Below are 144,179 nucleotides of genomic sequence, written 5' to 3' on the forward strand. Positions count from 1 at the left end.
TTGTGACTGGCTGGGTGGTTTTCTGAGCAGTTAGCACACTTTTTCTTTTTGATGTTGCACCTCCCCTCGTGAGATTCTGCGCACTGTTCACAGATTGTATTATTTGTGCAATTTCTTGATATATGTCCGTATTGCTGGCAATTGAAACACCTAGTAGGTATATTCTTCTTTGTTCTGTAGGCGTGTATTTGTATTTCTTTGTTTGATATGCTGATTTTTGTCTGGAAAAGTTTTTGTAAATCAGTCTGTGAATTGCAATACACAATAACGACTGGTAATGCTTTGTTTGTGTCTCTATACCTTAGTCGTCTGTATTTGGCTTGTACTGAAGTTAATTTTTCAACTTGCAATGCTATATCCTCTTCTAGTGCTGTTGTTGGTACGTTTTTGAAAACACAAATTGGTTTTGGCTCAATATTATGAGCTTTGAGTTGTGATTTATCTGTGTTGAATGCCGGACCGTTGAATGCCCCTTCAGGCCAGTCTGTAATAAGTTTCTGTTTATCTTCTTCGTGTTCTACATGCACACTGATACCGCCTCTTGTTAACGGATATGCTAATTTAACATTTACTTGCTTGTATTTTTTAATTTCTTTTTTGATGTTACTGCTGTCCATAAAATCTGAAGCACGAGATATTCCGTCAATTATTACAATTTTATCCTTTATCTGAATTATTTGTTCAGATTCCTCTGCTTTTGTTTGAGGCTTTTTAGATGAATTAATTTTCTTTTGTTTGTGGTCTTAGGAGACTCGATATCTGTTATTCTAATAATATCTGGTTCCGGTATCTTTTCAGTTTGTGTACTAATTGATATTGTTGTTTTGGCTGCTGATTGTATCTCAGTGTTTTCATTCAGTTCCAACCAAGGAGTTTTCAAATATGCAGAGAGCACACGGAAACAATATTTTATGTTTATCTATTTTCTGCAGGTCTTCTATTCTTAGGAAAGAGCATTCAAGATGCCACCACAAATTGCAAATATCACACTGTATCCAAGGTTTTTTGGTGAACCTTTTTATTTGTTCAGGGGGTTCAGTCTTTTTGCATGCACAACAGATTGTTTGATTTTCGGATGAACTGTTTGTAGTTTGGGATGTTTTACTTTTTAATTCAGTCAATTCTGAAGGTTTTCGCTTTCGCTTTCCAGCCATTTGTATGCTTTATTTTGTCATTGTTAAATAAGTATTTTGTAAGCAATAAATATGGATAAAGATTACCTTACTGCAACTTCTCTTCTCTGATTATAAACTGTCTTTTTACTGCGTGTAAGTACCTGTTATCGAACAGCACCTATTATCGGACGTTTTGTTTTGATTCTGAATGCACATGTGCAAAAGTGCGCATGACGTCACATTGATAAACAAATGGTCGCACATAAAGTGCATGACCTACTTGCCTACTTAGCTTGAAACAAATGCGCCGAAAACAGGTTAAAAAATGTATTTATTGTTATTTACACTTTTTTATGTGTTTTTTTGCTATTACTTTTTGAATGCATTTATCAAAACGTGCATTTACACACCAAAAGCATATTTCTGTTTGCAATTTTGATTGCAGCAGACGCAGATTTTTTCGCCGAGTCCGGGTCACGTGATAGTGACTTTTTATATGCTTGAGTAGTATTTATGAAGTGTCGGGTAATAGGTCATGTTTACATCGGCCGCCATTTTGTTTTGTCTGCTAGAGGTGACATTAACCAGGGAATCATTGTTATGAATTCTTGAAGGATATTTGCTGGCAAACTTTACAGATAAGTTATTAAATGATTAAACTGTTAGTCATTTGTTAAAACAAAATGTTTTTGTCATTTTAAGTGTTCCAATTTTAACATATTTTAAGGTAATTTCTTATGTGTTCGATAACTGGTTCGTCCACCATAAGTAATATTTACGGGAACGTCTCTTTTCCATTGTCTCAAATATCTCTTTTCCATTGTCTGCAAAAAGGCAGTAAAACACCAAATTACGCAACATTTTTTTTTATTCAGCAAAATAGTTCAACGCTAAACAGTTTGTGCATGATGTTCAAAAGATTTAAGTTACATTTAAAAGCGAATACGTTTGTTCGTAATATGTTCGGTACCGACGGACTAATACATTTAAAACAAATAGTCTATTTTTTTTAGTTCTTTCCTTCTAGATGTCTAGCCACGGCGTGAGAAAATAATATTTTAAATTGCATTCGTTAGCTCACCTCATCCTTTACCACTAAAGATTATTATAAAATCGAATTATTGTTCTTAACTATAAATAGTCTATAGTCTTTACTAAAAGTCGAATATGGCCACAGTAAATAACACTGAAAATCGCACCATCGTTCATTTCTGAAAGTCGACTATGGCCACAGTAAATGACTCTTAAAATGACACCATCGTTCATTACTGCAAGTCGACTATGGCCACAGTAAATGACTCTTAAAATGACACCACCGTTCATAACTGGAAGTCGACTATGGCCACAGTAAATGACTCTTAAAATGATACCATCGTTCATTACTGCAAGTCGACTATGGCCACAGTAAATGACTCTTAAAATGACACCACCGTCCATTACTGGTAGTCGACTATGGCCACAGTAAATGACTCTTGAATTGCCACAACTGCTCATTACTGCAAGTCGACTATGGCCACAGTAAATGACTCTTAAAATGACACCATCGTTCATTACTGCAAGTCGACTATGGCCACAGTAAATGACTCTTAAAATGAAACCACTGTTCATTACTGCAAGTCGACTATGGCCACAGTAAATGACTCTTAAAATGGAACCATCGTTCATTACTAAAAGTCGACTATGGCCACAGTAAATGACTCTTAAAATGACACCATCGTTCATTACTAAAAGTCGACTATGGTCACAGTAAATGACTCTTAAAATGACACCATCGTTCATTACTATAAGTCGACTATGGCCACAGTATATGACTCTTAAAATGACACCCATCGTTCATTACTACAAGTCGACTATGGCCACAGTATATGACTCTTAAAAAAAGACCAACGTTCATTACTGCAAGTCGACTATGGCCACAGTAAATGACTCTTAAAATGATACCATCGTCCATTACTGCAAGTCGACTATGGCCACAGTAAATGACTCTTAAAATGTCACCACTGCTCATTACTGCAAGTCGACTATGGCCATAGTAAATGACTCTTAAAATGACACCATCGTTCATTACTTCAATTCGACTATGGCCACAGTAAATGACTCTTAAAATGACACCACCGTTCATAACTGGAAGTCGACTATGGCCACAGTAAATGACTCTTCAAATGACACCACTGTTCATTACTGCAAGTCGACTATGGCCACAGTAAATGACTCTTAAAATGGAACCATCGTTCATTACTAAAAGTCGACTATGGCCACAGTAAATGACTCTTAAAATGACACTATCGTTCATTACTAAAAGTCGACTATGGTCACAGTAAATGACTCTTAAAATGACACCATCGTTCATTACTATAAGTCGACTATGGCCACAGTATATGACTCTTAAAATGACACCCATCGTTCATTACTACAAGTCGACTATGGCCACAGTAAATGACTCTTAAATGACGCCATCGTTCATTACTGAAAGTCGACTTTGGCCACAGTAAATGACTCTTAAAATAACACCATCGTTCAATACTAAATATCGACTATGGCCACAGTAAATGACTCTTAAAATAACACCATCGTTCATTACTGAAAGTCGACTATGGCCACAGTAAATGACTCTTAAAATGACACCATAGTTCATTACTGCAAGTCGACTATGGCCACAGTAAATGACTCTTAAAATGATACCATCGTTCATTACTGCAAGTCGACTATGGCCACAGTAAATGACTCTTAAAATAACACCATCGTTCATTACTAAAGGTCGACTATGGCCACAGTAAATGACTCTTAAAATGACACCATCGTTCATTACTGAAAGTCGACTATGGCCAGAGTAAATGACTCTAAAAATAACACCATCGTTTATTACTGAAAGTCGACTATGGCCACAGTAAATGACTCTTAAAATGACACCATCGTTCATTACTGCAAGTCGACTATGGCCACAGTAAATGACTCTTAAAATGACACCATCGTTCATTACTTCCAGTCGACTATGGTCACAGTAAATGACTCTTAAAATGACACCACCGTCCATTACTGGTAGTCGACTATGGCCACAGTAAATGACTCTTGAATTGCCACAACTGCTCATTACTGCAAGTCGACTATGGCCACAGTAAATGACTCTTAAAATGACACCATCGTTCATTACTGCAAGTCGACTATGGCCACAGTAAATGACTCTTAAAATGAAACCACCGTTCATTACTGGAAGTCGACTATGGCCACAGTAAATGACTTTTAAAATTTCACCACTGTTCATTACTGCAAGTCGACTATGGCCACAGTAAATGACTTTTAAAATTTCACCACTATTCATTACTGCAAGTCGACTATGGCCACAGTAAATGACTCTTAAAATGACACCATCGTTCATTACTGCAATTCGACTATGGCGACAGTAAATGACCCTTAAAATGACACCATCGTTCATTACTACAAGTCGACAATGGCCACAGTAAATGACTCTTAAAATGTCACCATTGTTCATTACTAAAAGTCGACTATGGCTACAGTAAATAACTCTTAAAATGGAACCATCGTTCATTACTGCAAGTCGACTATGGCAACAGATAATGACTCTTAAAATGACACCATCGTTCATTACTGGAGGTCAACTATGGCCACAGTAAATGACTATTAAAATAACACCATCGTTTATTTCTAAAGGTTGACTATGGCCACAGTAAATGACTCTTAAAATGACACCATCGTTCATTACTAAAAGTCGACTATGGCCACGGTAAATGACTCTTATAATAACACCATCGTTCATTACTGAAAGTCGACTATGGTCACAGTAAATGACTCTTAAAATAAGACCATCGTTCATTACTGCAAGTCGACTATGGCCAAAGAAAATGACTCTTAAAATGACACCATCGTTCATTACTATAATTCGACTATGGCCAGTGTAAATGACTCTTAAAATGACACCACCGTTCACTACTGGCAGTCGACTATGGCCACAGTAAATGATTATTAAAATGTCACCACTGCTCATTACTGCAAGTCGACTATGGCCACAGTAAATGACTCTTAAAATGACACCATCGTTCATTACTGCAAGTCGACTATGGCCACAGTAAATGACTCTTAAAATGACACCATCGTTCATTACTTCAATTCGACTATGGCCAAAGTAAATGACTCTTAAAATGACACCACCGTTCATTACTGGCAGTCGACTATGGCCACAGTAAATGACTCTTAAAATGTCACTACTGCTCATTACTGCAAGTCGACTATGGCCACAGCAAATGACTCTTAAAATGACACCATCGTTCATTACTGCAAGTCGACTATGGCCACAGTAAATGACTCTTAAAATGACACCATCGTTCATTACTGAAAGTTGACTATGGCCACAGTAAATGACACTTAAAATGACACCATTGTTCATTACTGGAAGTCGACTATGGCCACAGTATATGACTCTTAAAATAAGACCATCGTTCATTACTGCAAGTCGACTATGGCCCCAGTAAATGACTCTTAAAATGACACCATCGTCCATTACTGCAAGTCGACTATGGCCACAGTAAATGACTCTTAAAATAACACCATCGTTCATTACTGCAAGTCGACTATGGCCACAGTAAATGACTCTTAAAATGACACCATCGTTCATTACTAAAGGTCGACTATGGCCACAGTAAATGACTCTTAAAATGACACCATCGTTCATTACTGCAAGTCGACTATGGCCACAGTAAATGACTTTTAAAATAACACCATCGTTCATTACTGAAAGTCGACTATGGCCACAGTAAATGACTCTTAAAATAACACCATCGTTCATTACTGAAAGTCGGCTATGGCCACAGTAAATGACTCTTAAAATGACACCATCGTTTTTCTACTGAAAGTCGACTATGGCCACAGTAAAAGAATCTTAAAATGGAACCATCGTTCATTACTGCAAGTCGACTATGGCAACAGATAATGACTCTTAAAATGATACCATCGTTCATTACTGGAGGTCAACTATGGCCACAGTAAATGACTTTTAAAATAACACCATCGTTCTTTACTCAAAGTCGACTATGGCCACAGTAAATGACTATTAAAATGACACCATCGTTCATTACTAAAAGTCGACTGTGGCCACAGTAAATGACTCTTAAAATGACACCCATCGTTTATTATTACAAGTCGACTATGGCCACAGAAAATGCCTCCTAAAATGACGCCATCGTTCATTACTGAAAGTCGACTATGGCCACAGTAAAAGACTCATAAAATGACACCATCCTTCATTACTAAATGTCGACTATGGCCACAGTAAATGACTCTTAAAATGACACCATCGTTCGTTACTGAAAGTCGACTATGGCCACAGTAAATGACACTTAAAATGACACCATCGTTCATTACTGAAAGTCGACTATGGCCACAGTATATGACTCTTAAAATAAGACCATCGTTCATTACTGCAAGTCGACTATGGCCACAGTAAATGACTCTTAAAATAAGACCAACGTTCATTACTAAAAGTCGACTATGGCAACGGTAAATGACTCTTAAAATGACATCCATCGTTTATTATTACAAGTCGACTATAGCCACAGTAAATGACTCTTAAAATGACGCCATCATTCATTACTGAAAGTCGACTATGGCCGCAGTAAATGACTCTTAAAATGACACCATCCTTCATTAATAAATGTCGACTATGGCCACAGTAAAGGACTCTTAAAATGACACCATTGTTTAATACTAAAAGTCGACTATGACCACAGTAAATGACTCTTAAAATAACACCATCGTTCATTACTGAATGTCGACTATGGCCACAGTAAATGACTCTTAAAATGACAACATTGTTCATTACTGCAAGTCGACTATGACCACAGTAAATGACTTTTAAAATAACACCATCGTTCATTACTAAAGGTCGACTATGGCCACAGTAAAAGACTCTTAAAATGACACCCTTTTTCCATACTAAAAGTCGACCATGGCCACAGTAAATGACTCTTAAAATGACACCATCGTTCATTACTGCAAGTCGACTATGGCCACAGTAAATGACTCTTAAAATTACACCATCATTTTTTACTGAAAGTCGACTATGGCCACAGTAAATGACTCTTAAAATGACACCATCGTTCATTACTGCAAGTCGACTATGGCCACAGTAAATGACTCTTGAACTGACACCATCGTTCATTACTGCTATTCGACTATGGCAACAGTAAATGACTCTCAAAATAACACCATCGTTCATTACTAAAAGTTGACCATGGCCACAGTAAATGACTCTTAAAATGACACCATCGTTCATTACTGGAAGTCGACTATGGCCACAGTAAATGAATCTTAAAATTACACCATCGTTCATTACTGCAAGTCGACTATGGCCACAGTAAAAGACTCTTAAAATGACACCATCGTTCATTACTGCAAGTCGACTATGGCCACAGTAAATGACTCTTGAAATGACACCATCGTTCATTACTGCTATTCGACTATGGCCACAGTAAATGACTCTCAAAATAACACCATCGTTCATTACTAAAAGTTGACTATGGCCACAGTAAATGACTCTTAAAATGACACCATCGTTCATTACTGGAAGTCGACTATGGCCACAGTAAATGAATCTTAAAATTACACCATCGTTCATTACTGCAAGTCGACTATGGCTACAGTAAAAGACTCTTAAAATGACACCATCGTTCATTACTGCAAGTCGACTATGGCCACAGTAAATGACTCTTAAAATGACACCATCGTTCATTACTTCCAGTCGACTATGGCCACAGTAAATGACTCTTAAAATAACACCATCGTTCATTACTGAAATTCGACTATGGCCACAGTAAATTACTCTCAAAATAAGACCATCGTTCCTTACTGCAAGTCGACTATGGCCACAGTAAATGACTCTTCAAATGACACCCATCGTTCATTACTGCTATTCGACTATGGTCACAGTAAATGAATCTTAAAATGACACCACCGTTCATTACTAAAAGTTGACTATGGCCACAGTAAATGACTCTTAAAATGACACCATCGTTCATTACTGGAAGTCGACTATGGCCACAGTAAATGAATCTTAAAATTACACCATCGTTCATTACTGCAAGTCGACTATGGCCACAGTAAATGACTCTTAAAATGACACCATCGTTCATTACTGAAAGTCGACTATGGCCACAGTAAATAACCCCAATTATCTATGTTTAAGCATTAATACGAAAATGTGAATGAGATTTTGTATAAAGACAAAGGCGCTCTTATGCCATTATAAGCATTAATACAAAATTGTGAACGAGTTTTAGGCAAACCACATAGGCGCTCTTATCCGCAATATAGCCATTAATACGGAAATATGAACGAGATTTAGTCAATATACATAGGCGCTCTTTTCCCTTGATAAGCATTAATACGGAAATATGAACGGCATTTTGTTAAAACAAATAGTCTCTTTTATCATCCATATAGGCAATAAATACGGAAATTAGAACGAGATTTAATGAAAAGACAAACGCGCTCTTATCCCATTATAAGCATTTATTCAAAAGACATAGTCGCTCTTATTCGCCATATAGCCATAAATACTGAAATATGAACGAGATTTAGTCAAAAGACATAGGCGCTCTTATCAACCATATAGCCATATATATAATACAATGTAAGAGTACTATATTTTACACTTGTATGTATAATGAATATTCCTGATTCACGTATGAGTTTGAGCGCTCATTAACCTGTTTAACCTGCCCAGTAGTTAACATTGACCGTTCCAAAGCGGTGACACCGGCTTTATTGTACTCTTTTTGTATTTTGTTTCGTTTTGTGCCGTTCTGTTTTGGCAATTCATCACCTGCCATGAATAAAGGACCACGTACGTATGTATAATACAGGGTAAGATCTTGGATCCCAAAAGGTACATGGTGCTGCTAGAAAGAAGCACGGGGGCGATTCGGAACAGAAACTGACATATTCATATAATATCCAGGTATTTTATTAATCAAATATAAACATATTGTCATTAAGAAACAAATTACCTATGGAAAAACGTATGATTGTGTCACTATACACACGAACATACGTTTGCAAATGTTTTGCTAAGATTTGCAGTAGATTTACGCTTGTTGCAAGAAAGATATTTATTTTTGCATGCATTTATTATTGCATGTAGAATACGCATTTAATCCGAATGCACCAACTCTTGTAAGTAGACAAAATGACACCTCCATTATGATGGCTTTTTACCCCTCTAAGACAGTGAAGGAATATTATTTTGGCGATGTCCGGAGGTGTTTATCAATAATTATTTATTAAATTTCATTAAACTTAATATGAATGTGTTCAATCATACTGCGGTGCACGCGTTATTAATTTATTGCCCCTTAATAGATTGAAATTCAGGAAGGTTGTACGTCCGGAGCTATTTCACAGTACCTATTTCACGAAACTTAAAACAAATATACATCATCATTCGCCGATATTGTTTCTGTGTGGTTCTCCGTCCTTCCACTTTCAATGTCCGGAGCTGTGTGACAGTAACTATTGCATGAAAGTATATAAAACTTAAATGTCATCATACTGCAGTGGTGCACACTTAAGTTCTGTCCGGATCGATAACTCAACAGTTAACAGTAAACCGGTGTCTGTAATGCAACGATCCCACTTTTGTCCTTACACATCTTCCGACCGTTCGGTGTTGTCAGCCATGTTGAACTTTTCTGCAGGATGTTAGCGTCTTTGTGTCCACCAGGCTTTACCTTTGAAATAGATTGCAACAAAATCCAATCTGGTACGACATATTGACTAGGATTCTCACACAGTTTTTGAGTACCATGAAAGTTGTGACATAAGCTACAAGAAAACTTGCTTTTTAACATGAATATACATCTACTATCCAGAAAAATTTCTTACATGAAATTTCATGAGCACCTACAATTTCATCTGTAAAATTTATGTTCCGTGTTTTACTTACGTCTATCCGCTAGGGCGCTTGACCAATATTCTTTTATGCTCGAGCCTGCATTAAAAACCCCAAAATATTTGTGAAAATGAACTAAGAACATATCAAGTTACATAACAAGTCAAACTTTTAAAGTGTCAAAGGCTACGAAGACTCTTATAAGTAATCGTTTTATTTCGATGATACGATAAACTTTTACTAATCATAAATTGCCTGTGACTAGTAATTGTATTAATGGCTTGGTTATGCTAAAACACGTTACAGATATCTCTTTAAACCATTTTGTAAAACGTAAATCCGAATGAAATTTCTATGACATTTATACGAAAAGAAAAACCTAATATGACTGCCATATTTTTTTTTACAAAACTGATCATTGTAGTATTAATGATATGGACAATACATACGGTGAGTTGTTGCCAGGCTATATGCTGTGAAAATACTTTTGGCCACCGTTCGTTGCAAAGCCTCTGTGGCCTCTTTATAACTACATCCAGTCGCGTGCAGTTTTATGATTTGAAACAAACGATTATGAGAATATTTAACAAATTTTACATACATGTACTGTGAAATATTTTCTGTACGAATATGTAGTTTACTTTGACACCAAAGAAGAAAATAATTATTGTATGACATTCGAAACCGATATACTTTTTTCAATTAATTATATAACTTTAAATTTTTGCCTTTACTATTTATATTGTTCGGACTCGCCTTTAAAAAAACCGCGTAAAAAATAAAACGGGATTCTATGTCTATTGACAGTCTAACAGGCATGTTATATGGAGATATTGTACATTTTAAGAATTTGTTCTTCCCATTAACATTTAAAATATTTACATTTGACGAATTAAATTTACACAAACACAGCGCAAGTTTATACTTTCGTGAATAAAATGTGGTTGTGCACAAAATGAACAAAATGTTACGCACTCTTATAAATAAAATCATGTTTTGAAAACGTATATATTATTTTAAGATAATACTTGTTACAAAAAATAATCAAAGACCATACTCTCTACCTCTTGCATGATCACTGAACACGCTTCCTTGACGAGGACGGATTCTGTATACGATGAAACTAGTCTGTAATTTAATATAGAAATGGTATTGGTTTTTATTTTTATAAGTTTAAGTTTAGTTTTTAACAAATGTTGATGGCAGTCTCGATCGAGCACGACCTTAGATGTATATCTTTCCACATATTAATTTTTAACCTTTACAAAATCGGTCATATGCAATATTATGTTTATTTTTCACTTTCTAAATCCAGTGTAAACGGCCCAATGATTATGTTATGGCTGACTGGAATAGTTCATGAAAAAAATCAATACTCAATAAAAAAATATAATACGAAATACCTTTTGTTCTTCTTGTAAGCTGATTTCAGCTTTTCGTTAGCTACGAGCTTTACCAAAGGGTGGTTCCTGTAAATGTCGTCATTATTGACAGTTTAAGTAAGCAATCAATTTCCCATGTTTTGTGAAATTTGTATGAAATCAAAGAAAGGGAAAGTTTTACATTGTGTATGGTACCGTTTGTCAGGAGAAATTGTGAATAAGCGAATAACACATATTTTTTCTTTACAATCGAACCTCGACTTTTATCGTTGATTGATTCAAAATATTTCGGCTCTTATCCTAAATATAAAGTGGTTATATAAATAAGGGAACACAGATAGCTTTCAATATAATTGGTATTTTGAATGCCAAGCGCTTATGCAATATACAGTTGCCATTGCTAGGCATTGTACTGTACTAAGTGCAAGTTCGTAATGCAACCGGATCATTGCGATACTTTGGTCTTTACGAATTTCTCATATAGAGTTTATCTATTTCGTTCGGAGCTCATAGAATTCGAAGTAGCTCTTGACTTTGGGCAAGTAACAGACGCATCAAGACCAATTCCACAACACCGTCACACATAGGTTTTGGTGGCAAGACCGAGTTCGAATACTACGCCGTTTACAAAGCTTTTCTGCTGTTAAAGTCAGTTTTTGTAAGCATTAACGCACATTTTGAATAAGCTTAGTATATCAGTGCATTGAATTTAATTGCAGAAAAGCTACCTTATTTATAACAATTACAACTTACCCGTTTTCTGAAAAGGTATCTTGGATGTTTTTCTCCACGACAGTCAGTGCCTGAATTACATGAGGAAAAAACTGATAAAAAAGAACCAAATGATTATAGCATGTACACTGTTTCAAGAGTATGACAATACGTTAATGAAATTGTGCATTATTATTTGAATATGATAATCAATAGGCATGCAACGGAGAGTAATGTATGAATTAATACCTCTAACGTGAAAACGCAAAATCCATATCCGATGGAACTTTTTGGTGCCGCGTCTACGTTTGTAATAAATTTGCAATGGTTAAGCAACCACAAAACGTCACTGAAATATATATAAAAAAAGATCGGAATGAAATGGCGATAGAACTTCGACCAAATTCCTATGAACTTATGTGATCCAATGAAGAGTAAAATATATATGACTTTCTTTTACATTATTGTAACCACTAGAACATGTAGAAATCCTATGAAACCATTGCTCACCTGTCTTCCACCGTCGATGTGACAATGGAAAATCACGTTTTGTATGCCACAGGGACCTAGATAGCATTTAATGTTGCCATAGTCGACTTGCAGTAATGAACAGTGGTGACATTTTAAGAGTCATTTACTGTGGCCATAGTCGACTTGCAGTAATGAACAGTGGTGACATTTTAAGAGTCATTTACTGTGGCCATAGTCGACTTCAAGTAATAAAAAGGGTGTCATTTTAAAAGTCATTTACTGTGGCCATAGTCGACTTGTAGTAATGAACGATGGTGTCATTTCAAGAGTCATTTACTGTGGTCATAGTCGACTTTCAGTAACGAACGATGGTGTCATTTTAAGAGTCATTTACTGTGGCCATAGTCGAATTGCAGTAATGAACGGTGGTGTCATTTTAAGAGTCATCAACTGTGGCCATAGTCGAATTGCAGTAATGAACGATGGTGTCATTTTAAGAGTCATTTACTGTGGCCATAGTCGACTTGCAGTAATGAACAGTGGTGACATTTTAAGAGTCATTTACTGTGGCCATAGTCGACTTTCAGTAATGAACGATAGTGTTATTTTAAGAGTCATTTATTGTGGCCATAGTCGACTTTTAGTAATGAACGATGGTGTCATTTTAAGGGTCATTTACTGTTGCCATAGTCTACTTTTAGTAATAAACGACGGTGTTATTTTAAGAGTCATTTACTGTGGCCATAGTCGAATTGCAGTAATGAACAGTGGTGACATTTTAAGAGTCATTTACTGTGGCAATTGTCGACTTGCAGTAATGAATTATGGTGTCATTTCACGAGTCATTTACTGTGGCCATAGTCGACTTGTAGTAATGAACGATGGTGTCATTTCAAGAGTCATTTACTGTGGTCATAGTCGACTTTCAGTAACGAACGATGGTGTCAATTTAGAGTCATTTACTGTGGCCATAATCGAATTGCAGTAATGAACAGTGGTGACATTTTAAGAGTCATTTACTGTGGCCATAGTCGAATTCCAGTAATGAACGGTGGTGTCATTTTAAGAGTCATTTACTGTGGATTCGAATTGTAGTAATGAACGATGGTGTCATTTAAAGAGTAATTTACTGTGGCCATAGTCGACTTGCAGTAAGGAACAATGGTCTTATTTTGAGAGTAATTTACTGTGGCCATAGTCGAATTTCAGTAATGAACGATGGTGTTATTTTAAGAGTCATTTACTGTGGCCATAGTCGACTGGAAGTAATGAACGATGGTGTCATTTTAAGAGTCATTTACTGTGGCCATTGTCGACTTTTAGTAATGAACGATGTTGTCATTTTAAGAGTCTTTTACTGTGGTTATAGTCGACTTGCAGTAATGAACGAGGGTGTCATTTTAAGAGTCATTTACTGTGGACATAGTCGAGTTGCAGTAATGTACGATGGTGTCATTTTAAGAGTCATTTACTGTGGCCATAGTCGACTTTTAGTAATGAACGATGGTGTCATTTTAAGAGTCATTTACTGTGGCCATAGTCGACTTGCAGTAATGAACGATGGTGTTATTTTGAGAGTCATTTACTGTGCCCATAGTCGAATTGCAGTAATGAACGATGGTGTCATTTTAAGAGTCATTTACTGTGGCCATAGTCGATTTTTAGTAATGAACGATGGTGTCATTTTAAGAGTCTTTTACTGCGGCCATATTTGACTAGCAGTAATGAACGATGGTGTCATTTTAAGAATCATTTACTGTGGCCATAGTCGACTTGCAGTAATGAACAGTGGTGACATTTTAAGAGTCATTTACTGTGGCCATAGTCGACTTTTAGTAATGAACGATGGTGTTATTTTAAGAGTCATTTACTGTGGCCATAATCGAATTGCAGTAATGAAAAGTGGTGACATTTTAAGAGTCATTTACTGTGGCCATAGTCGATTTCCAGTAATGAACGGTGGTGTCATTTTAAGAGTCATCAACTGTGGCCATAGTCGAATTTCAGTAATGAACGATGGTGTAATTTTAAGTGTAATTTACTGTGGCCATAGTCGACTTTCAGTAATGAACGATAGTGTTATTTTAAGAGTCATTTATTGTGGCCATAGTCGACTTTTAGTAATGACCGACGGCGTTATTTAAAGAGTCATTTACTGTGGCCATAGTCGACTTTTAGTAATGAACTATGGTGTCATTTTGAGAGTCATTTACTGTGGCCATAGTCGACCTTTAGTAATGAACGATGGTGTTATTTTAAGAGTAATTTACTGTGGCCATAGTCGACTTGCAGTAATGAACAATGGTGTCATTTTAAGAGTCATTTACTGTGGCCATTGTCGACTTGTAGTAATGAACAATTGTGTCATTTTAAGGGTCATTTACTGTCGCCATAGTCGACTAGTAGTAATGAACGATGGTTTTATTTTAAGAGTCATTTACTGTAGCCATAGTCGAATTGCAGTGATGAACGATGGTGTCATTTAAAGATTCATTTACTGTGGCCATAGTCGACTTCCAGTAATGAACGATGGTGTCATTTTAAGAGTCATTTACTGTGGCAATAGTCGACTTTCAGTAATGAACGATGGTGTCATTTTAAGAGTCATTTACTGCGGCCATAGTCGAATTGCAGTAATGAACGATGGTGTCATTTTAAGAGTCATATTCTGTGGCCATAGTCGACTTTCAGTAATGAACGAAAGTGTTTTTTTAAGAGTCATTTTTTTTGGTTATAGTCGACTTTTAGTAATGAACGATGGTGTCATTTTAAGGGTCATTTACTGTGGCCATAGTCTACTTTTAGTAATAAACGATGGTGTTATTTTAAGAGTCATTTACTGTGGCCATAGTCGACTTGCAGTAATGAACGATGGTGTCATTTTAAGAATCATATACTGTGGCCATAGTCGAATTGCAGTAATGAACATTGGTGACATTTAAAGAGTCATTTACTGTGGCAATTGTCGACTTGCAGTAATGAACGATGGTGTCATTTTACGAGTCATTTACTGTGACCATAGTCGACTTGTAGTAATGAACGATGGTGTCATTTTGAGAGTCATTTACTGTGGCCATAGTCGACCTTTAGTAATGAACGATGGTGTTATTTTAAGAGTAATTTACTGTGGCCATAGTCGACTTGCAGTAATGAATAATGGTGTCATTTTAAGAGTCATTTACTGTGGCCATTGTCGACTTGTAGTAATGAACAATTGTGTCATTTTAAGGGTCATTTACTGTCGCCATAGTCGACTTGTAGTAATGAACGATGGTTTTATTTTAAGAGTCATTTACTGTAGCCATAGTCGAATTGCAGTGATGAACGATGGTGTCATTTAAAGAGTCATTTACTGTGGCCATAGTCGACTTCCAGTAATGAACGATGGTGTCATTTTTAGAGTCATTTACTGTAGTCATAGTCGACTTTCAGTAACGAACGATGGTGTCATTTTAAGAGTCAATTACTGTGGCCATAGTCGAATTGCAGTAATGAACGATGGTGTCATTTTAAGAGTCATTTACTGTGGCCATAGTCGACTTTCAGTAATGAACGATAGTGTTTTTTAAGAGTCATTTATTGTGGCCATAGTCGACTTTTAGTAATGAACGATGGTGTCATTTTAAGGGTCATTTACTGTTGCCATAGTCTACTTTTAGTAATAAACGACGGTGTTATTTTAAGAGTCATTTACTGTGGCCATAGTCGACTTGCAGTAATGAACGATGGTGTCATTTTAAGAGTCATATACTGTGGCCATAGTCGAATTGCAGTAATGAACAGTGGTGACATTTAAAGAGTCATTTACTGTGACAATTGTCGACTTGCAGTAATGAACGATGGTGTCATTTTACGAGTCATTTACTGTGGCCATAGTCGACTTGTAGTAATGAACGATGGTGTCATTTTAAGAGTCATTTACTGTGGTCATAGTCGACTTTCAGTAACAAACGATGGTGTCATTTTAAGAGTCATTTACTGTGGCAATAGTCGAATTGCAGTAATGAACAGTGGTGACATTTTAAGAGTCATTTACTGTGGCCATAGTCGACTTCCAGTAATGAACGGTAGTGTCATTTTAAGAGTCATTTACTGTGGCCATAGTCGACTTGCCGTTATGAACGATGGTCCCATTTTGAGAGTCATTTACTGTGGCCATAGTCGAATTTCAGTAATGAACGATGGTGTTATTTTAAGAGTCATTTACTGTGGCCATAGTCGACTGGAAGTACTGAACGATGGTGTCATTTTAAAAGTCATTTACTGTGGCCATAGTCGACTTTTAGTAATGAACGATGGTGTCATTTTAAGAGTCTTTTACTGTGGCCATAGTCGACTTGCAGTAATGAATGATGGTGTCATTTAAAGAGTCATTTACTGTGGCCATAGTCGACTTTCAGTAATGTACGATGGTGTCATTTTAAGAGGCATTTACTGTGGCCATAGTCGTCTAGCAGTAATGAACGATGGTGTCATTTTAAGAGTCATTTACTGTGGCCATAGTCGACTTTTAGTAATGAACGATGGTGTTATTTTAAGAGTCATTTACTGTGGCAATAGTCGAATTGCAGTAATGAACGATGGTGTCATTTTAAGAGTCATTTACTGTGGCCATAGTCGACTTTAAGTAATGAACGATGGTGTCATTTTAAGAGTCTTTTACTGCGGCTATAGTTGACTAGCAGTAATGAACGATGGTGTCATTTTAAGAGACATTTACTGTGGCCATAGTCGACTTGCAGTAATGAACAGTGGTGACATTTTAAGTGTCATTTACTGTGGCCATATTTGACTTGCAGTAATGTACGATGGTGTCATTTTAAGAGTCATTTACTGTGGCCATATTCGACATGCAGTAATGAACAGTGGTGACATTTTAAGAGTAATTTACTGTGGCCATAGTCGACTTTCAGTGATGAACGATGGTTTCGTTTTAAGAGTCATTTACTGTGGCCATAGTCAACTTTTAGAAATGAACGATGGTGTTATTTTAAGAGTCATTTACTGTGGCCATAGTCGACTTGTAGTAATGAACAATGGTGTCATTTTAAGAGTCATTTACTGTGGCCATAGTCAACTTACAGTAATGAACAATGGTGTAATTTTAAGATTCATTTACTGTGGCCATAGTCGACTTGTAGTATTAGACGTAGGTGTCATTTAAAGAGTCATTTACTGTGGCCATAGTCGACTTGCAGTAATGAAAATGGTGTCTTTTTAAGAGTCATTTACCGTGGCCTTAGTCGACTTGCAGTAATGAACGATGGGGACATTTTAAGAGCCATTTGCTGTGGCCATAGTCGACTTTCAGTAATGAACGATGGTGTCATTTTAAGAGTGATTTACTGTGGCCATAGTCTACTTGCAGTAATGAACAATTGTGTCATTTTAAGAGTCATTTGCTGTGGTAATGGTCGACTTTCATTAATGAACAGTGGTGACATTTTTAGAGTCATTTACTGTAGCTATATTTGACTTGCAGTAACGAAAAATTGTTTCATTTTCAGAGTCATTCACTGTGGCCATAGTCGACTTGAAGAAATGAGCAATGTTGTCAGTTTAATAGTTATTTACTGTGGCCTTAGTCGACTTGCAGTAGTGCTCATCACATGCACGCGCACTATCAAGTTGCCTGATTATATATTTATTATCGATGTACATTAAACTTATAAACCATACGTGTAGTTTATTTATTTATTAAGTACACCATACACATCCATATTTGACCATTGCAGATAGAAGACTAGTAGCAGTACATATAATTTCATTCGTATTTAAGAATGAAATTTATGTTATTGCTATTTACTTTTTATCTTTTAGTCCTCCGACGTCTTTCTAAAACTAAATGTTTTATAAACGGTCTTTCTCTTCCATAACCGGTCTTTCTCGTGTATGGCCATACAACTATTTTCCATAGCCGAAACAGCCAATCGAAACAGGGGACGAAACAGCCAATGGAATCAGGAAAATGGAAAAGAGTGTTTCCCAATATTTACGGCTTCGTCCTTGACCTCTCACCGGATGTTGTGAACAGCTGTTTTCTGTCACTCGCTTTTTTCCGTCGAATTCAGATTTCCTACACTTTTTAGTTATATTTGGCTCACTGGTCATTTATTTCTGTTAATTCACTCAATTTAACCAACTTCTACTTTCAAAAAACCATTTAAAAAGAATATTATTTAAATTATTTTCTCTTAATTTTTAAACTTGTTATTGTCCAATTTTATTTTATTTATTTATCCTTATCGAATATAAACAAAGGGCAGTAACTAACATATTGATTCCAACGTTAAATATTTTGCAGAAAGTAATCAAGGGATAAAAAACAACATGTTTACCTAATCAAGGGATAAAAACAACATGTTTACCTCCTCTGTATTGTCGTCGATAAAAAAGACGGAGCCAAACGCTTCGTATTCGGCGTCTATATGCACAAAATACGCGGCGTCCATTTTGTTTTCGACGTAACTACGACTGCTTCTTACGTCTCGTAGACTTACGAGAGAATTCTACGATATCGTAAGTTGCGAAAGTTTATTGAAACGCAAAATGGCAAGTTGCGATAATCGCAACTGGTTTACGAGTCGTAACATACTTACGAGAGCTTATTGAAACGGTCCCCAGGACTGTTTTAGTAAGACCGATAAGACCTAATTTGCCCCTCTATTCAATATCAAATTTATGAAGAGAGATGAAACGTCTTTTATCCATTTTTTTAAATGACACACCATTTTACCCAACTTCATAAAATTTCTGAGTCTAGAACTTGTTACATTGATAATTACGTCAATTTAAGGACGGTTGAGGCCGACAAAATAGCGTGGTATGCGCATATTGATGCATTTAAATAAATTTACGTAAAGAAAAGTAAAAATTGTATGCAATCTTAACTTTCCTGAAGTTATGTTTGATAATGTTAACTTATCTGAACCATGTAGTTTGGTGTAATAATATTTAAGATGTTAAGACTAATGATATGCCAAGTTGGCTGTACTTATGCAGTAAGTGGGTAAATTAACACTGGATCATGAATTTTTTTCATTATAAAATAATTAAACAAATATAATGTATTAATTACATACAATGCAGATCTTTGATTATTGTCATCTTTGTAAATTTGAAGTACAATATACATTGCCAAACAGTATTTATCTGTTAATGTACATTTTGTTATTTTGTTTTTGTTTTTCTGTTATAAAGTGATTGCTGTTGAGGTATTTTTGTGGCTGAATAGCTTTAATGAACAATGACACCCATTTTTATAATTTGTTTGAAAAACATCATTCTCCTTGACACACTTATAAGTCGTAAAATCCTTGATATTTTTTTATGTAATTATTTTGTGCCAAAGTTGTGTTAAATAGTGCTATTTTTATATATATTTTTTACTTGAACCTCTAATGACTTCCTGATAACATATATTTTTCATTTTGTCTCATAAAAAACATTTCCAGATGTGCATAACTTTGAAATGGATAATTAATTACAAATATTGAGCTATATGGACAATATATAGCAGCAGTACAACCAATAATAATTTTTGCCTACAACCATACCCATTTTTGTCTGATAATTTCTTATATTTTCTTGCATTTTTAGCTCACCTGATTGCTCAGGTGAGCTTTTGTGACCGGTCTTTGGCCGTCCGTCCGTCGTCCTTCCGTCCACATTTGTTTGTAAACACTCTGGAAGCCACATTTATTGTCCGATCTTCATGAAACTTGGTCAGAAGCTTTGTCCCAATTAAATCTCGGTCGAGTTCGAAACTGGGACATGCTGGGTCAAAAATTAGGTCACTAGGTCAAAAAAAAGAAAAACCTTGTAAACACTGTAGAAGTCACATTTAATGCCAAATCTTCATGTAACCTTGTCAAAATGTTTGTCTTAATGATATGTTGGTTGAGTTCAAAAGTGGTACCGGTCCGTTGAAAAACATGGCTGCGGTGGGCGGGGCAGTTTTCCTTATTTGGCTATAGAACCTTGTAAACACTCTAGAAGTCACAATTTTTGCCCAATCATCATGAAAGTTGGTCAAAACTGTGGTTTTATTGATATCTTGGACGAGTTCGAAAATGGTCCAAATCCTTGAAAAAACATGGCCGCCAGTGGGCGGGTCATTTTTCTATATATGTATAAAGTGAAAACATGTGAACACTCTAGAAGTCACATTTTTGGCCCAATTGTCATGAAACTTGGTCAGAACATTTGTTTCCTTGATATGAGAGTTGAGTTCGAAAATGGTTCCGGTCCGTTGAAAAACATGGTTGCCAGGGGGACGGGCAGTTTAACTTATATTTATATAGTAAAAAGGCTTGTAAACAATCATTAATTGAGGCCATGTAACATGCGAGACAACTCTTTTAAATATTGCATTTAAGCTTACATTAGTTACTCCTCTTTGACTATTTATGTTTTCATAATAATACAACAGTGTATTTTCTAGAGGGCACATTTCTTTTCCGATCTTCATGAAACTTGGTCAGAAGCTTTGTCCCAAAGATATCTTGGTCGAGTTCGAAACTGGGTCATGCCGGGTCAAAACTAGGTCACAAGGTCAAAATAAAGAAAAACCTTGTAAACACTGTAGAAGTCACATTTCATGCCCAATCTTCATGAAACTTTGTCAAAATGTTTGTCTTAATGATATGTTGGTTGAGTTCAAAAGTGGTTCTGGTCTGTTGAAAAACATGGCTGCCAGTGGGCGGGTCAGTTTTCCTTATTTGGCTTTAGAGATACCTTGTAAACACTCTAGAGACATTTTTTGTCCGATCTTCATGAAACTTGGTCAGAAGATTTTTCCCAATGATATCTCGATGGAGTTGGAAACTGGGTCATGCTGGGTGAAAAACAAGGTCACTAGGTGAAATGATTGGTTTTATATATATCTCAGATGAGTTTGCAAATGGTCCCGATCGGTCTAAAAACATGACCGCCAGGGGGGGGGGGCAGTTTTCCTTATGTGACTAGAGAGAAACCTTGTGATCAAACACTATAGAAGTCTCATTTTTTGCCTAATCACCGTGAAACTTAGTCAATACATTGGTTTTATTGATTTCTCGGACAAGTTGGAAAATGGCTCAGATCGGTTAAACACACTTTTTAGCTCACCTGATTGCTCAGGTGAGGTTTTAGAATTGGTCTTTGTCCGCCGTCCATTCGTCCACATTTGGTTTGTAAACACTCTAGCATTCACACTTCTCAAGCATTCTTTATGAAAGTTGCTGAAAGATCTCATCCAAGTTTGATAATGAGCAAAATCACATAATTAATGCCATAATTATTGCCCTTAGATTGTCAAAATTTTCATTATATTATACAAAATCCTTGTAAACACTCTAGAGGTCACAATTTTGTTACAGATTTTATGAATCTCGGTCAAAATATTTATTTTTGTAAGCAAAGTTTGATGTTTGGTAAGGGTGGTCAACTCAAAATATAGGTCACCAGGTAAAATCTTACAAAAACAAAAACACTCCATACGCCAAAGTTTTGGTTTAATAATGATGAAACTTTACCAGGATGTTTGTCTAGACAATATCTAGGTCAAGTTTGACGTTTGGTAAAGATTAAATGAACAGACTCCTCTCAGGTGAGCGAACTAGGGCCATCTTGGCCCTCTTGGATGGAATGTTATTATTAGATGATCATTGCTGACAACAAATATTTACATTACTCCTTTTCTTTCAAGCTATTAAGAACGTGTAATTTAATCATTTAAATAATGATTTTGAAAATTCTAGTTGTTTAGAATTTCCCCATTTAGCAGCTTTAAAGCTGCCATTGGTTTTATTACATCTTAATACATTTATATCTTTGCAATTCCTCTATTTAAGTTGGTCACATCTGCACTTATTGTGATCTTTTGTATAATTTACCTCATTACAACATGTATTGTTTTTACATGTATGAGAAAGTGAACGGTAAAAGTAGTTATTTCCGTTCTTATTAAATGAATGTACAATGTAAATGAGACTATTGAGACTGGGTGGCGATGATACTGAGGATAATAAATACGTCGGACGATAACATTATCACAGATTTGTTGGGTTTTAATTAAAAATGAAGTCAGGATAAATGTCAAATGGCATAAGATCGCAAAGGAATATATGGAGGTTGAGTGCTAACGGATTTGAGTCGCCCAAAAGTTAAAAAGTTGCCGTGGCCCGTGGGAAAATTCAGAAAATTATTGTCATAAAACCTGTTCATAATTCTTTGTTTAACACACAAAAACAACAGATTGAATCGTGGAATTGTGTTTTTTTTAACATAAAAATAGCACGTTCAACTTTGTTCCTTGGGATTTAAAGCGAGATTATACGATATTTATATGTGTTAAATGTTAATATATTGATAAAAAATATATTACAATAACACAACATAGGCAAGAAAATTATACATTGAAGACAAATTTCATAAAATGCCGCAAAGACAAATAAGCGCACCGAGCCGATGGTGAGGAAGATATTTCGTAAATATTTTCCTACAATAACCGAAGCATTTGTCTTTTTATAGGATCGGATTTAGTGTTCGTGTGTCGTATGAATAGATATCGTTGCAGGAAATTAAAATAATCCGTAAAACAAAATTGTGTCTTTGTGTCGTATGAACGAATCTGCACTAAAACTAAATTTAGATTCACATCGTACATGCATGATATACATGCTGGCGAATTCGCCTTCAACGTTTTATAATAATTAATAGCTAATTAAAGAAAATCTGGAACGTGTACCAAGCAGCAAAGGTTTGACGAATCGCTATATATTACGGGTTTACGAACAAGTATTTATGTAATGTATTTTAGGATCAGAAATTTTATATATGAGATTTGCAAATTTCGCCATACAATTAAATCTGCAACTTTCATCTGTTGCCTTTTATTTAACCAAACAACATAATTTTAAGGAATTTGGTAGCGGGTCAACTAAGGAACTTTTATGTGTAACAATAATGAAATTCAGCATTCGATTTTTACAGGTATGTGTATTATCTAATACACATACCTGACTTTTACTGCAATTTTGTTTCAGCGTTTAGTTGACATAGCAACACTTTTTTTGTCCCCTACCGGTTTCACCGGAGGGGACTTATGGTTTGCGCTCTGTGTGTCCGTCCGTGAGTCTGTGAGTCTGTCACACTTTTCTGGATCCTGCGATAACTTGAAAAGTTCTTAATATTTTTTGATGAAACTTGAAAAATGGATAGATGGCAATATGGACATTATGCACGTCATTTCATTTTGTTCCTACGTCAAAAATTCTGGTTGCTATGGCAACAAATAGACTAGAAATACTGCTGAAAATGGTGGTTTTCTGGATCCTGCGATAACTTTTAAAGTTCTTAATATTTTTTCATGAAACTTGCAACATGGATAGATGGCAATATGGACATTATGCACGTCATTTCATTTTGTTCCTACGTCAAACCAAAAAATAATAAAAAAATCTGAAAATGGTGGAATTTCTGACAATGGTGGAGTCGGTAGGGGACCATATTGTTTGACAATAGCCTTGTTTAAATAATATATTTCGTTGGATTAAAGGAATTTTGTAAAGGAGCAAACCTTTGATCAACCTTTGATCAAACTCGACCAAATGGTCTCTGAGAAATTATTTTAAGGTCAAAGGACGATATGGGCGGTAGCTGACCCTTTCTGGCATATGCAGTGTTGGGATGCTCACGTCAGCGTTCATCCCCGACGTAAAAGAGAGACAGAAATTGCAATTGAAAGAGCAAGAAGGCGTTCGTCTATTAAACAATCATAACTTGAACAACTCCACAGAAGACAGTAATATATAGGCAACAGTTTACATAAAAACGAATGCGCTTGCATGTGTTAACAATAAAAATCCATCGGTTATCAAGGAAAGTATTCTCAAGTCAAACAGTCCTTGAAAGGAAATTGAACCAAACCAGCCAGTAAAAAGCCCATTGGGACTTGTGGTTGTTTTGTAATTTTGGTTTCACTGCCCTTTGCTTGCAATTATTTTGATATGCAACTGCATGTAATTTGATATCTGTGTTTCTGCCAGTGCATGCCAACGAGCATGGCAATTGAACGGTGCCTTACTTATGTTAATTTCAGGAATATTTGATACATTTGCAAGAATTATGGTGTCAACATACTATAATACCAACACATCAAACCATGGCGTCTTGCAGTCTACAATGGTGTTATATTTAGCACGTTAGTCGTAGCAGTCATGTTGCCTTCTATTACAAAGCATTGGCACTTCGCTATAATAAGCGCTTTCTTTGTGATTCTGTCGCGGGCAGAAGTCGGTGTGGTTAGTCGACGTTCTAGGCGTAGAATCCCTCGATCTCCGTTCATTTGAATTGCTTCTGTTATTCCAGGACCTTAATATCCCCACTGGACCAGTCGTTGGCGGAATGTGCTATATTGGAAATCCCGCATCTTTTCAACTATTAGATATCAGCAGAAAATTTCAGAATTTTTTTATGTATTTTTGTATATGTTACTGTTTAAAAATTTAAGTATCATTCGATAGATAGGTATTAAGAAACGATTTCAAAGAATGTTTTTCGTTCCAATGCCTAAATTTTGAGTTCTTAATAAATCTGCTATACAACTCATCAAATCCCCTCTAGCTGGTAGCAATCTATTTTTAATTATGTTCGTCCATTAACATGCATCTTCAATATACCAATCGAAACTAATAATGTATGTAAACTACTAACAAAACACATTATTAATACAGCATAATTTACGTGTCAACCATATAGAGGCCACATTTATTTTCCGATCTTCGTGAAACTTGGTCAGAAGATTTGTCCCAATAATATCTTGTTATCTCAGGTGAGCGACATTGGGCCTTTCAGGCCCTCTTGTTTAGTTAAATGTGTTCCATGCATGATTATGAACTTATATGGCAGCTACGACATGGCATTCTCCTTTGGCTCCATAATGATCATGCTCGGTGGGTTGATGATGATGCTGGGAAAACATATGGATATAATATATTACATGGACAAGGGCACTGTAAAATCGATGTAAATATGTCAATGTGAAAAGACCTGCACGGTTAGCTGTTGTCAATGTGTTCGAGAAAATGTTATTGAAATTTGATATTGCAAATTCACACAATGTTTTGTGTTTCATATATATAAATGTTTGCATCAATACATATCACTACTTTTACTGTTAGCTGGTTTTGAATTGTACTTCAATCAATGAATCGTTTCCAGTATTACTAATGAGATTTGGTTTAAACTTATTTATTTTAACTTGATTGCATCGAAAGCTGAAGGCTTATTTGAAACGCTCTCGAGTCCGTTGCCTGGGACTAGAATCAGTTATTTGTGTCTATGTGGCAAATCTAAAGGACGCCCCGCTAGTGGCGATCGAATCTGTGACCAAGGTCCAAAGGCGGACACCATATCCATTACGCCACGGTCATGAGAAAGAAGTCGATACTGAGTTATCTGCTATATGTTATTAAATTACTAATCCAAGTGAAGTGACAAACAAGTGGGTGACATTCCTCGGAATTCAATGCAGACTATCTCAATGGGCGCTTATTTTCTATAAAATGTCAATCACGACAAGCAATTATTTCCTTATGTGTTTGTACCATCTGCAGCAAAACACGGACTCTAGTCAATATACGCTCCGTGAGCAAAACAATGTTCGAGTACGGTGAAACGTAGACTATTGTTGTAGAATGTATGACCTCAATAAAACCACGTATGTGAACGATTCGTACATTGCATAGGATTGTGATTTTTTAAACGACAAAAAAAGAATCAGAGATTGCTGACCATTCGTAGCTCACTAACAAGAGCTTATTCAAACGGTTTCAGGGTATATGCAGTTTTTAATGGTATTGCTCGTTTCTCGATTCTTAACTTGAACAAAAGATAGTCACCCCCGGTATCCCTATGCACAGTGTACATGTTATGTGTATACAATATCATACATGTATTGGAACGGAAAATGCCGATCACTCAATTTAAAAAATATCATGGAATTAAAGAGTATTGTGGAACCTGCTGCCTCCCTCTAAAGAAGCAATAACTCATCAAAGTGTGGCATTTTACCAACCAACTAAATACTAGTAAATTAGATACATATATCGACTACACACATTCAGAATTTAGTGTTTGTATGGATTGTTCATATTCAACGTTATGAGTCTTGCCTGGGATTCGACTTACGGATCTCTTAGGGAAATTCCAGCGCTTTTTCGACTGAAATATTAACACGTCTTATAAAAGATTCATTTTAAATGACTTTGCAAAAAGAAAATCTGTAAACATGTTTCTTTAAAGAGCGGTTTTCGCGTATTTACGTTTATTCTAATTTATTTAGACAGGGACCTTTACAAATATGTTTGTATATATTCCTGATTTAGGACGTTTTATAACAGTACCTATAAATAAAATAGAATGTTAACTCATTACTATGCATAAAGGAAACACACACACCATCTTTAAATTATGAAACTCAAAGAGAAAAACGATTTAATTTTAGTTTATTATTTTACAAACATGCTCGCTAATTCCGTTTACCGTGTGAAACATTTTTCTTTCCACCAGTTGTGTCTTTGGGGTAGCTTAGCATAGAAACAAACATGGCGGATGTCAACAATCAAATATCTTTTAATTAAGATGTTTCAATTAATTATTTAAGCAGTATTTTTTATCGTGATCGTGATGACGCTATAACGTGTAAAAGAAACCAGGTTATTTTTATCTGTTAACTATAACTGCATTACTGATGAGTTGCGTTTATGGGGGAAAACGATTTATAAAATTATCACTCAACTTCTCGTATAATTCGTTTAGGGAAAGCATTGTATTATGTAGTTGTTTTTCAAATCTGATACCTAATGACATTTTGAATAAAATCTATGTAGAACACTCGCCACATCCTGCATTTGTTTATCTTTGGCTAGTCAGGTTTGTCAATTCAGTTGATATTAATTTTGCAATAATCCAACTCCAAGCTACTGAATCTCCGGATGGCTATATCCTCCAATTACCTTGAGTCGAGCGGTTAAGGAAACAACTAAAATAATTTCTGAATTAATTAAAACAATCCCGCAATAAACGATTTACCTAAAAAGATTTATTTCATTCCCGTAAAATCTATGTCAAAAGTGTTTATTTACAGCGTGTTCAACCACACAAAGCCGATAGTTCCATACACACCGGCAATGACATAAACTACGCGCGTTGTTTACCTTGAGTCGAGAGGTCACATCTGAAAAGCGAGAGTACTCGATTGCAATAGGCATGAGGTCAACAAAACTTCGAAAATTCAATTCACTGAACAAATTAAGAGTAACTGAAAGATTAATTTAACTTTTTTTATTACTTCTATTTACCATTTAACAAGTTTCTGTTTTATCAGTCGATCTTCTTTTGAGCAACATTGACACGAAAAAGTGCTCAAGAATTGAAAAAAATAACAACGTTCGCAATTTGTTCAAATAAAATTTCGGCATATATGTTACTATTAAAAGATTTGATAAAATTATCATCCAATCAGGACAGGGTAAACCCACTGAACATGTGAATATCGGCATGTCGCCTATTTTCGCGATGTGCGCGCACAGATTGTTCTATGCAACATTTTCTGGGAATCGTGAAAGGGTAAAATAATTTTCTTTAAAATAAATCAAATACATGAAATTATGAGTTGACTCTTGCGCAGTGGTCTGCAATTTATGTGCAAGTTTAATGAAGAGTACCGAAAAAAATGCACGCAATAGGCATAAATTTGGATTATTTCAGTTGAAGTAAGATTTATCAATGCAATTAAACTGTTTTTTTCCTTATTTTAGTCGTGCCTATAATTATTTTCCAGCGTGCTATGTTAGTAAAACAAAATACTCGGAGCACATGCGTGTGACGTCATCACGAGAGCCGCGTTTTCAATGTAAACAAAGTGATAGACTTTGGGTCATGCTCGACTCAAGGTAATTGGAGGATATAGGAGTTGCAATTCATAAAAAAAAATTCACGTAAACTCACATTTTGGAATCCATGTATTTTTATTCTTCATAGTAGTCACACAAATTGTTTTCTGGCATAGTTATATGGTGTTCTTGCAGAATAATAAAATTTATCTACGGTTTAAACACATTGGTTTTATAAATGTCTACATTTCAGGGCTCCCCCTGTCTCAAAAATTTCAGTAGCCAACACTTTCAACAAATGGATTTTTTGTAGCCAAATTTTACAAACTGAAGCCAAAGTTCTAGCCAAGAATTTGAGACTGCCTGTTGCATCTCTAGAATTAGACAGAGAGCTATATTTGTTTTTATATGTCGCTGTATTAGAGCACTTGCCTTGGTATATCTACCATGTACCACACATGATATCATTTTTAATTTTATTTAAAATTAATATTATTTCAACAACTCAAGACAAAATAAGTCTTTTCTTTTATTAACTATGTGATTTTACTTTTCAAGAAATTCTGTGTGTGTTTTTGACAGTTGGTTGGCTTTGTTTTACCTAAGACACTAATTGGTTCCTACTATGTACTCCTTAATGATCAAATCGTAACCAGATAACGGATGTAATCTACATTTATGCAATAAAAAAACACTATTTCCAATTTGAAAATTTCAAAATATGTCAAATTACTTTAGTAAATCAAATATTTAACTAAAAGAATAACTGCAACAATTGTTTGCGTGTGGTGTGTTAAAACAATGTAGCAATAAAAGTACTTTAAAAGTAAGAACAAAAGTGTTTTCGATATAATACTTACTCTGGTTTAACTTACAGAGCTGGGTGAACTTATTATTGCAACTTATAGATAATGAAATATTGTTAAAACCTTCAATTGGGAATTAAAGGCTGTCATTTATGGAAAATGCATACTCTTTTCCGTTAGGAAATGGGCCGAATTTCAGCCTCAAATTTCGCCAAAAAGAACACTGTTAAGGGTGTGGCCATGTAATCATTTCTTCAGCCATTTGTTTCTACTTATGAGTCCAGGAGAGAAATTGTCAGTTACTGGCATAAGTGCATGCATTTAGCACTGGTAAACCAGCTATACCTGGAGAAGTGTGAGAAGGTTAACTGACTCAAATAAATGTTGAAAACAGAAATAAATTTAACAACTAAGCAAACAGCTAACTTGAAACATTTGCTATACCCTATGCTTTACTCTAGGTACTTGATGACATCATGGGCAACATAATACAAATTTATTTTATGTCAATCCTATTATCTTCTTTAGATTATTATTTTGAATGTACTATGCCATTAATTAATATTAATACATGTTTTGCAAGTCATACATTAATGAAACCATGTTAAATGAAAAATCTATGCGTATCTTAACAAAAAACTGTGATTGAAATTTCAGTAACATGCCAGCCTACATACTACCCATAGAACGAACCCGCGCAGCCTTCCTGAAGCCTCCAGGTGGGCTAAGGTTTGGAAACTTTGAAGGCGTTGTCAATCTCCCGCCATTGAAGCCCCTTGTTTCCAGCCTTGGCGCTCAGAGTTTCTCCAGTCTGAACAACAACCAGATCTACAAGGCAGTGTGTGATTGGTACGAGACATGGCGTCCATGGCAACAGAGGGTGTTGATATGCGGAATTGTGGACAGGTTTGTGTTTGTCTTTATGTGTGTCAGTTACAGGTGATAAAATGTGTTTTATTGTTTGCAACACATGATCTATCAATTAATTTCTTCAAATTCAGTTGGTGTGTAACTTCCACTAATGCATTAATGTTTATTGATTAATTTATGAAATACAGTTGATTTTTTAACATATTCTATTGTACTAATGATCATGAGTGATACATGTAGTTACAGTGCAAAAAATTATTATATACATAAAACAATATATTGGCAGTATTCCTTACTTACATACAAGTATGTATCATGTCTTCTAAATAATACTTTATACAGTAAAGTCTGTAAATGATGCTTGTTTGGTGAATTAAACTTTGTTTGTTTATTTTATTGTATTTACCTTGTATGAAATGTGTAAAATTAATGAGACTTAACATTTTGTATATGTCTTCAGATGTTCCATGCGTCAAGTGGACATGCTGGCAACCACTCTTGAGCCTGTCAAACATCGTGACTACACAGTCGCTGTCAATCATCAGTATCCCACAACACCTCTGAAGAAAATCAGGGACAACAAAAAGAAGAAGAAGAAAGCTCCAGCAAAGAAAAAAAAGAACAAGCAAAAATCTGTAAAAGAGCCTTCAACTTTTCAGCTTACATTAACAAGAGAGGGAACTTTTGCAAATGCATCCTCACCTGTATCAGTGATTGACGATGATCAAGAAAACTTGTTGAGAAGTCAAGGAGATGTCATTTATGAAAAACTTGAATCACAGACTATCACTTATGATGGGAACCACACGCAAAGAACGCTTGATCAGTCTGAGAGTAGACTACAGTCCACAAACATTGAAGACTTTGCAAACTCGTTGGCTAGTAGAATACTCTTGGAATCTATACCAAAAACAGTAAAGATTTTCGATCCTTCAGAGCTGTATGCCCAAGACTTGGCTAGCACTATTGTGCAACAGGCTATGGATAGTGTTGAGCTCTTCATGACAGCGAAAGAAAAATCCATTCTTGAGCGGACCACCAAGTTGTATACGCTGATTGACGAGCAAGAGCATGGGATGAGAGAACAAGTCAGCTATGAAAACATGCTGGCTACAGATCCATTACACAACAGCCCTGTGGCACAAGTTGTCAGTGGAAAGATTAGGTTGGATGGCCCAGGAATCTCACCAGTAAAGCGTGTAATTGTACGGTCTGAATCTGAAAAGCCTGAAAAGAAAGTTGACATGTCAATCCTTGATAAATATCGCAAGTAAGTTCTTGAAATGCATACAGAAACTTAACAAGTATTTAATGACAGATCCTGCTGAAAAGAAGATGTTAAATTCTTGTTAAGAAAATGTATAATTACAGTTTCACTATAACATTTTCGACAAATTTTGGTGTACCAGTAGAGCATTTGTGCAACTTCAATTATAATATCTAATTTGTTTTATTATAACAAACTTTAGACAAACATTATATAATACATTATATGTTAATATTTGTATGTTTCATGCCTTTTATGTCCTATTTTGTATTAATCTTATACAGTGTTGACAATTTTGGATGATAATCATATGCATTTCAAGTATGATTAATAAATTAAAAATAATTGTGCACAATTTTGAAGATACAAGCAACCAAGTGACAGTGACAAGCCAGATTTCTACAAGATGACTGGGCGTCCAAAGTCCCTGGTACGGATTCTTGTGCCTGAAAAGGGTGCTCCGGGGGAGCTGAAAAGGTCAGACAGCCCAAAGTCTATGGTCTCCCGGTGGTCAGCTGTTACCCACAGCACCCTGAGTGAACTTCGTTACAAGCTGTTTGGAGCTAGGGCTGTAGCCACGCCAGATTTTTTCAAGAGTGATGGAGTGGGGCAAACTCAGGGTGTGTGCAACATTTCTCGTTGATTTCAGATCCTTACTCATAATACTGATGACAGCAGTGGCAAAAATTGTGTTTTAATATTTAAGTAATTAAAAGAAGCAAAACAATACATTTTATTTACTGTTACTGATAGTTATTAGAACTGGGGCCTGAGCCACTGCTTTATATTTAATACTCAGTGATGTTGCAGTAAAGAATTTGATTTTACATGCTTTTGAGCCACGCTTATGGAAAATGTGGTTTAATGCATGTGCTTGAAGTGTGGTCCCAGATAAGTCTGTGCAGTCTGCAAAAGCGGTGAAGACAATTTCCAATTTTAAGAAAATTTTCGTTTTAATGAAGTCTTTACTAAACAAAAATCCTGTATAGGCAGAAAGTGTTGTCCCTATGCAAACTGTGAAGGCCAATGTATTTTTTATTTGGAATATGTTAACACTGGATACAGTACCAAACATCCAGTTTAAAACAATTTTTAAGCAAACTCAAGAACATAGCTGTAAATTAATGGCATTTTATTACAATAATTATCAAAGTAGTGTTTGAGATAAAATATCCTGAATTGCCAATATTTTATTTGAAACGTGGAAGCTCTATATTATTTAGATTTTCTTGAAACTTATTTCTGATAATTTTTCTACAACTGTATTGAAGTAAAAAAAAGTTATATCTTTCTAATGTTATGTTGCTGTTTTAGGGGGCATGCTACATTTACGTCAGGGTGGGGTGAGAAGGCCCCAGGGTATTCAGAGTGTCCCGGTGCCCATCTCCAAGCTTTACAAGAGCGTGAAGTGGTGGACTGAGGGGGCGGGGGATGGTAAGAGCCTGGTTAGGGCCCAGAAATCGGAACTAGGGGCCAGCTTTAAGGAGCAGCTTCAGCAGGTCTGGAAGGTTGGTATCAGTAGATACTTTGTAAAAAGTTACTGGTCAATCAAAAATTGCAGCATTTTTGCATTGTTTGGTTCTTTTTAAAATGGTTGGGGACATTTCATATTGTGTTTACGTTTAAAGGTACTTAAGTTAGTCGGGGATATCAATAGATGCACATGTTAGTGGGTTTAATTGTTCTTTTACCAAACGTATAATAAAGCTGGAAAATAATGTTCATCATTTCAGTCAAGCTTTACTGTACAATTTGGACTAATTGAAAGATCTCTTTCGAATACATTGAGATTGGAAAGTTGTAGCATGTTTAAGTAACTCATCATAAGGGACAAATGTTGATACTAAATGAGCCGCGTTCTTGAGAAACAGGAATTAATGAATGTGATTAAAGTGTTGTCCCAGATTAGCCTGTTTAGGGAAATTGGCCGAGACTAACTTTTTTTCCTTTAAACAAAAAATTGAAAAGTGGTGTCCTTAATTAGCCTGTGCGGACTGCATGGGCTAATCTGGGATGTCACTTGATGCACATGCATTGAGCCCTGTTTTCCCGGTGCTTGGCTGAAACGTATTTATTCATCTTACAGTGGATGTCCCTGTGGGAGGACTTTGAGAAGGTGGCTCTACTGAAGGTGCTGCTGAAACTGTGCACCCCGGAGGATCTGAACTTCCTGTATGCACACCTGCATCAGAGGTCAGCCAACCTACTTTGTTATAATGGAAACAAATGTGACTTGTACTAACTCATATCAGTTGCATGCATGTCAAAGTCTTGCTAGGTTTGGCACGGACTGTCCCTTTGTGCTGCTAAGATGAAATATGTCACTGTCCATCAAAAAAACAAACTGTGCAGACTGAATACCAGTAATAGTTATGAGTCCTGAAAACAAAACCCATAACAAAGGTGTTAAAGTGGAGCATAAATTAAACCCCAATAGCAAGATATTAACTGTAACATTTACATTTAGGCAGGCATTTATCATCTGTCAAAAGAACAACAATTTGTATGCCAGTTATTTAAACAAATAAGTTGTTGAAAACAGACACATGCAAGTTCATTTTTCAAAGACACCTGCATCTGTTGACAGTTTGTATTTACACGGATTAACTTTAAATGGGTACAAGTGTCAGCAGTCGATTTTCTATTGTTCTTAGCAGACAACGGACGATGTATCAATAGACAAATTGCTATGTATAAATTTCGCCACTTTACCGTACGTCACAAATGTTTAATATTTTCGAAGTTATTTTTACATGCTTTAATTTGGACTTATAACGAAGATTAATGAATTAAAAACCAATGTAAACATGCAGTATTTTGTTATCGGCGGACATTTAAGTAAAAGACGAGTCGGCCTTACCGTAAACAGTCATCATTCCTCCGCTTCAGAGATTTATTACTTTAAAAAAAACGGCACAGAAATATGTGTTTTTTTTTTATTTTTATTTAGTACCACATCCATAAGTCGAGTTGACTTTTAAAGTCAATTTTGGGAGCGTTTTTAGGTCGACTTATGGCCGCAAATTTACGGTACATTTGCTTTGACTTCTGTTCTTATTTCATTTTTTTTTCATCCAACCTTAATTTACATTCATTTGTTAATTGTTAGTTATAAGATCATGATGCTCAAATATCACATTTTTATATAAGCATACCCCACAAATCACTTTATTACATCACACCCATGTTCACTTTTGAAAAAATGCAAACATTTGTGTTTGTTTAACTATTGAATTATTGTCAATTTTGACCAGATTTGGATTAAAAAATGTAAGAAGTTTGTATGTATTATGCATTTATTATACCCCAACCAACCCCATTAGATTTACATATATTCATTAAGTACAGTGTGTGTGACTTAAATTAAATTAAAAAAAAACACTTGTGCTCACCTGTTAAGGCAAAAATCGACTTTATCATTTGGCAGATTTTCATTTGGCTAATTTGTGTGTTGATCAGATACAAAATGGCCATGAGCCAGCCATCTTGGATTTGCTGATTTTTTTTGATTGGCATAATTCTATGAAACTTTTTTAACATACGATGTTAAGATAATACTTTCTCCTTGATACGATTAAAATGGGTTTACTAGCAGCGATATTAAATAGAAGTTTGTTCTTTGAATCATGTATTCAATTTTTATTCAATTTTCATAAAACATGTTACATATTTGAAAGAAATAGTAGTTCATGACATTTTTAGCTCACCTGTCAAAAAGTGACATGGTGAGCTTATGTGACCGTGTGATGTCCGGCGTCCGTTGTGTGTGCATGCGTGTGTGCCTGCGTCCGTCAACAATTTGTTTGTGTAGACAGTAGAGGTCACAGTTTTCATCCAATCTTTATGAAATTTGGTCAGAATGTTTATCTTCATTAAATCTGGGTTGGGATTGTATTTGGGTCATCTGGGGTCAAAAACTAGGTCACTAGGTCAAAAACAAGGTCACATAATAAGTCAAATAATAGAAAAACCTTGTGTAGGCAATAGAGGTCGCAGTTTTCATCTAATCTTTATGAAATTCGGTCAAAATGTTAATCTTGATGAAATCTGGGTTGGGATTGTATTTGGGTCATCTGGGGTCAAAAACTACGTCACTGGGTCAAAAACTAGGTCACTAGGTAAAATAATAGAAAAACCTTGTATAGACAATAGAGGTCGCAGTTTTCATCCAATCTTTATGAAATTTGGTCAAAATGTTTATCTTGATGAAATCTGGGTTGGGATTGTATTTGGGTCATCTTGGGTCAAAAACTAGGTCACTAGGTAAAAAACTAGGTCAATAATAGAAAAACCTTGTGTAGACAATAGAGGTCGCAGTTTTCATCCAATCTTTATGAAATTTGGTCAGAATGTTTATCTTGATGAAATCTGGCTTGGGAATGTATTTGGGTCATCTGGGGTCAAAAACTAGGTCACTAGGTCGAATAATAGAAAAACCATGTGTAGACAATAGAGGTCGCAGTTTTCATCCAATCTATATGAAATTTGGTCAGAATGTTTATCTTGATAAAATCTGGGTTGGTATTGTATTTTGGTCATCTGAGGTCAAAAACTAGGTCATTAGGTCAAATAATAGAAAAACCGTCAACAATTTGTTTGTGTAGACAGTAGAGGTCACAGTTTTCATCCAATCTTTATGAAATTTGGTCAGAATGTTTATCTTGATGTAATCTGGGTTGGGATTGTATTTGGGTCATCTGGGGTCAAAAACTACGTCACTGGGTCAAAAACTAGGTCACTAGGTAAAATAATAGAAAAACCTTGTATAGACAATAGAGGTCGCAGTTTTCATCCAATCTTTATGAAATTTGGTCAAAATGTTTATCTTGATGAAATCTGGGTTGGGATTGTATTTGGGTCATCTTGGGTCAAAAACTAGGTCACTAGGTCAAATAATAGAAAAAACTTGTGTAGACAATATAGGTCACAGTTTTCATCCAATCTTCATGAAATTTGGTCAGAATGTTTGTCTTGATTAAATCTGGGTTGGGATTGTATTTGGGTCACCTGGGGTCAAAAACTAGGTCAATAGGTCAAATTTTAGAAAAACCTTGTGTAGACAATAGAGGTCACAGTTTTCATCCAATCTTTATGAAATTTGGTCAGAATGTTTATCTTGATGAAAACTGGGTTGGGATTGTATTTGGTTAGTCAGGTGAGCGATTCAGGGCCATCATGGCCCTCTTGTTACTTTGAACAGCTTCAAAATGACCAACTGGCAGCCCTGTAACCACCCCCTAAAATACCCACTACATTTATTTGTGCAGGTTACGCGACCACAGGGATATCAACCGCCTGTCAGACAAGCTACTGCTTTACATCTTCTCTTTCACGCCAGCGAGCGGTATCACCACGCTTAAGAAGGTATGAAAGAGGTGCTATAGTGGTTATGGTGTCTGCCTAGAGATCTCTAGGGCCAGGGTTTCACCCACCCCTTGCAGGGTTATCAAGGTTGTCACCAAACAAAAAATAATAGGCATAATTGTTAATCATTTTCCTTAACAACACAACCACAATTAAATACAGGATATTTGTAGGATTCGGTGGATTATCGATTTTAATTCACGAGTGATCATAGAAAATATATTTTTTCTATGATCACGAGTGAATTTAAATCGATATTCCTCCAAAACCAACACATTTTCTTTTTATTTTATGCTTTTTGTCACCATTTATATACGTTGTTTAAGAGTTTAACTAAAGAATTTCTCTGGGATAATGACGTCATTTCGTCAAAAAATGACGTCATTTCACAGTAAACAGTGAAAATTATTGATAACTTTAACTGATAATTTTCACTGTTTGAAACAGTGAAATTATCAGTTTTATTTCACTGATATTTCTCTATAAACCACTGAAAAGCATAAAATAAAATATAAATGTACATCGGCAGTCAGTATATGTAAATAATTTCACCTTTTATACAACCCTATTTAACCCTGTCCCACTCAGAAGCAAAGTGCAAATTGCTATATTCAAACAGCATAAAACCAGAACAGCCTGCAAGTAACTCGCAGTCTGTTCAGGTTTTATGCTGTTTGCTGCTCATCAGTATCTAAGGGTTGGAAATGAAGCCTAAAAAATTTTAATCTGGAAAGAAAGGTCTTAAATTCAATTTAACTATGGAAGGGACTACAAATGGGTCAAAATTCGTATCTAAGTGGTAATGGGTTAAAGAAGGCCAGGACCCAGGCTGAAAAGGTATTTGTATATTCTGATTAACGAATGCCATGAACTGGAGCTTTGTGATTGGTACATGTATTTATAGAGCGCTTATGTTGGCTAAACAAAATAGTTATTTGATTATGTTTATAAATGACACATTAACTTATGACACGCAATGAGTTACAGTGTTGATTAATATCTTCATTTCTAGTGTTTTTGTCAAAAATGCATTCATTACTTTGTTTTACCAATTTATGTTAAGTTTTATCCCCAACAGTTACGAGAAGACAGTCCCTACAATTAGAAAAGTTTGGAAATTTTGTTGAGCATGAAATTTTTGCTCTGCAAAAATAATTAAATATATCGAGCAAACTGGTGATCTAAGTCAGCTATGCTGAAGAAATCGTGTCACACAATGTATCTGTTTATCTTTATTTCTACTTGATATGTAGTGTGAATCAAAATGTTTATTCTTTTGTTCATGCAGGTATGCAGAAGATGGAGATATCTATGTGCTACTGACGACCTGTGGATGATTAAATGTCATGAGTTAGGTATGTACATGTAGGTTACACAGTCTACTTGCATTTCAAAGCTATAAATTTATGCCAATGATGAAATGTCATGAGCTAAGTATTTAGGTCACACAGTCTACTTGCATTTCAAACCTATAAATCTATGCCAATGATAACATTTCATGAGCTAGGTATTAAGGTCACACAGTTTACTTGCATTTCAAAGCTATAAATCTATGCCAATGATGAAATTTCATGAGCTAAGTATTTAGGTCACACAGTCTACTTACATTTCAAAGCTATAAATCTATGCCAATGATAAAATTTCAAGAGCTAGGTATTAAGGTCACACAGTTTACTTGCATTTCAAAGCTAGAAATCAATGCCAATGATGAAATTTCATGAGCTAGGTATGAAGGTCACACAGTCTACTTGCATTTCAAAGCTATAAATCTATGCCAATGATGAAATTTCCTTAGCTAAGTATTTAGGTCACACAGTCTACTTGCATTTCAAAGCTAGAAATCTATGCCAATGATAACATTTCATGAGCTAGGTATTAAGGTCACACAGTTTACTGGCATTTCAAAGCTATAAATCTATGCCAATGATAACATTTAATGAACTAGGTATTACATGTAAGGTCACACAGTTTACTTGCATTTCAAAGCTTTAAATCTATGCCAATGATGAAATTTCATGAGCTAAGTGTTTAGGTCACACAGTCTACTGGCATTTCAAAGCTATAAATCTATGCCAATGATGAAATTTCATGAGCTAAGTATTTAGGTCACACAGTTTACTTGCATTTCTAAGCTAGAAATCTATGCCAATGATGAAATTTCATGAGCTAGGTATTAAGGTCACACAGTTTACTTGCATTTCAAAACTATAAATCTATGACAATGATGAAATTTCATGAGCTAAGTATGAAGGCCACACAGTCTACTTGCATTTCAAAGCTATAAATCTATGCCAATGATGAAATTTCATGAGCTAGGTATTAAGGTCACACAGTCTATAAGCATTCTAAATGCATTAAACCTAATTTTCCCATAGTGAGACCCAAATGTTATATAACCATGTATACTAATACTATGTCCACAGCTCACTATTTTGCTCAGGTATACAGGAGGGCATAAAGAACCTTTAGAAGATGATAGTGCATGCTAAGGGTTATTGGATGGTGATCCACTAATAATGTGAACCTTGTTTTGGGAAAACCCGTCTTTATTCATGTGTTGAAAGTGTCATCCCAGATTAGCCATTGCATTCTGCACAGGCTAATCAGGGATGACACGTTCCTCCAAGACTGGGTTTTCGTTTATAAAAGCCTTTCTTTAAACCATAAATTTCATAAAAGTGGAAAGTGCTGCCCCTGACACTCTGCGGACTGCACAGGTTTATCTGGGACGACACTTCACGCACTTGCATTTAACCCTGTTTTCCCAGAGCGAGGCTAAAATTTAATACCACCATGTATACAAATGTCCCCCATTGCCCCATCCCCTATTTTACCCAGGACTACAAGAAGGCATAAAGAATCTGGAGAAGATGATAGTGCATGCCAAAGGTTATCGGATGGTGATTGACTGGAGGATGGCATATGACGAGATAAGACTCATCACGGACAAAATGAAACAGGCCATGATGAAGAAGAAAGAGAAGCCACCACCTCAGGGTAGGTAATCTATGCAAGGCGGTGCTACTTCTAAACTGTGATCTATGAAATGTGGACACCCATTTTCCAAATATTAAATTTAAGAACATTATCTCAGTCTCATCAGAGTTCTCTGGAAGTTATCTCACACTTTCCTGGGTAGCCGGTGAACCAGTACAAAGTGCACATACTTATGCCTGGTGAACCAGTACAAAGTGCACATGCCTGGTGAACCAGTACAAAGTGTACATACTTATGCCTGGTGAACCAGTACAAAGTGCACATGCCTGGTGAACCAGTACAAAGTGTGCATACTTATGCCTGGCGAACCAGTACAAAGTGCACATACTTATGCCTGGTGAACCAGTACAAAGTGTACATGCCTAATGAACCAGTACAAAGTGTACATACTTATGCCTGGCGAACTAGTACAAAGTGCACATACTTATTCCTGGTGAACCAGTACAAAGTGCACATGCCTAATGAACCAGTACAAAGTGTACATACTTATGCCTGGCGAACCAGTACAAAGTGCACATACTTATGCCTGGTGAACCAGTACAAAGTGCACATGCCTGGCGAACCAGTACAAAGTGTACATACTTATGCCTGGTGAACCAGTACAAAGTGCACATGCCTGGCGAACCAGTACAAAGTGCACATACTTATGCCTGGTGAACCAGTACAAAGTGTACATACTTATGCCAGCATCTGAAAACTGCCACACTTCAGTCAGAAATAGGTGAAACAAACATTATGCCATGACTATTGGATACTTTTGTGATTATTTCATTATAGTTACCCATTTTAAAGCCTTTTAAGTCACCAAAGAGACTGAATTAGTCTCCAGTGTCTTTTCTATCATGAGAATATCCATATGTATGTGACCCATAGACAGATGGGAAGAGAGACAAGAAAGATGCAATGTTTATGACTTATATCTTATTAAGCCCCCCGGTAGAGTGACATATAGCAGTTGAACTGTCTGTCAGTCTATCAGTCTGTCAGTCTGTGCGTCCGTCCTAAAACTTTAACATTGGCCATAACTTTTTCAATATTGAAGATGGCAACTTGATATTTGGCATGCATGTGTATCTCATGAAACTGCACATTTTGAGTGGTGGAAGGTCCAGGTCATCCTTCAAGGTCAAAAGTCAAAAAATACAATCCAAGGGAAGTAATAAGCTTTAAAAGGAGATAATTTCTAAACCTGCCAAATGATATATTGAAATTTTATTTCAAAGCGGCGCAATAGGGGGCATTGTGTTTCTGACAAACACATCTCTTGTCTTAAAACTAAACTAAGCTTTGTGCTATGTTCATGGCTTATTTCAATAATCCACAAGTAGGACATATTGAATAAAGATTCACTTCCCCTTGTCTGGAAGAATTAGGCTTAATGCATGTGGATAGAGTATTGTCTCTGATGAGCCTGTGGAGTTACACAAGCTAATGCGGGACAGCACTTTGCCCTTATGGATTTGTTTATTTTAACCCTTTGCATGCTGGGAAATTTGTCGTCTGCAAAAATGTCGTCTGCTGAATTTCTAAAATTAGCATTTTCTTCGATTTTTTTTCAAAGAATACTATCAGAATAGCAAACAGTTTGGATCCTGATGAGACACCACGTTCTGTGGCGTCTCATCTGGATCCAAACTGTTTGCAAAGGCCTTTAAAATTCGGTCCCCGCACTGAAAGGGTTACATGATATCTACATTAAACAAAAATCGTTGTGTTGTCCCAGATCAGTCTGTGCAAACTGCACAAGCTAGTTTAGAATGAAACTTAATGCGCAGGCATTTGTCCAGTTTTCCCTGAACAAGGTTCCTTTAATGGCCTGATGGCATGTATTTATTTGTGATTAAATTCTTATCTTTTTTAAGGAAGAACAGTGGAGTTCAAAGAACAATTGGAAGAGCTGAAACAGAAAGGTAAATAGAGTAACATCAGTTAAGGAAATAATCAATATTTCTTTCAATTTTCAGACTGTGCAAAGAAAATTAACAAACAGCTTATGAGAGATTAATCAAATTTAATTTGCCTGATATCTAAAAGTTACAGTGAAGTTGAAGTTATTCAACTCAGTGCTTATATTACACTTGTATTTCTTAGTGTTATGAAATTGCGCTTATTTTCAGATGTAGACAATGTCTCGCCACAAAAATCACATTCAGATCTTGCAAAAACAACAAAAATAAAACCAGACTGTGAGTGAAGTATAGTGTAGTGCAACCCTATTTTTCACTTGTTACACATTCCCTTGGTGTTTTGTTTATTGCACATATTTTGTTGTTTTATGTTGTGCATTTTTATAAAACCTTTTTTTCAATCCTGATCACCCATTGATTGTTGTATTTGGTGTTTGTCTGCTGAGATTTTCATACATACATATTTTATTGCTTTGTTGAAGGCAACGCTTTTACGCGTTTGTTACAAGAATGTGTATGGAAATGAAATAAGAAAACTAAGCAAATATCATTTTTATATATTTATTGCCTTTGTTTTTACACATTTAAATTTTGGATGGGAACGTTGGTATATATTGTATATATTGATTATAATTAAATAATACTTGAATTGTAGCCTTTTGGTCTATAATATTTACAGCGTTTTACATACATTTGTATAAATTGAATTAAAAAAATTGTGAATTAAAATTTGCACAACCACTGAATCTCATAATGATATTCAAAGAATACAATGTAAAATATTTTTTATGACCCGGTGGGGTGGCATATAGTTCATGGTCAAGGTCATCCTTGAAGGTCAAATGTCAAAAAAAAAATCAAAGCGGCGTTCTCATGAAGCTGCACATTTTGAGTGGTGGAAGTTCAAGGTCAAGGTAAAAAAATAAACAATTATTTCAAAGCGGCGCAATAGGGGGCATTGTGTTTCTGACAAACACATCTCTTGTTTATACACCTTTTTTACTTTGTACATTTTATGATATTTAACAGGTTTCTTACATTACTTAGATGTTTTCAATGCTTAAATATTCTTTGTTCTTTTAATTGCATTTGTAGTTATTGCAGGTAAGAACTTGGTTGGTTTGAAGTTGACAGTCATAGAAATCATTAGCTCAAATGTCTACATAAGTGATTATTAACAATGCCTTTTTATGAAACTATAATGAGATTTGAATTATAACAGGCATTAACCTCAACATTTATTGAACAAACTAAGAGTTTACATGAAGCATGTTTTATTTATGTTTAAAATCATTCCTTCAATGATGTAATTGATAATCTTATTTAGAGTTATAATTAAATTAAGAATAGTTTTCTGTCATATCATCTTATCTAATGCATGTTTAAAGATGTTTGCATACTTACAATGTGCATGTGTTCAACTGACTTACAAGGGGAATTTGAAAAGTAATGCAACAGTCAGTCATGTGTAAGACCATATTGCTAATTATTTCCACTGTACTCTCAGACATGGCTCTGTGAAAGCTAAGACTGGTTTGGAGCATATTTAATGGAGTCTTGGCTGTTTTATATATATGAGCCTGTTCTGGGAAAACCAGGCTTTATGCATGTGCGTTAAGTATTGTCCAAAATTAGCCTGTGCAGTCTACACAGGCTAATCTTGGACACCACATTTTGCTTTTATGAAATTTTTGGTTAAAAGGAAGTCTCTTACCGAAAATCACTGAAGGCAAAAATTGCCATCCCTTAGCATACTGCATAGGCTAGCTCTTTCAGTGCTGGAACCGAATTTTGTAGGCCTTTGCAAACAGTTTGGATCCAGATGAGACGCCACTTAACATGGCGTCTCATCAGGATCCAAACTGTTTGCTATTCTGATAGTATTCTTTCAAAAAATACGAAGTAAATGCTAATTTTAGAGATTCAGCAGATGATATTTTAGCTGACGACAAATTTCCCAGCATGCAAAGGGCTAGTCTGGGATACTCTTTACGCACTTGCCTGGTTTTCCCAGATTGAGGTCAGTGTCATACATTACAAGATGGTTTAAAAAAAAATTGTTTAAAGTTTTTTAACTGAAATACTGTAGAAATTGCAAAAGAAAAATTTTTAATGAGCAATCATTCAAACTCATTTAAAAATTCAAATACATTTAATGCTCTATTTTTATGAGTAACTCAAGTTTTTTTACTTGTTAGTGCTTTTCGTGCATAAAAATGCATGAAAAGCACTTGAATTACTTTTTAAAATTCCTTTGCATTATGAGACAATAATACATGTTTTTGTTTGTATTGGATCATTTGCCATGTTTCTTTTCAGGTGAGCTACAATATGTTGTAGAATACTAATCAAGGGACTGTTTCAATAAACTTTGTTATGATTAGGTAACAAGTAACTTTTTGCCAATGATAAGTATTAAGTGAGAATTTAAACTGACCCACAAGTCATACTTACTTATAAGAGCAAATTGAAACAGTCTCCAGTATAACTGTTCATAGTCTACCAAACTTGTTCATCACTCAGACACTACTTGTGATTCTGTGATGTAATGGGTTCTACTAAGAATACTAACTTGTAAGTTGATTATACAAGAAAAAATAAAACTTACATACATTGTATTTAGTTAATAGTGGTATTAATCAATTTTTTTGTTAAGGCTAAACAATTCTGTTTTGATGGACGAAGAAAGATTTGGTATTTTTCAAGACATGCACTATTTAAGTAGTTAGTTGACGAAGGTTTCTTATTGTCTTCGTCATTTCATGGCTCCATTTATTATGATTGTTTGACAATTTGCTTAATCAGTTCATCACTAATGTTCATTAAGGAGGACTTTTTAAATAATGTGTTATGTATCAGTTCATAACTACTGTGCATCAAGGAAATGTTATGTAAAATTAGTGTGGCTCTTAAAAAAAAATTCTATTAAATATATTCTGATTAGGTTAACTCTTTCAGTGCTGGAACAGAATTTTGAAAGCCTTTGCAAACAGTTTGGATCCAGATGAGACGCCACAGAGCGTCTCATCAAGATCCAAACTGTTTGCTATTCTGATAGTATTCTTTGAAAAAAATGGAAGAAAATGCTAATTTTAGAAATTCAGCAGACGACATTTTAGCAGATGCAAATTTCCCAGCATGCAAAGGGTTAACTGTTGTTCATCTGCCCTAAATATTGATAGTGCACTAGAGACTTATGTTTTCTTCCTTACAGTGGACAACATCTCAGTAACTTCCAGTGAAAGCTCCTCATTTGAACCTGATTATCCCCGCCCAAAATTTGAATTCACAAATAAAATTGTTTTAACCAATGTGGCCCCGCGGGCTGCCCTAACACGAGAAGAACTCCAGGCTATAATTAAACGCCTGGTTATTGATCCTGAAGGTATTCCGTTTGAGTCACCAGCTTCAAATTGCAGCACCCTTTTCTTTCCTGTAATAAATTAACCATTTCCATTTAGTTTTCTTTCTATTAAAACAAGTTTCATCTCTTAATTTTTTCATTCACTTATAAAAAAATACTTTATCTGTTTCATAATATGTTAGATAGGAAATAAGTGCACCAACTTCCGTTGTTACTTTTACTGAATGAAGAAATAGAGTTCTTCAGACAATACCATAGTTTTCGTAATTGTGTATCAGTTGTTAACTTAAGATTAGTTTTTAATGAACCACCACCTAATTAATGTTTTTCAAAAAAATATGTGAACCAAAGCAATAAAAAGGGCCTTAACAACTCTGTGGGAAATTTAGGATGATGTTGGAATGCCTATAGCAGTTACGCAACTTTATTGCACATTTTCTGCATTTGGGATTGGGCACTGCTGAAGATAGGCCAGAACTGAGTTGATTATTTATTCAGAGTTTACTTATGGACCCAGACACATGACTATAGACATTCAATATGGGCCGTGCACTGTGAAAAGGGGGTTTAATGCATGGCATGTGTGTAAAGTGTCGTCCCAGATTAGCCTGTGCAGTCCTGCACAGGCTAATCAGGAACAACACTATCTGCTTTTATATTTTTTGTTAAATGAAGGTCTCGTCTTAGCAAAAATCAAGTTTAGGCGGAAAGTGTCAGCCCTGATTAGCCTGTGCGGACTGCACAGGCTAATCTGGGACAACTCTTTACGCACATGCATTAAAACCTCTTTTCACAGAGCACGGCCCATATATGTAGTTGTAATCTGATCTCATGTCACCAAACATCTACTCAACAATAACATATAAAGCTATTTTTTTTTTTTTTTTTTAATTTATCAAAATGCTGATACCAATTTAGCTAATGGCATTCATAATACTCAAATTAACAAGTTTAAAAATTGGTCTTGATCTTTCATTTTCAAGTCCAAGAATGATTAATACATTTACAGGCAAAGTGATGTATTAGACAATTGTGGAAAATTTGTGCGCATGCTCTGTACAGAGAATACCATTGGTCAGTGTTTAATATATACCAAGATAGAAATCTCTGTAGTCATAGGGTCAATCTAATGTTCAAAATTGGGATCCAAAAGACTTTACTATGATCTTGCTGAATGGAAATTTCACTTTTATTGCAAGTATGTCTGATTTGTAAATCATATGCTTGGTATAAAAAATAATTTTAAACATGTTCTGAACAGCAAACCACTGTTTCAGTCATGTTTTAAGTCAGACAAATAAATGTATGGACAATGTTTGATAATTGTTCATATGAAAATAAATGATAATTCCACACATAAAAATGGATCCCTAGTTTGACTGAAATATGTTATCTATCGAAGAAGCTATTGGTCTCTTGCATTTACCTTCAGTGCACAATTCATGTTCTATTCTGTTGCCACGCCGCTCATTGTAAACCTGCCCTTTTCAGGACCCCTTCGCCATCTCTGCTGAGGATGTAAATGATTTTGGTTTGATTATTTTCCTGCTTCTAGTTATAATGCTACAGCCCATAGAGATAAACCAGAGTTCTGGGGGTTGGTCTGGCATGTTAAACATGAGTGATTAAAAATCTGTTTACAGACATTTTTATCCTGTAACCCTTGCCAGCAGTTACATCCCCTATGAGTTATTTGTTATACCCATTATTATGAAGTAAAGGGAGGTATACAGGAATCACCGTGGACATCTGTCTTTCTGCCCACCTGTCTGTCCGTCTGCCCGTCAGTTCATTTGTCTGTCTGTCGGTCCGTCAGTCTGTCTGTCTGTCTGTCAATTGTTGTTGTGTTACTACAGTTTTCAACATACAACATTCAAGCTTGCAGGCAGTGTTCCATGTTGTTTGAACAATTGTTATCCTTTTCGGTTAACAATTTCAAAAGCGACATGCTTTTTCAAATCAGTCTTTCATTGACATCATGAGTATGTGTTCACTTTAAGAAGACTGTTATAACCATTTCTGCTTGTCTGTCTGTCCATAGACCCATACTTATCCAAAGGGGTCATCCTGAATTTTTCAACTTACAACATTCAAACTTGTAGGAATTTCTTTCTATAGTTATGCCCGTATTTGAACTTTGCAGTTCTATTCTGCATATAAAGACTTGTGGTGTCTGGGGGGGGGGGGTACTACTTCTTTCATCACTGTTACAACTGCAGGCACATGTAAAATCCATAAGGTCTTTGTAGTTAACAAGAACAAGTTTCAATCTGAATTTCTACATGGATTTATGCTCCCAATTTTGTATGCTGAGGTGTTTTTTTTATTTATTTATGTGAATTGTAAAAATAGTTAATAAAACCAAGTTGCAAAACTGAAGCTCTGACATTACTTATAATAATTATTCTAGTGGGCTGATTATTTGGGCAGACAGTATTTAAAACTTTCAGTGCTGGAACCGAATTTTGAAGGCCTTTGCAAACAGTTTGGATCCAAATGAGATACCACAGAACATGGCGTCTCATCAGGATCCAAACTGTTTGCTATTCTGATAGTATTCTTTGAAAAAAATCGAAGGAAATGCTAATTTTAGAAATTTAGCAGACAACATTTTAGCAGACAACAAATTTCCCAGCATGCAAAGGGTTAACTCAAAATAAGTTAAACGGGAAATAATATTTTCAGAAACAATGCTTCTTTTTCAGTTATATTTCAAATTATCATTCTGAGAAAAATTGAGTTGATTTTGATTGCAAAGAACAGAGCAATAATAAGCAATAGAAAGCAATGATACTAATTAAACCCATTCATGCCTAGTGGACTCTCCCATCCTTCTAATTTGATCAATTTATTTCCAAAATTAGGGATGTCTAGTATGTTTATTTCTATATTTAGAATATTTCTTACAGGAATTCCTTGAAGCAAACAGCGCAGACCCTGATGAGACGCCGCATCATGCGGTGTCTCATCTGGGTCTACGCTGTTTGCCAAGGCCTTTTTTCTAGACGCTAGGAATAAATGGGTTAATGTAAGTCCAGTCAAACTTGCCAGACCAACTCCAACTGTATTATGTATAACTATTATTATTAGTCAGGTATAATGCATGTGTAATAAATGCCAGTTTTTGCTAGAAAATGTTCAGCGACTTAGAATTATAAGGCTGTATATCATATATGTTATGAAATCCCCAAGAAAAAGAAAAGGAATACAGAGACTTCTCGTAAGCATTTTCAGAAAGAGTATTTTTTCACTTTATGCGCTGCCTGCTGGAATGACTGGGCTCTCTCGATTAGAAGCTGCAATCCACACCTTCTAATCACGGATGACACTTTCTGCTGTTATGGAATTTTTCGTTCAATTGAATTCTGTTTTAAACAAAAATGCAGTCAAGGCAGAAAGTGTTGTCCAATATCAGAGATGACACTTTTTGCACACGCATTAAGCCCAGTTTCCCCAGAGACAGGCTCATATAAATGAAAATTAGGGGCCTTATATCAACAAGTTCAGATAGGGTTTTCTGGCTTTGATGGGTAGATAAAGAATGCCTTACTGGTTTCATAATTAATTACCTAAATTTTTTATCAGTAAAATATTTTTTCTCTTTCTAAAGCTTACTAGAAAAAAAAAGAATTATTACATTCTAACAGGCAATCAGTTGTTAATTTTTTTTAAAACATGATTTAATATTAACAAAGACACCAGTAAGCTCATTGACCAATTTCTATCTATGAAGCATAGATATAAATCAATGTGAGGTTTTTGGAATGTAGAATGGCAAGATGGTGCATGCATCTAAGAAACAACAGCAACCTGCTCAATCAACTTCCGTTATGATAGGAAATTGCGAGATAAGATGACTAACTAGTGTTCGTTTATCGTTTGTGTCTTGTCCTGATAAAACTGGGCATAATGCATGTACGTAAAGTGTCGTCTCAGATTAGCCTGTGCAGTCCGCACAGGCTCATCAAGGTTGACACTTTCCTCTTTTACTAGATTTTCGGTAAAAAGGGACTCTTTTTAAACAAAAAATACCATTAAAGCGGAAAGTGTCGTCCCTGATTAACATGTGCGGACTGCACAGGCTAATCTGGGATGACACTTAACGCACTTGCATTATAACCAGTTTTATCAGAGCAAGACACATTTTTTAAATAGGATTATTTTTTATTGATCAGAAGAGAGTCTGAATTTAAACTGTTTAGTTTGTGTGGTAACTCCAGTTGGCATAAGGCCTCATCCCCTACAGGACACTGATCTCTCCCTACAGCATAGTTACCTTGATATCACTTGGAATCAGGACTAATGTTCTGAAGCATGTTGTTGTGAAATTTTATTTTTCAGCTCTGTAATCAAATGAATAAACACCAGTAGACTGAACAATTAGTGTATAGCATGCTTCTGCCAGATAAAATAAAGAAAGAATACATTTTTTAGAAAAAATGCACATCAATCTAGTGCCTGCATGATACAAAATCATTAAAGAAAGATTCCATGCACCAGAAAATTTACTTGTAACATGAAGTTGTTTTTGGTGCTGTAAAATATATAAACAATTAACATCAATAAATAGATATTTCACAATTTTTGGTGCTGTTATTATACATTATATTGTATTAAATTATTATTAAATAGCTTTATTATTGAAACGCTCATAACGTAATATGTATGCAACAAAAATGTTGCTTGTATGGGACCTTAAAATCTAACGAACAGGGGTAATGAAAGCGTGATTACAAAATAAAAAATAAATAGATCTACAATGGAATAACTATTACAGATACACCTAGTATATGGATATTTATGATAGCACAACGCTTTTTATGTCCACCACCACTATAGCATTTTGCCATAACTTTTGCAATATTGAAGATAGCATTTTCGTATTTGGCTTGCATGTGTATCTCATTGAGCTGCACATTTTGAGTGGTGAAAGGTCAAGGTCATCCTTCAAGGTCAAAGGTCAAATATACAGCTTTAAAGCGGCACAGAAGGGGACATAGTGTTTCTGACAAACACATTTCTTGTTTGCAAAAGCGGTAAAAATAGCCTTGTTTCCATGTATAACACACTCAGTTTTTTAATTGAAATTTGGGGGTATAGGCTAAGAAGCAGGTGGGTAAGTTCACACTGCTGACATATGGAATACAGCCTACACTTTCATTTTCTAATGTTTGCTTTTATGTACATTCATCCCAAAAGGCTTATGTTTAAGTTTATGTTGGCATGCTCATAAAATAGCAGCTTTTTACTATAGAGACACAGAAATTGGAAAGGCTTTGTAGGTAAGGCAATAGACTTTGATATGATACAGAGGTCTGATGTTAAAACCCCAGGGAAAGCAACTTAATGCATAAATTTTTTAATTAGTCATGTGAGTAAATTTAAGGGCATGCTTTAAACATATGAAATATTTGGGAACAAGTTGCTGAAGTAAACTACTCGCTTGTACTTTACTGCTTTCAACTCTGCAAGCTGACGTCCCCCTCCCGTCTAAATAATGTATCTTTGTCTCTTTAATTTTGTGCTATCCATACTATTACACCAATAAACTAACAGCACTATATTTATTAATGTTTTCCAAAGTATAAGTAGAGACCGTTATAAATATGTATTAGTTAAAATGTTGTTTGTATTTTGTTTAAACATGAATTAAAATGTAAAGAAATATGACATTTTTAAGTAAAAGTAACTATTTCGTCTTGGATGTTTTCTTCTGTGTTTGAGTAATAAATTAGTATTGTTGAGTCAGTTTGTATTAACATAATGTTATTTTCTTTCATATAAGCATATATATAGTGTTTTTTACATACCTAATTCTTAACAGCAACAAGGCAATATTTTTTACAGGTAGATGACTGTTTGTTGTGAAGTTATTTTATTTATCTTTAAGCTTTAATCTACGGTGTCTATGACCTATAATTTAGTAGCCTTGGCCCTTGTTTAAGTAGATTTGACCTTTGTTAAAGTAGCCTTGACCTTTATAACACAGAGAAAGAGAAGGAGCGAGCTATAAGTCGTGGGACACCTGTGATAGGTAATGTTGCCATGGATACAGACCTCTCTATACATGTAGCTTGTTTCTCAGCTCTAAATGTTTAGTGTAAATCTGGAATGCTCATGTGATGAAAGTTTTGGATTTTATTTCAGGTAATATTTGGATATTAGATACGGTGATCAGCATTTAGAATATCATTTAAAATATAATAATAGTTTTAATAAATTGATGGAACAACAAAATCCAATAAGTTTTGAATATTTTGCTAAAATATTTAATGATTAAACATACAGTATTTTTATGTCCCCCACCACTATAGTGGGGGACATATTGTTTTTGCCCTTTCTGTTGGTCTGTTGGTCTGTTTGGTCAAACTTTAACATTTGCCATTACTTTTGCAATATTGCAACTTCATATTTGGCATGCATGTGTATCTCATGGAGCTGCACATTTTGAGTGGTGGAAGGTCAAGGTCAAGGTCATCCCTCAAGGTAAAAAAAAAAGTCAAAGTGGCGCAGAAGGGGACATAGTGTTTCTGACAAACACATTTCTTGTTTGTCTTTGTTCAGAAACAAACAGAAGATTATCATATCTTTTTATAATTTTAAGTTTACAATAATATTTAATCACATGAGCACATCCATTTCTGCATGTATGTATTTTCCACACACTGTATATCGTTTTTTATACAACTTGTGTGAAATTCGTTTATCTATTTTAGACTTGTCAGACATTCATAAATTGTATTACTCCGCATGACCACAACAATCAATCCTCAATTGATAAAAAAGATTAACATTTTACCTTAAAGTAAGAAGCAAATGTTTTACTAATTGTTGTTTTTCAAATACTTATACATGAAATATCCAATATCCTCTTTAAAAGAGCAAGTACCATACAATATTGTAATGTCTGATATAGTTGATTAGGTATCTATGTATGCTTCTTTCTTAATCTATGTATCCTATGCTCAATATCATAATAACACAGAGATATGGTCAGATAATTTGTACACAGTATATTATCCCTTATGTTTAACTTTTTCCGTACTAAAATGTGATTGTATTACCAATATTTAACAGGTATTATTAAAAAGCCGATTAAATAAAAAAAAAATTCAGTGAAAAAAATTGGTTGCCATTTTTGCAACAGATTAAGATCTCAGGATAGAGAAAAAATGCTCTCCTGTTGCACACATCTAATGATATTGTTTCATAGATATGAGCTTAACTAAGACAGTGACTTTGAAATCTTGTCATGAATCCAAAGTTTGCTTTAAATATGCTTCACGTTTTAATAATATGTCTGTTATTTTCATAACATTTTGTTATATATATGAAGCCTCGACGGATGAAGAATATCACCTTTTTAGCTCACCTGAGCACAACTTGCTCATGGTGAGCTTTTGTGATCACCTTTTGTCTGTCATGCGTTGTGCGTCATGCGTTGTGCGGCATCAACATTTGCTTTGTGAACACTCTAGAGGCCACATTTATTGTCCAATCTTCATGAAATTTGGTCAGAAGATTGCTCTCAATGATATCTTGTATGAGTTCGAAAATGGTTTCGTTTGCTTGAAAAACATGGCTGCCAAGGGGTGGGGAATTTTTCCTTATATGGCTATATTATGGCTAAAGTAAAACCTTGTTAACACTCTAGAGGCCACATTTATTGTCTGATCTTCATGAAACTTGGTCAGAAGATTCATCCTAATAATATCTTGGACGAGTTCAAAAAAGATGCTGGTTGGTTAAAAACATGGCCGCCAGGGGGCGGGGCATTTTTCCTTATATGGCTATAGTAAAACCTTGTTAACACTCTAGAGGCCACATTTATTGTCCAATCTTCATGAAATTTGGTCAGAAGATTGGTCTCAGTGATATCTTGGATGAGTTTGAAAATGGTTACGTTTGCTTGAAAAACATGGCTGCCAGGGGGCGGGGCATTTTCATTAAATGGCTATATAACACTCTAGAGGCCACATTTATTTTCTGATCTTCATGAAACTTGGTCAGAAAATTTGTCCCAATGATATCTTGGATGAGTTTGAAAATGGTTTCGGTTGCTTTAAAAACATGGCCACCAGGGGGCGGGGCATTTTTCCTAAAGTGGATATATATTGCTTTAGTTTAACCTTATTAACACTCTTAGAGGCCACATTTATTGTCCGATCATCATGAAACTTGGCCTGACAATTTGTCCCAATGATATCTTGGATGAGTTCAAAAATGGTTCCTGTTGGTGGAAAAACATGGCCGCCATAGGGTAGTGGCATTTTTCCTTATATAGCTATAGTAAAACCTTGTTAACACTCTATAAGCCACATTTATTGTCCGATCATCATGAAACTTGGTCAGAAGATAAATTTTGTCCCAATGATATCTCTGACAAGATTGAAAATGGTTCCAGTTGCTTGAAAAACATGGCCACCAGGGGGCGGGGCATTTGTTTTTATATAGCTTCACGAATCTTCATGAAACTTTGTCAGAATATTTGTTTAAATGATATCTTGGATGTGTATGAAAATGTGGTCTGTTGAAAAACGTGGCTGCCAGGGTGTTCACTAGTCATGAAAGTTGGTTAGAACATTTGTTCTAATGACATCTTTGGCTGCACAGAACAGATCAGTTCCTTTGAATCTCAGGTGAGTGACATTGGGCCTTTCAGGCCCTCTTGTTTTAAATTACTACAGCGTAATAATTTATATGCACTCAACTGGCAATTTAATTTTCAATTATCTTTTCATTTAAATAACTTTACTCCAAAAGTAGCAGTTGTTTGCGTAACTGCAGCAGCCGCACACACGTAGTACAGCAAGATCCTTGATCCAAATGATGATGATTTTTGAAGAAACACACTGCTTTCTACATAATGCCAATTATGTAGTGAGTTTTTAACCTTAAATGTTTACTATTTGTCACTGACTTGTGGCAGCAATTTGATTTCTCATTACAGCCACCCAGGTCATTTGCATTAATATCTGTTGCAGCAAATGTTGTGGCTTATAGTCAAGGGTCATGCGTTTTTATTAACAATCGTATTTGTTTTTTTTTTTTTTTTTTTCATTTAACATGTATTTCAACAAGTTAAGTGTCTATATATGGCATGACATTTATTCTAGATACTTAGTGCAGTGTTCTTTTAACAGTTAACGTTATAGTGAAGTATCATCAAAATAGTATTTTAGCATTACATAATGAATGTCCTTTACACGAAGAATATGTATAGGATTAAATAACTGTACTTTATACACAATACTTCATAGTTATAATGATTTAACATTATGTAAATCAACATTTGTATAATCATTGTCAGTTAACTATTAAAGGTTTCTGTTTTTGTCAAAGTGGATAACTAATGTGACATATTGACAATAAAGGGACCTGTTAAAAGTTTTGGTAAATTGACAAAAATTGAAAAAATATTAATTTAGATTTGCAAATTTTGAATTTTAGCCCTGTGCAGTGCTCTGGGAAAATGGTGTTTAATGCTTGTTTGAAAAGTTCCAGATTAACCCTTTGCATGCTGGGAAATTTGTCGTCTGCTTAAATGTTGTCTGCTGAATTTCTTAAATTAGCTTTTTCTTTGATTTTTTTCAAAGAATACTATCAGAATAGCAAACAGTTTGGATCCAGATGAGACGCCACGTTCTGTGGAGTCTCATCTGGATCCAAACTGTTTGCACAGGCCTTCAAAATTCGGTTCCAGCACTGAAAGAGTAAGTCTTTGCAGTCCGCAGAAGCTATGGAATGACACTTTTCACTTTTATGGAGTTTCTCGTTTAAAGGAAGTCTCTTGTAAACCAAAAATCAGTTAATGTTGAAAATGTGGCACATGCATTTAAGCCTGTTTTCCCAGAGAGATGATGACTTGAATTTGAGTCCATTTATATGAGTATCATGTTCTTTCCTCCCTAGTTGAGCTTGAGGTCAAGAGGGGCACATTATCGGCGGTGAGGGGTCAGCCCAGACAGGTGGACGTGGATGGACAGAGTGTGGTGTCTGAGGACCTGCGTCATTATGACGATGAATACAGGATACAGTGGGACACAATGCCTGGTACGTAGTTGTGGTTTGGTTATAAATGTCTAAGCCATATTAACTCACAGTCTATTCAGGTTTCATGCTGTTTGCTGCTCATCAGTAACTTAGGATAGGAAATGAAGGCTTGAAAACTTGAATTTATTAAGAAAAGTCTTAAATTCAATGTGATTATCTTAGGGAGAAAAATTGCATCGATGTATGTATCTGAGTGGAGAAGGGCTAACTAAGTCCTCATCAGGTCACAATACAGTCAATCTTGTATTAAGAGACCACTCAAGGGAGTAATCAAAAGTGGTCTCTTAATAAAATGGTCTTTAAATAAAAAAAGGCCATTCTGGACGAATGCTTAAACTCAATTTTAATCTATATGAAGGATAATCTCTTTTGTCCACTATGATTTTAACTTTTATAATAAAATGAATATAAACACAATACATAAACAATATCTTACTTATAATGTGTTTTATTTTTTTCATTTATTATAAATTATCATCAATTATAAATGAATTGAGTGTACATATTTATTTGCAAAAACAACATAGACAAGGAAATATTTTTCGCGTTTTTTTTTTTCACCTGACACATTATTTTCCACGTCTTCAAGCACCTAGGCTTTACGCTTAAGAATGTTCTGAATTTGAGTTTTGCCAGAATTTTCTCGTTCAATGTTAACACTTTTCGTTTTGACATTTTAATTTCTGCATGTACGCTTAAGGAAATCTGACTCGATTATGATACATAATGAAAAAAAAACAAAAACACGTCAATTGAAAACAAACAAACAGACCTGATTGGAAAATTTATTAAGTAAATGACAATGTGATTGGCTCACAAATCTCTACTAATTAGCATAATTACAAATTGGTAATGTACGGATTTCGACAGATGTTGCCGATTAATAGTTTATTTTCCGCACTTCTCAGGAAATGTTTGTCGCGTACAGTGCATTGTTTCTGCACCTGTTATCTATACTCGAGAAAAATCGGCATTGTCTCTTAACATTCCACATCGTAAACTTTTTAAGCTGTAGACTGTGCGCAATACGTTCCTCTATGATTCAACTCAATAAATTAATACGCAGTCTACAACAATACCGGTCAGAACCGGTCAATGAGACAAAGCATAATCATAATGGTTGTGAAAACAAAGCAGAGGTGTAACAGTACATCTTATCGGCTTAGATAAACAATTAACACGGATTTGTCCCTGAAAGATCGATAGATTAACCACTTTTACCTCCTAGTGGTCGCTTAATACAAGATTCGGATATCAAAATACACACAAATCAGCGGTCGCTGGTCGCGTAAGACAAAAGTCGCTTAATACAATATCATTATATAGCGAAAAAGCTCCGTGGGATTTCAAAATGGTCGCATAAGACAAAGGTCGCTTAATACAAGTGGTCGCATCCACAAGATTGACTGTATATTAATCTCAATAATTATGTAACTAAATTAAAAACCTTCAACTTAAGCAATAACAAAGGTCAACATTTTCTATGCAGAGATCCCCTTGATCATACATGTTTTTAACGAGCATTCTTAGCTAAATAAGGTCTTAAAAAATCCACTTGCATTCGCAAAAAATTATGAAAGTCTGGTGAGTAAAGTTTTTGAAAAACTCAACTGGCTGCATGCGTGATTTGTACTCCTTCAGAAATATTATTGCAATGCCAAAATTTCTACTCCTTCAATAGAAATTGTAAACTAGATTTTTAACTAGCAAAACACTAAACACAACGAAACTGCACTTTTCTTAGGAAATGACCTGAGGACTGGTACTAATGTGACCCACTAAATCAATATAATATTATTTCAGATCGTAAGCGCACAAATCCCTCAAGTGTCATGCTAACTGAAGCCACAGTGGAGTTGATAGGGGCCACACCGGACATCAAACAAGGACCTAAGGACCCTTTCTCTGCACTCAGGTAAATAAATAAATTTGAATCTCTCTGGAAAAACAAGGTTTGATGCATGTGCATAAAGTGTCGTCCCAGATTGCACGGGATAATCTGGGATGACATTTTCCACTTTTACGGTATTATTTGTTCAAAGGAAGTCTCCTCTTCGCAAAAAAACGGTTTATGCAAAAAGTGTTGTCTACGATAAGACTGTGCTGACTACACAGGCTAATCTTGGAAGAAATTGTACACACATGCATAAAGGCATGTTTTACTGAAGCAAAGCTTATTTCCTTTTTAACATTTTGGCAATATTTGCTGTCAATCTTAAAAGTACTATTTAAAACACAGCAAGAAAAATTCTATTGGGATAATAAAGTGGTTTTCCATCAAATTTACCATAAGAGTGGTTTTTAGCTCTACTGGCCCAAGGCCTGAAGAGCTTATGTCATGGCGTGGTTTCCGTCGTCCGTCTGTGCGTGCTTGCGTTAGACTTTTTCTTGTTTGCGCGATAAAGTCGTGGTTTCTGTCATCCATCCGTGCGTGCGTGCGTGATACTTTTTCTTGTTTATGCGATTAAGTCCACAGTTTTCATCCGATTCTTTTCAAACTTGTACAGTGTCTTTATATTAATGAGGACTCGAATCCTATTGAAAATGGGTTACATCAGAGTAAAAAGTTCAGAATTATCTCCCCTTGAATTTGAGAAAATTGTGAAATAAGGCTTGTTTACGCAATAAAGTCCACAGTTTTCATCCAATTATTTTCCAACTTGCACAGTGTCTTTATCTGAATGATGAGTCAAACCCTATTGAAAATTAACAATATCGGAGTTATAAGTCCAGAATTATCTCCCCTTGAATTTGAGAAAAAAATGAAAATTCAGTTTTTTTATGTGATAAAAGTCCATAATTTTCGTCCAATTCTTGGCAAACTTGCACAGTGTCTTTGTATCAATGAGGACTCAAACCTTTTTTATGCCCCCCTTCAAAGAAGAGGGGGTATATTGTTTTGCACATGTCGGTTGGTCGGTCGGTCCGTTGGTCCGTCCACCAGATGGTTTCTGGATGATAACTCAAGAATGCTTAGGCCTAGGATTATGAAACTTCATAGGTACATTGATCATGACTGGCAGATGACCCCTATTGACTTTCAGGTCACTAGGTCAAAGGTCAAGGTCACAGTGACTCGAAATAGTAAAATGGTTTCCAGATGATAACTCAAGAATGCTTAGGCCTAGGATCATGAAACTTCATAGGTGCATTGATCATGACTGGCAGATGATCCCTATTGATTTTCAGGTCACTAGGTCAAGGTCAATGTCACAGTGAATCCAAATAGTAAAATGGTTTCCGGATGATAACTCAAGAATGCTTACGCCTAGGACCATGAAACTTCATAGGAACATTTATCTTGACTGGCAGATGACCCCTATAGATTTTCAGGTCACTAGGTCAAAGGTCATGGTCACAGTGACTCGAAACAGTAAAATCGTTTCAGGATGATAACTCAAGAATGCTTACGCCTAGGATCATGAAACTTTATAGGTACATTGATAATGACTGGCAGATGACCCCTATTGATTTTCAGGTCACTAGGTCAAAGGTCAAGATCACAGTGACTTGAAATAGTAAAATGGTTCCGGATGATAACTCAAGAATGCTTACGCCTAGGATTATGAGACTTAATAGGTACATCAATCATGACTGGCAGATGACCCCTATTAATTTTCAGGTCACTATGTCAAAGATCAAGGTCACAGTGACTCGAAACAGTAAAATGGTTTCCTGATGATAACTCAAGAATGCTTAGGCCTAGGATCATGAAGCTTCATAGGTACATTGATCATGACTGGCAGATGACCCCTATAGATTTTCAGGTCACTAAGTCAAAGTCACAGTGACAAAAAAGGTATTCACACAATGGCTGCCACTACAACTGACAGCCCATATGGGGGGCATGCATGTTTTACAAACAGCCCTTGTTTAAAAAGAGCAATATCGAAGCAATAAGTCCAGAATGACTTCCCCTTGAATATGAGAAAATTTTGAAATCCCACTTGTTTACGCAATAAATTCCAAAGTTTTCATCCAATTATTTCCAAATTTGAACAGTATCTTTATATCAACGAGGACTTGAACCCTATTGAATATGAGCAGTATCGGAGAAATAAGAACACAATAATCTCCCCTTGAAATTGAGAAAATTCTCCTTGTTAGCGCGATTAAGTACAAAGTTTTATTCTTTCCAAACTTGCACGGTGTTTATACCAGTAGAGCGATTCAGGCCCTCATTGTGCTTACAATATATGGTTCACATATAAAGTAACATGATTATTTTCAGACCCCCCCCCCCCCAATTTTTGACTCCAATTTTTTGGACAGTATATTTAACAATGTTATTTTACTGCCGTGTTTTGCGTGTGTGGAACCCTTCAATCATGAAGTTTTACAACCAGATTAAGGTCATATATAACCTGACACAGAATGCCCTGAGTGCGATGGACCATAACAATTGCGTTATTGGGTAGATTACCATATAATAAACAATGGTTTCACCCATTAGCATTTGAAATGATATTGTATTCAGTATGTTGGTTTTTTATGCCCCCGGTAGGGTGGCATATAGCAGTTGAACTGTCTGTCAGTATGTCAGTCTGTCCGTCCGTCCGAAAAAAACACTTTAATGTTGGCCATAACTTTTGCAATATTGAAGATAGCAACTTGATATTTGGCATGCATGTGTATCTCATGAAGCTGCATATTTTGAGTGTTGGAAGTTCAAGGTCATGGTCATCCTTCAAGGTCAAAGGTAAAAAAATAATAATAAAAATTTCAAAGCGGCGTTCTCATGAAGCTGCACATTTTGAGTGGTGGAAGTTCAAGGTCAAGGTCATCCTTCAAGGTCAAAGGTCAAAAAAACAAAAACTAATTTATTTTTTTTCAAAGCGGCGCAATAGGGGGCATTGTGTTTATGATGAACACATCTCTTGTTATAACGGGTTATATACCATTTCAGGTAAGAGATTGCAAATAAGTGAAGTTGTATTTTATTTAAAGCAGAGAAAGGAGAGTACAACACAATACAATTATTGCACATTAATTTATTGGTTTTATTTCAATATAATAATTGACAAACAAGCATAAAATATATGTCTCTAAATTTTCGGACACTCATATTTTTTAAATATTTTTCGTATCTAAATTTTCGGACACGAAAAAAATTGTTTATTTTAAAGTGTCCAAAAACTAAGAGTAATTACGGTAAAATGATCCATCTGGGATAAAACCAAAGATGCTACATTAGTTTCACACTTTTTCTACTCATTTTGATTAAAGCAATTATTTGCAAAAATATTTCTGAGTGTTTAGTTTAGGCAGAGTGGGCTGATTTCACAAATAAGTTTATGACAGAACAAATTTAAAGCACCTTCAAACTGCCTTCATTTGAAAGCACCTAAATATTGCACTATACTATTTAGGGAAACAACTAAATAAACATTCAGAATTATTTTGCTGGTTAGCTTCAAAGTACAAAATAATATACTTATCATGTCTGTTTTGTAAATAGCCTTTTAACTTACAGTGCACCACAATAAATGGGGTGTCAAATGTGAAACTAATCTCTCATTATTTATAACTATCTTAGATGCAACCGTTTCTCACTCAGTCACATCCCCCCACATATTTATTGACATATAATTTCAGGAAGGACGTTGGCCCGTCTATTTTACGCCGCAAGCCCCAAAACATGGCCGATGACGCGGCTGGTGATGATGTGGCTTATGACATCCGCCCTGATCTGGTCCCTGCTACTGATATAATGGTTCGTATAACATCTCTGACTAGGCCTCAGTTGCTGAAGTCTTTTCGAGCCCGGCTCTGAGAAAACTGGGCTTAATGCATGTGTCCAAAGTGTCGCCCCATATGACACTTTCTGCCTTAATTGAATTTCGTTGAGAAAAGACTTCCTTTGATCGAAATATACCATACTGTGGAAAGTGTCATCGCTAATTAGCATTTAGGGACTGCACAGACTTATATGGGACAACACATGGACAAGCACTAACTCTTTCAGTGCTGGAACCGAATTTTTAAGGCCTTTGCAAACAGTTTGGATCAAGATGAGACGCCACAGAACGTGGCGTCTCATCAGGATCCAAACTGTTTGCTATTCTGACAGTATTCTTTGAAAAAAATCAAAGAAAATGCTAATTTTTGAAATTCAGCAGACGACATTTTTGCAGACGACAAATTTCCCAGCATGCAAAGGGTTAAGAACCCAATTCCTTAGAGCAAGGCTCAAATCTAATTAACCCTTTACCCCTTAGATACATATTTTGAAGCATTTGTAGTCCCTTACAAAGTTTAATTTAATTTAAGACTTTTCTTACTAGTTTCAAGTTTTAAAGGCTTCATTTCCAACTGTTAGATACTAATGAGCAGCAAACAGCTGCTACTGGCAGGCTGTTCTGGTTTTATGCTGTTTGCACATAGCCATTTTCACTTTGTTTCTAAGTGGGAAAGGGTTAAAATTACTAACAGCTAATTGTTGCTATGCTGACCCAGTTTATCTAGCCAAGGTATTTTCAATCAATTTGCAGTTAATATAGTGTATTCATAAAGAATTTTAACTTGGTTGGTTTATAGAAAAGTTAATTTTCGAAAAATCTTTTCTTTTCTAGAGTCTTTGAAATTAAGAGCTATTAATATTTGGATGGTTTTATTTATGTGAATAAAGTGTGGGATGATGAAATATGAGTTCATACAAAATTAAGTGTAACGCTTACTTATTTTAGTTATTTACATAGAGAATAATAGATTAGTGTTGATAATAGATCAGGTTTATCATGCGAGGCATAGAAAACAAAAAGCACGAGCCTTGGCGAGTGCTTTTTCGTTTTCGTGCAGAGCATGATAAACCTGATCTATAATCAACACTAATCTATTATTCTATTTATCCCACAGTTTTATTTTGTAAACCTTTTTATTTAAACAAAATTAGTTTGACTGGATAATTTTGCTGTATTTATGACGTCATTTCGTCGAAATATTGACGTCATTTCCTGCCGTTGATTATAGATGATATTTAATCAATGGGGCTTTAATCAACCAAATTCGCTGTATAAGTGGGATAAAGTATGTTCGACGTCAAATTTATTGTAGAAGTCTTTTGATTTTAATCTTATGGTAACAGGCAAGTAGGCTCCTATTTCTTATTTATTTGTATTATTTCTGAAAGTGAACATCAAAAATCGAATTGAAACCACTAATTAACATTAAATCAGTTTATTAATACTTGGTGAACAACTAATAACAAATATCTGATTGCAGTTGGATAAAATTCTTTTTTTATTCCCCCGGTAGGGTGGCATATAGCAGTTCAACTGTCAGTCCTTCTGTCTGTCTGTCTGTGCGTCCGTCCCATAACTTTTGCAATTTTGAAGATAGCGACTTGATATTTGGCATGCATGTGTATCTCATGGAGCTGCACATTTTGAATGGTGAAAGGTCAAGGTCATCCTTTAAGGTCAAAAAACAAAATCCAAGGGAAGTAAAAAGCTTTGAAGGGAGATAATTTCTATTTATATCATTTGGCAGGTACAGATCATTTTCACAAGGGATGTAATATTTTTTTAAAGGGTTATAATAAAAGAAAAACATGCTTAGCTAACCTGATTGCTCAGGTGAGCTTTTGTGATTGGTCATTGTCTGTCATCTGTCCGTCCGTCCGTCCACATTTGTTCGTAAACACTCTAGAGGCCACATTTCTTGTCCAATCTTCATGAAACTTGGTCAGAAGCTTTGTCCCAATGATGCCTCGGTCTAGTTCGAAACTGGGTCATGCCAGGTCAAAAACTAGGTCACTAGGTCAAAAAAGATAAACCTTGTAAACACTGGAGAAGTGACATTTCATGCCCAATCTTCATGTTACTTTGTCAAAATGACTGTCTTAATGATATGTTGGTTGAGTTCAAAAGTGGTTCCTGTCCGTTGAAAAACATGACCGCCAGTGGGCGGGGCAGTTTTCCTTATTTGGCTATAGAGAAACCTTGTTAACACTCTAGAGGCCACATTTCTTGTCCGATCTTCATGAAACTTGGTCAGAAGCTTTGTCCCAATGATACCTCACTCGAGTTTGAAACTGGGTCATGCCGGGTCAAAAACTAGGTCACTAGGTAAAAAAAAAGAAAAACCTTGTAATCACTGGAGAAGTCACATTTCATGCCCAATCTTCATGTTACTTTGTCAAAATGTTTGTCTTAATGATTAGTTGGTTGAGTTCAAAAGTGGTTCCGGTCCGTTGAACAACATGGCCGCGAGTGGGCGGGGCAGTTTTCCTTATTTTGCTATAGAGAAACCTTGTAAACACTCTAGAGGCCACATTTCTTGTCCAATCTTCATGAAACATGGTCAGAAGGTTTGTCCTCATGATACCTCGATCTGGTTCGAAACTGGGTCATGCTGGGTCAAAAACTAGGTCACTTAGTCAAAAAAAAAGAAAAACTTTGAAAACACTGTAGAAGTCACATTTCATGCCCAATCTTCATATAACTTTGTCAAAATGGTTGTCTTAATGATATGTTGGTTGAGTTCAAAAGTGGTTCCAGTTTGTTGAAAAACATGGCCGCCAGTGGGCGTTGCAGTTTTCCTTATTTGGCTATAGAGAAACCTTGTAAACACTCTAGAGGGCACATTTCTTGTCAGATCTTCATGAAACTTGGGCAGAAGATTTGTCCTAATGATACCTTGATCAAGTTTTAAACTGGGTCATGCGGGGTCAAATCTAGCTCACTAGGTAATTAAAAACAACCTTGTAAACACTGTAGAAGTCACATTTCATGCCCAATCTTCATGTTACTTTGTCAAAATGTTTGTCTTAATGATATGTTGGTTGAGTTCAAAAGTGGCTCCGGTCCGTTGAAAAACATGGCCGCCAGTGGGCGGGGCAGTTTTCCTTATTTGGCTATAGAGAAACCTTGTGAACACTCTAGAGGCCACTTTTCTTGTCCGATCTTCATGAAACTTGGTCAGAAGATTTGTCCCAATGATACCTCGATAGAGTTTGAAACTAGGTCATGCTGGGTCAAAAACAAGGTCACTAGGTCAAAAAAAGAAAAACCTTGTAAACACTGGAGAAGTCACATTTCATGCCCAATCTTCATGTTACTTTGTCAAAATGTTTGTCTTAATGATATGTTGGTTGAGTTCAAAAGCGGTTCCGGTCCATTGAAAAACATGGCCGCCAGTGGGCGGGGCGGTTTTCTTTCTTTGGTTATAGAGAAACCTTGTGAACACTCACAGTGATATTTGGTCAGAACATTTGTTTTCTAGATACGAGATTTGAGTTTGAAAATGGTTCCGGTCCGCTGAAAAACATTGCTTCCAGGGGGGGTCGGGGCGCATTTTCATTATATTTATATAGTAAAAAAAGCTTGTGAGCACTCTAGAAGTCACATTTTTTGCCCAATCATCATGAAATTTGGTGAAAACATTGATTTTATTTATGTCTCAGATAAGTTCAAAAATGGTCCCGATCGGTCTTAAAACATGGCCACCAGGGGCTTGGGGCAGTTTTCTTTATATGACTATAGGGAAACCTTGTGAACACTCTAGAAGTCACATTTTTATGTCCCCGAAGGAGGGCATATAGTGATCGCACTGTCCGTCTGTCTGTCTGTCTGTTTGTCTGTCGGTCTGTCTGTCACACTTTTGCGTTTAGGTTTCGAAAAATGCTCATAACTTTTATGTCGCTTCAGATGTAACCTTCATATGTGGTATGCATGTGTATATGGACAAGGCCTTTCCATACGCACAAATTTTGACCCCCTTGACCTTAAACTTAGGGTCCGCGTTTAGGTTTCGAAATCTGCGTTTAGGTTTCGAAAAATCGTTTTTTGGGGGCATATGTCTTTCGATGAAGACAGCTATTGTTTGCCTAATCATCGTTAAACTAAGTCAAGACATTGGTTTTATTGATATCTCGGACAAGTTGGAAAATGGCTCAGATCGGTGAAAAAAAAACACTTTTTAGCTCACCTGAATGCTCAGGTGAGGTTTTAGGATCTGTCTTTGTCCGTCGTCGAGCCATCCACATTTGGTTTGTAAACACTCTAGCATTCAAATTTCTCAAGCATTTATCAAAGTTGCTGAGAAGCTATATAGCCAAAAGATCTAGGTCAAGATTGATACTGAGCAAAATCGCATAATAAATGCCAGAATTATTGCCCTTATATTTTCAAAATTTTCATGATATTAAACAAAATCCTTGTAAACACTATAGAGGTCACAATTTTGTTTCAGATTTTATGTATCTTGGTCATAATATTTATTTTTGTAAGCAAAGTTTGATGTTTGGTTATGAGGGGTCAAAATATAAGTCACCAGGTCAAATCTTACAAAAACCTCATAAACACTCCATATGCAAGAGTTTTGGTTCAATAATGATGAAACTTGACCAGGATGTTTGTCTAGACAATATCTAGGTCAAGTTTGACATTTGGTAAGGTGGGGACAAAATCTAGATCATGGGGTCTACTCTTACAAAAACCTTGCAAACAGACTAGAGGCCATAGTTTTGGTCCAATAATGATTATACTTGACCAGGATGTTTTTCTTGATGATATCTAGGCAAATTTTGACATTGGGTCATGCGGGGTCAAAATCTTGGTCACGAGGTCCAAATCTTACAAAAACCTTGGAAACACATGTAGAATTAGCATTACTTGCAAATGTTTGCATGCAAAAAAACCCATGCAACTGGACAGTACTCAATCAGAATTAATCATATGTTCACACTGCAAAAGTAAACAGCAGAGAATCAATCTAATATGCTCTAGAGTACTGAATTTTCAACTAAGCAGTGAACAAGGCCTTGTAAAAAAAGGTGAGCAAACTAGGGCCATCTTGGCCCTCTTGTTAATTCAAAGCAGCACAGGAGGGGGCATTGTGTTTCTGACAAACAAATCTCTTGTTTTGTATATGAATTCATTTATTTCAATTTTAATATGTAAATAAAGTTAAGAGAAATATTTATTGAGGAAAATGGAAATACCATTTGAATTTTGTGGAAATCATTATTGAAACCTACCAAATAATGTATTGAAATTGGTTAAAACATATATTGCACTTTGTCTGTATATGGTTTGTACCTTATGCAAAGAACTATTAAAATTTATGAAAATGTCTATAGGAATTTATGAAAATAAAAACTTTCTATAGAAACTCACAGTCAATTCATATGAAATCCATAAACATGAATTTGAGTCTGGTTCTGGAAAAACTTGGCCTAACACATGTGTGCATAGTGTTGTCCCAGATTAGACTGTGCAGACCGCGCAGGCTTATCAGGGACACCACTCTCCGCTTGTATGAAATTTTTCATTTAAAGGAAGTATCTTCCTCAGAAAAATCCAGTCTGGGCGAAAAGTGTCTACTTGATTAGCCTGTGCAAACTGCATGAGCTAATCTGGGATGACACTCTATGCACTAACCTAACTTGTTGACGCTCTCAAATATTAAGCTACTTTTTATATTGGTAAAATTTGGAGCGTACAACCGGGGAAGCATTCAAACAATGTTGGAAAGTTTTCCTTCTTTGTCTATATTGTTGCGCAAGGATTTTGTGTGCAACATTCAAGCCCCGATATCAGACACTTAATATCAACGGATTGCAATAATATTTACATACCTGTGTAGATAATTCATTTCTCGATAATGTTCCGTAAAAATGAAGTAATGACACTTTGAATTTTGCACACCTGCGCAATTTAAACCCAACCACTATTCAAATTTTTAATATCTCTCAATTCGCTCGCTGTGTAGATATAAATCTATAACACAGCCTCGATGTAAAGCATGTGGAAGAATAAACGGCCTAAAATACAGTTTGCGTTTGTCTGTTGTGGTGCAGAGCGTTATATAGTAAACCGATGTTATTATACTTTTCTGGATTTATTAAGAATTTTTGTTTTCTAAAGTGACAATTAAAAAGTTCTGAAATAAATAACATCTTTTATTTGTATACAGTTCATTAATAATAGTGATACAGATCGTACAGTATACCGTCCTATGTAACGTAGATTGTAAGTACATAAAACAACACAGACAGTGGTGCGAAAAAGACATGCATAAAAAGTTGCTGAAACTAAGAAGAGTGAATAGAAACTGCCTCATATCTGTTTTGAACATATGCTTATTAAATTGACAAAGATGAGCATACTAGATCTACTATGGTAAAAGTCGGTGTTAAAAGCTCATGTTAAATAAAATTACGCGTACACGTTACACCGTAATGCCTTCTTCTGATTGGTTCATATTTAAATCAGTTTCATGACAGGGCGACAGGTCAGTGATTGTTTTGCGATTTAAGCAGAAGTTAAACTGTAGAATTTATGCCTTTCTAACTTCAATTCGAAGATATTTGAGATAAAAATGGACTTTCTGAACTAAAACATTATGAGTTGGTAATGTTATTTTGCAATTTTACGCAAATTGATGAAAATTTAAACTTTCTGGTGTCCAACACATAATGGACTTTTCCCCAATAAGACGTTCCAAAGAATTTAGCCCATATAAAAAAGTATCTCTAAATTCTTTGCGCTTCTTATAAATAAGACTACCTATGCACATGCATTTAACCCAGTTTTCACAGAATGACGCTCATATTTTAAATGTGCCTGTTTTAGGGCAAGGCTAAGGCTAACATGAGTCTGAAGTGGCACCAGGAGCCCCAGGGCTCCCCCAGTGGTCAGGACCACACCCCCAGGTACACAAGACCGCCCAGGTTTGTGGGGGAAGTGAGGAGTGTGCTGAGGGCCAGGAAACTACAGGTGGGGTAGCTTTATCACCATTTTTATGAATCTGTTTAAGTGTTAATTGGTGTATTAAGTCTTGTGAATTTGTTAAAAGGTTTAATAAGTCCTGTGAATGTTTAAAAAGTCTATTAAGTCTGTGAATGTGTTAATAGGTTTAATAAGTCCTGTGAATGTTTAAAAAGTCTATTAAGTCTGTGAATTTGTTAATAGGTTTAATGAGTCCTGTGAATGTTTAAAAAGTCTATTAAGTTCTGTGAATTTGTAAATAGGTTTACTAAGTCCTGTGAATGTTTAAAAAGTCTATTAAGTCTGTGAATTTGTTAATAGTTTTGTTAAGTCCCGTGATTGTGTAAATAAGACTTTAAAGTCCTGTGAAAGTTTTGATAGGACTTTTAAGTCATGTGAATGTTTTTATTGGTCTATATAGTTCCGAGAATGTCTATTAAGTCATGTGGATGTCTTAATCAGTCTACTAAGTCCTCTGAATGTGTTCATAGGTCTATTCAGTCTTTTGAATGTGTTAATAGATCTTTTAAGTACTGGTAAAAGGTTAATAGGTCTATTAATTCATGTGAATGTTATAATAGGTCTATTTAGTCATGTGCATGTTTTAATAACTTTATTAAGTCTTTTGAGTAAACAGATTTTATAGGTCTATTAAGTCCTATGACTGAATGAATAGTTCAATAAAGTCCTTTGATGTGTTTACAGCACTGTAAATGTATTTGTATAAATCCTCTTGATTGTGTCTACAAATCTGTTAAAACATCTCAATGTGTTTACAGTTCTTATCAATCTTTTAAATGTGTTTACAATTCTGTAAGATATGTGAATGTGTTTATTTTAAAGTCTTTTTATTGTTTTTGCAGTACTTTTACATCCTTCAATTATGTATAAGTTCCATTAAGTTCTGTTAATGTGTTTTTAAAAATGTTGTGTCCATTGAATATATTTACAGTTTTATTTAAATCTAGTGAATGTGTTGACAGTTACATTAAGTTCTGTGAATGTGTTTGCACTTTTCTAAGTTTTGTGAATGTGTTGACAGTGTGTTTTAAGTCATGTGAATTTGTTTCCAGTTCTAATAAGTCAATCCTGTGACTGTGTTTACGGTTCTTTTAAGACCGATTAATGTAGCCACTGGTCTATAAAGTCCCGTTAAATTGTTTACAGTTTTGTTACTATTAGCAAATACTGTAATAAACATTTAACAACATTTTATTTGATTAACTGATTGATTTTTCACAGGGTCATATGAGTGGGATAACCTGTGTACAATTTGACAAACGCAGACTGGTTTCAGCAGGATTGGACCGCGTTATCAGAATGTGGGACATACGCAGTGGTCGCAGTCTGCATAAGTTCTTGGGGCACAAGGTGAGGGTAACTTTTAAGCAATACATTTATCATATACACTTGAATGTATTGTATAAGATTTCAGAATTTAAAGCTTTCATGCAAAATTTCATTTGCTGAAATTAAATGATTGTAAATGACCATGTTTTTGAACCAGTATTATGGCATCGTAAGAAGCACACTCATTTTCCCCACAAACCTTAATTCCCCTCACCATTTAGTGTTACACCTGTCCGTCTTTGTGCCTGTGTGGGAGAATTTTGCACATCCTTTTCCATTGCATAATTTCTTTGTAATGCATAATTTGATTTGAAAATGTTTGGGCTCAAATTATATCATATTAAGAGTAATTGTTGCCTGGAAAGCATGTTTATCCCTCCAAGGTCAAGGTCACACTTCCATAGGTTCTGGGGGCATATTATAATCGCACTGTCCATTCGTTAGTCCTTCGGTCCGGATTAGTTTACAATCACTAAGTGAAGCAATTGTCATCAGATCTTCACCAAACTTCATGAAAATGTGGAAGGCAATAACATATAGGTCAAGTTCATTAATCTGCCAACTTGACCAAGACACTCTTGAGTTACGGCCCTTGAATCATTGTAAAATTGGGGGTTTTCTTGTTTCCGCTCAATAACTCGAGCAATTGTCATCAGATCTTCACCAAACTGCATGAAAACGTGTAAGACAATAACATCTAGGTCAAGTTTGATAATCGGCCAAATTGACCCAGAGACTCCTGAGTTACGGCTCTTGAATCATCGAAAAATTGCGTTTTTTCTCGTTTCCACCTAATAACTAGAGCAAATGTCATATTACACTGTATTATGTGAATTGGGAATAAGACATCAATTTGGGAATAAATTGTGTTTTATCAAAAGTGCATAATATGCAGTTTTATCTGTTGTATTTATCTAGTTTTACAAATTATAACTAAAACATATACTTGCATATATAATAGCATCATTTAAATTGATTTTACTTCAAAACTGGATTTTTTATTAATTAAAAAAAAAATCCTCATGAAATGAAACTGTGTCCATGCCGCGCATGGACACGGTTTAAAAATACACTTTAAATGATAAAAATTCAATCACTGTTAATGAAAAAGTCATGGAAAATTTCTTATTAAGCTTAAATTATAGATAATATATTACAAAAATATATGTAGATCATGAAATGAATAGTCTTGTTTGAGAAAATCACCAAAATGATGTCCATTCCCAGTTTGATGTCCTATTCCCAATTCACATAATACAGTGTTCATAGGATCTTTGCCACACTTCATGAAAATAAAGGTCATAAGATCTAGGTCAAGTTTGATGATCAGCCAAATTGACCAAGACACTCTTGAGTTACGGCCCTTGAATCATCAAAAAATTAAGTTTTTTCTCGTTTCCGCTCAATAACTCCAGCAATTGTCATCGGATCTTCACCATACTTCATAAAAATGTGTAAGGCAATCAAATCTAGGTTAAGTTTAATAATAAGCCAAATTTACCCAGGCACTTCTTAGTTACGGCCCTTGAATCATCAAAAAATTGCGTTTCAGCTCGAAAAATGCTCATTACTTCTATGTCGCTTCAGATGTTACCTTCATATTTGGTATGCATGTGTATATGGACAAGGCCTTTCCATACCCACACAAATTTTGACCCATTTGACCTTGACCTTGAACTTAGGGTCCACATTTAGGTTTTGAAATATGCGTTTAGGTTTCGAAAAAGCGTTTTTCGGGGGCATATGTCTCCCGATGGAGACAGCTCTTGTCCTTTTATGGCTGAAGTGAAAGTAAATGTTTGTATCCGGCCCATAACTTAGTTGTGCCTGACAGGGTTTTTTAATAAATTGCCACAAACAATCAGCATATCAAGGCAATGTTTCAGGTGCAAAACCATGTAGCTTGCTCAAATGTCAAGGTCAACATCACAGTGGAACCTTGAAGTTTTTATGCCCCTGGTAAGGTGGCATATAGAAGTTGCACTGTCTGTCCGTCTGTCTGTCTGTCTGTTCAGCGTTTTGTTTTCCAGAGATTTTTTACATAATACTTTTAGATATTTAGCTGATTTTTGGTATGTGAGTCTACCTATATGACCATGACCTCTATATTTTTGGAAGTTTTTATAAAATGCTTTCAGACATTGAGCTGATATTTGGTGTTTGAGTGTACCTACATGCTTTACAGATAAAGTGTGGAATTTGTGTTAGTCCATTGATTTTTGGCGAAGTTATGGGCCTTATAGACTTAACAAATTTCTTTGAAATAGCTGCTGTGTGGTCTCAAAGCGCAGTAGGGGTCATTGTGTTTCACAAAAACGCAAGTCTTGTTTAATCCTCCATATATGGTTATATTTAAAAGTATGTATTTGTTTCAGATTTATTAGTTGTAGTGCTTATTGGATTTCAAAATAAATTGGCTTCAATTGTCAATTGTGATCATATCAAGATGATGTGTTGTATACGAAACCATGTCACTCGCTTCAAGCTAAAGGTCAGAGTGGACAGAGCATTGTAATTATCTGATCATTTTAACCCTTTGCATGCTGGGAAATTTGTCGTCTGCTAAAATGTCGTCTGCTGAATTTTTTTAATTAGCATTTTCTTTGATTTTTTTTCATATAATACTATCAGAATAGCAAACAGTTTGGATCCTGATGAGACGCCACATTCTGTGGCGTCTCATCTGGATCCAAACTGTTTGCAAAGGCCTTCAAAATTTGGTTCCAGCATTGAAAGAGTTAAGAACAACAAAATTGTCCGCAATACCACATGTACGATTTAAAATAAGTTGAAAAACAGGAATGGCAAGTGTCAGCTTTGAACAAAGTGTAATTTTAAGTTACTTCTCTTTGTATCGTATCTGGAATGATATGAATTGCAAAACAAACACAGGATGGCCGTTTTGATAACAAATAATATTAACGTATTTTGTGTCTAGAGTAATTAATTCTTTATAAATTTAAACATAGTTAAAATTGTACATTGAGGTCTTAAACTTGTAGATTTGTGTATCCACAAAATCTACTTAAATTAATGTCACTCAAATAATAATGATTTTATAGAGTATATTTGTTGGATCCGGTGGATTATCGATTTTAATTCACGAGTGATCATAGAAAAGAATATTTTCACGAGTGGCACAGCCACGAGTGAAAATATATATTTTCTATGATCATGAGTGAATTAAAATCGATAATCCACCGAATCCAACAAATTTTCTTTTTATTTAATGCATTTTTCACAGTTTATATACATTGTTCAAGAGTTTAACTAAAGAATTTTGCTGGGATAATGACGTCATTTCGTCAAAAAAATGACATCATTTCACAGTAAACAATGAAAATAATCGATAATTCTCACTGATAATTTTCACTGTTTGAAACAGTGAAATTATCAGTTTTAATTCACTGATATTTCCCTATAAACCACCGGAAAGCATTAAATAAACTCAAATAATAATGATTTTAAAGTAATCATCATATTTATACATTGAAAGTATATGTCCCAAAAATAACTGTGCATTATTTGAGTTTGAAATTAATTTGCAGATATTATCATTGAATGACAGAGACTTGTTTTGTGCACAATTATGATGCTTGCCTAAAGGTAAAGGTCAAATTACACACATGAAGCGTTTTTTTATTGTTCTAATATGGTAATTATGATAGCAGATATTGAAGCGACTGTCAGTTCTTTTACTTTATAGTGCATAACCAAAATCTTTCATAATTTCAAGGCAACATGTTATATTCAACAACTATAGTGCTCACTGACAGGTCAATGTCACAATTGTGGAATAGGCTTGATGTGTAGAAATAGTTCCAAAAGACTGTGTCCAGTAACATATAAAGTGAAGGCATCCATGTCCTTCAGACATGGTTCAGGTGAGGCTGTTCATCTGTTGGGTTGTTTTTGTATTTTGGTAAGTATATTTAAGTTATTATTAATATGATAATTGTGTTGGTTTGAACTAACTCTACATATATTTTGCATTTTAATCTACAAAACAAGTAAAGTTAAGATTACTCAAATTCTCTACTTGTTACTCCATTGACAGGGAGGAGTTAGATGTCTGCAGTTCTATGGGAATGAGTTAGCCACTGGATCCTGGGACACTACTATTATGGTAGGTTATTTTATGTGTTTTAGGGGCTCACTGACCAGCTAACACTGTGTTTCTGTGGTTTATTTAAAAAAAGGATCATCTTTTGAAAAGCGTTAATTAATAGTACCTATCCAATTGCTCAACTATTCACTCAAAAGGCTCTGCTATACTACTCATCCAAATGTTGGAATCTGCAAAGTGCTCTGGTTAAGGTTAACATGCCAAATCTCCATGGCACTTTGTTAACAACAGGTATTCAAATGAAACTTCCCACATTTACACTTGGAGACTTTTCTAACACAACAAGCTCTTTGGATACTTTTCTGATGCAGCATGCACTTGGAGACTTTTCTGTCGCAACACTTTTTGAACTTGAATATCCCTTGTTATGGGTAAAGATTTTGATTTTAAATTGCACATGTGATCATTTGACTACATTCTGTGCAAGACCACGATACAATCATTTATGCGTGAATGTCAGACACTAGCACATGGGGTAATTATCTTGCAACAAACCAATTGCATGGTTGCGCTCCTAAATATTTGTATGATCCATATTGCTCTTTGAATTAATATTTTCCTGGTGTAAGAACCCATTGTAATGATAAAATTGAAATTAAATTAAACTGAGATCGCATGCCACAATCTTTTGTAACATATCCTATGACTATTTCTACTATAGGTATTCAACTCTGACATGTAACTTAAAAGATTTATGCCCGTTTTGTAGTTTGAGCATTGGTTTTGTTAAAAAATGGCCACATCTCAATATCATTGCATGGCCCTTTCCTAACTTTGACCTTGATTTAAATCTTCGTTTGAATTAAAGCTTATTTAGAGGGTCCATTTTGGTTGACCCACAATGAGGCATTTTGTCAAATACCACTAATGCTTTCTACATAGATTTGATACTTGCATGGATGATGTGTTTGAACACTGTCAACATATACACATCACCTGACCTCATTTTGACCTTGACATGACCTACTTTTGGATTAAGACAAATTCAGATGGTCAAAACAATGTGTGGCAGCCATTTTTGATGCATTTGTCAGGATCTGTGAGACAAACACTTGTTTTAATATTATTCTTAACAACACTAGGGCAACAACAAAGTGCCAAGTTTGATATTCTTAATAGCAAAAAAAAATAAATTATATGCATACAATATTAAATTGGAATGTGCAAATATGCTATGGTGTAAAGTGTGTCATTTTGGTTTTCACTGTAATCAAAATATAAAATATTAAGCAGAAAAATTGTAAATGGACAACACCAAGAAATATTAAGGTCGATTAGCTTTCTTTCTTGAATAGTATTCTTCATTCAGACATCTTCAGTCTAATTGTTGGTTGTTCTCTTTAATCAGCAAAATTTGCTGCATTTAAGTTTACCCTAAATACCCTTATATGCCCTAAAATAAAAATAAAGTATCAAAAGAAATAAACACTTACACACGTTAAATAAGAACTACATAACCCTTACATATACTTTTGTCCTGTCACTTTATGCTGATGAAATGAGCAGCGTTCTGGGATAATGGGGCTTAATGCAGGTTTTATTGTAGACTGATCCGGGACGACACTTCCTGCTTAGAGTGGATTTGCGTTAAGAAAGAAACCTCCTTTAAACATTTTTTTAAAATAAAAGTGGAAAGTTTTCTCCTTGATTAGACTTTGCGGACTACACAGGCAAATCTGGGACAACACTTAAGCATTTTAGGCTTATGAATTAAGTCTAGTTTTCCCAATACAAGGCTCGAATGACCACAGGAATTATGCTGTACATTACTTGGTTTCAGATTTGGGACTTGCGTAATCTCTGTCGCCACCACATCCTCACCGACCACAGTGACAGTGTCACATGCCTGGCCTTGAACCAGGACTTCATGTACGTATTTGCAGCCTTTGGTTTTTACGGCTGTATTAATAATGTCTGTGACATTTTTTAAATTTCTAGTTTGCATAATTAGCGCAGGTGTCTTTCTCCTTCCACTTGCAATGAGCTGAATAAGTGTATAACCTATTTCCAGGGTTTCTGGCTCAGAAGACACAACAGTGCGCGTTTGGCGACGGGCAACCTATTTCTGTTCCAATGTGATACGCGGCCATAAAATGGGTGTGACAAGCATTGCCTTTGATGGGAGCCATGTTGTTTCTGCTTCTAAAGATGGGTAAGATTATGACTGGTTGAACATTGAAAAGATTTTTGAATAAGTAAACTGTTTAAGAAGTTATTAAGGAAGAACTGTTTGTTAAACAGTTTTGTTTTGTTTAAGGAAAAAACAGTTGTGAAACTTTGGTGAAGATTGTTCAGACTTAGAGAAAAAAGATGAAAAACAAACAATTGAGCAGTGCTCTAGGAAAACGAGGCTTAACCCTTTGCATGCTGGGAAATTTATCGTCTGCTAAAATGTTGTCTGCTGAATTTCTAAAATAAGCATTTTCTAAGATTTTTTTTCAAAGAATACTATCAGAATAGCAAACAGTTTGGATCAAGATGAGACGCCACGTTCTGTGGCGTCTCATCTGGATCCAAACTGTTTGCAAAGGCCTTCAAAATTCGGTTCTAGCGCTGAAAGGGTTAATGCATATGAATAGAGTGTCATCCCAGTCGTCTTTGCAGACCGCACAAGCTTATCAGGGAAGACAATTTCCGCATTAATGGTATTCCTCATATAACCCTTTCCCACTTAGATACGTATTTTTACGCATTTGTAGTCCGTTACAAAGTTAAATTAAATTAAAGACCTTTCTTACTAGATTCAAGTTTTGAAGGTTTCATTTCCAACCCTTAATTACTGATGAGCAGCAAACAGCATAAAACTGGAACAGACTGGGAGTTACTTGCAGGCTGGTCTGGTTTGTTGCTGGTTGCAAAAGCTATTTCACTTGGCCATTTTCACCCTGTTTTCTCAGAGCAAGGGTTAATTTTAGGTAATTCAAGGGACATGACTCAATATAGCATCAAATGTGATCTGGATTGTTACCAAACTTGGCCTCGATATTGTTTCCACACACATGCAGTTTGTTGGTTATCAGACTGTTAGGTTTTAAGTTAAACAGTAACTAAAATTGTTGGACACACTGACAAGAAGGTGACTGGCAGACACTAAGAAACCTTGTCATCTCTGATAAGGTAAACTTAATACATAAAAACATTTAGCTAAAGGCATACTTTTGTCTATCTTCAATCATATTTGAGGCATTACCAAAGCCTACATCACTTTAAAGAAAATAAATTGGACATTATGAAATGTTTGAATAATTAAAGTGATATTATGGGCATTTAACAGTTTATAGGTGTCTATCGCAACAGTTGTTTTCACTTCATATACACTTATATTTGTTAATGCAGCATCAACATACTAAAACAATATCCCGGAAAGAGAAAAATAATGCATTTGAATATCAACCGTACTTTCGTTTGACAACTGATCACGCATGTACAATGTGAACCTAAATTTAGTTTTAGTGCAGATTCGTTTGTACGACACAAAGACACCATTTTGTTTTACGGATCATTTCGGCTTACAGGACTGGGTGGGTCACGTAAAATATAAAATATATTTTATAAACAACTGGTAGCAAGATGAGTTGCATATAATTGGTCGGTAACCACATTTAAACTTACTCTTTTGACCTGTTAATTCTTTTCAGCTCAATTTAACAGTGAAAAATGCCCATAATATCACTTTAAATCTGAAATATTCTTATCAAGGGAAGTTAGTACTGCAATACTTTCAATCCATGTCATGCAATGTGTTACTTCCCTTGACTATATATTGTTCACTGTCTTCCAGACACTTGTAATGTTAATGACGCATTTCTCCACATAAACACAGCTAATAAGAAGCATGATTTCTCAATTTCTCACCAATCAACAAACATTCTTGTTTCATCAGTCCTGATTAACTAGCCATGTTCTTGTTTATCATAAAATTTACATGGGCATTAGCTAGCTAAATTGATGTTTTGACATTTACTATGGAATACATCTGGTTGAATGGCATGCTTGAGGCCAGACTTGTAGATAATTGGTTTGTTGCGCAAGCTGATGATTTCGTCTTGTAGGGAAATTTGATTTTGTGTCTGTGTTTGAAGTGGGGAGTTAGCCTGCTTTTCAGATGAATTTTATAAATGATAAACAGTGTTGAATGTTGTAACTATGTTAGGTTTGACGTGAACATTTTATCATTTTAGCCTTTGAACACTTGTGGTATATAATTAATAGGTATTGAAATTTAAGTGTCCTTAACCCATTTATGTCTAGTGGTCTCTCCCGTCCTTCTAAATTGGATCAATTTATTTCCAAAATTAGGGATGTCTGTTATATTTATTTCTATATTTAGAATATTTCTTACAGAAATTCCTTTAAGCAAACAGCACAGACCCAAATGAGACGCCACATGATGCGGCGTCTCATCTGGGTCTACGCTGTTTGCCAAGGCCTTTTTTCTAGATGCCAGGCATAAATGGGTTAATACATATTTCTAATCTATACATTATTTTTACTGAATGTGGTATTAGTGCCACTGCAGCCATGTGGTTATTATTGAAATCACTCTGTTGCCTTATGGTGGTTTGTTGGTCTGGGGTCGTATTCCACAAACATCATTTCTTAAATATTTTCACTTAAGTTCAAAATTACAATGTTTTTATATTTCTTAACTAAATAAAGACATGCATGTTTTTTTGGTATTCCTCAAATAACATTGACAAAATGCTGTTATTTTATGTAATTTTTGTTGCCTTACTATTGCAGTATGAAATGAAACACTTAAGAAAAATTCCCAATTTAAGGATAAAAATAAAGTTTAACTTAAGATGCTTCTGGAATACCACCCCAGACTTTCATTTTGTTTCATTTTTACATCCCCAAACCTTCAATTTTGAAATAATATAAATTTGTAACAAGTGCATTAACTTGCAGTCAGTAAAGTGTTTGGCACACAGGGTACTCTTGTTATTTAATCTCTTAGACCCACGGGATAAAATGGGCTCTCTCACACTCTAGATATCTCAAGTTAAGGGGCATGTTCATCTTTATCTAAAGCAAACAAGGTTCGAGACCTTGAATGACTCTGTAATAAACATCTTCATAAAAAACATGAACACTCCCTACTTGATAAGCCTGCTTTAAATTGTTATGTTGTAGAGTTTTGAGAATTAAAAAAAAACAGTAAAAAATTAATGAACAAGCTTCTACTCTTCTAACTGGTTGTTGTATGTTATGACATTAGTGGACGAATTCCAAATAATGAAATAATGTTATTTTTAGCGAGGCTGTTTTCGAAGAAAACCCGAGCTATTGTCATAGCCAGCTCGCCGTCCGCCGTAAGCGTCATGCTAAAACCTTAACATTGGTCATAACTTTTTAAATATTGAAGATAGCACCTTAATATTTGGCATGCATGTGTATCTCATGGAGCTGCACATTTTGAGTGGTAAAATTTCAAGGTGAACATCATCCTTCAAGGTCTAGGGTCTAAAAAACAAAGTCAATGGAAGTAATAAGCTTTAAATGGACATAGTTATCTGACCTTTCCCACGTATATTTTTGTTAAATAAATCAAAGCGGCACAGTAGGCGGCATTGTGTTTCTGACAAACACATTGTGGTAAAAGGTCAAGGTCATCCTTTACGGTCTATGGTAAAAAAATACAGATTTAAGGGAAGTAATAAGCTTTAAAAAGGGAGAAAATTATTCAATATTGAACATAGCCACTTTATATATTTGGCATGCATGTGTATCTCATGGAGTTACACATCTGAGTGGTGAATCTACAGTTACAGTATAGTGGCTTTTAATTATTTGCTACTAAAAATAGAGATTTGTTACTGACAATTATTTTCAAGGGAAGTAATTTATATAATTATAAATCTCATAATATTTATTTCCTTACCAAGAATTGAAGTTCTTTTCACAGTTACTGTACAGATTTATTATTTCGATTATTTATAACCCAAATGATAGATTTTTCAAAGTTTTTTTTTAATGATATAATTTCTTTGATGTTCATAACATATCTGTGGACTTATGTCAATAGAGACATGATCTACTCTGGTTATGATCTCTTTTTAACCACAGGCCTTGGTTGTCAGTGATGTCTGACATGGTCATAATTGACTGTGAGACCCTCCCCCCCCCCCCCCCGCCCCCTCCCAGTTGGATTGGACAAAATTCAAGGGAAGTAATAACTTTTAAAGGGAGATGATTTCTATACCTGCCAAATGATAAATAGAAATTTTATTTCATTGCGGCGCAGTAGGGGGCATTGTATTTCTGACAAACACATCTCTTGTTGGGTCACTAGGTCAAGGTCACTGTGACCTCTAAAAAAAAAAAAAAAATTTACAAGCTTTCGCAGCCGAGCGTGGCACCCGTTATGCTGTGCTCTTGTATGAAAGGATGTATTGGGGAGATTATTTATTTGTCTTCAAGTTTTGTTTTAGACTGCAAGAGGCAATAAATCTTAAACATTAACATTCCAACTCAGAACTTTTGCCTTTATCTTAAAATTTTGAACTGTTTTCCATACTTGACCATTTAAGAGAAATAGATTTTGTAAATTAAAGTTGACTCATGCCACATAGACCAAAATCTTATCAAAGAAATTAAAATGAAAATATTTTTTTTAAATTAATACTGTAATTGAAGTATAAATATGTTAATAAAATACTTTATTAACCTAGTTCTATAGATTCAATAAATATTAGTTGATGAACTTAAAAAAAAACTGTAAATATATTTTCAAATAATTATTTGGTGTTGTAATCAGTTAAAACACAAGGAAAACTATAAAATAGACAACAAATGTATTTTTGGTGCAATTACATGTATCTGAATCACATATTCAGTTAAAAATGCAGACGAGAAAATATAGCACATCAAAATGTTGTCTGCCCAGATTGTGTTTATGAAAACTAAATTACAACCTTGCTGATGCATTTTAAATGATCCAGTGTAAAGATTCATTAATAACATCAAGTGGTTAAGTCTGAAATTCTTCAGGTGGGCAACTTTTATTGGAATGTAGCCTGCATTCTCATCTGTGAATGTCTGATTTTCAACCCTCTCTGACACAGCATGTAAAGCTGATGGCAAATCCTTTAGAAGTACTCTATTAACAGCCCAACATTCTGAACCCAAAGCTGAACTGTTTGCCCGATAAAAATATAAGTTTGTTGACTAATTTGTATTCTATTTCCAACCCATGGCTCTATATTTCATGTACTGCAGATTGTTCTCTTTACCAAGTAATTGAAAGATTCATTAAAGACACAGGGCTCTTATCGGTTCCCAGTACTTGAAAAGTATTAAGCCTATCTTTCCACTCTCAGATGAATCTTGCTCATGGTTTAGTCAGCTTTTGTTATTTAAGATTTCCTGTTGCTTGTAAAATGTACCTATTTACCGTAATATGTATTTAATGACAGGCATCATGAAATTTTAGAAGATCTTACGGCCAAAGCCTGTGAAAAATTAATTTAACTTAGCTCGTATATTTTAATTTACCCCATACAATCATTGTTGTCACAAATATTTATGTTATACGCGTATAGATCACACAGTGATGTTGGGAAAAATTAAGATATCTTTTGTATGTCAGTAAGTTAGGTCGGAACACAGTTTCAAAATTCTTCAAAAGTTTTCATCTTTGAAATTAAGATAATAAAAATTGACATGGAAGAGTGACGTTGGGGAAAATTAAGTTATCGTTTGTATGTTAGTAAGTTAGGTCAGAACACAGTTTAAAAATGCTTTAGTAGTTTTCATCTTTGAAATTAAGATATTACAATTACATGGAAGAAATTGTTTGAATTGTTGTGATACATTTTTGCACAAAGGAAAGTAAATCTCTGAATTGCAATTGGTAAAGAAGTAAATGAACATTGTGTAAAAAATTGTAGGAGATTTTTGAAATAATTATGTATGTTTTTAGTTTTGTTTGTATTTCAATAAATATGATTAATCAAAGATAGAAATTTGATTTTCAAAACAGTTTTAGGACAATTATATTAAGTATCAAAGGACCATCCTTAACAATTTGAAAACATATTTCAACATATATGTTATGACTGTATTGTATATAATGATATAACATTTTTTGAGAGACATAAGCAATAAATGACAGGACTTTAATTTAAATAACATTTGAAATTGTTTTCTTCTTCAGTTGCCTAAATTCTTTTGTGTATGGGTATATTGTACATATTTACATTATTGTCTAGTGAAGTAGTTTGAATGCCCTTTTTGAAGAAGGCGGCGGTGTCCAACTGTCAGTCTCTGCAATGTCTTGTGGTCTGTCAGAAAATTCCTGTGTCCGCCCTTTTGGTGCCATATATTGATGGATTTACAATCACTTGGCACAAATGTAAACCATCAAAAGACAATGTTGCATGTAACAACTGTTTCCCTACTTCAAAGGTCAACGTTAAACTCCGAGGTCTTGGGTCAAAGTTTGCCATATAACAGCCTGAAAATTCATGTCTGAGTCATAGTGTTGCCATATATTCATTGATTTTAAAATAACTTACCGGTAGCACAAAACTAAAACATTATAAGAAATGTCACTTGTAACACTGTGTTTATACTTCAAAGGTCAAGGTCACATTCAGAAACAAAAGGTCATATTTAAAAATTAGAAGTAGAATGGGGGAATTTGTCCTAATGACACTTGTCTTGTATCTTCAATAATGCTTTCTTACTGGAAGCTTTAAAAGTGTATCCTGACAAGGTGTTGATAAAACCTGGCATTAGCATGCTGTAACCAAGGAGATTTTCTCTTTAAAGAAATAAATATATTTGCTTTGTATTTGTTTTTATCTCTTTAAATGAAACTAAGTTACTGCAATAATCCAAAAACAACAAGAGCCTATTTGGGGAATATAAAACTTTATATTCTTTCTTTGTCCTCTTAAACTTTCATAAAGTTTCATGACAGTTACACAAAATTGTTCAAGTCCCTATGGAACAGGCCACCCCTGTAATTCTGCACTAGTATCCTCTATATGTTGGCGGGATAAAGTGGCACTATAGGTTGCTTTGGCACTATATGTTGCTGTTGCACAATATGTTTCTGTGGCACTATATATTGCTGTTGAACTATATGTTGCTGTGTTGCTATATGTTGCTGTTGCACTATATGTTGCTGTGGCACTTTATGTTGCTGTTGCACAATGTGTTCCTGTGGCACTTTATGTTTCTGTGGCACTATAGGTTGTTGTGGCACTATAGGTTGCTGTGGCACTATATGTTGCTGTGACACTATATGTTATGGTGGTATTATTGGTTGCTGTGGGACTATAGGTTGCTGTGGCACTATAGGTTGCTTTGGCACTATATATTATGGTGGCACTATAGGTTGCTGTGGTACTATAGGTTGCTGTGGCACTTTATGTTGCTGTGGGACTATAGGTTGCTTTGGCATTATAGGTTGCTGTGGCACAATAGGTTGCTTTGGCACTATAGGTTGCTGTGGTGTTATATGTTATGGTGGCACTATAGGTTGCTGTGGTAATATAGGTTGCTGTGGCACTATAGGTTGCTGTGACACTATAAGTTGCTTTGGCACTATAGGTTGCTGTGGCACTATAGGTTGCTGTTGCACAATATGTTGATGTGGCACTATAGGATGCTGTGGCACTATATGTTGCTTTGGCACTATAGGTTGCTTTAGGCACTATAATTTGCTGTTGCACTATATGTTATGGTGGCACTATATGTTGCTTTGGCACTATAGGTTGCTGTTGCACTATAGGTTGCTATGGCTATATATGTTATGGTGGCACTATAGGTTGCTGTGACACAATATGTTATGGTGGCACTAAAGGTTGTTGTGGCACTATAGGTTGCTTTGGCATCATAGGTTGCTGTTGCACTATAGGTTGCTGTTGCACTATAGGTTGCTGTGGCACTATAGATTGCTGTGGCACTATTGGTTGCTTTGGCACTATATGTTGCTGTTGCACTATAGGTTGCTGTGCACTCTATGTTATGGTGGCACTATAGGTCGCTGTGGTACTATAGGTTGCTGTGGCACTATAGGTTGCTCTGGCACTATAGGTTGCTTTGGCAATATAGGTTGCTGTTGCACTATAGGTTGCTGTGGCACTATATGTTATGGTGGCACTATAGGTTGCTTTGGCACTATAGGTTGATTCAGCACTATAGGTTGTTGTTGCACTATAGGTTGCTGTGGCACTATAGGTTGCTGTGACACTATATGTTATGGTGGCACTATAGGTTGCTGTGGCACTATATGTTGCTGTGGCACTATAGGTTGCTGTGGCACTATAGGTTGCTTTGGCACTATAGGTTGCTGTTGCACTTTAAGTTGCTTTGGCACTATATGTTGCTGTGGCACTATAGGTTGCTGTGACACTATATGTTATAGTGGCACTATAGGTTGCTGTGGTACTATAGGTTGCTGTTGCACTATATGTTGCTGTGGCACTATAGGTTGCTGTGGCACTATAGGTTGCTGTGGCACTATAGGTTGCTTTGGCACTATAGGTTGCTGTTGCACTATAGGTTGCTGTGGAACTAGAGGTTGCTGTGGCACTATAGGTTGATGTGGCACTATAGGTTGCTGTGGTACTATATGTTGATGTGGCACTATAGGTTGCTGTGACACTATATGTTATGGTGGCACTATAGGTTGCTGTGGCACTATATGTTTCTGTGGCACTATAGGTTGCTGTGGCACTATAGGTTGCTTTGGCACTATATGTTGCTGTGGAACTATAGGTTGCTGTGGCACTTTAGGTTGTTGTGGCACAATATGTTGATGTGGCACCATATGTTGATGAGACACTATATCTTATGGTGGCACTATAGGTTGATGTGGCACTATAGGTTGCTGTGGCACTATGTGTTAATGTGGCACTATAGGTTGCTGTGGCACTATAGGTTGCTGTGGGCCATTGTAGGTTGCTGTGGCACTATAGGTTGCTGTGGCACTATAGGTTGCTGTGGCACTATAGGTTGCTGTGGCAGATGTGCCACATTTACATGTTACCACCTTATTACGAACCGTATTATTAGCAAATACAGAAGAATTGATCCATCTTTTTTCTTGCTATTCGCTGGCATCTGTTCCTTTTCAAATTTTCAATGATGCCTTATCAGAATTTTCTTTTCAAATTATTAGGCATCTCTGGTTATCAAAATTGCTGAAGAAATCACTTCAGCTACAAGAAGAAGAAAAAAGGAACACGCCAGACTTAGGCACTAAATAGCTGTATAGAAATGAACATGTTTAATGATGATACTGTTATTTTAAGCTAATAATTGTTGTGTCTCATTCTTTTTTCTCTTTTGCTCTTCTTTCCACTCTTGTTCCATACCACTTTACCAGGTGTGCACTAATAGAGAATGGCCCCTCTTCTCGATAAACAATACCCACTTGTGTTTAAAAGCCAGATATGATCTGTAAAAGCAAGTCTCCAGAGATTAACAGGTGGCATATACCTTACAGCTATGGGGTTTTCGCCTCATCCCATAAACATCAAAGTGATTAGACACCAGTTGATGTGTCTTGTTGATGCAAGTCTATATCTGTTTGATTGATTGGAGAATTTCATTTCTTTTTCCAATATGGCTTTCATGTGTTATGTTCTTAAGTATTAAGAGGATTGTTCTCTACAAGCACCATAATGAAGAAATTTAATCAAAATCAACATCAGCGTAGGTTTTTAGTTACCTGCTGTGCAAGCTTTTATTTTTAGAGTCTCAAAACACAGGTTAAATGATCCTACTGTTTGTTTAAGCGGTTAGAATTTATGAAAGTCTTGATTTATTGTATCAAGAAAATTATGTACTTTATCTGTTTATATATGGATCAGGTCTCAAGCGCATCATTGTTGGTTTAGGGAGAATTTTACAGCCTATTAAGTTGGTAATGATTGTATAAAAATTGTCAAATTTATGTTTATCTTGTTTGAAATATAATGTTCAGGTTTTATGAACGAATAATGATCATCCACTGATTTATATTCATATTTCATATTCATGGCACATTTAACAATAATAGAAATCTCGGGTTATCTGAAATCTAATGTTCCATCACATTAATACATATCTCAACAGATGTTTCAAGTAAAGTGGATCTTGTAAAGCCTTTAATAATGCAGATCATATTTCCCTACTTGTAACTTTATTTAGTCTGTCATTTTAATCAGTCCATTTATCAAATCTACAAATAGAAAAGAAATTTTGTACCACAGGCAGAAGAGTTTTTGTATTCATTACTTGATTAATAATATTATGCAGGATGAAACAGTCTTCTTTTCCATTAGCTTGTTTGAATAATCATAAATTATTTTGTCCATATTAGGTGGGTGGCTATTTTAATTTTAAAGTTATGTCTTTATGAAAAATAACTTTAATCATGTGAATAATTAATGAGTTGGTAATGCATAGGCTAGATTTACAGTTATTGTGTAGTGTGAAGTTTTGTATGGTCATTGAACAAAACATGCAAGGAATGAGTGTGTTTTTTTTATTGAACATTTGAAGTTAATCAAAAGAAAATAAGTAATATTTTGACAATTGTAAAAGACAAGTGGGTATTTTATTAACCGTCACTTATCATTACTGTTGGTTATAATATCCATTAGTTATCCAGTACAATTGCTGTTATATCTGTCTTGTGATTTTCTTTAACTACTTGCTGACAGGGCATCCCTATCATGCATTTCTTGTCTGGAGAATACCTTTACAACTATTAGAGATATCAAACTCAAACTTCATTGCAAGGGATAGTGCAGTGCGCAAATGTCATAGTTCTCAGTGCTTTCATATGTTTAGAATTACTATTTGTAGCTCATATTTAAATTTTGTCTCAAAAATATCTGAACAACTAAATAGGTACAATGCTTCAAACTACATTGGTGAAGTGCAGTAAATTAAAGGCGTAATTCTTGCTCCCAAATTCTTAAGTGTATTCCTTTTGTTATTAATTTTGTTGTACTTGTTTGTAAAGTTTGTAAATCTTTAGGGAAGTTACGCTTCACGAACGCCGCTACTTTTGAAAATCAGACGCAATTTAAACATACCATGAGGCTGAGCTTAAATATAAACATCAGGCATATCTTGAACTGAAAACCAGGCTCAATTTGAATATGAAAATTGCCCTAGGAATATGAAATCTCACTTAAAACTGATACTCAACCTTAAGATATAAGCACACTCACCTTAAATCTATATGAATGGACAACTTATGAGAGCTGTTGTGATTTTAGAAACCTGAGGTTGAGCAACATTCTCTCGGGCGAATGCGTTTGGACTTTCTTGGCAGCTGATGTACCTGTACCTATTTACACTGTGGCGGTAAGTCATGTGTGAAATTCATATGAGCCCTGCTCTGTGAAAAGGGAGTTTAATGAATGTGCGGAAAGTGTCGTCCCAGATTAGCCTGTGTGGACAACACTTTCCGCCTAAACTGGATTTTTGCTAAGGAGAGACATTCTTGAAACGAAAATATTATAAAACCAGAAAGTGTCCTCCATGATAAGCCTGTGCAGACCGCGTAGGCTAATCTGAGAGGACACTTAAGGGACATGCATTAAACCTCCTTTTCACAGAGCACAGTCATATTGTGAAATAGTACCATTCCACGGTTCTTTCATAATATATATTTTAATAAATAAAACATGAATGACCATCAAGATAAATGAAAGACCATGGTCAAAACAAAGGCTGGTTATGTGAAATTTAGGGAAATGTAAGGCTAGTATTAAGTAAGCAAAACTTGTGATAGTTATGCACAATTACAGATGAGTTTGTTAAAATATTTTATGCTCTTGGATGTTCATGGAAAATCACTATTTATAACTTCCAAAAGATAAGATTTTTTTTTTCTCAAATATAAGCCATTTAAACATTTATAGTTGTTTGAATTAAAACAAAATATAAAAACAAATGATACATTAGAGAAAATGTAATCTTTAGTGTGAATTTTCTTTTTATTTGTATTATTTCTTTAGATGCAAGTTTTACCAGTCATTCTTCTTGCTTTGTAATGGGAATATCTGTAAAATTATTTCAATTTTACCTATGGTTACTACATGTTGTGAGTATTCGGTGCCAGGTGTTAAAACGGTTTAAAATAATTCTCGTTTGAAAGGCATTCATTCTGGCTACAGTGATGAAATGCTCATTTTTCATACTTGAACATCAATAACTATAAATATTTATGTAGATTTAATGCTTGCTACAAATCTGGCCAAAGATTCTATGAAGTGCATTTGCCATCTGGAATGTTTCGCAATTTGTTGGAAAAAGCTCCGATTGACTTTGTATCAATGTTTGGATAGACAATTAAATGATGTTTTAAGGATATATGACATTTTAGTATTGAGATGTGTTATTGATCAATGAGGCATCATGTATAATGAGGAGTTTATTTTTCAATTCCCAAACCATAAATCGTTCACCTTCTGTTTGATGAGACACCATAAAGAGAGCTGACTTATTAATGAAAGCCTGTATCAAATAAACAGGCTTGTTAATAAACTTCAATAATGTTTAAACTGAGCAGAGAGTGGAAGTTGGCCTTTTTGAGGAAATGAAACATTTCAAGAAAACTTTGATGTAATTAAAAGGAAATAAACAGGGGCGATGGGTATAGTAAGCGAATCTGATTGATTTATCTCCTAATGGATTAAAAACAATTTAGCAAAGTGATTTCTAACAGGTGTTAAAATTAATTTGCCTACGGTTTCTTTAACAAGGGAGAAGTTTATCTAAGGTAAATCAACCATAAAACTCGTGTTTGGTTAACAAATTATGCCTCTGTCAATAAAACGCTAGTTAGTGCATCATTTACAATGTATCACTGTTACTGGTGAACTGTTATTTGGATGGTAAAGAAATAGAAATTACAAAAAAGCCAGTGAAGTGCTCCTTGTAGTTCAAATGATGTTTGAAGATTGCGCTTTGAAATAATTTTATAGGAAATTATCAATCAATTGAAAACAGACAGATAGGAAATTATAGGAAATTATCAATCAATTAAGTACATCTTCAATAGATAGCAGTAATCAATTTATTGAATACAGAGGGACAGCAATTCAAAGTTTATTCAGAATACAATTATGTGGCATGTGTGAAATGTAAAAAATAATATATATCTATCAACTGGTACATATTTTAGCAAGTTTTGTTATCAAAAGGAAAATATGGGATGCATAAATTTACTTATTTTATATATATAACAAGATGTGATAAAGAAATATGTAAGAATAAGGCAAAATGAAAATTTTAAATATTAAAACTTTTCCGCAATTACTCTCATTAATATATAATACTTTTATCACGAAATTTTTAGTTGTAGGATTGAAGCATGTTTGTTGAACTTTTCATGTTCGATGGTGAAGTTATAACTATGGTTATGTTTAATAGACTAGAGTCAATAAAAGGATCCAAAGGAGAAGATGGGTAGAACTCTCCTTTAAAGTTATAGGGCCACTCTTGAATTAAAGTCAATTAGAATTGAGCCTGACTCTCGAAAAACTTGTTTAAATACATGTGCGTTAAGTGTCGTCCCAGATTAGCCGGTGCAGTCTGCACAGGCTAATCAGGGATGACACTTTATGCTTCTTTTTTTGTTAAGGAAGGTTCTTCTTAGTGAAAATCCAGTTTAGGGGAAAAGTGTCTTTCCCGATGAGCCTGTGTGGACTGCACAGGCTAATATGGGACAGGAATTTACACACATGCATTAAACCCAATTTTTTAGCGATTCACAATTATAATCAGGTGTGCTATATACTAATATTAAGGTTATGATCACTTTCATTTCTCTCGACAGATGAAGGGCAGCCTCATCCTCAGTGGGGACAGCATGGGTCGTGTGTATTTCTGGAACAAGATGACGGGAGAGAATGAGGCGGCCATTGAGGCTCACACCGGAGCGATCAACAAGCTGGCCTACCTTGCTGGGCGCTTCTACACTGCCTCTGGGTAAGTATCCAAGGGTATTTACACATTAGGCTTCTACACTGCCTCTGGGTAAGTATCCAAGGGGATTTACACATTAGGCTTCTACACTGCCTCTGGGTAAGCATCCAAGGGGATTTACACATTAGGCTTCGACACTGCCTCTGGGTAAGCATACAAGGGGATTTACACATGAGGCTTCTACACTGCCTCTGGGTAAGCATCAAAGGGGATTTACACATGAGCTTCTACACTGCCTCTGGGTAAGCATCAAAGGGGATTTACACATTAGGCTTCGACACTGCCTCTGGGTAAGCATCCAAGGGGATTTACACATGAGCTTCTACACTGCCTCTGGGTAAGCATCAAAGGGGATTTACACATGAGGCTTCTACACTGCCTCTGGGTAAGCATACAAGGGGATTTACACATGAGCTTCTACACTGCCTCTGGGTAAGCATCAAAGGGGATTTACACATGAGGCTTCTACACTGCCTCTGGGTAAGCATCAAAGGGGATTTACACATAAGCTTCTACACTGCCTCTAGGTAAGCATCCAAGGGGATTTAAACATTAGGCTTATACACTGCCTCTGGGAAAGCATCCAAGGGGATTTACACACTAGGCTTCTACACTGCCTCTGGGAAAGCATCCAAGGGGATTTACACATGAGGCTTCTACACTGCCTCTGGGTAAGCATCAAAAGGGATTTACACATTAGGCTTCTACACTGCCTCTGGGTAAGCATTCAAGGGGATTTACGCATGAGGCTTCTACACTGCCTCTGGGTAAGCATCCTAGGGGATTTACACATTAGGCTTCTACACTGCCTCTGGGTAAGTATCCAAGGGGATTTACACATGAGGCTTCTACACTGCCTCTGGGTAAGCATCCAAGGGGATTTACACTTTAGGCTTCTACACTGTCTCTGGGTAAGCATCCAATGGGATTTACACATGAGGCTTCTACACTGCCTCTGGGTAAGCATCAAAGGGGATTTACACATTAGGCTTCTACAATGCCTCTGGGTAAGCATCCAAGGGCATTTACACATTAGGCTTCTACACTGCCTCTGGGTAAGCATCCAAGGGGATTTACACATTAGGTTTCTACACTGCCTCTGGTCAAGCATCAAAGGGGATTTACACATGAGGCTTCTACACTGCCTCTGGGTAAGCATCCAAGGGGATTTACACATTAGGCTTCTACACTGCCTCTGGGTAAGCATCCATGGGGATTTACACATAAGGCTTCTACACTGCCTCTGGGTAAGCATCCAAGGGGATTTACACATTAGGCTTCTACACTGCCTCTGGGTAAGCATCCAAGGGGATTTACACATTAGGCTTCTACATTGTCTCTGGGTAAGCATCAAAGGGGATTCACACATTAGGCTTCTACACTGCCTCTGGGTAAGCATCCAAGGGGATTCACACATTAGGCTTCTACACTGCCTCTGGGTAAGCATCCAAGGGGATTTACACATTAGGCTTCTACACTGCCTCTGGGAAAGCATCAAAGGGGATTTACAAACGAGGCTTCTCAAACATAAGGGTCCTATTCTTCCAACCATGCTTACTGATTTTCTCATTTGTATAATCCAAAATGCTAGCTGATTTTTCATAGCCCAGAGTACTTTCTGCTTTTGAAGTGCTTGCTGATTTTCTCATATATTTGCTCCTTTTCATTGATCAGAGGGCAAGTTGATTAACTCCTTTTCATTTCCCATAGTCCTTGCAGATTTACTTATATTTATTGCCATGAGTTCTAGCTCTCCTGTTAAGACATTAGCAGTTAAGTTTATGTTTATGAAAATATCTAAAAATGGTAGTTTGTTTAACTAGATTGTAGTAAAATGCGGTCTGTTTTAAACAAATGTAAAATGTTGATGAACTTAAAATAATGTTACAAATGCAAAACAAAATAATTAGGAATGGCAAAATAATACAACATCTCACAATTAAAATTAAAAAGTAATTTACAAAAAGTTTCCATAAACATATAGGGGATGGACTGTAAAGAACTATTATGTTTTATTACAGAGATGGCAGTATCAGAGAATGGGACCTCGTCACCATGACGAGTGTTAGACTCCTCGAGGGTCACAAGGGTCCAGTAAGAGACTTCATGGTATGTTGCAATGTACACATGTTGAGTAAATCACAAGGGTCCCTTCATGGTACGTTGCAATGTACACATGTTGAGTAAATCACAAGGGTCAAGTAAGGGACTTCATTGTATGTTGCAATGTACACATGTTGAGTAAATCACAAGGGTCAAGTAAGGGACTTCATGGTATGTTGCAATGTACACATGTTGAGTAAATCACAAGGATCCAGTAAGGGACTTCATGGTATGTTGCAATGTACACATGTTGAGTAAATCACAAGGATCCAGTAAGAGACTTCATGGTATGTTGCAATGTACACATGTTGAGTAAATCACAAGGATCCAGTAAGGGACTTCATGGTATGTTGCAATGTACACATGTTGAGTAAATCACAAGGATCCAGTAAGAGACTTCATGGTATGTTGCAATGTACACATGTTGAGTAAATCACAAGGATCCAGTAAGGGACTTCATGGTATGTTGCAATGTACACATGTTGAGTAAATCACAAGGGTCCAGTAAGAGACTTCATGGTATGTTGCAATGTACACATGTTGAGTAAATCACAAGGGTCCAGTAAGAGACTTCATGGTATGTTGCAATGTACACATGTTGAGTAAATCACAAGGATCCAGTAAGAGACTTCATGGTATGTTGCAATGTACACATGTTGAGTAAATCACAAGCATCCAGTAAGGGACTTCATGGTACGTTGCAATGTACACATGTTGAGTAAATCACAAGGGTCAAGTAAGGGACTTCATTGTATGTTGCAATGTACACATGTTGAGTAAATCACAAGGGTCCAGTAAGGGACTTCATGGTATGTTGCAATGTACACATGTTGAGTAAATCACATGGGTCCAGTAAGGGACTTCATGGTATGTTGCAATGTACACATGTTAGGTTAGATCCAGTAAGGGATTTCATGGTATGTTGCAATGTTAACATGTCGAGTTAGGTCCAGAAAGGTCCTTCATGGTATGGTACAATGTACACATGTTGAGGTAGATCCAGTAAGGGACTTCATGGTATGGTACAATGTTCACATGTTGAGTTAGGTCCCGTAAGGGATTTCATGGGATGGTACAATGTACACATGTTGAGTTAAGTCCAGTTAGGGCTTTTATGGTATGGCACAATGTACACATGTTGAGTTAGATCCAGTAAGGGCTTCATGGTATGGTACGATGTACAAATGTTGAGATAGGTCAAGTAAGGGACTTCATGGTATGGTACAATGCACACATGTTCATTTAGGTCAAGTAAGTGACTTCATGGTATGGTACAATGTACACATGTTGAGTAATTCACAAGGGTCCAGTAAGGGACTTCATGGTATGGTACAATGTACACATGTTGAGATAGGTCAAGTATAAAGGGACTTCATGGTATAGTACAATGTACGCATGTTGAGTTAGGTCCAGTAAGGGACTTCATGGTATGGTACAATGTACACATGTTGAGTTAGATCCAGTAAGGGATTTCATGGTATGGTACAATGTACACATGTTGAGTTAGATCCATTAAGGGACTGCATGGTATGGTACAATGTACACATGTTGAGTTAGGTCCAGTAAAGGACTTCATGGTATGGTACAATGTACACGTTGAGTTATGTCTGGTAAGGGACTTCATGGTATGGTACAATGTACACATGTTGAGTTAGGTCCAGTAAGGGACTTCATGGTATGTTGCAATGTACACATGTTAAGTAAGTTGCAAGGGTCCAGTAAGTGACTTCATAGTATGGTACTATGTACACAGTCATGTTGAGTTAGGTCTAATAAGAGACTTCATGGTATGGAACAATGTACACATGTTGAGTTAGGTCCAGTTAGGGACTTCATGGTATGGTGTAATGTACACATATACAGTTAGGTCCGGTAAGGGACTTCATGGTATGGTACAATGTACACATGTTGAGTTAGGTCCAGTAAGGGACTTCATGGTATGTTGCAATGTACACATGTTGAGTTAGGTCCGGTAAGAGACATCATGGTATGGTACAATGTACACATGTTGAGTTAGGTCCGGTAAGGGACTTCATGGTATGTTGCAATGTACACATGTTGAGTTAGGTCCGGTAAGAGACATCATGGTATGGTACAATGTACACATGTTGAGTTAGGTCAAGTAAGAGACTTCATGGAATGATGCAATATACACATGTTAGGTTAGGTCCAGTAAGGGATTTCATAGTATGTTGCAATGCACACATGTTAGGTTAGGTCCAGTAAGCAATACCATGGTATGTTGCAATGTACACATGTTGAGTTAGGTCCAGTAAGAGACTTCATGGTATGTTGCAATGTACACATGTTAGGTTAGGTCCAGTAAGGGATTTCATGGTATGTTGCAATATACACATATTAGGTTAGGTCCAGTAAGGGATTTCATGGTATGTTGCAATGTACACATGTTAGGTTAGGTCTAGTAAGGGACTTCATGGTATGGAACAATGTACACATATAGAGTTAGGTCCAGTAAGGGACTTCATGGTATGATGCAATGTACACAGGTTGAGATAGGTCCAGTAAAGGACTTCATGGTATGATGCAATGTGCACATGTTGAGTTAGGTCCAGAAAGGGACTTCATGGTATGATGCAATGTACACAGGTTGAGTTAGGTCCAGTAAAGGACTTCATGGTATGATGCAATGTGCACATGTTGAGTTAGGTCCAGAAAGGGACTTCGTGGTATGTTGAAATGTACACATGTCGAGTTAGGTCTGGTAAGTGACTTCATGGTATGGTATTATGTACACATGTTGAGTTAGGTCCAGTAAGGAACTTCATGGTATGGTACAATGTACACATGTAGAGTTAGCTAGAGTAAGGGACTTCATGGTATGGTACAATGTACACATGTTGAGTAAGGTCCAGTAAGTGACTTAATGGTATGGTGTAATGTACACATATTTAGTAAGTTGCAAGGGTCCAGTAAGTGACTTCATGGTATAGCACAATGTTCACAGTCATGTTGAGTTAGGTCCAGTAAGGGACTTCATGGTATGTTGCAATGTACACATGCTGAGTTAGGTCCAGAAAGGGACTTCGTGGTATGTTGAAATGTACACATGTTAAGTTAGGTCTGGTAAGGGACTTCATGGTATGGTACAATGTACACATGTTGAGTTAGGTCCAGTAAGGGACTTCATGGTATGTTGCAATGTACACATGTTAAGTTAGGTCTGGTAAGGGACTTCATGGTATGTTGCAATGTACACATGTTAAGTTAGGTCTGGTAAGGGACTTCATGGTATGGTACAATGTACACATGTTAAGTTAGGTCTGGTAAAGGACTTCATGTTATGTTGCAATGTACACATGTTGAGTTAGGTCCAGTAAGGGACTTCATGGTATTTGCAATGTACACATGTTGAGTTAGGTCCAGTAAGGGACTTCATGGTATTTGCAATGTACTCATGTTGAGTTAGGTCCAGTAAGGGACTTCATGGTATGGTGTAATGTACACATGTTGATTTAGGTCCAGTTAGTGACTTCATTGTATGGTACAATGTACACATGTTGAGTTAGCTAGAGTAAGGGACTTCATGGTATGGTGTAATGTACCCATGTTGAGTTAGGTCCAGTAAGGGACTTCATGGTATGTTGCAATGTACACATGTTGAGTTAGATCCAGGAAGGGACTTCATGGTATGTTGCAATGTACACATGTTGAGTTAGGTAGAGAGTAGAGAGTTGTTTGTATGTACAGTTGCTCTACAATGTATGAGGCACATCATACCTCAATGGGTATTATGCCATATTTTGCTAGTGTAGCTCCAGACCAGCTTGCTGTCTGCTTTTAAGTAATGCAAGTTTTCTTGTCTCATAAGGAGACACAGGCCATGTGTTTAAGGAATAATTGTTCAAGGTATCATTGTCATCAGCCTTACAAACATTTCGGCCTCAGTTGCCAAGAAATAAAAGCATTGAGTCATTAGCCCATGTAGTTTAAGTGGCCCATACCTAAAGGATAGAGTTCTTTTAAGTTTTTGACTAATAAACAACATTAATGCAAGTTTTTGTTTTCTAATCAGATTAACAGAATACAATGAACCCCTTGATCAAAACTTGTTTTGTTTATGAGGTTGTTAAAAATTGATAATTTTGATCTTTTCCTGTAGAAAGATTAGCATGTATATTATGAGGTTACAATTAATTACATTTTAATGAGAACAAGTTATTTTGTTTTCTTGAGTAAAGATATATTTAACTGACACTAGTTACTTTGCAGATTATTAAAATATATTACTTTATTTGTGGTAAGGCATTAACGCACAAATTAAAGCAAAATTTGTATGCAACTAAAATAAGCATTAGCGATACATTGCCATCATTGAGTTTGTTGATGAATAAGACAACAATGTGTTACCGATTTCCAACATGAAGACGCAAATATAAACAGCATGTAAGTTCACCATTTGCTGCTCAAAAGCAAACTAAACATGGTTATATGCAGCCACAATAAAACCAAAGCAGCCCTCGAGTTTTATGCTCTTTGCTGCTCATCAATATCTCAATGTAGGAAATGAAACCTTTAAAGGTAAATTTAACTTGATTATGTAAGGGACTACAAATGTGTTAAAGCTTGTATCTGAGTGGTAAATGGTTAAGAAACATTATTATCTTGGTGTGCATGAAATGACCTCAATGTGATCCAAGATTGGAAATACACAACAGCAGCGTTTCAGTATTGACAACATTGCGTGCAAGCATGCTTATGGCATTGAACAGTGTTAACCTTGCCCCCATTCACAGCTGGCTATCTCCAAGTGGATCAAGACCCCCCTGTGTAAAGACTGTGTGCCATATAAATTCTCCTGTGACACATATCAGTCCCTGTGGAAGACACCCAATTAGATCAAAGACAACCTTTCCTCTCTATGTAACCATACACTTGTGATGGTGTCAAATTTCCTATCAAAACGAACCACTTGGTTGATCGTTAAATTTACTTGTTCATGATTATGTTCTTTGCTTCTTCTTTAAGCAATTAAGCATATTAATAGCAAAAACAATTATTTTAGACTCAGAAAAGCTTGACTGAAAGCGGTAGAAGGGAAATCATTGAAAACAAAATATAAATAAATTGCTGCCTTAACCTAAACTCAGACATCCAAACCTCTGATATGCTCAACCAGTCTGATTGATCTACCTGTATGTGCATCAAATATTGACATGTTTGTTGCAAATGCTCGAAACCAACTACATGTACTACATTAAAAACAATTAATTGAGTTTGCTTTCCAAATGTTTAAGAAAATCTTTTTTTTATGATTACACATAAACCAGAAATGAGTTTCGCTTTCCAATTGCTTTTTTCATTGCATTTTTTACTAATGATTACTCATGAACTAAAGATGATTTCCAATCAAATGAAATAAATGTTGTTCTATTTTGCTCTTTCAAATCATAATTGTCCGTTTATATTTTAATCTGTGTGATACAAAATTGGAAATTGTCAATTTGCCAATTATTACTCAACTATTTTTCTTTTTAAGATTAAAAGCCTTTTGCATTCCTCAAGTCAGTAATCATGATCTATAGCCCTAGCATTGGTTTTGACTAGTGTGACAGAGGTGTGTTAGAATCTGCATGAGGTCTGATAAGCGTGTGGCTTCAAATTAGCCTTTAGTGTGCTAGGAGGTCCTCAGGAAATACTACAGGTGTCCTGATTCAACAAGGTCGGGTTTCATAGCGTAGATTAATTCATTAGAGGTGTCAAGTTTTTTGCATACTTCTGTTGAGTACCTTTGTCTATATGTCAAAGTGATTATAATGATTGAATTATTGAGTATGGTTCTTGTCCTGGTGCATTCATCCAAACCTGATTAACCAAAGTACTTTAGTATATAATTTAGTAATAAGTAATTTCAATCAGCTAAATAAGGCGTACAAAATTGTTTTTTCCACTCACCCAACCGTCCCTTACCATTCAGTAGAGCCTTGTTTTGGGGGTAATCCGTGATTGAGTTTGTACAATTTTGCTTCCTTCAGTTATTTATGCTAAATTAACTTGAAGAAAGAATTTAGTTGAGATTTGGAAGATTTGTAAATATTTGTCATATAACACACTTTGAAAATGGAAAATAACTTGTTTGTCATAAACCAGAAATATCTTTAAAAGAGATATTACCCGTGCTCTGGGAAAACAGTTCTTAATGTCGTATGTAAAATGTCATGCTGGATTAACCTGTTCAGTCCGCACAGGCTAATCAGGAACAGCACTAACTGATTTTATTGTATTTTTGTATTAACCCTTTTAGCGCTGGAACCGGATTTTAAAGGCCTTTGCAAACAGTTTGGATCCAGATGAGACGCCACAGAACGTGGCATCTCATCAGGATCCAAACTGTTTGCTATTCTGATAGTATTATTGGAAAAAAAATCAAAGAAAATGCTTATTTTAGAAATTCAGCAGACGTTATTTTAGCAGACGACAAATTACCCAGCATGCAAAGGGTTAAAGGAAGTATCTTCTTAATGAAAATCCAGTTTAGGCTGACATGGTCATCCCTGATAAGCCTGTGTGGAGGTATAGCCTTGCTGACATGGTCATCCTTGATAAGCCTGTGTGGAGGTATAGCCTTATAGGCTGACATGGTCATCCTTGATAAGCCTGTGTGGAGGTATAGCCTTATAGGTCTAGGCTGACATGGTCATCCTTGATAAGCCTGTGTGGAGGTATAGCCTTATAGGTCTAGGCTGACATGGTCATCCCTGATAAGCCTGTGTGGAGGTATAGCCTTATAGGTCTGATTTGCAACTGATGTTTTCATTAATCTCTAAAAAGATATTAAGCCAAAGTATTTTGGAGCAATTCTCTGTAATGCCAATTGGATGATAGAAATTATTCGTAATAGGGTATACTTACGAAATTTCTCCAACATTCCATTGGATGTTAATGTAGGTCAAAATTTGGGTTGGACAAAGATTCAGAAAAAAAATTGGGCCATCATTCTTGCCTAAATCTTTTCTGAGATGTTGGTGGAAACAAACAATTTTGGTGTTGCCTTAACTAATGTTGCAGCCAAAGGCACATTTTAGGAGATGCAGTCTGTATGTGTCTGGAAAAAAAATTGTTTGCCTAGACCATCTTAAGTGAGTTATGGTTGCCACTTTAAGTGTGTTAAAACTTGTTACATAAAAATAAATTACCCCAACCATTTACGTTTTGTAAAACTTATTTAGTGAGAATGAAAGGTTTTACATTGTATAGATTGTGTTTGTTATAATGGGTTGAAATTATATAGTATACAATATTTTTTTATTTTTTTTCATGTATGCTATTTTAAGGTAGCATTTATATTTTAATCATATAACTCGTCTTAATATGAAGTACATGTATTAGGTGAAGCAATATTTAACTCTTCATACTTTGCCAATCTGCCTGATTCTGATATATTTATTATTTATCATATGTGATTATTATGATGAACATTTTTTGCAATTTCTTACATAGCTTTATGTATCGAAGAAACTGGATTTAGCTACTGAGTATACATAATACTTACTGATTTAAATAGAAAACTATTTATGGTAATGGTTTGGAGGAGAATATTTTGTAATAGCTGGTAGAACACCTGTGGTGTGAACAAATGATGCAGCTGTGACCCATATATGAGCCTTGTTCTGAGAAAACTGGGTTTAATGCATATGCTTAAAGTGTCACCCCAGATTAGCCTGTGCAGTTGGCACAGGGTAATCAGGGATGACACTTTCTGCCTTAACTTGACTTCGGTGAGGAGGCACTTCCTTAAATCTAAAAATACCATAAAAGCGGAAAGTGTAGTCCTTGATTAGCCTGTGCGGACTGCTTAGGCTAATCTGGGACGACACTTTACGCATATGCATTATGCCCAGTTTTCTCAGAACAAGGCTCATATATAGCTCAGGATAGCGGCTTGATAGCAAACAAAACTTAGTGCACAAAACCCATGTAACTACTTAAAACTGTGTGGCATAGTCATTGCTTATTAGCAGTTGTATCATTATTTACTAATGGTTACCCTTTATAAGTTGGTTTCAGTTGCATGACAGCTTAATTATCCGTTTCATGAACTGAATTCTTAAATGGACTTAGAAGAAGAAATTAAATATAGCTATTGTTTAAACTATAATATTTGGAATAATAAAAATAAAGTTATAACTTGAGGAAAAAACATTAACAAAAAGTCTTTAGATAATAACAGATTATTAAAAACTCTGTAATGCATGCATATTCTCAAATTATCGCTGATAAGTGTTTCAAAAACTGTGTATTTCTTACACTTTTAATGAACAGTATGTGTAAATGAGACACTTTTTTGTTTCTGTTGTATGAGACACTGATTGAAGTGGTGTCATAGTTGGCTGTTTCATGAACTGCTATGTTCACTGGTAGTGGTGGCATAGCTGATTGTTTCAAGAACTGCTATGTGAACTGTTTGTAGTGGTGGCATGGTGCAGTGTTTCATGAACTGCTATGTACACTGGTTTTAGAGGTGTCATAGTTGACTGTTTTGTGAACTGCTATGTACACTGGTTGTAGTGGTGTCATAGTTGACTGTTTCATGAACTGCTTTGTACACTGGTTGTAATGATGTCATAGTTGACTGTTTCATGAACTGCTATGTGAACCATTTGTAGTGGTGTCATAGTGGAGTGTTTCATGAACTGATATGTACACTTTTTGTAGAGGTGTCATAGTTGACTGTTTCATGAACTGCTCTGTGAACTGTTTGTAGTGGTGTCATAGTGGATACTTTTCATGGACTGCTATGTTCACTGGTTTTAGAGGTGTCATAGTTGACTGTTTCATGAACTGCTATGAACACTGGTTTTAGAGGTGTCATAGTTGACTGTTTCATGAACTGCTATGTACACTGGTTGTAGAGGTGTCATAGTTGACAGTTTCATGGACTGCTATGTTGACTGGTTTTATAGGTGTCATAGTTAACTGTTTCATGAACTGCTATGTACACTGGTTTTAGAGGTGTCATAGTTGACTGTTTCATGAACTGCTATGCACACTGGTTTTAAAGTTGTCATAGTTGACTGTTTCATGGACTGCTATGTTCACTGGTTTTAGAGGTTTCATAGTTGACTGTTTCATGAACTGCTATGTTCACTGGTTTTAGAGGTGTCATATTTGACTATTTCATGGACTGCTATGTACACTGGTTTTAGAGGTGTCATAGTTGACTGTTTCATAAACTGCTATGTGAACTGTTTGAAGTGGTGTCATAGTGGAGAGTTTCATGAACTGCTATGAACACTGGTTTTAAAGGTGTCATAGTGGACTGTTCATGAACTGCTCAGTGATTGTAGTGGTGCCATAGTTTACTTTGCATCATTTTTTTACAATGACATTGTAGTCATAAGTGATTGTTTTCTTACAGTTATGTTTTGTGTTTTCTTAACTTATTGTTGCATAAACACCACAGGTTGCAGTTTGCATAGATTACTGCAAAGAGAACTGTTTTCTAAGTTGAAGTGATTGACTATGTTATGAACTCCATCTCATTTGTCTCTTTTCAGCCTAGCCTAATACATTATCCACAGGTGTATTATTTTGCTTTTTTGCCAACATCCCATCTATGATGTATTTATTTGAGTTAGTTTTCGCCAACCTGCTGTTCTATGTTTGAAACAGTGGTCTTATATTTGTATCATTATTTTTACATCTTTTATTTTGGTTTGACTGATGAGTCATATTCTGGAATTTAATATTAACATATGGTAAATTGATGTTATATGTTTTTAATGTCTCAGATTCTGACGAAATCTGATACGAAAAAGTTCAGTTTACTCTTTTGCACTTAAAAGCTAAAAATTGTACAACTGTAATAGAACATAAAAATACCAGTGATACATAACAAAGATATCATTTATTCAAGATGATTTATGAAAACTACTTGTTTTAGTGTTTTTGTGAAAAAAATCAACATGTTTGCATATCAAAGCCTCTTCTGTTTGTTTTTTTGCTTGTTTAAAAAAGCATAAATTTATAGATGAAAACAAATGCCAAGATTGAAATCATGTCATGGAATAACAGTAGTAAAAGTATAATATCATATTTTTCTTTGTTCTTAACAGCAATGAGCTTTCAATCATTTTATGAATAAAGTTTGTATGAGGAGATCATTTTATTTGTAGAAATCTAGACCTATTGGGAAACTATTGGATCAGCTACATGTATCAAAATTATTAACGCATAGTTTTTTACCATTTTGAGAATGGAGATGTGCCCTTTTGATTTGGAAAAAATCATATTGTTTTGACTGAAATTGGAAAATTCATGTGTTTTGGTTTTGCATATTTATTTTTATATTTTTCCTTTTTTTAAACATAAAGTTCGGAATTCGAGGCAGTAACTTAGGATAATTTTTTTTTTTTATATCATGAATAGGTCTGAAATTTAACAAACATTCAACCAAAGTAACCCCACTGAAAAACCTGCAATTATTAAATGCTCAAACATAGAAACACTTTTAAACCTTGTATTTGCATTGCATGATGAAAAAACAAAAACATATATTTCAAAACTGACCAAATTTGTTTTTTCCATAATTTGCTTCAGTTTGCAGTATTTTAATGACAAGCAATTAGAGTGGGAGTCGCCATTTTTTCTAATGCAAATGTTTGATTAAGCATATGTTATAAAAAAATAAGATTACAGAGATGTGATTAATAACTGTAAATCAACGTTACTCCACCCACCTTACTTTGTAAATCAGAGTTAAAGCATCTGTTATAAGAAAATTAAAAATTCATCAATCATCAATTAAGCGCATAGGTAATCTCTTTCGTTGATTATTATAACATATTTATGTTAATTTAAAATGAATCTAAACCTTACTTGGAAATACAGCAAACAATAAAGAACATCTGCACGGAAATGCAGTTTGTATTCATTCAAAATGTGACAGCCAATACCATGCGGCACTGGCATAATGAATAGGGTATCATTTGTTAAATACCTCTCTTGCAAAATAAAGAGTTGCTGTCCATCTGATAAACCAACTGTCCAAGGTGTAGGGTTAGGTTAGGCAGTTGCTGGTATGTGCACTTAACCCCTGGGTGAACTGGGTTGAACTCCCCCTACTTGAGCCTGTGAGCTGCCGCTGTTTCCAAATTTGTCCCAAAGTCTGTGGGTCTAGTAAGTTAATAAGTTAGTAGTGCTGGGACACGCTTGGGGTCATCACATAATGCAGCCTTTGACAAGGAAGGGCCTGATACCGTAAACTTAACACACAAGATACAGATACATCTGAGACTGAAACAGTCATTTTATAAACGGTATATTAGTAATATATATAAGGCACCAAAGTTATTATATACATAAGGCACACATTTTGAAGATGTGATAAACATTATGTGCCAATATCAACGTTTTAATATACATAAGGTGCCACTTTCAAACCAGGTGTCATTGTCTACTGATGGCAAGCTAAATGTAAATAGTCTTTTTAAAGAGACTCACAGGTACTGATTCTTTGAAGACAACTGACTCAAATTGTCTCAAGAGGCAGCCAACTTTTGGGCTGCACGTTAACCCTTTCAGCGCTGGAACCGAATTTTGAAGGCCTTTGCAAACAGTTTGGATCCAGATGAGATGCCACAGAACGTGGCGTCTCATCAGGATCCAAACTGTTTGCTATTCTGATAGTATTCTTGGAAAAAAAATCAAAGTAAATGCTAATTTTATAAATTCAGCAGACAACATTTTAGCAGACAACAAATTACCAAAAGGGTTAAGTGTTGTCCCAGATTAATCTTATCAGGCTTATCATGGATGACACTTTCCGCATACACTGGATTTTTGCTAAGAAAAGACTTCCTTTTAACGCACATGTATTAAACCCCTTTTTCACAGAGCACAGCCCAAATATGTAAATGGAACGTTCGGCTAGTCATCATAGCGGTTTAAACCCCTTATGCCTTGCATTGAAAGTTTCAAGGTTTTCTGGTTTTAATGATTGTACGTTTAACAGTCTATTATGTAAAGTTGGGGGTTTGCCCATGCATGTATGAGCAAAGAAGGTTTGCCCTTACGGTGCATGTGCAAAGGGGGTATGCCCATGCGGTGTATGAGCAAAGGGGGTTTGCCCATGTGGTGTATGAGCAAAGGGGGTTTGCCCATGCGGTGTATGAGCAAAGAAGGTATGCCCATGCGGTGTATGAGCAAAGGGGGTTTGCCCATGCGGTGTATGAGCAAAGGGGGTATGCCCATGCGGTGTATGAGCAAAGAGGGTTTGCCCATACGGTGCATGAGCAAAGGTCCATCTATTTTTAATAGAGAACTCTGTTATCTATGGCTTTAATCTTTGTTTTTATGACCACTGACATTTGCATGGTCAAAACAAAGCAAATGAAGCTGAAACAATCCATTCTAGAATTAATGTTGTTTTCCAACTTTACATAATAGACTGTTTATATTTGGTGTTCTGTTATAAAAGTCATTCATACAAGCAATAATTTCTCTTCTGATATAGTTTCTGGAGTTTCCTTGTTTGTTATATTAACATTGCATATAGTGCATTATCAGATTCCGTGGTCCATATGGATGTATACATTCCAAATATTACCACCAGGTGTTTTGTCCATGCAATCTTGCCAAAATAACTGTGTAATCATAATGTTGTTTACTTGGCCATCATCACTGAATAATTGTTAGTATTGGACAAATCCATTAGAAATAATTTGTTATCAGATTTGCATCCTACTTACTCTGTGTCTGCAGCCATTACTTTGATGGATGGACAGGAATGTTTTAAATAGATAAATGGTTGCAAACGTTTTAAAGATGAGCTATTAGATCATTGGCTTTTATTATGTTTCTAGTTGCTAAATAAGGTTCTTGATCATCAGAATTGATTGATAAATTACAGCTGCTTAAAGATTTAGGGCTAGTAATATCATTGGATGCAAATCTATTGAAATTTTTTTTTTTTATCAAGTGTTATTATTAGCGGAAATGAGAATGTCCTATCGTGTTGACATATTCTTTGTAAATGTATGTGTTTAGACGATGTACTATATACATATACATGTACAAGTCATGAATAAAATGTCTGTCTGTCTGTCTGTCTGTCTGTCTGTCTGTCTGTCTGTCTGTCTGTCTGTCTGTCTGTCTGTCTGTCTGTCTGTCTGTCTGTCTGTCTGTCTGTCTGTCTGTCTGTCTTTCTGTCTGTCTGTCTGTCTGTCTGTCTGTCTGTCTGTCTGTCTCTCTGTCTCTCTATCTGTCTCTCTCTCTCTGTCTCTCTCTCTGTCTGTATATTTGTATGCATGTATGTATGTCTGTTGTTACAACAATATAGCAGTTTGTCAAGATCTCTCTCTATAGTTGAATACCACAATAATTCAATTATTTAAGGAATTGATTTGCTACTTCCAACTGTTTTTTCAGTCCCTTTTAAAAAAATAAATAACAAAATACTAGTTTGTGTATTTTATTTCCTATTGCCTGTTTCAAATGTATTTTCCTATTGAACTTAAATGACAGTTACAACTACATTTATCTCACCTTACTATCAGTGCTTGTTGTGCAGTCACATCAAAGCCTATACCGGTAGGTATTATTCCTTTTAGTCCAGGCTCGGTAAAAAGGTCTTTTCCATAAAAAAATTGATTGCAATGTAAGATCAGAATTAAAAACTAAAATTTATGACATTTTAGTTGATTTGTGATCTTGAACTTTCACCAAGGAAGATGGGATATGTATGTGTCATATCATTTGGCCATTATCCTAAATAATATTAAAGCTCTCCCAAGCATTACAAAGTTACTAAACAGAAAAGAAAAATGTGACCTTTGACCTTGACGTGTGGCCTTGACCTGTCACAAATAACTTGTGCACTGTATGGGACAGTCATGCCCTGTTACAGATGAGAATAATCCAAAGTAGAAGTTCACCATGCATCATTTAGATGTATAAATAACATCACACCTATTTGTCAGTGTAAATTTGGTTCAGCTTCTATAAAATTATGTGCTACAAATGAAAGTGGCTGTCATGATAGATCATTCATAATACACTGTCAGTTCTCTGTTGCTAATTCATGCTTAACATTATTTACAGCTGGTCTCACCTTATATAAAGTATATCTTGATGATAACATAATATGATATATTGTAGTATGCACCTGTGGACTGGTTATGCGTAATCAAAATGCACATTTATTCAACACCTATGTAAATTGACATTATTATGATTAGCAATCTTATATTCAGTTTAGTGTGCTGGATTTATATGACCTTTAAATCCTTTAAAACAAAATAGCAGTTATTGAAGAATTTGCATATTGTCAATACAAATCATCGATGGAAGCATATTTTTTCATAAGTAATAATACATGAATCATTGTGTGTTCAATTCAAAATGCTAATGGTGTATTATTTTATATGAGATATCTGGTACATAATAATGAAAGTACCTGTATTTTAATAGAAGACCTAAAATCTTTTTTTCTGATTAAGGTTTGATAGTTGATGGAGTGTCAAACAAAGTTTTAATTCCTTTTTTCTGAGAATTAGTGGCAAAAGCTCAAAAAGATTTGTGAAATATAAAATAAGCATGTAAGCATGCGATAGAACATTGCACATCATAACGAAACTTTCAAATAAATACAAGTCTAAAATTGAATCATAAATATAACCGAGTAATACATGTTTAACAGTTTTAGGCCAAAGCCATGATATGTTGTCTAATTAATAGTTCTTATTAATAAACTGAAAATATGTAGTTTTCCTTGAATAAGGCATGCACCTATGAAAGCTCTTGCTCCTTCAAATGATAGTTAAGGCTAAAAATATTGACCAATTAGAATGCATATAACATGAGAGCACTCATTTCCATTGGTTGAATTTATGAGATTTAGTCTAAAGATTAGAATCATGAATGTTTCTAGTCATGAAACCTGATTAGTTTTACAATACAATATAGCCTGTTGTTAATTTTATATCAAAATGTGAAGATCACTTTGATTTTCTAAACAAAGCCTTGTTGAATTCGAAAGGTTTTAGAAAGCATTTGAGCCTTGTACTGGGAAAGCTGGGCTTAATGCATGTGCATAAAGTTTCTTTCCAGATTAGCCTGTGCAGAATGCAGAGGCTAATCAAGAGAATGCTTGCCACTTTTATGGAATTTTGTTTTGAAGGTGCGACCTTTTCTAACAAAAATCCACCATAGGCAGAAAGTGTTGTCCCTGATATGCCTCTGCAAACTGCAAAGGCTTATCTGAGATAGCACTTAACCCTTTGCATGCTAGGAAATTTGTCATCTGCTAAAATGTCGTCTGCTGAATTTACAAAATTAGCATTTTCTTCGATTTTTTTTTAAAGAATACTATCAGAATAGCAAACAGTTTGGATCCTGATGAGACGCCACGTTTTGTGGCATCTCATCTGGATCCAAACTGTTTGCAAAGGCCTTCGAAATTCGGTTCCCGCACTGAAAGAGTTAAGCCACATGCATTAAACCCCGTTTTCCTAGAGCTGGGCTTGATACGTCCTAAGGTCTACTGCAGTTGTTTTTGTAATTTGTCAAAGCTTTTTCAGATATGACCAGGCATTCAAACTTAATTTCAACAGAAACTGTTCACCATGGAAGTGTTTCTGGTGTATAATTGTGTATTTTACTGCCAATATTCGCAATTTATACAGCCTCTGCGTTGTTAGGAGTTTTGTTATCATATCAACATGCATGTAATTGGTTCTTGAGTTAACTAGAAAAGTGTGCATAGATAAATAGAATGCCTATGCTATTTTATTTTACTGATCCATGCAAGCAAAACACCTTGGTTTCAAAAAAAAGGACAACACTTTATGCTTTACCATTCTTTGAATGGCACTGACAATCGGTTGAACAAAACTAGTTTTCTGTGCATATTGTTGCTGATTTACTGTAGTTTTCTATTAAGAAGAAATAGGCCGTCTGCACAGGCTGATATTGGATGACACTTTACAAAGATGTATTAAGCCTCATTTGCCCAGAAAGAACCCCAAAGATCTTTCACAGGTGAATCACCTTCATGTGTAGATGATCGTTAACATGTTTGCCATGTATTGCAGGTGACCAGTGAGCGCATGGTGAGTTGCAGTGAGGACGGCAGCATACGAATCTGGGACCTCTTTGACCCGCGCAAGAAAACCACCGAGGCCGAGCAGATACAGCAGTTGTACCAGGACAGCCTCTGATGTGAACACTGGATGGATGTGATGTGAACATTGGGTGGATGTGATGTGAACACTTGGTAGATGTGCTGTGGACACTGGATGGATGTGATGTGAACACTGGATGGATGTGATGTGAACACTTGTTAGATGTGGTGTGAACATTGGATTATGTGATGTGAACACTGAGTGGATGTGATATAAACAATGTCAACATCAGGTGGATGTAGACTTGGTGGATGTGACATGAACACTGGATGGATGAGATGTGAAAACTGGGTGGATGTGATGTGAACACTGGATGGATGTGATGCGAACACTGGATGGATGTGAGTAGAACTCTGGGTGAATTTGATGTGAACACCTGGTGGATGTGAACATGTGGGTGATGTTACCACTGGATGTGATTTGAACTCGGGGCGGATGTGAAAACCTGTGGTGATATGGAGGTCATATAGAAACTTGAGGTTATGTGAACATTTTGGTCCTGTCAACATTTGGGATCATTTGAACAGTTGAGGTCATGTAAAACACCTGCAGTGTTGTACACATGAGTTGAAATAAAGCAACAATTTTAGATAAAAGAATGCGTTGATGGAAATATTTTGCGTTTAAAAGCAGACTGTTTATGTAAACATTTATGTGATTTTAATGCTTGGTAATGTGAGCATTTATATGATGTAAACATTTTGTTATATGTGAACAGTTATGTGATGTAAGCATGTGGTGATGTGAACCATTTTATGATGCAAACATATAGTGATGTGACTTTTTGTGATGTTAACATTTTGGGATGTGGAAAGTGATGCAATTAAAACATGAGTGTGACTTGAATATGTTTATGTAGTTACATGAATAATTTTGTTATATAAACATGTGTAGATAATTTCACTTTCATTATTTGATCATGTGAATATTAATATTGTGTGATATTAACACATAGTGATCGCTTATGTGAACCGGTGGTTATTTGAACAGTCAGCTAAGAAACATGTGAACATGTATTTTTAATGCATTGTTTTCACTTTGAAATTTTAAAGTTTGAATTGTTATGTTATCTAATGTAGTGGAATGAAAGCATTGATTGTATTGTGCACATGTTATGCTTATATAAATGCATTCATGTCTCTTTGCACTGTTTGGTTAACATGATTGTTTGTGAACATTTTTAAGTGTAATGTTTACATGATATGATAGGCATGTTAAGAGGGCATGAATATATTTTGCTTTGAGAATGTTGTGAAGGGATCATAATATGCATAATATGAACAATATTTTCATTGTATACAGTGAAGTGAATATTATTCCCCCCGCATCGAAAGATCGGGGGCATATTGTTTTTGGCCAGTCTGTCTGTCATTCATTGTGTGTCCCAAAACTTTAACCTTGGTTAAAGCTTTGCAATAAGTTTTACATTATTGAAGATAGCAACTTGATATTTGGCAAGCAAGTGTATCTCATGGAGCTGCACATTTTGAGTGGTGAAAGGTCAAGGTCATCCTTCAAGGTCAAAGGTCAAATATATGGCTTCAAAGCAGCGCAATAGGGGGAATTGTTTTCCTGACAAACACATCTCATGTTTTATTATATGATCTTATTATTGTTATATCTAATGAAAACACATTAGGATGTGAATAGACAATACAGGCCATAAGGGTGCAGTGGCCGCCTTGTCTGACTTTAGACCTCAGGGCCTCAAGGTTTGAACCCCTATGGAGTCAGCCTTGTGACAAAGAAAATGGTTCTGTTCTGTGAGAAAGAAACTGCTGTGGTTTGTTTGGATTTTGTATCTCAGGGGAGCACCTTTAGCTCTTTAGATTATTATTACGTCTTAATAATGGGTTGTTTATTGCAAAACATGCATGCCAAAAACATGCATTACAGCTAATTTTGTATGATGACTGCTTTTGATACAAGTTTTACAACTGTCTTGAATAAAATTGAAATCGATCACCATAAACACGCAGTAAAATGTTCATTACAGTCATAATAATACTATGAATATTTCAGTCTATTTTTGGCATATAAAATAAAAGACATCAGAGCATAAATAACAAAAATAATTATTAAATTTCAAAATGTGGACTTTTATTTATCGATGTGTTTGTCTTACTACAGAATCGTAATGTCTGTATTATTTATAACTCATCAATTACAGCTGTTTATTTTAAGCTTGTGTGTGGTTTATATAGTTAAAAAATAAAGGTTTATAGTTAAACTTTAAAGCCTCTTAAATTTTAATATGTTGTAGAATATAGATTTATGTTAGTGATTTGAAAAGCATTATATAGTCAGTATTCTTGGTTGTGTACTCTTATTGTACAGGTTATATTCAAACTAATGTATTTGCTCACCTCAGCATGAAGTGCTTGAAGTGATCTATTGTAATAATTCTATGTCTGTTGTTGTCTTTCTTCCATTAATTGTCAGCTTTTAATTAAGTCATAACCTCTCTAGAGGCCACATTTTTATATCCAGTCCTGATAAGAACTTAAATCTTGTCAATATATATGTCAAGTTTGGAGTTGGCCCTGTGCATAATGGTCACCCAAGTAAATCTGAAAAAAATCTTCTTACCACTCTAGAGGTAACATTTAAGACTCCGCCTTGGTTGGAATGTTTGTCATGACAATAACTTGGCCTAGTTTGAATGTAGGTCAAATGTGTCTTAAAATCAGGTCAAATGTTAAAAATTTGTTACCACTCTAGAGGCTACATTTATGACTTAATATTGTTCAATTTGATAAGAATGTTGGCTTAGAAATGTGTAGGCCATGTCTGAATCAGAGTCATACATGTCCAAAATCTAGGTCACCAGGTCAAATCTAAGAGAATCACTTATGACTCCATCTTGATGAAACTTGGTCGTAGCATTTATCTCGACAATATCAAGACTGAGTGTGAAACTGGGTCAGTTGCAACCAAAAACTAGGTCACCATGACCATTTTTATTGTTACTAGACTAAAGGCCACATTAATGAATCAATCTTGATGAAACTTGTTCAAAATGTGTATCTTAACAATATCCTAATGCCTTACCCAATTCCAAAAATAAGGTTACAAGGTCATATCTTATAAAACCGTTGTTACTACTCTAAAAGCCCCATTTATTACTCATCCTTTATGAATCTTTGTCAGAACTTTTATCTTGACAATGCATAGGTCAGGTTTGAATATGGGCTGTGTGAGTCCTTAAATTAGGTCATCAGGTCAAATCATTGAAAACCTGACAAAACTTCGTCATAATGTTTATCTTGACAATATCAAGGCCATTTTGGAATCTGGGTCAAGTGAGATCAAAAATGATAACACCAGATCAAGTCTTCAACAACTGGTAATGCTTGAAATAAGGTGAGCACTTCAGGGCCACATAACCCTCTTGTACATAATCAGTTTCTACCTTTACACAGTATTAACACATACATTTTTAGCTCGACTATTATATATGAAATATATATAGTGGAGCTATCCTACTCACCCCGGCGTCTGCGTTAGCGTGCAAATGTAAAAGTTTTCGTACTACCCCAAATATTTTCTTTGTCCCTCGACATATTGCTTTCATATTTTGCATACTTGTTTACCAACATGACCCCAGCCTATAAACAAGAGCAGACAACTCTCTCAAGCATTTTGTCATAATTATGGCCCCTTTTCCACTAAGAATATGCAGCAAATGTTAAAGTTTTCGTACTACCCCATTTATTTTCATTGTCCCTTGACATATTGCTTTCATATTTTGTATACTTGTTTACCAACATTACCCCAACCTATAAACAAGAGCAGACAACTCTATCAAGCATTTTTTCATAATTATTGCCCCTTTTATACTTAGAATATGCATATTATTGATAAATCTATGTTAAAGTTTGCGTACTACCCCACATATTTCCTATATCCTTTGACATATTGCTTTTATATTTTGCATACTTGTTTACGAACATGACCCCAACCTATAAACAAGAGCAGACCACTGTATCAAGCAGTTTTACATGATTATGGCCCCTTTTACACTTAGATAATTGAACATTTTGCTTAAATTGCTGTAACTTCTTTATTTATGATCACATTTTATTATTACTTTGACAAAACAACACTTACCTGAATACCACATTGGATTCCAACCAAACAATACCCCACGCCCCTTCCCAGAATCCCTTCCCCCCCCCCCAACCCCCCCAACATTTTTTTTAAACACATCTAATAAATTACCCCTCCCCACATTATACCCCCTCTCACCCCCCCACCCCGCCCCTACCATCCCCCTACCACCCCCAATTTTTTTTTTTTACATCATCTTATAAATTACCCCACCCCACATTATACCCCCCTCTCACCCCCACTTCTCCCCCCTACCCCCCCCCCACCCATTTTTTTTTAAACAACATCTAATTAATTACCCCACCCCACATTAAACCCCCCTCACCCCCCCCCACCACCCCCCCTACCACCCCCCCCTACCCCCCCCCAATTGTTTTTTTTTTGTTTATTTAAACATTACCACACCCCACATTATACCCCCCTCTCACCCCCCTACCCCCCCCCCCTTTTTTATTTTTTAAAGATTGTCTAATAAATTATTGAATATGAACAATTTCCCCATTCTGGCTTACGTTATAATGTCAAGCACTCGAATAGTCAAGCGCGCTGTCCTCAGACAGCTCTTGTTATGCCCCCGGTAGGGTTGCATATAGCAGTTGAACTGTCAGTCAGTCAGTCAGTCAGTCAGTCAGTCAGTCTGTCCGTCCATCCGTCCGAAAACTTTAACATTGGCCATAACTTTTGCAATATTGAAGATAGCAACTTGATATTTGGCAAGCATGTGTATTGAATAAAGCTGCACATTTTAAGTGTTGAAAGGTCAAGGTCAAGGCCATCCTTCAAGGTCAAAGGTCAAAAAAACAAAATCCAAGGGAAGTAACAATTTTTAAAGGGAGATAATTTCTATTTTATATCATTTGGCAGGTACAGATCATTTTCACAAGGGAAGTAATATTTTTTTAAAGGATATAATCTGTAACAAATTTTAAGGTCAATGTCATCCTTCACGGTCAAAAGTCAAAAAATACAATCCAAGGGAAGTAATAAGCTATAAAAGGGAGATAATTTCTAAACCTGCCAAATGATATATTTAAATTTTATTTCAAAGCGGCGCAATAGGGGGCATTGTGTTTCTGACAAACACATCTCTTGTTAAGATTAATAATTTTAAGAATTGTTTTGGAAAGGTTATAATTTATTTTAAGTGTAGAGAATGTCATTTATTTCTAAGAGCGTCACTTATGTCTAATACAGAAATAAAACTTGTTTTTGTAGAGTAAATATCATACAATAAAAGCTCAAATTTGTAAAATTTAGTAAACACACAGTAGCATTATGTACAGATATATTTACTGTATATTTATATCAAGATAGCTTTTATATTTGCATTTATTTAGCTTTTTAAGATTGTTCTCATTTTTTATATCACCTATACATTTTTTTCTGCATATTTTTTAAAATCAGAATCCAAAAAAGGACATCATTAAAATTTATATTTTTGTGTTTTTATTTGTGCTTAAATGTTTTTGAGGTGAAAGTTAATTTTGCTTTTAATCCCCAGTTATTCATTATACCAGCAGATTTAACAATATACCTTTAAAAATGTGTTTTAATAATTTTTGGAAACGGTATATTTTAGAGTTCTTTGTTGTGGTATTTTGCATTTGTTACATTTATAATGGTTAATAAAATATTTTAGTGTCACACGCATAGTTTGTTTATTTCTCCATGGGGTTAATGAAGAAATAGATGAAATCTGTCTTGCATGCATTTATTATTTTTGAAGTTAAAAGGATAAATTTTTTTTTATATTTAAAGATGCAAATAAAGTTGTGAATACTTTTATAGTAGAATATACACTAATTAAAACTTAAATAAACATGAGTTTTTTTAGGTAACGTTAGCACATAGTGCTGATTGGGATGTTTAAGGATATTGTGTTGTCCCTCAGTCCATGGTATGTGTTCTGTTACTTTTTTCGTTTCACTGTTTATCTTCGTGAAACACTGGGCAGATTTAAGTGTCACATGGCAGGAATTCTAGGGTGACCCTCTTTGTAAGTTGTTAAAATATGTCCAGTCCATGGCTTTTGTAGGTCAACAGAGCTAGGAATAGATTTTTTTAATAAAAACTTTAAAATCTTCTTCACTGAAAGTACAGAGCTTGAATATTTTTTGAGTAACACTGTGATTTTGGTTTTCACCTACTGAGTTTGTTCAAATTATGCCCTTAGTGTCAAAACTTGCCATGCACCAGGGTCATGTGATTTATATAGAGTTAAATGTATGTAGTAAAACATGTTAAAATCTCCTATGAAACAGCAATGGTCAGGGGTTGAAAATTTGGTTCAAATAATATCACTGGAGTCAAAATTGGCCCCACCCTCGGGTTACTTGTTTTTCTTATCTGTATATAGTAGAAGTTAAACATCTGTAAAACTACAAGGCCGAGATGTGGTATGTAGCATGTATCACTGCATTGTGGTCCTGTATCAGGCTTGTTCAAATCATGCCCCTGTAGTGAAAACTTGCCATGCCGAAGGGTCACAAGAGTTATACAGGCTTATAAAGTAAATAACTTTAAAAATCCCATACATTGCTAGAGTCAGGGGTTAGATATTTTGCATATAATATTGTTTGTTTGTCTTCTTTTTTATAATCATTCTTCCGGGTTTAATATTCGCCGGTACTAAGTATTTCTTGGTTTCATAATATTATATAGTGCAAAATAAAAATAAATCGTGCTTTCTGAAACGGCATGGCCCTGTTCTTTAGTTGGTATGTTACGTTTTATAGTGGCCTTCAGCTAAATGTGTTCAAATCTTGCCTTTGGGGTCAAAACTTTCCGCGCCTCGTGGTCCGATTGTTTATAAAAGACTTATAGTAAAGTATTGTCAATATCAATAAACGTAAAAATCTCTGAAACCGATATATTTAGGAATTTTATATTTTCGGTGCTACATCGTATGGTAGTCCTCTACTAATTTTATTCAAATCATGCCCCTGGGTTATACAGCAAATACACGTACTTCAATTTGTTTTAAACTGCCTCAAACATCATTAAATCTGTGTCGTATCGCGTAAAAAACTTAATACGAACTAAAGTTATTACGCAAACATCACACATCATACAACTAACAGGGCAGTTTTTGCATGGAACGATACCAATCGCACACGCTCACCTTCATACAATGAAGAAAAAAGCCGACAATTTTGAATGTTGAACGTTGACAATTGTGGGAGGTCGGCAACAGACAAGTTTGCGTTTACAGACGAACGGACATAATATTATACCCTTCGTAATTCAAGTATATCACATTCACTCTTTTATGGGGTTATATAAATCTGATTTCTACTATATATTTGACATAATTTTCTAGGGAACACCAAACGAATGTGTACGCGAAAAGCCAGATGTTAAGGATCAGGTATAAATATTCTCCACTATATGTCAAGTTAATGTGGCCAACTCGTCTCTGCAAATGATGCAAATGATGAAATGATTTGCGACAGATTGACAAACACAAAAAGGTCGTGCGTGCTTGACAGTTTAGCTATGCAATTAAGTCTTCGGCACAAACAGCTATGTATTTAATTGTACTTTATATTTCCACAATGTATATATATGTGTGTAATGTGTATAATTTATACCTCACCTTTGATTAAAATGGCATCTGGCATTTCGCATCATTTGATGAAATGCATTATAATAACATGGAAGAGTTTAAAGTATGACGTAAACATTACGTAACACCAATTGAATTCTTTATGGAACAACTTTTTTGATTATCATAATATCTGTTATCCTTTAGGATTCTTAAATTGGCATGAGTCACTATTGAAACCGCGGTAACCTTTCTCTGCAACTGTCGTTTCCTTATCAATGGTCGAACTCGTGACTCTGGAAAGCCGACATAGACGCCAGTGCAACCGCAAAGCACACACGCTTTGCTCCTCTATTTGTTCGATGGCCGTTGTAACATTTAAGAGAACAGAACAGACAGTTTATGAAGACTTATACATTAGAAAACATCGCATATAATACATAAATTATAACCAAAGTAATGTCACGTGTCAGTATACTATACGAAAACTGGCTAAATTTATTGTTAAAGCATAATTAAAAAGACGAACTGTTATCTATGCATAGTTCTGAATGAGTATATTATCGAATTAATTCCTGTACAATTTCTTTTATATTCATAATTGTAATACATTGCTTACATGTATCAGTGTATGTGATGCTAATGAAATATTCTGTTTTGGTGACTTATAGGCCCATCGGGTCGGGTGCAAAACGCATGTGTATATATATTTATATGATTTGTTGTTTTATTGCAAATGTCGCTATAATCAACAATTTAGTATTTTTGCGTAATTACTTAACTTACTAACTTACTTGCTTACGTACTCACTCATTCATCACACACTCACTCACTCACTCACTCACTCACTCACTCACTCACTCACTCACTCACTCACTCACTCACTTACTATAGTATGTACGATGACATCGCTGATGTGCATTAAATAACGTGACATTATTTTCATGAAGTTTTGCGTTTTGCTACTAGTATATGTCGACATATGATCGCATTATAAAGCTAAAACGCAAAACATAACTGCAGTCCTCGTTTTAGATATTGCAAAAAAAAAAACAACCTCCGTACTCAGCGCTATTCAATTACATTTTCAGAAAATATACGAAACCAATAATTCGTTATTAGTTGGCGGTATGCTAACTACAGTTTGCGCTCGCATTGGATACCACCCTTGAATCGAGCCAATATGGTCGGCCACGTGGATCAACGGCCGAGCTCGCTTCTTCTTCTAGAACGTCGCTTCGTTTGGCCCAGCTCGCTTCTTCTTCTAGCACGTCGCTACGTTCGGCCCAGCTCGCTTCTTCTTCTAGAACGTCGCTGCGTTCGGCCCAGCTCGCTTCTTCTAGAACGCCGATGCGTTCGGCCCATCTCGCTTCTTCTTCTAGAACGTCGCTGCGTTCGGCCGAGCTCGCTTCTTCTTCTAGAACGTCGCTGCGTTCGGCCTAGCTCGCTTCTTCTTCTAGAACGTCGCTGCGTTCGGCCCATCTCGCTTCTTCTTCGCTGCGTTCGGCCCATCTCGCTTCTGTTCGGCCCAGCTCGCTTCTTCTTCTAGAACATCGCTGCGTTCGACCCAGCTTGCTTCTTCTAGAACGTCGCAACGTTCGGCATGTTTTGACGTAGGTGGGTGTGTGGAACACCTATGTGATGGCAGACAGTAATCGCCGCATCTTACTCGCATTTACTGGCGCTAAACGCAGATTATTTTCTAATAAAGGTCGTTTCGAGATATTAAACTAATATTTATGGCATATATCTAGGGCTATAAAACAACCAAATTAATCATCGGCGTTATTGTATACCGAGATAACGTTTATGACTTATATATTACCGGTATCCTCAGGTAAAGCCAACACCGATCATGTCATTCGTATATCTAGCGGTATCAGTCCGATATAACAGCTTATTCAACTAAATACCCGGACGACCATAGCCCAGGTGGACAAAGTTTGCACAGGCCTTATCGCAGACTCACGTCAACTCTGCTTTACATGAGCTTCACATTAACCCTATTTATGACTAGTGGACTCTCCCATCCTTCTAAATTGGATCACTGTATTTCCAAAATTAGGGATGTCTGGTTTTTATTTTTTCTATATTTAGAATATTTCTTACAGAAATTCCTTAAAGCAAACAGCGCAGACCCTGATGAGACGCCGCATTATGCGGCGTCTCATCTGAGTCTACGCTGTTTGCCAAGGCCTTTTTTCTAGACGCTAGGCATAAATGGGTTAATTGTGTCAACGAGTGCCTTTGAAAGTCAAAAGGTTATTAATGACGAGTAATGTGATTTTACTGAAACCATGATTGTATTTACAGCAGAAATATGGAAAATGAAAAGAGCCTACCATAATGGTTGGTTCCATCATGTTGCCTCAAGAAGCAAATGAACCGAGAAATATTACCAGCGACGTAGAAATTGTTATCTACGTTTCTGATAATACACATCTTTTTATTTTTGTTTTTATGACAAACATACGCAATACCAAGGCCTACATTTGAAGCATTTAAACCACGAGCTTGTGCATATTATTTAATTAAAAAAAATTAGTAGCTCCCGCGGTTCTTTTTGTCACACTTGGACGATATTGTCCTCGTATACCAACATTTATTGTCCCCTACCGGTGATACCGGAGGGGACTTATGGTTTGCGCTCCGTGTGTCAGTCAGTCTGTACAGGTCCGTCACTATTTTCTGGATCCTGCGATAACTTTAAAAGTTCTTCATATTTTTTCATGAAACTTGAAACATGGATAGATGGCAATATGGAGAGTATGCACGTCATTTCATGTCGTTCCTACGTCAGGAATTCTGGTTGCTATGGCAACAAATATTTAAACATTTTTTTTTTACTGACAATGGTGGAGTTTCACCGGTAGGGGACACTATTGCTTGGCAATTTATTGTTGTATTAGTGTATTTAAGAAATAATATTGTTCTATCATGGTTTGTTGTCGAATAACCCACAGTAAGGAGTATAGACGCGTAGGAATTAAATCACGAGTGCGAAGCACGAGTGATTTGATAACACGCATCTATACAACTTACTGTGGGTTATTCGACAACAAACCATCATAGAAAAATATTATTTCGATTCTAAAACGATTCTGATTGATTTGGTTCAAGCTTTAGGACGTGAACTATATTGTTCAATACTCCGCCTTTCTAATCTAAGTACAAAGTTCACTATATAGTGACGTCATTGAATTGTACAACATATGACGTCGTTTTCATTCATAAATATTTTGCAAATTTTGAAAACAACAAGCGTAGAAACTAAATGACGTCACGTTTATTGATGCTACTGAAAAGCTGACATGCTATAAATGTTTTCTGAATTACGTTTCCTAACAAATAACATTCTTTGTAGGCGTGGTTATGCCACTTATCACCAAATATACCATTTTTTGTTTCATTACATTTATATACATGCTACATTTATTACAATTCTTTTAGAGCGGGTTTTAGCATGTGCATTTTACTGTAATATTTTCTTTATTTATTCGGAACTATTTTCGAAACATTAAGCTCCGCCCATAAGTTATTGCAGAATAACCCACAATTGATTTCCATCTTTGTCTATAGAAAACAAGTCGCGTGCAGTGTTGAGAATCGTAAATAACGTTCAATCCATAAATTATTTATAGTTCGTTAAGGAATATAATTGCACAAGTAGAGCTATCATGTAATACAACACTTGCCACCTGCTGTCACAAATTATATATTGTAAGTAAACACATGTTAAAGGGATCTTTTCACGGTTTGGTAAATTGACAAAATTGAAAAAAGTTATTTCAGATTCGCAAATTCTCGTTTTAGTTATGATATTTGTGAGGAAACAGTATAACTGAACATCTACCATAGTCCAATATAGCCATTATATGTATCTTTTGACGATTTGAAAACCTAAAAATTATAAAGCGTTGCAACGCGAAACGATTGAATAATTTGGGAGAGTTCTGTTGTTGTCGTTTAAATTTACGAAACTACGAAGATTGCTTATATAAGGTATGAAATACGTTTAACCGGCGGAATAGCCGAGAGGGCTAATGCGTTTTTACTTCAGACTAACTCCAGAACTCCGGGGGTCACTGGTTCGAGCCCTGGTACCGGCTACTTTTTTTTCCTTTTTTAAATTATATTCTTGATTTTTACTGGAGCTTTAAGATCCAATGTTAACTATTTATCAATATAAATCATTTAATGACAAACTTCAAAATATGCCAAAATCTGTGAAAAGGCCCCTTTAATATTAAAGTTTCTCTCTGAAAAAAAAAGACAACAACAAACAAAACACAATTATCCTTAATCACTATTAAAGTGGAATATGCCAGTGTGACACGCGTGTTCATATAGACCGCAGGTCGTAGTTACCTAAGGATTGGCTAAACGTCATTATTGAGAAATGTTAAACAATAAAGAAACATTTTTCTTGAGCGAGATATGCCACTGAGGCATTTTGCAAGGATGCCCCGTGCTGTGATGGCGAAATTACGGTCAGGAGACTTACAGGCAAAACACGTTGAAAGAATTCCATGAAAATAACATTGCATTATATATATGTAAATATGTATACATATGTTATTTAGTCTATTAACCCAGCGCTTTGAGCACTATACAGCGAAATGTTAATAATGAGACAAATAAAATTATATTGACAACGACTGTTTAATTTTGTTATAATCATTTTTGTTACTTTGGTATTCATTATGTTAATTTAGTTCAAAAGTACATTCCTCGTAAAAACATTAAACTATTATGAAAGATACATTAAAAAGTTGATAAAATACTCTTAAATTCATATTTGTGTATCAAATATTGGTTCCGCACCTGTGATGTCACGAGGCGCCATTTTCATGACTCCTCCAGACGAAGAAATGATCCAATACGTTTCCCCACCGTTGACATGATATGGGACCAGATTTCCGACCCCGGCGCGCATATTCACAAATACAACTTTTGGAATTATCACAAATATCTTTAAACGTACAAATAACAACTGCATGCCTTTAGTCCAAAGTATGCATGACGCAGCATAGTTTGGCTTTATAAAACCAGGAACCACATTTCAATTTAAGTAATTATGTTCATGCGCGAAATATCGGTTCTGAATCTTTGATTGTTGAATGCAATCTGCAATTAAAAGAAATGATTGCAAGAAAACAAAGATAACTTCGGTTGTGACAGAAATGCATTTTGTAAGGTTTTTAAATTCCAGCCTTGTCAAATCTAACAATTATGATTCAAAATAGTATTTTATTATCGCCTTTTTAATAACCACAACCGGTGTCACAATATAAAATCTATAAAATACAATTGTACAATCCATTAATATAATGCCGTTAACAATTGTTTTGAATGCTTCGACAGTTATTGATGGAATTTCAAGATAAAATGTGTTTTGTCGTGTATTTTTTCTCACGGGATAGACGTAAATCATGATCATGAATGAAATATCCATAACTACTTCAACCGTAAGTAATTTGACAGTTTGTAAGTCAAAACAAATCGTTTGAATATGCCAATACTGTAGGTCGGACGTAAGACGACTAGAATAAAACGCAAAATCCGTGTTTGTTATTTTCAAAACTTGTATTTAACACCGTTTCAAAGTGTTAAATGCTTCGTAACGGGTCGTTTTACCGTCTTAAAATCGCGAAAACCTCTTGAATACTATGAAACACATACTTTGACCAATATAGTTGTTGCATATATAGCGTTACGATCTGAGTCTATTTTCTGGCCCTTTTGCTATGGGGCCGCTACTTAAAAAAAATAAATAACGAATAGCCTAAGAGTAATGTAAGATACTGCAAACAAACTAAAAAGCGCTTGCAAGTATATCGGTACCATGTTGCGTATACCAGTTCTCAGTAATCATAAAAGTACAGGCGGTTAACGTTAACACTGTTTGAACAATGCAATATATAACGGTATAATTTTTAAGAAACTGCATTGTAATGTTTGACGTGAAAAAGGTTGTTGAATATGGATTTGACCATAGTATGCATTTAAATGCACTACCCTTGTACCGTTAAGTTGCATACGTCAATTATTTCAGAAAGACATGTATAAAATATTAGTGCCTATTATTAAAAACAGTGAGTGTTTGAGCAATAACGTGTTTGGGTTCAATTAATGACGATTATTGTTTTACTATATGTGTGACGTCGATTTCAAATAATAAGGTTAAAATAAGATGCAGCCACAAACACCCGGAAAACATGACCTTGTGTTACATCGTCCAACGCAAGCTGGTGAAGTCATGTACTGGTGAAGTCATGCTCTGTCCGTCTTGCGATTGCAGGTCGTGTGCTTGGTCATAGAACGTAATCATGCGAATCATTTGTCAAATGACAGGTTTACCGATTACTTTCTCTATGGCTTGAAAACAGACTCGAAGATGCCTCAATCATTATCAATATATCGATAACCTAATATTGCGTATTTCGCTACGAGTCGTTAAACCATTTATGCATAGCGTCTATAAAAAAGGCATTGGCAAACAGCGTAGACCCAGATGAGACGCCGCATGATGCGGCATCTCATCTGGGTCTGCGCTGTTTGCTTGAGGGAATTTCTGTAAGAAATATCCTAAATATAGAAATATATATACTCGACATCCCTAATGTTGGAAATAAATTGATACAACTTAGAAGGATGGGAGAGTTCACGAGGCATAAATGGGTTAATCCAAGCTGCAGTGTGCTAGGCGCAGCACATCGGCCACCAACAGACAAATGATCGTCTCTGGAACGGGGTGTCTTTTGAACCTGGCAGCAATCCCTCGTAAAACCAACTCAAAAGTTTTCTGGGAACGATGGTCCATGGGAGAAACCCGGTGCTCGGTCATATGGGGGAAACCTAAGTGAACGCGATGAAAATGCACTAAACCCAACCATTCGACTGGACTTTTAAAAGAGATTTTCACTAAGGAAGAAAAAATCGAACACTTTCGTAAACGAAATCTATGCAACATCTTGATGACAACCTCTCATCCTATCGCTACCAGACAACAGCGGCGTTCGCACGGGAAACACGTGCCGTGCGTTATCTGGAGAACCGGCTGCGCGCGATGTCTGCGCTGACAGAAGCCATCAGGACCGGCTTTCATGTGAACCCATTTAGTCGTACCCCACCCATCGTAACGCGGGCTTATCGACAAGAACTCGCAGTTAAATCGGTGTTATTTATCGATTGTGTCGATTTCGATATTACAGTTTTTATATACGCACGGTATCGGTTGGTTGGTTTTCGGCTTATAAAATTGGATTTCCCGAAATGTTTGTACAAGAATAATTTTTTTTCAGAGAATAGATCTGACATTAATTTGCAAGCAGTCTCCGAGTGTAAACTTTCGACATGTTTCATGATAAAATCATCTTCTCTTATGCTCTAAACGACAATCCCGTATGGCACAAATGACTCGCACATCGGTACCTACTGTGCAACAAAAATAATGTTGAATAAAAACTATGTGTGAACGTGAGAGATCGGTACTGCGTATAAAAGATTAAACATTTATTGAAAAACAATACCAATTATTAAAGTCTGAAATGGACCATATTGTCTATTTCAATTTAAGCCGCAATGTTCGCTTTATGTGTTAACATTCTGTCTCATTATTCAACCACTTTCGTCTGTTGCGGTTTTATTTACACGCATATGAGTTTAATGCTTTATTTTTTTATCATTTCGGAGTTTTTATTTACTCTTGTTAGCTAATCAAGTGGTGTCATCACCGTCGGTTATCCAGAAACCGCACCATTGGCATATCACGATATTAGCGTATTGTGGCTTTCACTATTTAGCAGGTGGGTTTGCATCTTGTTCTTCCGTTAAATCAATGGTTGCGGCGTTTGGTTAGTTTGATCGAGTGCACCGGGGTCTGTCCGATATGGACATCACCTAAATAACCTCTGTGCGAAGTTCATTACGGATGGAAACTGAAAAACTCGGGTATTTTGTTGCGATGCACCAAGTACAAGGCGCGTTATCGTCTCTTGATACATGTGCTGATAAAGGTTTGGCACAGTGGCAGCTCGAATCTGCGATCGCTGACTCGTGACGCCAAAGTGTTACATCATAACAACGGACCAGCTACGATGAAGGCACCAGATTTTGGTATGTTGATAACATACTATATGAACAATGTTACCGTTACTAGTAACTCGCCATGTGAACGATCTTGTCTGTTACTACTTACAAGTCATGTGAACGTTTCATCCATTACGTGTGGTTTGCAATAAAGTTACCTCAAGTCAGTCCCAGGTCGTCTAGACGGAAAGGGTGTGTATTACCACATAGGTGTTTACAAATATTGCGCATGTAAAGTTGTGTACGTTTTGTTAATTTCTTAGAGGAAACGCTCGCTCGTACACGCAAGAACTTTACAGATAATCGTAAAAATATTTTTGAGCTTTGACATTTGTAGATGAACCTTTTATGCCACGCACGTGCGCCACAACGGACGCGTCGCTGCTGGGCGGCAAAGTTTCCGCGTCCATCCATCAATAAATTACTCATTAACGGCGAAACACTGCCACTCTTGTACACGTGAGATGTAGTTGGAAATATCGAGCGTATTGGATCATTAAAATTAATGTTAACATAAACATTGACATTATCACTGAGTGATTCATTCAGTTGACAACACTCGAAAAGATCAAATTCTCGACTAAACATTCGGAAATTGACAGTTGATGCGTTGACAAACGATATATATTGATATGAAACACAAAGCGCCACTATTGACAAATAAAATTTATTAAATGATTGGTTAAGTTAAGTGGCTCGGAATACGTTAAAAACGTACGACGTATTTTCGACTTCATTTTGTTATACAGGGCGAATATGATTGAACATGAGGCGTGTATGCAGCGATTGTCGACTGGCATTTTACCAAATAAAATAACCATACTTTGTTATGACCAAGTAAGAAAAATCAGTGAAATATAGTCGTTTTAAAAATGATTAGATAATGATCATCGCTATCAGGGAAATGGCTTAATGCATGTGCGGGTCGACGCTTGTTATTTTTATGTGATTTTTCTTTTCGTTTAAACTTTAAAGCAAGTCTCTCCATAGGGAAAATCGAGTTAAGGCTGAAAGTGTCTCCGTTGATTAGAATATGAGGACTGCACAGGCTAATCTGAGACGACACTTTCGCACATGCATTAAGCCCTGTTTTCACAGAACAAGGCTCATATTATTCGCTGTGACTAGGAATGTGAGGACGCTGTGACTAGGAATGTGAGGACTAGAGCAAAACACACCAGTCAAATACAATAATAACGTCCATTGGGTGATACTGCTGTGGCTATAGCACGGTGGCATACAGAGCACGAGTTAGCAATGTCGTGGGAACGACTAACTAAGTCGAGGGAAACGAGATAAACAAGGAGTGCAAAACTAACAGGACTCTTATTGGTCGACCAATGAGATTTGAAGGGGTTCCCTCCAAATATGTGAATAATTGAATTGTCTGTTTATTTGAATTATAAAAGAGGAGAAAACAAAATTAACAGTCGAGAAAACAAAATATAAAAGTTGAGAAAACAAAATAATTTACTGCATCGCTCTTTAATTTAGATTTGGACACCTCTTTTTTAAATCTCGTTCCCTCGACTTAGTAAGTCATTCCCACGACATCGCTTACTCGTTCCGATTAGTTAATAAGTCGTTCCTTCGAGCTGGCAAAAATGCTATTATCTTTTGTTAAATGCACCCGCTTTTTTTACTGCAACGCTTTTTTTTCAATGCACTCCTCTTTTTGACGATGCTGGAACAGCAGCGTCCAAGGACTTGATAACCAGTAAAAAAATTCTTCACAATTGCGACCTATGTAAAAGACCGAGCCAGTCCGATTGAGATAACTCGATTTTTCAGTTACTTCCCTTGGCATTCGCCACTGCGTAGGAGATTGCTCGTTGATTTTCATTGATAACATTCTCCTAGCAGAGTTGTCGTTCGTGTTGATAAAGGTAAATATTAATAGAACAGTATATCCTGGGGAAACAGATTCAATAAGTGTATCAGAACGTTAATTTCAAATTAGTAATTTTACATCCATTTTATTTTTATAGACCAATGAAACAACTATATATTGTCTCTATTTTGTTTGATATTTGTTCTCGATTTAGTAAATAAATTGCGAATAAAAACATGTAAAATTAACTTTACGTGATCACAAAACTAAAGAATGCGAACGATTTCGAACCTGCAAATTGTAAACGCTGCGCTGCTATGATATATATAGATAAAACAACATTTATTTGCGTAATTGTCCGTCCTGCTAGCGTAGTGGTAAGGACGATCGCTTTTTCACCTTTACGACACCGGTTCGATTCCCGCTCCCGGCGCAATGTTATATTTTGTATGTTTTGTGGTCACCATTCCTGACAGTTGTTTTTTTTCTGGAAAATCTCGCCCCCGCAGCAATTTGACCATATACAAAATTAAAAAGTATTTCAGTACAAAACAAATAGCTGGAAATTGCAGCTATCATTCAAAATTCGTCCCAACTGTCGTCAATCTAATCTTATTAGGTAGGAGTGCTGGACACACTCCGGGTCCCAACATTATGCAGCCTCAGCGCGGAGGTAACTCATTACCTTGGAAAAACACGAATACACACACTGGGTGCAGCCTAGGCGCGTATAGACTCAAACAAGGCAACAAACTCAAGTGCGGGCACAATCATTTAAAATTTACATATTGAAAACGATATTCTAACAGAAATTACACAACCACCTAAGTGTACATACCATGTTTGATATTTCGTTCGATTGTTAGATTTCAGCATATACATGTATAAGGTCATTTCGCTATTAGTTAACCTATCCATATGTTCGTGGGCGAACTCGGATAGTCAAGTGCTCATACGATTTAGCTCACATGGTCCGGCTATGTGCTCATACCTACTTTCGAGAATCATCATGAATGTATTGCCATACTTAATGAACAAGAATGTGACCCGCCTCCCAGTTTCGCTCAATGGGTCAAGTTACCCACGGGTACTACTTCCCCGTACCCCTAAACTTTTTTTCGTACCAAAAATGTTTCGTACGCAAATTTTTTTCGTACCGATTTTTTTTTCGTTCCCAAAATTTTCGTACCCAAAGTTTTTATCGTACCCAAAAGGTTGTATCAACATACACAATTGTGGTGATATAGATAAACTTAAATTGATGTTTTATATCCATCCTCTTCAAAAGCATCGTCACACCAGTACTGCCAGTACTTTGATTTCTATCTCGTTCCCTCGACTTAGTAAGTCGTTCCCACGACATCGCTAACTCGTTACCATTTGCTTGAACACGGTGTCTGTTACTTGTGAATTGTAAAGTGAACACTGTATCCCTTACGCGCAACAATTCGTATTAACGCTGTGTCAGTTACTTTTGACAAGTTTTATGAACATAGTTTCCTTACGTTCGACTTGCCGTATAAATTAACATTGTGTCTGTTACTTTGTATAAGTCACATGAACACTTTGTCTGGTGATACGAACATTTTTAACAGTGTGTCCGTTACTTGCGACTGGTCATATGAAAACCTTTACTTGCGATTAGGAGTATGATCTCTGTGCCCCCTTACTTTTGACTAATCACGTGAACGCTATATGTGACTTCGTACAAAGTCATGAATGTGAACCCTTGCTGTTTCTTGTGACTAGTCAGGTTCATACTGTTCGTGTACCTATTATTTATTACTTTTCGTCTTAACACTAAATCTGTGTAATATTTTTCACTTTGCAATGCGTGTGTGGCTAAACTATCAAATAGGTATTTTACCTTTGGTTAGGCATGTTGATAAAGTGTTCATTGCACGTGACTATTCATTTATGCCGAGTCATTTTCACTTATTTTGTTCAATTCAGTATCGTAAAATGATGCAATCGTTCACGATATTCCTATCGATTTCCAGCCACCAATACATTCTGCATTCTGAAATTAATCACGAAAAGCCTTCTCAGCTACTTACGTTCACTATTTCCGTATCATAGTTTTAGCTGGACTACTTTTTCAGCACTATTGGACGGTCGACTTTTAAAATTATCGTTATGCCTCGAAAAGAACGTTTTCTTGAGACAGTATACGACGCAAACGTCATAGACTGACGTTACGTTTAGTAGTGTGTTCTGTAAGCATGTATCAGTCTCACTCGAGGCGATACGACTTCACACAACCAACTCGATTACCGGTAATACAAGTTCTCAGACCACCATACTAGCGTTACATTCTATAAGAGTACATGCAGCCCCAGAATCTTACACATATGATATCGGTCGCTTTAACTTGCGGTACGTCTGCTGTAGAGCGGTTGCCAGAAGACAATCCAAACGAGATCTAAACGATAAATGCAAGAAAATGTAAATCTTGACTATTTACGAAACGGTGTCTACCTGTTAGCTAGTGATCGAGCCTGGAGGTTCTCTGTTAATAACCCACACACCTGGGCGCTCTTATCTCTGTTTACCGTGTTTATTCAATGCGGAGCTGCACGGGTCCCCACCCCGGTGACGGTGACAGACGCCGTGCACCTGGAGGCCAACCGTCACTCTCCATTTGACGGCTCACGGCGGTACACGTAAACACACCTGATTCTATTATCCTGCAATAATGTAAATACGGAAATATTTCGAGACATTAAGAAAGAGCGAGGAACGAAACAGATGCGACTGTACTCTGTTAACCCTTTTCAGTGCAATGTTTTCTGTTTCACGCCAAATGTGTTGTTGTTTTTCGGCAGTAGCTGTATTAATCCAGCTTTTCACCTTACCTGACCTTTATAAGTGTCCAATAAAATTCTAATAAAATTTCCCGCGGCTAGGTACGAATGAATACACTTCACTTATTCCATTGGCTGATTTGAGTATACCACCAGAACATTGGAAACATATCCGCGTCTTTGTAACACTGTTCTACTGCATGAAACAATTTTATCTTTAATGAAAAGGCTCACGCTCACCAATACATACGGCTACTGTATTATGCTATATAAAAACATTCGACAACAAGTAGTACCATACGATGGTTAATTACAATAGGAAGACCCTAAAAACAAGTAACATTGATGTAAAAACGTTATATTACAAGCATTCGGCAAGTTTTAAGCATATAAATATCTAAATATCGTTCCACGATGTAATCTACTTTCGCTTTCGAGTCAGGATCGGATTCATTCGGGTTGCGTTCATTTGCATAATTTATACAAGCCATTTTCGCATTCGCTAAGTTCCAGTTACCCAGAATTCATTTTGATTTCAAAGAATGATTATTCATGAGAGCTACGTCATGCTTCCGACGCTTACCGTATCCAATCTCGTGTTCGCCCGTAAATGTTCGGATATTTCACGGGAGATATAAATGGAATTATTTGTGACCACAAAAAAATAAAAACGAGCATTTTGTATCTCGTTAAATCAATTCTACCAGACAACATCTAACGTTGAAATTTTGCATTTTGCTAAAAGGAACATTGATTTTTTTATGGGTTAGCTTTATTTAACGAAATATTCGATATTTTTAGCGTGATTGTTACTTTAATAGATAGAACAGTTTTACACTCAATTCTCGACATCAGTACAGTTTGTGCGTGCATCTTTTATTTTCATAGAATTACCAGCGCAAAAGCGTTTATACTTAAAGGCTTTTTTCTCATATTTAGTACTTACTTCCATATTCCTGTCAACATGTTAACATGTAAAAGTACAAGAAATATCTTTAAAAAAGATATACGGCGTAAATAGTTTAATGAATGAGATCAAGGATAGCGAATGTCTTTTTCTGTGCAGTTCTTAGCTGCATCACACGCAGTACGGGATGTTACGGGGAGTTTTCGCGGCTTATTTTACATTATAACATATTGCTGGTCATAAACCTATATATACAAAACAGAAAACCAAAAGAAGAATGGAAGTGAAATTTAAACATATGAGTCATCCGGCCACACGAGAACAAACCTGTTTTAGTGGTCTGTCGGGCATTGCTATTTGATTCGATTATTAACAGTATCGAGAATCATCGTGCTCATGCTTAAAGTGATATTATGGGCATTTTGCACTGTTGAATTGAGCTGAAAAGAATTAACAGGTCAAAATAGTTAGTTAAAATGTGGTTACTGATCAATTATCTCCAACTCACCTTGCTACCAGTTGTTTATAAAAATATATTTTATATTCGATATTCTTACGTGACCCACCCAGTCCTGTAAGCCGAAATGATCCGTAAAACAATATTGTGTCTTTGTGTCGTATGAACAAATCTGCACTAAAACTAAATTTAGGTTCAATTCGTAAACGCATGATCAGTTGTCAAACGAAAGTACGGTTAATATTCAAATGCATTATTTTTCTCTTTCTGGTATATTGTTTTAGTATGTTGATGCTGCATTAATTACTATAAGTGTATATGAAGTAGAAACATCAAAAATAATCAACGGTTGCGATAGACACCTATAAACTGTTACATGCTCATAATATCACTTTAGTACATTAGGCAATATGGTGGAATAATTATTGTTAAATTTATTAAAAATAATATTTATCATTGTATTGTTGAAAACACATTAAGAATCTATTATTGACATACCATAATTATATTGCTGAATATCTTCTTTTAACATATTTCTGGTCTAAAGAAAATTCAAGGTCTCCTAGTTCACGGATAGCGTCTTTATTATATAACGATTATTTTACTGACCGCGAACTCCGGTGATGACCTGTATATAAACTCTGAATGTCCGCGACTTGACCCGAAACCTCGCGGGTTGAAATGCAATTCTTTAAAGTGAGGCCTCGCTTCCACTGCTCTTTATACTTTTACATGTTAACATGTTGACAGGAATATGGAAGTAAGTACTAAATATGAGAACATAGCCTTTTAAGTATAAACGCTTTTGCGCTGGTAATACTCTGAAAATAAAAGGTGTACGCACAAACTGTATTGATGTCGAGAATTGAGTGTAAAACTGTTCTATCTATTAAGCCTTTTCATTAGAGATAAAATTGTTTCATACAGTAAAACAGTGTTACAAAGACGCGGATATGTTTCCAATGTTCTGGTGGTATACTCAAATCAGCCAATGGAATAAATGAAGTGTATTCATTCGTACCTAGCCGCGGGAAATTTTATTTGAATTTTATTGGACACTTACAAAGGTCAAGTCAGGGTGAAAAGCTGGCTTATGCAGCTTACGCCGAATAAAGAGCAGTGGAAGCGAGGCCTCACTTTAATGGATTGCATTACAACCCGCGAGGTAGCGAGTTTATATACATGTCATCACCGGAGTTCGCGGCCAGTAAAATAATCGTTATATAATAAAGACGCTATCCGTGAACTAGGTGACCTGGACTTTTCTTTAGACCAGAAATATGTTAAATGAAGATATTCAGCAATATAATTATGGTATGTCAATAATAGATTCTTAATGTGTTTTCAACAATACAATGATAAATATTATTTTTGATTAATTTAACAATAATTATTCCACCATATTGATTAATGTATTAAAGGAGCCTTTTCACAGATTTTGGCATATTTTGAAGTTTGTCATTAAATGCTTTATATTGATAAATGTAAACATTGGATCTTAAAAGCTCCAGTAAAAATCAAGAATAAAATTAAAAAAAGCAAAAAAAGTAGCCGGTACCAGGGCTCGAACCAGTGACCCCCGGAGTCCTGGAGTTAGTCTGAAGTAAAAACGCATTACGTCGCTGTTCTTCGAAAACCGCGTAAGTAATTTTTTACAACTTTTCAATAGGCAAAAAAACATTTTTTAAATATAATATTTTAGATAGTCTAAAAAAGGAACCAAATATTAAAGAGAAAGTCCATTTTTAGAATTAAAGTGACAACTACAGGCATTTATATTTTCATAAATAAAAAGTATGCCCATTTTAATTAAAACTATCTAAATTAATCTATTTTAAAACATAAAAAATATTTAAAAAATGTTTTTTGAAAAGTTGGAAAAATTGACTTACGCAGTTTTTGCAGAAACAATTAGTGCACCAATGAGTGTTCAGCATTTTCGCATGTGCTCATAACTATGCCTTCCAATTGCATATGAAATCCAGTATTTTTGCAAAAAATGACCCGTGAACCCGCCATTCTTATAAAAACAAATAACATTTTGCGCCAAATTTGACTTACACGGTTTTCGAAGAACAGCGACGATTAGCCATCTCGGCTATTCCGTCGGGTAAGCACAGTTGAGTATTTATACGTTATATAAGCAATCTTCGTAGTTTCGTAAATTTAAACGACAACAACAGAACTCTCCAAATTATTAAATCGTTTCGCGTTGCAACGCTTTATAATTTTTAGGTTTTTAAATTGTCAAAAGATACATATAATGGCTATATTGGACTATGGTAAATGTTCAGTATATTGTTTCCTCACAAATATCATAACTAAAACGAAAATTTGCGAATCTGAAACAACTTTTTTCAATTTTGTCAAACTACCAAACCGTGAAAAGATCCCTTTAAGCATGGGCGCGATGATTCTCGATACTGTTAATAATCGAATTAAATGGCAATGCCCGACAAACCACTAAAACAGGTTTGTTCGAAGAACGCGCCTATAAATACCACCCCCGGAAACCCGACATGCTGTGAGAAGTTGGACATGCTAGGAGATGAAGCCGATATATTTCAAAGAATTTTGGTAGGGTAAGTAAATCCAGTTCTTTAATTGTTTAAAGGCATTTTTGAAATAAAATATATTTTGGTGCATGCAAAGGAGTTATTACCATGTATGTAAGAAAAATCCTGGTAATTAATATTCAGGATTTATTGAAATATGGCTATTTAAAGTCGACGATGCAGGGATTTGTCCCATATTTAGCACTTTATTTACAAATTTCTTTAAAGGTATGCCAGTGAATTTTTTTTTCACCGACAATTATATTAACCAATGTCCCCGAGTAACATATCCGCCAGGGTTTCCTAAAAAAGTTCGTATTGGTGGAAAAATTCGACTTTACATACAACGTGTTGATGAAAAAATGATATGACATGGTGCTGCACAAAGATGTCGAGATATGACTTGTGTGAAGTTCATTTATAAACTTAAAAGCTCACTATTACAGCTGATTTATGCGCACTTTGACGCATTGTAGATCATTTTCATTGAACTTTGAGGTTTTATAATGATATCCGCTCTGAAGCATAGATAATTTCCAGCTAATTTGTATCTTTTGTTTTTGTTTGAAAATCATTGTAAATGTAAAGCAATTGATTCATACAGGTAAAAATATACGTCCGGTAGGCAATCTAAACATTTATAATAATTTTTTTTGCATATAGTCCCAATTAAGCTCGATTGGTCATTGTCAGGCTCGGGTACTACTTACAAGTACCTCGGGTAATCTTAAGTATACTTACATGTACCCCGGGTACGGGGTTTCTTGTTTCTGCATATACGCATTTTTGTTTTGAACGACCAGTAAAAATAAATCACAAAGATCATAGTCCGAAGCAATATGGAGACTGGTTCGCTTTCATGTCAAACTTGGATTATCATTGAAAACAACGTTAGCTGCGCCAAAAACATCAGATGTTGAGAAAACACTTTCCAACACTGGAGCAAACACAAAATTGGCCCGGTGCGTCAAAAGTAACATAGTTGTGTGAAGACGTTGACTTCCGGGATGTCACCGACGAACAGGAAATATTTTTAAATGATGGAAAACACGTCTCCCATGGTCACAAAGTAACAAATAGTTCGAGTTATCTTGACCGTTTCTACTAAATTGCCATTCCGATCGTCATCAGATGTCGTAATTCGACTGTTAACACGCATACTTTAAGTTTTAAAACGCCACCGCTTTAGTGGTCGAAGCTTGCAGCTTGGTTTGTTTTGTCTTTTAACAACGGAAAAATTCATATAAACAGCATAGAAAACGTCCCAAAGTAAGTTAGCTGATTTTATACCAGCAACCCATGTCTTCACACTTTGTTTCTTGACTTTATATTACAACTGATATACATGTATAAATAAAACATGCTAAGCGAGTAGTGTACCTATTATTAACCACGAGCCCTTAATTTTGTATATTGATCACTGAAACATGTGTAAGCCACTATTCACATCTATTGAATTAATACAATATTGTACTAATATACCGTTTTTTCCAAAATGTGCCATGTTTTAACCTGTTAGCGGAAGCCAGAAGTCTTTTTTGCGGCATACTTAATTGACTTTGGGGGCTACAAGGTAGTACCACTAGATATATCGCAATCTTAAATATATTTGCACAATCTCTCAATCGGCTTTGTTTTGCCCCTTCATTCAAACAAATTATATCGTTTCTGATATAAACGTATGCGATTTACGTGTAAAATGTCTTTCCTTTGAATTTTACTTTATTAATGTTTATGCACTATACAGTATATATGTAACAATTTATCTTCTTAACTCGATAACCGTATCATGTCTAATAATCTTTAATCAAATTGCATAATATTCTACTTAGATCTTATATAAGCCCATCCGGTAGCTTTTTCTTTAGGAAAAAATCCGTTGAGAGTTGGGCAAGATATTTATCAACCAAGGGATCAGATACGAATCAAAGGTGTCTCGTAAGTTTTTTTTCAAGGGTAAATGTCATCTAAACAGCTTAGGGCGAAATATGTGTTTAATTGTGTACAATTGAAGTATTTATAGGTAGCGGCAGGTTTGTGTATGAAAATAGCATGAATAGCTTTTAGGATTTGGAACTATGACATTATTTACACCTGAGTTCACGGCTTTTGTTAAGTCTGGAGTAGTAGCTGATAATTCGATTTTAATTTAATTTTACCAGTACTTAGTATGTACACAGAGTTGCATATTAATGCAATGATCCGTTTCGATCTAAGATTGTGACTGGTTCGAAGCCTGGCTTGTGAAATCCGCCCTTTTTAATAGTCCCGCTCTAGATAAAAAGTATCGTAAAGTGTCGTGTCAGATTAGTCGGTGCATTCCGCACAAGCTATTCAGGGACGACATTTTCCGTCGAAACTGGATTTCCGAAAAGACTTCCTTCAAACGAGATACAATAAGAAGAAAAAGACAACAATAAACGACAGCGAAAGGTAAGCTACGAACGACAAGTCTTCTTGAAGATAGGTAACATTGCGAACGGTTACTCTGCTTGGCGATAGGAAAGCTACGAACGACAATTCTTTTTGCAGATAGGAAAACTGCGAACGGCAACTCGGCGTTAGGAAAGCTATTAACGAACGATAGTTCTGTTTGTCGAAAAGCAACAATTGGTTCAAACAGCATATCTGCGTGAATAAAGGTAAGCTACATATACGAACAGCAACTCTTCTTGACGATAGGAAAGCAACCAACAGCAAGTCTGCTTGAAGATATGAGAGCTACGAACAGCAACTCTGCATGGAGATAGGAACGATCCGAACAGCAACTTTGCATGAAAAAGGAGAGCTCCAGAAAACAAATCTGTCTAAAGATAGGAGAGCTACAAACAGCAACTCTTCATGAAGATAGGAGGGGTCCGAACAGCAACTTTGCATAAAAAAGGAGAGCTCCAGAACACAACACTGCTTGAATATAGGAGATCTCCTAACAGAAACTCCACTCGAAGATAGGAGATCTCCTAACAGCAACTCTGCTTGAAGATAGGAGATCTACTAACATCAACTCCACTTGAATATAGGAGATCTCCTAACAGCAATTCCACTTGAGGATAGGAGAGCTCCGAACAGCAACTCTGCTTCAAGATAGGAGTTCTCCTAACAACAACTCTGTTTGGAGATAGGGGATCTCCTAACAGCAACTCCACTTGAAGATAGGAGATCTCCTAACAGCAACTCAAAATGAGGATAGGAGAGCTCCGAACAGCAACTCTGCTTCAAGATAGGAGTTCTCCTAACAACAACTTTGCTTGAAGATAGGAGAACTCCGAAAAAAACTCTACTTGAAGATAGGATATCTCTTAAGAGCAATTCGGCTTGAAGATAGGAGAGCACCGAACAGCAACTCTGCTTGAAAATAAGAGAGCTTCGAACAGCAACTATGCTTGAAGAGAAGAAGTCTCCTTACAACTCTGCTTGAAGATAGGAGAGCTTCGAACAGCAACTCCACTTGAAGATAGGAGAGCTCCTAAGAGCAACTTTGCTTGAAGATAGGAGAGCTCCGAACATAAACTCTGCTTCAAGATAGGAGATCTCTTGAAAACAACTATGCTTGAAGATAAGAGAGCTCCAAACAGCAACTCTGTTTAAAGATAGGAGAGCTCATTTCAACAACTCTGCTTGAAGATAAGAGGGTTACGAACAGCAACTCGGCATGGAAACAGGAGAAATCGAAAAGCAACTTTGCATGAAAAAAGGAGAGCACCAGAAAACAGCTCTGCTTAAAGATAGGAGATCTCTTAACAGCATCTTTGCTTGAACATAGGAGATCGCCTTACAACTATGCTTGAACATAGGAGTGCTCCGAACAGAAACTTTACTTGAAGATAGGAGAGCTCTGAACAGAAACTTTGCTTAAATATATGATAGCTTCGAACAGAAACTATGCTTGAATATAAGATATCTCCTAACGGCAACTCTGCTTGAAGATAGGAGATCTCATAACAGCATCTTTGCACTAAGATAGGAGAGCTCCTAACAACAACTCTGCTTGAAGATGGGAGAGCTCCGAACAGCAACCCTGGTCGAAGATAGGAGATCTCCTAACAGCATCCCTGCTTGAAGATAGGAGAGCTCCGGAAAGCAACTCTTCTTGAATATAGGAGAGCTCCGAACAGCAACCCTGCTTGAAGATATGAGATCTCCAAACAGAAACTATGCTTGAAGATATGGGAGCTCCGAACAGCAACTTTGCATGAAAATATGAGAGCTCCAGAAAACAACTTTTCTCGAAGATAGGAAAGCTCCGAACAGCAACCCTGCTTAAGGATATGGGATCTCCTTACAGCAACTCTGCTTGAAATAGGAATGATCCGAACAGCAACTTTGCATGAAAATAGGAGAGCTCCAGAAAAACAACCCTGCTTGAAGATAGGAGATCTCCGAACAGCAACTATGCATGAAAATATGAGAGCTCCGAACAGCAACTCTTCTTGAAGATAATGGATCACCTTATAGCAACTCTGATTGAAACTAGGAGAGATCCGAACAGCAACTTTGCATGAAAATATGATAGCTCCAGAAAAACAACCCTGCTTGAAGATAGGAAAGCTACGAACAGCAACTCTGCTTGAAGATAGGAGAGCTCCGAAAAGCAAATCTGCTTGAAGATAGGAGAGCTCCGAACAACAACTATGCTTAAAGATATGAGAGCTCCGAACAGCAAATATGCATGCATATAGGAAAGCTCCGAATAACAAATCTACTTGAACGAAGGAACGCTTCGACCGTCAATATGCTTGGGGATGGGAAAACTCTTAAGCAACTCTTCTCGAGGAGATCGGTAAGTAACATTCGTCGTCGCTTACTATTTTCCATCTTTTTAAATGTTATACTCAATGTATACAAATAAAGAAAGCAATATGCAATAGTTGAAATAAAATAACAACAAATAAATCCTTTTTCCTGGACTGTGGTTTTCCGAATAGATAGTGGTAACAGCGGTTAAAGGGACCGTCAACCAGATTGACGAAAAAAAGAAAAGTTCTAATTACCGTATTTTTTTTCAATTTTTAGTCTATGTTGATTAAAATTTCACGACTGGTATATTACATTACTTGAAAAAAGTTCATATTTTCAGTATATTCGATAATAAAATGTCGGGTTTACCACGCGACGATGATGATCAATCTACTTGCATTATTTATAGTTAATTGGTAGTTTATCTGGTACACATTCCCAGTAAAATTGTATTACCGAATATACTGAAAATATGAAAACTTAACAAATTTTTCAAGTAATGTAATATACCAGTCGTTATATTTTAATCAATATAAACTAATAATTTTAAGAAAATACGGTATTTTAGAACTTTTATTTTTTTCGTTAATCTGGTTGACGGTCCCTTTAACTCTGAGGGAACAGTAACCCCTGTGAGGTGTCGAGTTCTGCTTCAATTGCATACGAGACTCGCTTTGTGAAAACGGGGCTTAATGCAAACGCGGAAAGTGTCCACACTTTCTGTGGGTTCATTCTGAAGAGACTTCCTTTCAATAAAAAAAAATCCTGAAAAAGCGGAAAGTGTCGTCCCTCATCAGCCTTTGAGGACTGCTCAGGCTAATCTGAGACGACACTTTACGCCCGTGCATTTAGCCACTATTTTAAGGGCCCATATAGTGTCATGTCTTACATATGTGATGACATTTCAGCGAAATCATGCGCGGAATTATTTACTGCATTTTCATAACATGTCAGTGAATGCTTTGTGATGCGAATTTCTAGATAACATCGGTTAAAGAGCAAGGGGCAATTATGTATTTAAATTTAATTAAACTATTCGAGCAAATGTTAATTATGATTATTCCAAAATGATAGATGTGACCACGACTTTCTTCTGCTCCCACGCATAAGTAAATTGCGGAGAATTGACATTCAACCAGTATAAAATAAGATCATTAGCATATAAGGTAGCGGAAAACAATGCGGTTACAAGAAAAAAAAAACTCAATGTGTGTCGTTTCAGACAGGTGTCTGAATTGTCGAAGTAAACAACCCAACATTAAACGTATGGTATACTTTGAAGGTACTTAGATTTAAACAAAACAAACAGCAAACTGTGAGGAGAACAGGGAGCTTTATTCTACAAACTAGCTAACAAGCTCCTACTAATTAAGCGCGCGCAATGTTAAGTTAAAATCATACGCATAAATACACAAATCAATAGTGCGCATACCATTCATGTAAAATACAAATACAGTGCATCATAATTTGACAAACATAATCTTATGTAATAAACAATTACAATAAACAATTACAATACATATCAAAGTTCAAAATGTCCAGATTTCAAACCACATAGCTAATAACTAAATATTCAACAAAATAAGGGGAAGGGAGGGTGGGAAGCAATTCCGAGGAAGAAAACCGCGCGACTGACCAAGAAGCCCGCTCCCTGTTCCCTACAGGTCATGACCTGGTCACGTGATAATGGGCGCGCTGCAAGTTTGTAGTGTTTAAACGATATTAAGAAACTTAATACCACATAAGTATAGTATAAACGAAGTATAAAAATAACGAGCTTTTTTTAGATGCATCCTACATATAAATAGTTTAATAATTGCAATAAATGGAAACAACATAACTGCTTCAAAAGTTTTAATTGTTTTCGTGATATAATCCTACTTAGTTATTGCTTGATACCAGTACTTAAGAAACATTGGATTCCTGCGCTTGTACAAGATAATAGCTCCAGAAAAGGCCTGTAAAAGAAGCGCTCATAGCTGTCAATCTTGAATAGCAGTTCGACAGCTTTTTATCGGCACTCAAGAAATACCTGGTAACTATTATAAATTACACCATTTAAATGGCTAAATCCAGATGGCCGATTAACGTGGAACGATATAACCACACCCGTTTATATTCCAAATTTCTGACAGAAATTTATGCTAGGCTATTATTTAGCTTATTATCAATGACTGGTTTCGTTTGTTTCGAGTTGGGTTTGTTTTTTGCGTTTGGCATCAGATAGCGGGTTTCTGTCAACCATAATCGCGGCCATGGTTCATTTCAATTAAAAATCTATATTATAATGATTTTGTACTACCGTATAAGAGCAATTAAATAAATTGTTACTAATATACAACGACTTAACTTATTACGTTGAAACACATAGAAATAGAACTGCAATTTATCGAACCGATATTTAAATGCCACACTTTAGATCAACTGTTCAATATATTATTTTATTCGAATTAGACGTTGTTTGAATTGACTCGCTCTTTCTTTTTCTTTAATAAATATATCGGTAAAGTTCATGCTTTCCTAAACAAATATTATACGAAGTTAAGGCCAAATAATATTTTTAAGAGATGTTTCACTTGTCACCAAATTATTCGGAAAATTAATAATATAGTTAAGAATATCTGCTTAAAAATAATGATTAAGTGTGATGTATAAAGCGTTTAACAATAATTGTGCAAGCATGGAAAAATGTGTTACTTTTCACGGATATAACTCAGTACTTTCTCGGTTTATTAATATCAGTACTCTCTGATATGAAATAGAGGATATTGGTTCATGCCAGTGTAAGATCGTTTGTTATTTCACGAGTGATCATAGAAAATATATTTTTACGAGTGACGCAGCCACGAGTGAAAATCTTATTTTTCTATGATCACGAGTGAAATAACAAACGATCTTACACTGACATGAACAAATTGTCTGTTTCTCGTATGTCCATTGTTCAAGAAAATAATTAGCATCTGTTTCCCTTTCGCTGAAAAGTTACCCTTTCTCCCGTGGCGTGCCTTAATACATTTCAATACAAAAATGACGTCATATTATATCAGCGAGTTTCTCCGGCTAAACTCTTTTACACTGTAAATAAACGGTGAAAAAAGCATAACATAAAAATAAAATTTGTAGGATTCAATGGAAAATCGTTATTAATTTACCCGTGATCATAAAAAATATATATAAATCTTGAAGTAAATCTTGATATGATAATCTAAAAATAGAAAAAGTAGTTCCAAAATTGTGTTATTTTCACCGGTGAAAATTACCATTTCTATTTTCACTGCTGTTATTTCACTGCAGAAATGCCATATTTTGTCATTAGGTATAAAAGAAATGGCATTTACATGTCCTTATTGTTGATTAGTGTTTCATAATGTGCGGCACAACTTGTCATTAAACGTTTAACAAAACAAGTAGACTTAAAACGACCCTGTGCTTGCGATGCTGAGATACATATCAAGTTGAAATGGCAATAAAATGAACATACTTTTTTCCCAAAAGCAACAAGTAAGACACCAGTGAAAAATGTACACATGCAAACTGCTCAACACAACGGTAAAAAGTACAAACCTGGTTGATGTCGAAATAACTATTATCACGATAAGGCCTTTGAACGTGTGTGAAAATTGATAATAAATATGTATGAAACAATGATAAGAAAAAAAATTGTGTTTACATAAGAACAAAGCGTGTCATTTAATACCTGAAAATAATGAACAATGAATAACACAATTTATAGAAACGCATGCAGACATTAGCAGTTCCGTTTACACGAGTTGATGATCCGGATTGTAAACTAAGCATGGGCTTTGCCAATGTCGTTTCGGAATGATAAAATATGTTGTCATTAAAATTATGAATTAAGATTTTGAAAGCATGTTTTCGAAAACACGACAACTTCATTCGGCACCTGGTATTTCCCGCTATCTATTCAAGTATACAGTGCGGCTTCCCCTCCCCCGTCAATGTGAGGACTCCATCACCATAGTGCTCTTGTTTGCGATTTTATTGGCGTTTTTATCCCGGTCGACCTATGTCAACTACGAGCCCAGTGTTTGTTTACAATAAATACCGCAAGGTACAAATGGCTTAATTGACAGTTTATGAGATAAAAGTCGTTTGAAAAATCGCTTTAACACCTGTGTCGAATTTTCTACCATACTTCCCACAGACCGGTCTGTGCTTTTGCGTGTCAATAATTGATCTTACAACAAACTGGCTATTTAAGGAAATTTGTTTCAGATGTTTGAATATTGGCAAACGCCCTTTGTTGTACACATCAATCGTCAAATTTTCTTGTCAGCCGTGTTTGAACCCCCTGTTACAATTCACCATCGCCCCTGTCCTCAGCGGCATTATCGCAGTCGCGAACAGTCACACTATGAACTTAGGTACGATAGAACCTGTCGCTCAAACCGTTTTCGGGAAGGAGAAAGCATGTCATTAAATTTTTGAATGTCTCACATTTGAGCGTTGATGGTCCACAGGTGTTCACGAGGTTGCAAGGTCTCCTTGCGGCTCCTTACAGCAGGGTGGTGTCATTTACAAGCATAATATTAACCCATTTATGCCTTGTGGACTCTCTCATTCTTCTAAATTGGATCAATTTATTTCCAAAATTAGGGATGTGGAGTATATTTATATCTATATTTAGAATATTTCTTACAGAAATTCCTTTAAGCAAGCATCATGCGGCGTCTCATCTGGGTCTACGCTGTTTGCCAATGCCTTTTTTCTAGACGCTAGGCATAAATGGGTTAAAGATAGGTGCACGATAAATGCATGAGATGTTCATTAACTCTTTCAGTAAAAGATTGGCTCATCCAAGATTTTATTTGCATTATTTAATTGAAATGCTCATTCAAAGTATAAGTACATTTCATATCATAATCCGATTGCGTTGTTTCTTCGAGAACATTAATGACTGGAACAACACTATACTGAAACCGGCATTTACACATATTTGGCAATTGACTGCAATGCCAATCAATATTTCTTGACAAAATTTTAATGACATTTTTTTTGTTATCATAACGTGTATTACAGTATATAATACATGTATATGTATTCTTACTCTTGTACAGCACGTTTTATAGTTTTTTGCCCCTTGCGTTGATGAGTTGAAAGAAACCCTTTTTATACATTAATGTAATGACCATTCGCTGAATTGTTCAACTGAAGTGTATCGAACGTCCTGCATTTTTCCCCTAAATATATTAATGCACTTAATTAAATTCGGTAACACCCGTTGTTATGGTATTGCAGTTACATAAAAGGAAATGCATTCCTAACATTTGTAGTCACACAGCTTGGGGTGAACCATTTAGATCTATACATCCTATCGATTTATTCTTTGACATATTTTGTTCGTGTAATGCAATGCGCGTTTAATGCGTGATTCGTACACACCAGATGATTAAGTGTTAAAGGTTTTAACTTTTTAAAAACGGTAAACAATTTGATAAAGTATTTTTTAACTTAATAATAATACCTCTTCATTATGGGTGTTGTTTAGTAAATAACATAACTGATCTGACATGTTATTCAATAATTTATTCGAACACACTGTAATTCATATATAACAAGAGATGTGTTTTTCAGAAACACAATGCCCCCTATTTGCGCCGCTTTGAAATAAAATTTCAATATATCATTTGGCAGGTTTAGAAATTATCTCTCTTTTAAAGCTTATTACTTCCCTTGGATTGTACTTTTTTACTTTTGACCTTGAAGGATGACCTTGATCTTAGACCACTCAAAATGTGCAGCGGCATGAGATACAGATGAATGCCAAATATCAAGTTGCTATCTTCAATATTGCAAAAGTTATGGCCAATCTTAAAGTTTTCGGACTTACTGACGGACGTACGTACGGACAGTTCAAATGCTTTATGCCACTCTTCCGAGGGCATAAAAATACAACAATACGGTGCACATTAAAGTGAAAATAACATTTCTTGACCGAAGTAAAATAGAGATACGCTCCAATGGACCGATTGCACGTTGATCACGTGTTCACAAACAAAAACGACGGCTAAATGCTCTGCTGTAACGAATGATATACACACGCGATAAGTCAATTTGTAATGTAACGCCGTCATCTCCGCACTAGTATCCTTGTTAAAGCGAATACGAAACGGAAGAAGAAAATCGTTTTCTTACGTCGTACAAGTGAATAACAACGCTCGTGAGCAGAACACGAATGTTCTACAAGGTGTTTACAGGAAATAAGAAGAACTTTTATATCCCCGAATAAGACATTAATTGTTCGCCCTGCGAACTGTCCGATTGACAGACAACGCCTGTTTTGTGTCCAGGCCAGGTGGGAGCTTGCACAACTCCAAGCGTCTGTCAGAACGCCGTGACAGTCATATCGGCGCTTGCAACGCACGTGCGCGAGGTTTTGGGTTGCACACCACTTACATGGGTCACATATTTTGTATATTAAGTATGTTCCAGGAGTCACACCGAATCAATCAACATGTGTATTTATTGGCGTACTATAGACAATAGTAAGTTCAGTTTAAGGAAGTATTAGAAGAACATAACATTACGAACGATTGCTATTTGTGTTTTTTTTTCATGATTAGCCTGCTTTCTGTTCATATTTACAATTTTAGTTTTGCACTTGTCAAAAGAAGTAGTTCCCGACCAGAGCCATTCAGCAAATTATTTGATACAAAATGTGTATATTTCACGATTCTTTCGGTTTTGTTAATCCATTCACTCTAATAGTTTTTTTCCGATGATGGATTACTTAAATGATTTTAATGCCCTCTCCAGTGTTGAGTGTTTATTCGAAAACACATATGTCGAATGTCAAATGTACTCATCATTTATTCAAAACGTGATTGACAAAAAAGCGACACCCCAAGATGAACAAAGTAAAAATATAACTACAAAATAAATCAATAACCGATGTTGTAAATCGCAAAATCATTATGTTTGTGACCATTGATTGCATGTATTTGTTCGTAAAAACGCCCACTACACACGAATAAACGTCACATTTGAAATGACGTTACTGCGAATTTGCGAATTAATGAATCCATTCATAAATGTCTAAACACTTTAGCTGAAATTGTAAGAAATGCTATGCGCTGACATTATTAATTAGTTGTTTATAGATATTTGCCACTTACAAGACCTGAATTCTTCTGCCGTTATTTGTCCCATAAATCGCAACGTAATTGTCAGCCGTATCAACGTCTCAATAAACCAACTGACGTTTGACGTTTGTGACAGACGTTGTTATTAATTAACGAGCTGGTCAGTTATGATTTGAAGGGGGGCATTGGTCACTGAACGGTGGTCCATGACAAATGAGTGACCGGAATCTATTGACCACGGTATTTTATTGCACGTAATAATGGATCAATATTTTATTGTTTCTGTGAACTGAAAGTTTTACGGAAAGTAAGTGTGTGTGTCTCGTCGAGTATTATCAGTGTTTCGTTTATATTTCGCAGTTGTTTTTAATGAAACAAAGTAACACAAATAATAACAGCACTTACATATCAATGCTTACCATTTTAAAATTGTTTATGAACTATATTGAATAATTATTCAGTACGATATTAAATCTAACAATAGGGTAAAATGCCAAACAATATGAGGCTATCAAGTATATTTCCATGTGCCTTACAAGTGTGTATGACACAGTTACTTCCCATAGTAGTAGTTGCCAACAGCAAT

At 35.7% G+C, this 144,179-nt stretch overlaps 1 protein-coding gene and 2 long non-coding RNA genes across 7 annotated transcripts; 1 reads left to right on the top strand and 2 right to left on the bottom strand.

Moving 5' to 3' along the window:
• Positions 1-9,199: 9,199 nt before the first annotated feature.
• On the bottom strand, positions 9,200-11,044 carry LOC127875301 (uncharacterized). The gene is made up of 3 exons (XR_008047348.1): positions 10,464-11,044; positions 10,069-10,113; positions 9,200-9,853 (listed from the first exon to the last, which is right to left on the bottom strand). It is a non-coding gene; the product is annotated as an uncharacterized LOC127875301 (long non-coding RNA).
• Positions 11,045-11,057: 13 nt separating this feature from the next.
• LOC127875300 (uncharacterized) lies at positions 11,058-12,678 on the bottom strand. The gene is made up of 4 exons (XR_008047347.1): positions 12,357-12,678; positions 12,150-12,199; positions 11,418-11,483; positions 11,058-11,142 (listed from the first exon to the last, which is right to left on the bottom strand). It is a non-coding gene; the product is annotated as an uncharacterized LOC127875300 (long non-coding RNA).
• A 14,465-nt stretch (positions 12,679-27,143) lies between these two features.
• On the top strand, positions 27,144-108,300 carry LOC127875293 (uncharacterized). 5 transcript variants are annotated; one of them, XM_052420259.1, is made up of 25 exons: positions 27,144-27,277; positions 29,920-30,168; positions 30,593-31,402; positions 31,763-32,019; positions 32,714-32,907; positions 33,486-33,592; positions 36,667-36,763; positions 38,052-38,118; positions 39,602-39,760; positions 41,623-41,670; positions 41,878-41,946; positions 44,882-45,052; positions 51,021-51,065; positions 54,944-55,084; positions 56,888-56,999; positions 60,680-60,797; positions 67,660-67,803; positions 69,037-69,165; positions 73,202-73,270; positions 75,051-75,139; positions 75,282-75,422; positions 86,497-86,584; positions 89,064-89,215; positions 91,234-91,321; positions 107,365-108,300. In XM_052420259.1, the coding sequence occupies exons 2-25, from the start codon at positions 29,924-29,926 to the stop codon at positions 107,488-107,490; spliced, it is 3,666 nt and encodes a 1,221-aa protein (XP_052276219.1). In that variant the 5' UTR covers positions 27,144-27,277; positions 29,920-29,923; the 3' UTR covers positions 107,491-108,300. The 5 variants fall into 5 exon arrangements, with proteins under 5 accessions (XP_052276219.1, XP_052276221.1, XP_052276222.1 ...); XM_052420261.1 differs by lacking the exon at positions 41,878-41,946; XM_052420262.1 differs by lacking the exons at positions 44,882-45,052; positions 51,021-51,065.
• Positions 108,301-144,179: the final 35,879 nt, after the last annotated feature.

This window comes from Dreissena polymorpha, chromosome 3 (assembly GCF_020536995.1).
Source record: "Dreissena polymorpha isolate Duluth1 chromosome 3, UMN_Dpol_1.0, whole genome shotgun sequence".
Classification (NCBI taxonomy): domain Eukaryota; kingdom Metazoa; phylum Mollusca; class Bivalvia; order Myida; family Dreissenidae; genus Dreissena; species Dreissena polymorpha.

Excerpts from the sequence above, each read along its gene's own strand:
- LOC127875293 (XM_052420259.1), top strand. The coding sequence starts at position 29,924 with ATGCCAGCCTACATACTACCCATAGAACGAACCCGCGCAGCCTTCCTG. Across the intron at positions 51,066-54,943 it reads TCGTGGGACACCTGTGATAG|TTGAGCTTGAGGTCAAGAGG; the intron begins GTAATGTTGCCA and ends TTTCCTCCCTAG. Across the intron at positions 73,271-75,050 it reads CCTGGGACACTACTATTATG|ATTTGGGACTTGCGTAATCT; the intron begins GTAGGTTATTTT and ends ACTTGGTTTCAG.